Here is a 144,179-nt window from a genome sequence, read left to right on the forward strand (position 1 = left end):
ATTTTGGGTTTTGGTTTTGGTAAAAACGTTTTAATAACATTAAATGTCGGGTTTATTAATGGTCGTGAAAACGTTTTAAAACGTTTTGTATGAAAACACACTACAACAACATATTTAAAATAGCTTGAAATGTTGGCAAAATGTTATTGTAAAATATTGTTTGCAAACATTTTCTTGAAAAATATTCTGCACACACTACTTATATGACATTATATGTTAGAATATTTCAAGAAATGTTTTTGAATGCTGAAAACATTTTATACCCTTTATTATAACCCGACATTTAAACGGTTTTGTCAACCGTTCCTACTTATTTGTGAATAATGTCGAAAACGTCCTGTGTTTGCTGTGTTACCCCGGGGATTATACGTTATGGGTTTTAACCGACAAGAAATTGTTGGTCCGCCATTGCCCATTGCATTGGGTTTTGTTGTTGTTGTTTAAAAGTATAATGCATATCCAAGCGCTGGTATTTAATTCAGTATCAATGGACAGAGAACAAACATTTTGTTAAAACAGGATATGTGCCTATATATTACGATAGTGTTATGGATTCAAATTAGGTCACCTTGTAAATGCGTTATATGCTCTAAATCCGTAACTGACATGCAATAATATGTAATTTGTGCCAAAATAATGATTTGTTTTTCTTTTTAATAATGAAATAGTCAGTACTTAAGTTCGTTCAGAAATGGTAACCTCTTTGAATTGTCCCTCTCAATCAAAATGTATCCTTAAGCATTTTAATGCTTAAAAGTTTAAATAAAACTTCAATAATCATAATTAACTAAAATATTATTTTGTAAATTAAATCTAATACTGGAACTAAAATTTGCAACTTACTTTGCTACGTTGCGTCCGAAAACATCGGACTTCATCATCTGATTAATGATGTGACGTCAGATGGTTTTCAAAGTGAGTTGCAAATTTTAGATTTAATTTACAAAATTATGTTTCGAACTACTGGGTGAATAATCTATAAAAATACATTAACTTCACAAAACCGACAGATATAGGCCTAGTATAGGAAATACAAAGACACTGTGATTGACGTGATTTGGATGTACCAAGTTTAATTAAGTGTTAAATGACATCTATTTGCATCTATTAATTAAAAGCCTACGTGTAATACGTTGTAAGAGTAAACACAGAGAGTATCAATTAACACTGATATTAGTAGCTTGTATCGTTTTAGAACACAAGTATATAGTAGCTAAATTAATAAAATGCTGCCTTGAAAAGTTTACATAGCAAACAGTACTATTGAAATCCGAACACGCTTTTCCTAACAACGAATGTATTGCACGTCATACATGTAGGCTTAGTCTAACTCCAATTGGTACATTTTTATTATTCGAATATTGTTAATCTTCGAAATAATGATTGCAAAATCGGCGTCGGATTTTTTTTTTTCATATTCAGGTGTTTCCATCAGCGGACTTTACGACCTACTGTTAAGAAATGTGATTTTAACGCAATATACCAAATTTGTGTTAAAACAGTAAAAAGTTGAGTCATCTACTGCTGTAACGTAGGGCCTATATCGTGTTAATGCACTTTTCATCACATTTTGTCATTCTAAATCATTTGAATTCACATTAGAGAGATTTGAATATAATTATAGTGCAGGAAATTGCAATTGATACTTATATAATCGGCCGGGTATAATTGCTTCATTCCTTAAAACGATTAATAAATCTAATCGTAAGATATAAGAACAGTGATATACATGTATAAGGCTGACATTCTGAAAATAGCCTAACTGTATATTTGAAGGGATAGACAGACAGACACCCCGACAGACAAGAATACAGACAGACAGCCCACGAATCTTGGTTCGTGGCTGTCTGTGACAGGTCTGAACGCGAAAACAAAATTTGTGTTTTTAAACACTATCTAATGCTAAAAACATAAACATCTTCATATTTTAAAACGTGTTAGTGTTATCTTAGTGTTTATAAATTAACACCCCTATACTTTCACTGTATACAAACAAGTGTTTATCAAGTGTTAAAGTGTTTATTAAGTGTTGCTCTGCTGTTTTTGCCCTGGTTTTTGCAGTGTAGTTGAGTTGAGGACATACAGGAGAGGAACATATGGACTAAAAGCAAAAATACAACAATATGACTGCAATAGGAAGGACACGCTGATCTTGAAGTGAAATGGAAAGAGTGACGTCTAAACAGACAGAAATTAAAACAGACGCACAAATTGCTATGAAAAAAAATAGCGGACAAATAGACTCACATGTGCAGATATTATTAGTTATTGGTTAGTCAGAAGGTTTGAGGTTGCCTGAGAACGACTTCTGAGATCAAACAATTAATTTCCTCCGTCTGGGAAATTATCAAATTGTATCCAGGACACCTCGCACTCGATCGCAGTGTAATGTAATGTAAACTTTAACTATACAAACACTTTCACCTTCTTCTTCATAATATGATTCTTCTGGACTTCCTCATTTCGTATTTCATTGTCACCTTAGACGGTCATGCAGATCGAAATGAGCCATTGCAATTACTGATTGATTAATTAATGTTAATATTTTTAACGAATTATTACGTGTAATGGTAAGTTATCTCTTGCCCAACATGTTACATAATAATTGGCACAGATATTTGCATGTAGCCTATCCAGTTGTCGCTAATTTCAGCTGCTGCTAAACTACTAGTATGTTCAATGTTCTGCCCGTTTTCGTGAGCAATCCATTTTGATTTGATGCTAATACGACTAAAACTTTTTATCACTTTCCTTTAAGGTACCACCAAGAATGACGAAGCCGAGGAGCAAGAAGAAAAGAGTTGCAGGTTTGGCAATTTTAGTGAGCGCTTAAAACGGAGCAAGGTTTATACATGTTAAAAGGTAAGAGTTTCCTGAACTCTTTTTTATAACGTTATTCAGAATGAGGTAAAGAGTTTTCTTGACCCTCTTTCTCTTAATATAGAAGAGTTGATAGAATGTTAACGGTGCGGTGTTCACTCCAAATGGGAAGGAGTAGAAATGATGAAAGTTATTTTGCAGCCATTGACGTCATCAGTATAGGTCTGTAGAAAATACACAATTTTAAGTAACTCATTTATTTTGTAGTTATAAATCACGGTACTATTATTCTCCATACTACATGTATACATTCACAAGATAATGTTGATAATATACAAACAATTTCGTAACAAGTAAAAATGTATCGAAAACAATTATTTGAAATCAAAGGGGTTAAGCTATTTGAAATGTTCAGAATGTTCCTGGCAAGACAAAGCTTCCATGCCCCCTGGAAATCAAATGGTGCTTCCCTTACAAACAATGATATTTATCTGGTTCAATCATATCAAAATGAATGTGGTTTTAACCAACAGATTAATAATGGCCGCTGCAGAACGAGGACCCAGTCCATCGTCTATCCGCCAATTGTTTGAAGCCTGTGATGTTAATGGCAATGGCTTCATTGAACCACACGAACTTGCTCAAGTGTGCGAAGACTTAGAAGATGATGAGGTTGAAGGACTCTTTGTCGCACTGGACCAGGATGGAGACGGGCGAATTAGCCTGGTGGATTTCACGACTGGGTTTGAGAGTGTCAGTCAGACACTGCTGTCTTTAGGGAAGCGAAGGTCCCGGATGATACCGTCTATGTTGAGTGCGGATCCAGGAACAGCATTCGCTGACTTTGTCGCTAGGATTGGAAGGAGTGATTGGGCGCTTTTCAGATCATCATGGTAGGTATCGTATACATAAATGTTTTATTGCAAAGTGATATGGATAAACTGTTAAATTGTGACTGGTGGTGATCTTTGTTGAATGTTACATCCCAGTGAGCACATGAGTTATAAACTTTGAATTGACGTTGAATCGACGTACGGTTAACGGTTGAAACGGTTTTGAAAGTTTGCGTTAACATCAAATTAACGTTGTATCGACGTCGATGTACATATCAAAAATCGCATTTTCACAATTTTCGACCCGATATCAACAACCCAGCCAATTTTAGCTACAGAATCAGTTTATGGAGAAAAATTTACTTTTGGAGATGAGGTTAATTTTGCCAGATACCCACATACAGGTGTCAACATGGGATTGGTGTGATTGTATGGACCATCCCCCGTATCAAAATATGGGGGGGTTATCCCACATCATGCTGTATCAATTCTCTTGTTTTTAAAGTTTGGAAAACAGACTGATTATGCATCAAGTAAGCTGGGTTTTTTACCTTTTCTGATCTTAAATGAGAAATTCCCGATTTAGGTATCACGCATTCAAAAATATGTTTGATGGTTCAGTAAATAAATTAGAATTAATACTGCAGATATGAAATGACTTTTAATAATGAATTATGAATAGGTCCACGCGATGACTTCCAGTCATATCTTGCGCATCCTATTGACAAGAGTCCAGGGACGAGAGTTCTTCTCTGCAAGCTGGTTCCACATGAATCATGTAGGATGTTTTGAATGTGTGAAACTTAATCGTGAACATCTTAAAGCAGTATCATTTTCTTGAGCAAAGAAAGTAGCTGGACCCGTCAGTGTACCCTGAGGCACGCCACCAGAAAGCTTAAGCCAAGAAGAAAAAACAAGCATCATTTTGTCTAACCTGACATGACTGAGATCGCATACACTGTAAAAATATTTTACTCAACACTGAGTAAAAAGGTCACAGCTCAATATAAAAAAATTACTCAACATTGAGTTCATATAGGTCGCAACTCAACAAATGAGTAAAAAATTACTCAATGTTGAGTAATTTTTACTCAACAGTTGAGTTGTGACCTATAATGAGCTCAATGTTGAGTAATTATTTACTCAACTGTTGAGCTGTGACCTTTTTACTCAGTGTTGAGTAAAATATTTTTACAGTGTAATTATTATTAGATAACTATAGAAGTCTACCAGCATTTTTCAAACATGGATGGCATAATCATTATAATGAGATACAGATATCATTTTATTATACTCTATACCAGCTTGTATATTCTACCCAATGTAGGATATTATTATAATTGATGAAAACTGTTGTATTAATAGCGGAGCTGGCGCAATTTAATTACAGAGTTGGCATCTCTCCAGAACTGGGCTCCAAAATGTGGGCTCAATGGTTACGTGGGTGTTAGAGCGAGTGTGGGTGGATGGGATGTACACAGCAAAAACACTGTTTAAAATGCCGCTGTTTAAAACGATGTTGTTCAAACTGTGGACAACATTGTTTAAAAGACAGTCCTTGAATTTTAAACAGTGTGTGTTTAATTCATGAATAATACCAAAAAATGAACTTTTAAACAACGTTGTTTAAAAAAGATCGAATTTCGAAAAAGAGGGGTTTCCTTCCTTGAAATCAGGGCCAGATTCATCATCATGGCGGATGACTATGTGATTGACTTGCTCCAAAAGTGGGAAGTGCCAGACCTAATTGATACATTCAGAGGTAGGTGTTTGGTTTAAATATTGTTTGATGTGATGGAGTATTATATACACACAGTTGTGTGTTGTACATGCTAAATGATGCAAGCTGTGCAGTAGTATGCAGCCGTGACAAGTACAGTGTGAGTGTAAGCTTAACCACATCAAACAATATTTAAATCAAACACTTATACCTCTGAATGTATCACATTCACACTGCTCATGTACAGATGCATGGGGCTGATGTGCATGTTTTACAGTCAGTTCTTCTTGCCCATTCTCCCATTGATTTCAACAAACAAAAATGTTTAAAACTTTTAAACAACAAGTTTAAACAACTATGTATGTTTTAAACAATTGTTTTAAACAACAGCCATAAGCAGCTTTAAACAACTGTTTGTTTTAAACATTTGTTGTTTAAAATACTTTAAACAACTGTGTACATTTAAACAACTAAAGTTAAACAACCCAGATGTTTAAAAACTGTTGTTTAAAAAATTGTTTAAAATTTTAAACAATTGGATGTTTAAAGTTTAAACAACCCAAGGTTGTTTAAACTTTGAACAGAAGTTGTTAGAGTGACCGGCGTAAACAGTGTTGTTTAAAATTTTTAAACAGTTGTTTAAAATATTTTTTACTGTGTAAAGAAAAAGTGCATGACAATGTTTGTCAGTTTATAATAGTTAAAGGAGTATTTTGTGATCCTAGCATCCTCTTTTTTATGACATTTTCCAGTAGATATCACACACAAAAATGGATTTCCCCCCCCCCCAAAACACCAAAAAACAACTAACAAACAAACAAGCAAAGAAGAAACACATACAAAAAAAACACACACTCATAAAAAAACACACAAAAAACAATACGAAAGGTCATTTTGATCGTCGGCTTTTCATCCCAGCTACATACACTGAATTATATTTATAAAGTTTACTTCGAGGGCTGTTATATATCAAAAACATCAATTTTTAATCATTTGCCATAAAATGGACTCTGCTCCTTCAACAAAATGGTACCTTTTATCATTAGATTTATAAAGTTTACTTCGAGGGCTGTTATATATCAAAAATATCAATTTTAATCATTTGCCATAAAATGGACTCTGCTCCTTCAACAAAATGGTACCTTTTTTCGGTTCTACACGTGTCTCTTTTTCAACATTGCTGGTAATAAATATCAAACAGTCATAATTGGAGGTTATTTCAAATCATCCCCAAATAAACGAGATTCAGGATGTCCTCTCATTGTTAATTGTTGGTTATACATACCTAGACAAAATACAATGCTTTGTAACCCACCACTTGAACAGGATTTAGCCAAAGCAAACAAAGACTAGAGATATTTAAGAATTCTATAGGCATATGTAGAAACTTATCCTCTTCATTCAGCAATTGATTTGTTTAAAAGGTGTTTGACTGGCGCTATCAAAATGAGATACATGTCGCACCAAATTGAGGTACCTATGAATACAACCTTCATGCACAATTTACACTATAACTCGGAATACAATTTGCCGACTTTGCTCATTCGTGGTGTACGGCCATATTAAAAATTATGTCAAATCTTTTCAATACCACTATAGAAGAATTATAGTTAATTAATTTTGTAACAATAAAAATGTGAAAATAGACAAAATAATACAAAACAGATGAATTTCTTTAATTGTCAACAATAAAATTAATATCGATAGATACAAATGCCAAACAGTGTTTGACAGCAACAAATATTTGGCTCGCACATGTTAAACTGAGCCTTAAAAATATACACACTGGTATATAAAAATCAGTACTTCTGATCATCCCATATGCAAATTAGTTGAGTACGAACAGCTGTTGCAGCTGCCAAGCGTAATATAATCGCTTGTTATATTCTATTTGAATATTCATAAAAATAGATAAAATTTGGTGTGGGTGTTTAGCAGACGAAAGAGAAACATTGAAATCTGAATATTTATACGGACATTTTATTCTTTTAAATCTTTAAAAACAAGCAAACATGTATGAATAATAATCAATTGGCTAGAATAATAAAGAATTGTGTGGATATTAACAGCTTAGACTTTTACAGGCGCAGTTATTAACTGACCTAAAGGCCCATTCAGTGATTTGCTCATCCGGATGATCGTAAAATTCATCAAAATTCAGATTTTGGTACCTTTGTCATTGTCAAAGATGTGTTAACATCCCCGGGGCTACCATAGCTTTCTAATGGCTCAGCCGAAAACTGTGCATTTAAGACAAAAATAAGGCATTTACATGAATCTGTAATTTATATACTGACCGTATATAAATTAGCTGTATTTGAATGGTTCTTCATCTTTGTCAATTCTGCCGTTTTCTTTGTCAAAAATACCAAATGACAATTTGAGTGCCTTATCCTTCACTTTTAAGCAATTTATAAACAATTATAACGTTTTTACACTTCCGCTGTGATCACTGAATGGGACTTTAAAAGATAAGGAGAAAAAGACCAGAATATCACAAAACCAATAATGTTCGAAAGTACCTGTAGCTTTGCCAGCTTTTGGCAAGTCCAATTTTACAAGTTCCACTGTGTATATAAATTTATCAGAAATTTATTTTCTTGGAAAGAGTTTTGCTTGAAAGGAAATATATTTCGGATGGATCTATAATATGGAGTTTGAAAAATTGATATGCCAAATGCCGGAGTTACCCTTGCATGCCAACGGTACACCCGTTGACGATATACTTAAACTGAAATAAGCAATTCGCCAATTCGGCATGGACTAATTGCAATTGAACATAAAAACAGCGTTGACAGTGTGAAAAAATACATTTTAAAAAGATTATACACGATCATTTACATGCAAATATACTCATACTATAGTGTAATGTAATGTTATGCGTCCAACTATTTTCAGTGGATCCCATTTTTACAACTAAGTAATATAATGACGTTATTCGTCGGGCCACCTGTGCGTCAGTGTTTTTGATCAATTAAAAAATTACATGATTTTAGACAAATTTAAGTTACAGTGTATCAATCAAACCTCTATCCAAATGATTTATTTTGGTGAAATTCGGCAGCAAGTCATATGATCAGTTACACTACATAAGGAATAATTCATTCTTAGTACATTTCCCATTTACTTTCCATATTAATTTACATTATGCAGCTTATATTCTAGAAACACTTTGATACCAACTAAAGTAAGGGCGGTTTGACAACTGCGGCAAGTGGGGCTTTTACAATAGCCATCCGGCACCAGTTCCACGTATGCTATATCTGGAAAAACCAAAAATGAATTGCGATAAATTTATCTCTTTCATCAGCGTTGGAAATATCATATCAATTCATTACAAGCATAACACAAATATCGGCTAAGAGGATTAATATTCACAAAGCAATATTTGGATTATCTTTATCATAAGCTTTTGTGGATATAAACAAATTTAAGGAATATTTTTATCTGTTCATATGGAAAACGGTTAAACCTGCTGACACCAAATGGATGAGGCGAGGGTTCAACAGCTTTTTAATGCCTGCGATTTGAATCGTAGTGGCTTCATAGAACCCGAAGACCTTGAAAACCTATGCGCAGATTTGGATTTGGAACCTCAAGAACTGGACGATGTCTTCCAGGAACTGGACAAAAATCGAGATGGCAAAATCAGTGCAACGGAATTTGTGAAAGGATATGAAAGTGTGCAAAGGATGTTTACGCGACCAAGGAAGAGTTCTGGTAGAGATAGTGTCACCAATGGAAGAATTGCATGGGATGCATTTACAACACAGATGGGATCAAATATATATATTCTACCAAGGTAAATTTGACAATAGGAAATGGGTATTCTTGAAGATTGTTAATAATGGTAAAATGTAGCCTCGTGAGGTAAGGTAAGAAATGAGCATCGATGTCAAAGATGTCCTACATAATATACATGTACATTGGATATCGCGGAAAAATGCGTTTTTATGTCGACACACCTTCGATCCAATCACTGCAAAATACCCCAGTTCATACTCCTATATGAGCATTTTAATCGATGTTGTAAAAATGGGGTTTATTTATTTTATTTATTTATTAACCATATTTAAACAGGGTAACCTACTCAACAAATATTACAATGTTGATTTTCAGTAGGGCCCTGAGACAAACATATAAAAGCATTAAATACACGTAGATTATACATTATTAAAAACCATAAAAATTGAGCTTACATAAATATTACACAGCATTAAAATACCTTATATAAATATTATACAGCATGAAAACCAAGTTTTTGTAATTAAAAATAATTCAAAAGCTACACGAAGTATTTAAAACATATGACATGTATGAGCTGCAGAATTAGTTGTGCTACAATTTCAGGTCTTCTTTGAGTTTCTTTTTGAATTGCATTAGTGAGTTGACTTGACGAATATCTTTCGAAATAACATTCCATAATACGCTACCTTTGTATTGGAAAGAGCTTTTACTATAATTTGTATTGCACTTTGGAACATATAGATCGCCATTTACACTACCTCTAGTGTTAACAGAATGAATGATATTAACTTACGCAAAGTTCTTGGAATTTGGAAACACTTTAATTGCGAAACCAACGAAACTTACAAAGGCAAACTTTATATTCCTTCCACATATTGGTGCTAAATATGACCATGTAGCCCCGGCGCCAAATTTGGGCCCCTGGAGCCGGGCCCGTCTATTCTTGTGGAAACCCGGTCCTGAATATGCCCTTACAAGGTCGGCAAGAAGCCCGGGGCAAGAAGCAGACTCCGCCATTTGCCGGCCGGGTTTGCCGGGGCCATTTGACACGGACAAAATGAGTTTTTTTTATGGTGAAACCGTGCCGATTTACAATAGCCCTATACCTTGTTTGATGATTTCATATGCACATTTTAAACGATGATGTATAAAAGGAGGTTCTTACACAAATGCATGTGAATAATAATTAATTAGAAATCGAAAATTGACACAAGCCAAACTTTTTATGACTTACATTAACCACAAGATATTGCAAATTGCTGCTTAACTTTTCTATGGGTAAGTTAAAAATTTGACCTATAGGTATACGTAACCAATGGAAGGTGTCAGATGGTCGTTTCCGTCCCTGGATGTAATGTAATCGCAATAGAGTTGCATTTTTTTGTATATGGGGGAGGAGGTGGGTCAGTTTGGGTTTTTCGTCGTCATCTTATTATATCCGCAATAGAATTGCAATGAATTTTTTGGTTTGTTTGGGGTTTTCGTTGTCGTCTTATTGCAATTTTACTTGTGGTGAGATTGGGTGCACTCTCAGAAAAAAAAGGTGCTACTTAGAACCTTTTTTGTCCTGTATGTAGAACCCTAAGCAGTAATAAGGTTCTAAAAAGAACCTTAAAAAGTTCTATAAAGAACCTTAAAGATTTAAATAGGCCTGGGGACGTTCTAATTCATTCATTCAGGGACTCATCACAAAGTTAAGAAAAGTAAAACGTAGTGTTATATATAACCCTTTTTGGTACTAAAAAATCATTTTCTTGGATAAAAAACCTTTTTTTCTGTTCTACTAAGAACCCTTTGAGGGTTCTTTCTTTAAGATTCCTTAAAGGTTCTTCAAGCTTAAGGTTCTACAAAGAACCCTTTTCTTGGCTACAGAACCTTTTTTTGGTTCTACAAAGAACCCCATTGGGTTTCAATTGGGTTCTTTGTAGAACCAAAAAAAGGTTCTGTAGCGTCGTATATACTGTGTTTGAAAATACCAGCATCACATTTTGTGCATATAATTTCCTCCCGACAGTTGAACATGTTGAATGTCACAAAAATGTTAATGTGTCTGGTTTCTTTTCAATATTACATGGAAACCGAAAAATACTGAATTAAAAAAAAATAACATGATATTTACTTTGACTCACGCATATGGTGCTTTTCTCCGTATGGTGCAATTGAAAATACAATTGATTCACCCAAGTGGTATTATACTCCGCCATATGTAACACATTTTATAATACACTAATTTGCTTATGTAATTTAATTTACCACATATTTTTCATTTTTTGCATCATATTTAATACGAAGCATAATTTAAAATTGGTTATCCTAATGTTTCCTTATAATGACCTTCTAAAAATATTTCTGTGATTCACGTGAATGGTATTAAGGTGTACACTTTTGAATTTAAGTAACATACCCAATTGTCAAGATAACGCGTTCTGCTGAGGAAACTATCCGAAGGTCACTGGAAGATCATTTTTGTTTTTGAACAGAATACTTGCATTATCCTAGCAAACACAAACACGTTTTACAAACGTTTTATAAATAAGTTATATTTTGGGTTTTGGTTTAGGTAAAAACGTTTTGATAACATTAAATGTCGGGTTATAAAGGTCATGAAAACGTGTTAGAACGATTTGTATGAAAACACAATGTAACAATATTTTAAAAATGTTTTCAAAGTATTATTATAAACTATTTTTCGCAAATATTTTTTGCCAAATATCTTGCCAACACTGTTAAAAATAATATTATATTATAAACTCAACCCAGAAAGTATCGAAACGATTATAGATGGTCAGATATATCGGGAACTGAAATATATAGCAAAAACTTATTTAATGTATATAAAGCGCAGCTTTCTCCTGCGCATTTTGATACCTCGTTTGTTGCTCTACGATATCATTTGGTCGAGTCATACTGCAGTTACTGTCCGTTTTCCTATACACAATACACAGTGCTCTTTCCCATTGACGCGTGACCTTTACAAATAGCCCAACGTTAACAGTATGGGGATATGACTAGTTAACGTCGCTGTGTGAAAAATAACCGGCCAATATTAAAAGTACTCTTCTAAAGTTCAAGAAAATATAGTTTTTAACATGTCCTAAATTTTTAGCTAATTTAGATGTTTGGAAATATTCGTACTTTGGTGTTTTAGTTAATGTTATAGGTAATAGTACATTGCCTAGTTAACGTCGCTGTGTGAAAAATAACCGGCCAATATTAAAAGTACTCTTCTAAAATTCTAGACAATATAGTTTTGTAACATGTCCTAAATTTTTAGCAAATTTAGATGTTTGGAAATACTCGTACTTTGGTGTTTTAGGAAGGATATGTAAACGACAGATAACACCAAAAATATGAAGAAATTATTTCTAAACCGTGTTAAGTCAAAAATCATTATGTTGCTCATTTTCAAGAATGCTGGTTTACAAAAAGCACGACATTGTCTGATTTCGTGAACAAAGCCACACATAACATTGTTTCCTTTCGTTTCCTTTATAATCGGTTACCCAACTGAAGCAGCTTGAAGCTATGAATACCAGCTTTATTGCGATATCGCACATGAAAACAGTCACTTGTGCACAACCAGAGAAGATCCGATTTAATCAGTTGAGCTGTTTCAATGAGTGTTATCTTGGTTTAATAGCTTTTAATGGGGTTAAGTCCTGCAAAGGTCGAAATGAATTCTACTGTAGACATGACTGCATCATGTTATGGGTGCTTGAGTGGCTTCAAGTCGGATTTTGAAAGTTGAACTTAGCTCCTATTCAAAAAAGGTATCAAAATGCGCAGGAGAAAGCTGCGCTTATATACATTAAATAAGTTTTTGCTATATATTTCAGTTCCCGATATATCTGACCATCTATAATCGTTTCGATACTTTCTGGGTTGAGTTTATTTGCAGTAGGTTATCAAAAAATGTTGCTTAATTTGATGAAAACGTTTAATACCCTATCCTTTATATAATCCGATGGTTAAACGGTTTTTTGTCAACCCTTTATAACCTTTTGCGAATGATGTCGAAAACGTTTTGTGTTTGCTAATATGACGTTTTATATCGCAATTCAACGTATCTGGCCTCTAAAAAAGGATGACAATACCCTGTTCTTAAACCTTTAAAAGATATGATATATGATGATCTCTCAATATCTTGTGTACAAAAACTCATACCCCGCAATTTAAGGTCAACGTTTGAGGCTTCAACTTTTTCAACTGCTGTTTTCCTCGTTTTGGGGGTTTTGCCAAATTTTCATTTCAAAAATATTTGGGGGTTTTGCCAAATTTTCATTTCAAAAATATCTAATGACAATTTTAATTACTTAACCTTCACTCTTAGGAAATTTATCAACTATTAAAAATAGCCACATTTGCTATGTGGGATCACTGAATAGCCGTTATAACTCTGTATTCCATACAGGTACTTTGTTTTACTTGAGTCTGTTCACAAACTATGCATGCTCCCGAACTATGAGCGTAATGGTGAGCACACGATTAGTTCTAAAGCCATTTGGTGGCTTATGTGAGTGGTAGTACACCGGGGTTAATACAAGGGTATACTGTGTCGTGATGGGAAGATGACAATTTTTCAAGATAATAAAACATGACGCGCTAATACAGTTTGTGACACCAACTGGTTACAAATACTCGTAAATTTTAACATTAATTTAATAATACAAATTATTATATAAATATTAATTTAACATTATAAATGGTAACGTAATGTCCATGGTTTGTTATTATCATGATTATAATAATTATTACTCTTGACCACATACGCATGGGGTGATACGGTACAAAGTACATGTAAAAAACAGCAAAAATCACAGCTGGTACTTTCTCATAACGTAATTCTAGACAAATATTAAAATTCTATAATTAAACAGCACAGATTACTTATCATGCTTAGGCCTATCAGTGAACAGATAATAAGTGTATATTTACATTGGAGGTGAAAGTGTAGCAATATCTCTCATGGACGCTCAATGCATTCAAGGAAAACAAAACAAAATAATTAAGACTTTTATGTTATAATTAATAGTCCATTGATGTAATAAAATCGTGGGGGTAATAATCAATAAATCTAACAGCTAGCTATATAAGTGTTCATCATTGAATTACAAGGACAATTTCTCGCTTCAGATGTTTCTAGCCCAGAGTATTGATTTGATTGCCACACACCATTTAAGGGGGTACTACACCCCTGCCAAATTTTATGCCTATTTTTGCATTTTTCTCAAAAATTATAGCGCATTGGTGACAAGTAAGATATGTATATTATAGGGGCAAGGGCTACAACTACTGCATTGGAAATTTTATTTTAGCACAGACAACAGTTGTGGAGTTACAGTCAAAAATGAGGGAAAACCAATATTTGATCAATAAATCAATAACTACTTGCCCTGAGTTGCTGAATTTTCAGTGCAGTAGTTGTAGTCCTTGCCCCTATGATATACATATCTTACTTGTCACCAATGCGCTATAATTTTTGAGAAAAATGCAAAAATAGGCACAAAATTGGCCAGGGGTGTAGTACCCCCTTAATATTAATTATATTTTTTATATGTTTCATTGGGCACGTTGGATTAGATTGATCATTAATATTTACATATATTTAAAATTAAAAAGTTGATTAGTATTTTGAATATAATTATATGTTTGATCTGATTCCATTACATTGTATTGAAATAATAATAATTCATGTACATCTGTATCTTTCACCCAGGAAAACTGAAAAAATGTGCGGGTTTGTTTTTCTATAATTATGTTTCCTTATGCATTACAGCATCCCGTTCAATTTGCATTAAGCGGGTGGGCTACGGAATACAGGCTGTATCAAAATATTTGGTACCCATCAATTTTTTGTGTTTATTTACAAACCTGTCCTTCAATATTTAACATTAGATCCTCTTGAAATACTCATGATTTATAGTTTTATGACCTTTCATAACATTAATCTACAAATAAGATAGCTCTTATGTTGCATTTTGTTGTGGTAGCCTTGTCCATAATCACTGGAAACTGTACCAATCATTTTGATACACACTGTATTTGGTAAATAATATTATTTACTTTGTTCCTGATTGATGTGATAAAATGACAAACACAATCGTAAGATTTGGTTTCTTTGAGTAAAAAGTAAGGTGCTTAATTTTGAACGCCATCAGATAAAACATTTTAAAACTTTGTTTTCAAATTCTTAACGGTTATGTAGGGGGCCTATAGTGATAATAATGTTTATTTTGAGCTCTTTACGTTTCCTACACAGAGACTATAATTGTCCCTCACAACACAATGAAATAGTGCACTCTACACACCCCAGCATTTGCACGAGCGACAGCATTCAGCAACTTTGTCAGTAATGTAATTTTTCCTTGATCCGGATCTTTTATAAGCAAATGCTATTGTTCTCAACACACGCATTGATTGGAAGAGGTCATTTGCAAAAACGCACCCTGCATGTCACACCATATAGTAAATGGCTAAGGTGGTCATGACACGATTTTTTTCTTATTTTGCCTGCATGTCTGGTTCAAGCTTCGTTATTTCCCATATAATTCAACTTTTACACGTTATTTGTTGCTTTACACGAATGTTCAATATCTTGTTCGTGGTCATGGTACGTAATTTAAGCAGAAAACGACCCATGTCTTCCATTTCTGTGAGATTTTTGTGTTAAATTCGATATAGGGTCTATGCCCTAAGTTGAGAATAGACCGTCCCACTCGATTCGTGAAATGGTCGCGAACCCTTTTGGTGGACCCAAGTAACTGCCTAAAATGAGTCAAATTTGAAAAGAAATGAGGTTTCAAATTGAGCTTTGGAATTTGAAAAGTATAAGTCACGTTAGGTCTAAGGCTGTGCTAACACTTTTCTTTGATTACTTCGACCACAATTTTTTATTTTTTCAAATAAAAAACCAATAATCTAAGCCAATTGAATAGACAGTAGCAGGCTACGTTAGCACATCTATGACACTAACAGATCTGAATTTTGATGATTTTTACGATCCTGCGAATGAACAAGTCACTGAATTATTTGTCTGTTTTAGACTTTCTAATTTTTTTTTCTCTTATATTATTAGATATGATTATGAACATATAGAATAGAAGACCTTGATCATGTTGATCTGTATTTTGATGATAGGTTGATAAGGTCAAGTTGATTGTTAAAAATTGTGTTCCTTTTCACTTTCCTATATCGTTCATACAAAGTCTGGTGGTTCACAAAGAAGGTAATTTATCATCAACCCTGGGAGTTGATAGGTTTTAACAGTGGTTACGGTTCAGGTACTGCTTCGTTAACCAACGTTATGACATGGTACTTTGTAAGCCTAATTCACTCGGATCTCAAACGACACAGTTCCTTAACCCCAAATTTGCGAGTACACTAACGATGGTTTCTGAGTATGTTGGGTAGAAAATATCATACTCCATTACTTGAGGTCAAATTGAATGCTAAGATTATTAAATAGAGGTCGCTGAACTATGGCAATAGGAATGAGCTCATTTGGACTCTTAGTTGATTCTGATAACAAAATCAAGATGCCATTGTGTCACCGTCCATTGAGTTAGCCTCTTGCGATCATGGCGTCTGCCTCGGCTGCTTCTGTCTCCTTTGGACGAAGGTAAGCGCGTGACAATGTTCGACATTTTCACTAAATCATGTCTATTTTGGAAGCAGCTTATGTAGTTTTCAGTATATCAAATTGTATGCTAAGATTATTAAATAGAGGTCGCTGAACTATGTCAATAGGTATGAGCTCTTTTTGAATCTTAGTTGAATCTGTTAACAAAGTCTGAAAGATGCCATTGTGTCACTCTCCATTGAGTTAGCCTCTTGCAATCATGGCGTCTGCCTCGGCTGCTTCTGTTTCCTTCGGACGAAGGTAAGCGCGTGGAAATGTTCGAGATTTTCACTATATAGAATCATGTCTATCTTGGAAGCAGCTTTTGTAGTTTTCATGGTTATAGCAGTACGGATAATATGTAGCCTACATGTATGGACACCGTATTTAGATAATTATGCGTCTGGGTCTGGAGGAACCTTTTCTTATATTTAGTCATATTAATTTTGAAGATTTAGTCTATTTAATTGACATTGTCAGTAAGTGATACATAGGCTACATATTGTCTATAGCCAGTTGAATTGTTACGCGGGGTAGGCCTATTAAATACTGTAAAGTGTGTAAACTACTACCAATAGATATATTACCATGATTACCGTGCAATGATTAATATATAAATAACGCAGATACGTTTTAATTGACCGATTGAAAACTGAATTTGTATTTTTTAAATATCTATAAAATCAACTTTGAGAAGGATGGATGCAAAATTTATGATTGCTAAGCCCTAAACCATATAAGAAAAATCAACGTCCCAAATGACACTTTCCACCGTGACGTGATAGTCACATGTTTTTTATTCATTCAGTGATTATGCCAACATGGTAACATAAATCGACAAGGAAAATTTTCGTTTTCCTTTTCGATTTGTGTTACACTGTTTGAGAGTCGAACTAAAAACCTTTTCGCCAGCCCATAGGGCTGGTACCTAATTCTGAGATGGGATTTGTGTACACTAAAGATTAGCTAAGATTATAGCCTTCTTCTATTGGTATTAATTTTTTTTTTACTTCTTGTGGTGGAAATGTTTTTGATGTCTGCTAATTCGATTTGCAAGGAAAAGAAGGTATGTTTTGCCGTTTCAACGAACGAAAACGATTGAGTATTGCCAAAGTTATGTTTGAATTAATTATGACTTAAAAACTTACATTTTGGTACCTTTGTCATTGTCATAGATGTGCTAGCAAAGTCTGCTGCTAGTGGCTATTATTATTAAAGCTGAAAGCCGCGTATTAAAGACAAAAAGAGACATAGTTTACATGAATCTCACAGCTAATTCTGTCATTTCTATAGGCTACTCAGAAAGAGAAATTAACTACATTTATTTGAATGAGGCTTTTTCAACTTTTTAAATTGCTGTTTTCTTCGTTTTTAATCAAATTATTCATAGCAAAATACCCAATGACAATTTTAGTGACTTATCCTTCACTCTTTGGAAATTTATCAATCAATCAAAATTGTACACCTTTTGCTGAGTGGGATCACTGGATAGACCTTTAAACTCTGGCTCACAAGCCAAGCAAATACCGCATAAGCTTTTACTTGAGTCTGTTCACAAACTATGCTTGATCCCAAAAGGCAAAGTACAGGGTTCAAAAGAAACCCCCCCTAAAATTACAAAACAGTTCTTTGCATAACTTGACATACATTTTGTTGAACAATTAAAAAAGCTGTGAATAGAGGAATCATTTGCAAAAACAATATTTTTGGTCAAAAATAATCACATTTTTCAAAAATGATGCTTCCAGAAAAGGTTGCACTTTACCACATTATGTACAAAACGTTCTCGAAGGTTAAAGGTTGATTTAATTCTTGGTTTTTCCTTCACCTTTCTGTCTCCGATCCTTCAGGCACCCGTGCAACCATCATTCAGTGCAAAACAAAGATTTGTTGAACTTAATTTTGACGTAAAATGAGATTTTCTTTGACGTTTTTAATCAGCAGTTATTTCAAAATCATAAAATCACTAGGACGGAGAAATGAGCTCTCCACGCATGCATTTGACCAAAAGGGTGAACATTTACCTGTATTGGGTCGGTTGCCCGGGGTCGGTTGATGAAGCATCTTGCATTTTGATTTAAAACGATGGGTTTCTTGTATAAAGGTGTAACACTCATGATGTGACCACAAAAGATTGGCTGCATGAAGTTCATTGGCTGGATGCTGACTTCCAACCTTCAATCTCTGTTGGCCATTTCTTCTTTGTCATGTACGCCTTTATTCAAGAGAGCCGTTGCTATAGGTCTTTGCAACTGTTTTAGTCTACCATTTGCAAGTAAATTTTTCATCTCTTCTAGCCAACGAAAGAAATAAGCATATCAAACCATAAGCCTTATTTCTACTCCTATAGTGATTTTACCATTTTAGAAACACCGACTGAAAACCCCATTCATGTCAAAATTCATGTCAATGAATCATTGTTTTATACTGAAAGATGATTGCATGGGTGACCGAGTAATCGGATACATAAAATTTAAAAAAATAAACTAACAATTAAATCAATCAAAACATTGATCACGTTGATATCGAGAACGCTTTTGTACATTACAGTATAGGATGTTGAAAAGTGCAACTTTTTTTGAAAGCATCATTTTTGGAAAATGTGATAATTTTTAACCAACAAAAATGATTTTCAAAAAGAAGCAGAGTGGGAGGGTAGCAAAAAAGATTCCTCTATTCACAGGTTTGTAATTTTTTCAAATCAACCAAATGTATGCCAAGTTACGCAAAGAAATATTTTGTCATTTTAAGGGGGGAGGGGTATATTCTTTTGAACCATGTATGAGCACAATGGTGATCACGCGATTAGTACAAGCCATTCGGCATGTTTGGTAGCTTACGTGAGTGGTAGTGCACCGGGGGTAAATACAAGGGTATACTGTGTCGTGATCGGAAGACGATGTTTTTTCAAGATAATAACATATAAACACTAACAAGCGTGCTAATTAATACAGTTCGTGACACCAACAGGTTATAATAATTATCAAAAATTTAGCATTACATGTAATAATACAAATTATTATATAAATATTAATTTATCATCAATGGTAACGAATGTCCATGGTTTGTTATCTTCATGATTATAATACTTATTACTCTTGACCACATACGCATGGGGTGATACGGTACAAAGTACATGTAAAAACAGAAAAATCACAGCTGGTACTTTCTCATAACGTAATTCTAGACAAATATTAAAATTCTATAATTAAACAGCACGGATTACTTATCATGCTTAGGCCTATCAGTGAGCAGATAATAAGTGTATATTTACATTGGAGGTGAAAGTGTAGCAACATATATATCTCAGGGACGCTTAATGCATTCAAGGAAAACAAAACAACATAATTAAGACTTTTATGTTATAATTAATAGTCCATTGATGTAATAAAATCGTGGGGTAATAATCAATAAATCTAACAGCTAGCTATATAAGTGTTCATCATTGAAGTACAAGGACAATTTCTCGCTTCATATGTTTCTAGCCCAGAGTATTGATTTGATTGCCACACACCATTTAATAGTAATTATATTTTTTTATGTTTCATTGGGCACGTTGGATTAGATTGATCATTAATATTTACATATACTTAAAATTAAAAAGTTGATTAGTATTTTGAATATAATTGTATGTTTGATCTGATTCCATTACATTGTATTGAAATAATAATAATTCATGTACATCTGTATCTTTCACCCAGGAAAACTGAAAAAATGTGCGGGTTTGTTTTTTCTATAATTATGTTTCCTTATGCATTACAGCATCCCGTTCAATTTGCATTAAGCGGGTGGGCTACGGAATACAAGCTGTATCAAAATGTTTGGTACCCATCAATTTTTTTTTGTTTATTTACAATCCTGTCCTTCAATATTTAACATTAGATCCTCTTGAAATACTCATGATTTATAGTTTTATGACCTTTCATAACATTAATCTACAAATAAGATAGCTCTTATGTTGCATTTTGTTGTGGTAGTCTTGTCCATAATCACGGGAAACTGCACCAATCATTTTGATACACCCTGTATTTGGTAAATAATATTATTTACTTTGTTCCTGATTGATGTGATAAAATGACAAACACAATCGTAAGATTTGGTTTCTTTGAGTAAAAAGTAAGGTGCTTAATTTTGAACGCCATCAGATAAAACATTTGAAAACTTTGTTTTCAAATACTTAACGGTTATGTAGGGGGCCTATAGTGATAATAATGTTTATTTTGAGCTCTTTACGTTTCCTACACAGAGACTATAATTGTCCCTCACAACACAATGGAATATCGCACTCTACACACCCCAGCATTTGCACGAGCGACAGCATTCAGCAACTTTGCCAGTAATGTAATTTTTCCTTGATCCGGATCTTCTAGCAAAGGCTATTGTTCTCAACATACGCATTGATTGGAAGAGGTCATTTGCAAAAACGCACCCTGCATGTCACACCATATAGTAAATGGCTAAGGTGGTCATGGCCCACTGATTAAAACACTGTAAATGCATTTATTATCATTGATGGCCTACACTCTGTCCCACACTCTGTAAAAGCTAACTGTAGCTAAAGTTTTTTCTGATTGTGACACGAATTTTTTCTTATTTTTGCCTGCATGTTCAAGCTTCGTTATTTCCCATATAATTCAACTTTTACACGTTATTTGTTGCTTTACACGAATGTTCAATATCTTGTTCGTGGTCATGGTACGTAATTTAAGCAGAAAACGACCCATGTCTTCCATTTCTGTGAGATTTTTGTGTTAAATTCGATATAGGTCTATGCCCTATAAGTTGAGAATAGACCGTCCCACTCGATTCGTGAAATGGTCGCGAACCCTTTTGGTGGACCCAAGTAACTGCCTAAAATGAGGCAAAATTGAAAAGAAATGAGGTTTCAAATTGAGCTTTGGAATTTGAAAAGTATAAATCACGTTAGGTCTAAGGCTGTGCTAACACTTTTCTTTGACTACTTCGACCACAATTTTTCATTTTTTCAAATAAAAAACCAATAGGCCCTAATCTAAGCCAATTGAATAGACTGTAGCAGGCTATGTTAGCACATCTATGACACTAACAGATCTGAATTTTGATGATTTTTACGATCCTGCGAATGAACAAGTCACTGAATGTGCTGTCCAAGTTTTACTTGATCGTATTTGTCTGTTTTAGACTTTCTAATTTTTTTCGCTTATATTATTAGATATGATTATGAACATATAGAATAGAAGACCTTGATCATGTTGATCTGTATTTTGATGATAGGTTGATGAGGTCAAGTTGATTGTTAAAAATTGTGTTCCTTTTCACTTTCCTATATCGTTCATACAAAGTCTGGTGGTTCACAAAGAAGGTAATTTATCATCAACCCTGGGAGTTGATAGGTTTTAACAGTGGTTACGGTTCAGGTACTGCTTCGTTAACCAACGTTATGACATGGTACTTTGTAAGCCTAATTCACTCGGATCTCAAACGACACAGTTCCTTAACCCCAAGTTCGCGAGTACACTAACGATGGTTTCTGAGTACGTTGGGTAGAAAATATCATACTCCATTACTTGAGGTCAAATTGTATGCTAAGATTATTAAATAGAGGTCGCTGAACTATGTCAATAGGTATGAGCTCTTTTTGAATCTTAGTTGAATCTGTTAACAAAGTCTGAAAGATGCCATTGTGTCACTCTCCATTGAGTTAGCCTCTTGCGATCATGGCGTCTGCCTCGGCTGCTTCTGTTTCCTTCGGACGAAGGTAAGCGCGTGGAAATGTTCGAGATTTTCACTATATAGAATCATGTCTATCTTGGAAGCAGCTTTTGAAGTTTTCATGGTTATCAGTACGGATAATATGTAGCCTACATGTATGGACACCGTATTTAGATAATTATGCGTCTGAGTCTGGAGGAACCTTTAATATATTTAGTCATATTAATTTTGAAGATTTAGTCTATTTCATTGATATTGTCAGTAAGTGATACATAGGCTACATATTGTCTATAGCCAGTTGAATTTAATTCAAATTCAGATTGTTACGCGGGGTAGGCCTATTAAATACTGTAAAGTGTGTAAACTACTACCAATAGATATATGTGACCCGGCAGCACAAACGAGCCGTAAATTCCCTAAACTGTATTCTGTGTTACGGTGTAAAATGTGTACGAAGGTCGTATTCATCGATAACTTAAGCTGGCCCGACTTCCGTCTTATTTTGATAGTCAAAAACTAATCAATAATCATATTGTTGAAGTGGATAATAAGCTTCTACCTTAGATGGCCGGCTATAGAACTTTTAATAGCTCTGGTCTTTGTTTGCTTTTGCTAAATCCTGTTCAAGGTGGGTTACCAGGCATTGTATTTTGTACAGGTATGCATAACCAACAATTAACAATGAGAGAACTTTCTTAAACCTTGTTGACTTGGGGATGATTTGAAATGACCGCCAATTATGACTGTTTGATATATATTGCCAGCAATGTGGAAAAAGAGACACATGTAAAAACGTAAACAGCTATAATTTTGTTGAAGGAGCAAAGTTTAACAACCCATAACCTCGCTTCTGGATATCGTTTGAAGTCAAATGATATACCATTTTTAAGTTTATGATGTTTATTTTTTAAACACGAACTAAAACAAAATTGACCGGGGAGGAATTTACGGCTCATTCGCCGTGGACGGTCACATATTACCATGATTACCGTGCAATGATTAATATATAAATAACGCTGATACGGTGTTTTAATTGACCGATTAAAAACTGAATTTGTATTTTTTTAAATATCTATAAAATCAACTTTGGGAAGGATGGATGCAAAATTTATGATTGCTAAGCCCTAAACCATATAAGAAAAATCAACGTGCCAAATGACACTTTCCACCGTGACGTGATAGTCACATGTTTTTTATTCATTCAGTGATTAAGCCAATATTCGGAACGTCCGATTGTGAAGGTATAGCATAATGTGCTACTGCTAACATATCGGGTATGCTGGTGGTTACGTGCCGAAAGCCGTGCATAAAAACAAAATGAGACACTATTATGAATCGAGATCAAAAGAAGCTTCCAATTTCTTTCCAATGTTTTGAAGAGCTCCTTCTTGCTGAAACATCGACCCCTTTTTCAGTGTAACATAAATCGACAAGGACAATTTTCGTTTTCCTTTTCGATTTGTGTTACACTGTTTGAGAGTCGAACTAAAAAACTTTTTAATACTTCATTTTACTATTTTGTTGATTTATCCCGCGAGAAGGTACTGTAATGTAATTCTTATCTTTCATTTATAAGCTACTCTAATACTCTAATGTTTTCGCGGAATCACCGAAAAGTGCAATAGTTGTTGGTTTTAAAGATAATCGTTGTCATGGTTTGTAAAATTTATATAGTTGATATAAGCCTATATCAGAAAGGTTTTTGACTTTTTTGCAGGATATTCATACTATCAAAACAGGTTTTCTTTGTTTGATGCTGTCATATTGTTCTGTGGCATCCATTGTTGTCTTTCGCTTCATTGTCTTTTCGCGTTCATCTAAGGGGCAATGTACACTTACAACATTTCAGCGGAATTGGTTAATGTTAATGTTCTATTGACTTCTTTCAACCGTGAATTTAAAGCATTATTTTTTAAACCGCGACTGAACTATTATATATAGGACCACTGGATGTAAAGATATACTTTAAAATTCTCTGCATGTTGATATACTCTATCGCGTTTCAAATAATGTTGGTTTAAGGGGGTATTACACCCCTGCCCAATTTTGTGCCTATTTTTGCATTTTTCTCAAAAATTATAGCGCATTGGTGACAAATAAGATAATGTATATTATAGGGGCAAGGACTACAACTACTGCACTGGAAATTTTATTTCAGCACAGACAACAGTTGTGGAGTTACTGTCAAAAATGAGGGAAACCCAATATTTGATCAATAAATCAATAACTACTTGCCTTGATTTGCTGAATTTCCAGTACAGTAGTTGTAGTCCTTGCCCCTATAATATACATACTTGTCAACAATACGCTATACGGTATATAATTTTTGAGAAAAATGCAAAAATAGGCACAAAATTGACCTTAACCTCAAAAATACATTTTGTTCTCTTAACATATTGTAAAATGCAAACAAAACAAGTCTGGACTGGGACTAAAATGGTGTGTCACATTTCAGGAATAACTCTTGGCATGCAGGTCCAACTGTCGCAATCGTCATAATTTTGACACATTTGACAAACTTATCAAGTCCTGACGCAGCACTGTCACCGTATTTATCTTGCAATGTCATGCAAAATGGATGTTAAATATGAAATTAGTTTAATTCGGCAGATTTGTGGTCTCATTTATTTCAAATGCTGTTCACATAAATCCTTGCCATAATGATGCAAACATTAACTTGTTCATGATGTTTGAGATAATGGACATATCATATAATAATATTGTAATAATTATTACAAAGGTCATGTTCACTTAATGAAATTTCTGTTCCGTATCTTATTATGTCGTCATATGATAATCGTACAGTAGAGATATGATTGGCATTATTTTTGATAAAGCAGGGTAACTTAATATCTGGGTCACGCTGTCTATTTAAGCACGTGGGAAACTGGCCACGGTCATCTTATCATTATTATATTATTATTATTATCTTATATTATTATATTATCTATTCATAAACTTTATCAAAGTGTCAACTGAAAGTGAAGCAGAGATCGGGCAAGTTAGAATTTTGCTATATTGGTGTTCAATACCTAGACTTGTATACTCCATACATTACTCCAAATTTTTAAAGGGCTGATCAGAATCTGACACTCTTGATTTTGTCTTCTTTCTTGTTCTTATGGTGCTAACCATGGACGTACTAGGTGTTTTCACTATAATGGGATATCGCAGGGGTGTGGAGGGGGTTACTTCGAAAATTTTTTGTACGGGGATGTGCCACGCAGACTTTGGGATGCTGACTTTATTTACCTATTTTTTGTTGTTTTTTGCAACCCATCAGAATACAATTTGTTTTACAATATTACACAAAAGCACCCAAATTTGCTCGAATTGGGCGCTTTTAAGGGCACTCTTGCCAAAATGCGCCCATTGGTCTCCACTGAAAACACATCCATCGATATACCAAAATCGCTGAAAAGGTACCCCAAAACCGCAGTACATCCCTGTATACCTTCAACAGGGAGAAGCCCCTCCTCTGGATATCAGTAATTTTCTGTTGCCCGAACATTGAATGAAATGACACTCATCTGATTTACAAGGTTAATGCTGTTTTCGCAAAATAGACTTATTTAAGGTGGTACTACACCCCTTGATAAATTTTACATTTTTCTCAACAAATAATAACACACTGGTAACAAAAGTTATGTATATTACAGGAGTAGGAATCCAGTTACTACACTGGAATTTCAGTGACTCAAGACAAGCGGTACGTTATTTATGATAATATAAAAATTCCCTTTAAAAGGGAAGGCCAGCCTCAATGCAGAAGAGGTCTTGTAAATAGTTTGGGTCACCGTGAAAGGCATTTTTAGGATCACGCTTACATCCATGTTACATGACAGTTCACCAAACCATCAATGCTGAGAACATGCACACTGAAACAGCAAAAAGCATTAACTCCTATAACTCCTGTCAACTCTTAATTCATTACTCCAAATTGTTCTGTATTTTTGTCTTTACTGCTTTTTACCCATGCTTATTATTAAAATCAAGAAATACACTGCAGTTGTTAGTTAATTCGCTATGTAAACTCAACTTACATGCACATTTTATTTTAAAATGATTTTATATTATTTCGCAATGTATAGTTTACTATAAAGTAGATAGTGGCAAGCACATGATAAAAGGACTGATCATTCACTACAATCTTCACTTTTAAACTGTATTTTTTGAATGTGTTGATTGTTAGTCCGAAACTCCTGCAAAGCTATGGACATGGCATCTTACCTACTCCATTCTGTAATAGTCTGCATTGTGTGTTTTCTCAGTCTTCAATCATTTTGTTGAATGTAATTTTATGAATCAAATAAAAAGATAGAAAGTGGCCTCACTTTAGTTATGTGTCATTTACAGTATTTATAATTTATAAAGTAAGACAATAATTTATTTATTTTCTATAAGTGCATGCCAAAATATGGGATTTATTGTTGAATATTATAGCTAACCCCTAAAAACTTTATTTTCCATCAGATTTTTCCCGTTGAAAAGACAAAACTAATGTTAAAGATAGCAATAATATCATCAATAACATTTTGAGTCAATTTTATCCATAAAACGATACAGGATAGGATAGATAATTACTCTGACTTCAATGTGCGAAAAGAGGTACCGCTATAATGTACCTAGATTTCTTAACACATAATGAACCGCTTGTCTTGAATCACTGAAATCTCTGTAAGTAATTGGATTCCTTGCCCCTATAATATACATAACTTTTGTTACCAGTGTGTAGTTATTTTTTGAGAAAAATGCAAAATTAGTCACAAAATTTATCAAGGGGTGTAGTACCACCTTAAGTCCGATTTAATTTCTTTGAGTGAGTAGTGTAATAATAAACAAACAAATACACGTGAGCTGAGAATTTCTTAGTTTTTAAAACAAATTATTAGTGTTATGAACTAATTTTAAAATATAGTCTGGGAAATATGAATGTTTTTGACATGGTCTCTCTAGTTTTACCAGTTTTTTAAAACTTCTAGTTCTATTTGGCTCTGGTGGGTTTTTTGTTTGTTTTTGTTTTTTTACTGGCTCATCAAAATTTTTGCAACAACGTTTTACCTTTAAGGAGGAATTGCAATAAATTGCGATTGAATTTTGATGTTTTTGCTACAATACGCAAATGATCTATCTGTTCGCATGAACTTGATGAAATAGCCTGAAATGCAGCCTTTTTGTGAAACAAAAATTCCAGGACAACTAAAATGCACATTAATTTGCTTTTCTACAAAAATTACAAGATGTTTCATGTTTCGTAATTCTGTTGTTATTTCCACTCGATATTGAATAAAAAACATTTTTTAAATAAAAGCATCGAGCCACAGCTGCCACACAGGGAATGCCAAAGCATTTTCCATGGTCTGGGAGATTGACGTCATTGCAGACATAGCCTCGGACTTTTCCATGCCATTTGATCCATAACGCACTACAATGGTAATTTCACAGTCATATAAGCAAGATAAAAAGATTTTGTGTCATGTAAACAATTTTGCTATTGATATTTTTTGAACCATAAAATGCAGACAATATTGACAACTGAAGTCGGTATAATAGAATTGGGAATAGATAAAAGATTGCAGTTTAATTAAATATTAATTAAAATAAAAGGTATTGTGAAATTCTGCTTAAATCCAAACTTTGATCAACAAAGCGTGACTAAAATCGATTTTGTATACAAGAGCTCTATGTCAAATTGAAGTTTCAGGATGACAAACCTTTGAACAGATTATGAAATAACGAATACTCAGACATTAAAGAATTGGTAACCTTAAGGGATCTAGAATGAGCGTTTATGGCGTTCCAACAGTATTTTTTGTGGGACATGAGAGCACCTCAGACGTATCGAATTGCATTCTGAATACGAAGCATGTCTTTCTGATATCAAATAATTTTCATTTTTGAAATTCACGATTCAAATTTTTGATATATAACAGTCCTCGAAATAAAATTTATAAATCTAATGATATAATCTTAAAGTGTATGTAGCAGGGAGGAAAAGCCGACGGTCAATTGAAAATTTTGACCTTTCATATTGAAGATATGGATTTTTTTTCCCAAAAGACCTATTTTTTTTTTGTGTTTTGGGAAAAAAATCCATATCTTCCATACGAAAGGTCAAAATTTTCAATTTTCATCCCACCTACATACACTTTAAGTATAAATCATCAGATTTATAATGTATACTTCAAGTACTGTTAAATATCAAAAATATCAATTTTAACGATTTGTCATAAAATGTGTATTACATTGCGAATTACAAAAAATCAAAATTATTTGATATCAGAAGGACATTCTTCGTATTCAGAATGCAATTCGATATGTCTGATGTGCTCTAATGTCCCTCCAAACGTTCATACCCCTTCCCTTAAATCGATCAATAGAGCTAAGTTTTAGATCTGGATGAAAATGTACTATTACTACATGCTGTTCGCGGGTATCTAGTATATTACTGTCTCGTGATCACTGTCACCCGGTAATAAGATAATAGATTATAAAAAGTAAATCCAGTGATGACACTGCCAAATCAAAAGGCTCCACACTTTATCACTGTTTGCAGACAATCGCTGAATCACGGTGGCCCAAAATTCCATGTAATGCGCAGCGCAGACCCTACCAGGAGCCAAGATCTGCTCCTGAGTTCCGGACTGGTAGATAGCGGGATTAGCAGTAAATTCATTGTCCATTAGAATTTCAAGCTATTTGACACTGCTGGGGCTCGAACTCGCAGCTGATTCAGGCATTAAGTTGAATTTATACTACATTGCATAGCGATTGGTTTTGAGCCAATGAAGTAGCGCATTCTTTGTTGGGTTGGAAAAAAAGCGCGGTACCTCATTGGTTAAATACCAATCGCTCGTCGCTCAGCGATGGAGTATAAATTCAGTTTTAGGGGCTTTATATATTGAACTATCTGGACTATCATAAACATCCTACCACAAAGTGCACGAGCTTGTCCTAAATCATAAAATACTTTATAACCTATTCCAATAAAAGTGGTGTGTAACAAAATGTCATTAGAAGTAACAAATACGAGCGTTGTCAAACGTTACGGTAACCATATACATGCTATGTAAACTAAGCGACGGTATTATTTGCGTAATGAAGAAGGGTATTGGTTTATAAGATACGTGTAATAAGCTGAGTGACACAGAGATATATGCGTTGCTATTAAAGAGAAAAATTCAAGTTTTGAGAAGCATTGTATAAAGCAATCGACTCCTTAAAAAACCAATTAGACACACTAATGAAATAGTATTTACTACCCATATTGAATGTATTTTGCAAATATTATAAATTTTATACGTCTAAATATTTAGAATATAAACATCTGAAATTTATTAAAGCCTAGTTTGACAAAATAAATACTATATATTTTGATTGGCACTATTTACATATGACTCTCAAAAGCAAACGGTTAATAACAGACAATAGATAGTAGCAGTAGATAAGAGTACATTATGCAGTCATGGTTAACTCAATATGGCTACTTATGAAGCGGACACTGGAAACACGCCGTCTCACAGTAGCAGGTATTTCTTAAATTCTCTCGTCTAATAATTTCAGCAAAAACAAGTGCGCTTTGACACGAATTTGAAAGATGGAAATTTATAGTTAATTTTATAGAGTATGTTCATTTATATAGCGGAATTAAATTTGTTTATACAGTTTTGTACATCCGTTATAGATAGATGCAGTAACTTATCATGTGGGTTTTACGATTGTCGTAAAATGTGAACCAGGGCAGAATATTAGTGCAGATTGCATGGTACAAGCTATTTTGACATTAGTGTAAAATTTTAAACGGTAAAATGAGCGACCACATTTATATGAAAATCTGATATTTTTTAAGTTTAATTTTAATACAATACATTCAGGCCTTTGACCTTACAATACATTCAGGCATTTGGCCCATACTATTACAACAATCAGTTTGTATCACAGATACAAATGCAACACAATATGTTTTACAAATTAATGATTTTGTATCACAGATACAAATGCAACACAATATGTTTTACAAATTAATGATTTTGTATCACAGATACAAATGCAACACAATATTTTTACAAATTAATGACTTTGTATCACAGATACAAATGCAACACAATATTTTTACAAATTAATGACTTTGTATCACAGATACAAATGCAACACAATATTTTTACAAATTAATGACTTTGTATCACAGATACAAATGCAACACAATATTTTTACAAATTAATGATTTTGTATCACAGATACAAATGCAACACAATTTTTATTACAAATTAATGATTTTGTATCACAGATACAAATGCAACACAAATTTTTTACAAATTAATGATTTTGTATCACGGATACAAATGCAACACATATTAATTACAAGTTAATGATTTCGTATTACAGATTATACAAATGCAACACAAAGTATTTAAAATACATTACACCAAGCACAAAAAGAAACTCGTCAGTTAAGCGCGCTTCAGACTCCATATTGTACGTACAATATTGTATGTACAATACTTTTCGTGACGTCAAAAAGTATTACACGTGCAATAAATAGTATGTACCGGGAAAATATATATTTTGCTACAATCATAGGTTGCTTAATTGATACAGAGTTGCCAAATTTCTAAGAGTTCTAAATTTAGTGAGTGCACGGAATGATGAACATCTTTTCATGTCTTCTTGTATTCAACCATGGTAGGTATCATAATACCTACCATGATTCAACTGTACTTGAATTATTATATAATCAATGGGCACCTTTTTAAAGTTAATAATACGTCGTAAATTGTAATAATAATATAAATGGCACATTCAGATCTTATTTATTTATTTATAGATTTATCTATTTAGGCCTATTTATTTATTTATTTATTTATTTATTTATTTATTCATTTATTTCTTTCTCTATTTATTTATTTATTTATTTATTTATTGATTTATTGATTTATTGATTTATTGATTGATTGATTGATTGATTGATTGATAACTGATTGATTAATTGATTTAGAGATTCATTTATACTGATATTTAGTCATATATTGATTTAGAAAGTTTAAAAGTATTATTTGTAGGTCTTTGTATTTATTCTGGTTCTGATTTTATTGATACTGATATTTTTGTTAATTTTTTTAAAGTTTTGGCATAGCATTCGTTACATTATAACACGCTGTGTTATGAATTTGCAACACCTTGTTACATATTGATATCGTTGAGGCATGTTATGATAGGCCTACTTATGATCATCACAATACATCCATAAACGTGTTAATGCAGTAACCGTAGCGTTAGGGGCACGAAAGCCCCCCCATTGATCTGAAATATTAGAAAATCCCATAGGAAAACTGCCGAAAACGGCTTGTGCCCCTCCCCTCATCAGAACCGGATGCAACGCCTTCTATACTTTTTCATTCATTAATTATAGGCGTATTAATAGTAATGCGTTGAGTTTTTAAAAAGTAATATCCGCCTTTTTTTCTTTCTTTTTGAAATGACATACGGTACTTGTTACAAAAACAAATCAGCATGAAAAACATTTTTTTTCGTCAGAGGCAGATATTTGGCCTATTCAGTGAACATGTGCTTGTAGGACAACGATTTTGAATTAAACATGTTAATTGTGATATTTTAATTCCCCTAGAACACCACAGTTAAGCGTCCAAAATTGTAAGTGGGTTTTCTTTTATTTAACCTCATTATTTCGCTAAAATTACTCGAAACCGTCCTAAGAGTTGTTGTTACTAATAAACATTTCATAATTTTGGGCAAAGGATAGCCAAATAGTTGACCGAAATCGTATATTTGCACCAATATTTGACTAAAATCGTATATTAACATTACCGCCCCTTCGTGGCTTTATTGCAAGCCAAAGTGTGAAACGAGATTACTTGAAATATATATTTCAGAGTTGAAAGAGTTTCAAGCCTACGAATATATTTCTGAAACATGTCTCTCTGATTGGTTGATGGTCAAGAGGATTACGGCATCCTCAAAGCCTCTTGCTGTAATTCTCTAATCGATATCTATTATAGGACCGATCTTCTGAAATCCACACAACCGTGTCAAATGAAATAGTCTCGAATCATAATTCGTGCACGATACAACGTTGATACGTCAGATTTCGGAATTTTATTAAAAATAGGCATAAATCACATCGAACAGGTTGAATGCTGGCAAAAGTAGATAAAATAACTATGGGTCGAATTTACATTAATCAGTGTCCTGGGGCCAGGATAACATTTAGGACTCCTTCGAATTCTAAAACAATACTTCGCCAAATGTCCTTGCTTTCATTTTCTCATTTAATTTGTTTTAATTTTAATTAATTTCTTTATCCACTGGCTCTCTGGCAAATCCGGTATTGCCAAATATTTCTTGTCCACTACCCGTGTTAATCTATTTATTTATTAAAATGAACCATCTATTAAAGTCCTATAATACAATGTATAGGCCTAGTGTATTTGATAACAAATTTGTTTTTATTTTTGATTGGAATTTGGGTTCCATTACACGATTTCATAATAAGATATGTTTGGGCATGGCGGAATTAGTATATTATTAAAAATAGACATACTCTTAGGCCCCCTTTTTTCATGTTTGTAGGCCTACATTATTGATATCAATATTTATGTACAAAATGCAAAAGAATGTATATATATTTGATTGTTTTGTAAACATTAAATTTGATGTTTACTCATAATTATGTCTGGAAAGTCAGGGAAAAACTAAGGAGTATCGGTATTTAGTTTCCTGGGAAAGTGGATCAGATGAGCAGTGAGTAAAAACATTTGCCCTAAATCTTTATTTGATTTTTATTGTTTTATGAATTTATTAGGGCTACTGGTAAAGTGCAGAAAAAACCTCCAAACGCACTCTAGAATTTTTCATCAGCAGCAGTAGAAATTTCTCTTGCATAGATTTTCTGGTGACCTCGCTTGGATTTAGCAAACAATGAACCGTCAGGGTTATAGCGCGTTATTTAATCTGATTCAACTCGTCGTGGCACGTATATTTTATTGCATGTGTAATACTTTTTGACGTCACGAAAAGTATTGTACATACAATATTGTACGTACAATACGGAGTCTGAAGCTAGCCTTATAGCCATCCTCGCTGTTCAACAACATGCATGGTAGTTTTGGATTATTCTGAAATATACATTATGTTAATTGGACTTTGTTTTCCCATTTGACACCATGTTCTCAAATCCCAAAAGTTGCAATTTCAACGATTTTCAATGGGAACGCATCGTTGTATTGCACACAAGCACTACGGGCCAATCAATAAAGCACATGTAACAGGCACAGTTGAATCGTTAAAATTGCAACTTTTGATTTTGGGGTTTGAGGGTTTGGAGAGGCGCATATCTTGGTAAATTCTTGCTCGGAAAGCAAAGTCCAATTAACAAAATGTATATTTCAGAATAATCCAAAATTTTCAGGTTGTTGAACAGCAAGCCACTGACGAGTTTCTTTTTGTGCCTGGTGTATAATGATGAGGAATCACTATTTACTATGTAGTTAACACCACTTTATTTTCTCAACGTGTTTTTGATATATTGAATGCACGACAAACAAAATTAATGCTGCTGTAAAGCCAACAAACACAGCTTTTTCAAAACGTTTCAAAACATGTTATAAATAAACGTGTTTTGTTCAAAACGTTTAATAATATACATATTAGATGTTTGGTTAAATAAGAGGCTGCATGCAGTAGCCTACACTGTAAATCCAAGTGTTTAGGGTTTCTGTAACACTTTTTAAACACTGCTAGGCGTTTAATCTTTCATTTACACAGTAAAGGTATAGGATACCTAAATACCAAAGTAAACACATAAAGACAAAGAGTAAAACAGACAAAGAGTATTTAGATTCTAAACATTCAAAGTGTTTGCTTTTAAAATCGTTTAGAAAGTAAACACATCAAATGTTAAAAAAGCTTTTACTTTCCGAAAATATGAAAGTAAACACTTTGAATGTTAGGATCTATATAAATACTCTCATGTGTTTACTCTTTGTCTTTATGTGTTTATGTGTTTACATTGGTGTTTAGGTGTACTATAACTTTACTGCGTAGATGAAAAATTAAACGCCTAGGAGTGTTTACAGAAACCCTAAATACTTCGATTTACATATTGCCAGGGTTTAGAAAAGTTTTAAACTCTCTGTAAGTATGCCTATACATAATTGTTCATGGGTGTAAACATCATTGAACAGCTAAGCTTAATATTGGAACATTAAATAAAATCATATTTATTTTGTTTAATGCATCGAATCAGATCAAAATGATTTTTGAAACTATTTTGATCGTAAAAATAGTTGGTCATATTTTTTAATAGAGAATTTATTCATAGACAGGAAAATTATTCTCACCTTCTATATATTAGTAGCTCAAAAATAGTACCTTTGCTTAATTATTCAGTAATTTTCCTGAACCTGGTCCTGTCAGGACCCAAACGTGTGTCCGCCCGCGGACTGACTAAAACAAATCAAAGAATTATGGCTATTGTTATTTATGATTGTCTATTATTTTGGTTTTAACATGTGCAAAATGACATGTTTTGGCACCACGTTCAATTTTGCCCAGTGGCACTATCGGTGACCGATGAATAGCGACACAAATGACAACACATCATCGTCGTAATCTTATGAGTCATATTTGTCTCTTTGTCACCAAGACCCGTACAGTTTCATGCCTATCTAACTGGTTCTCGGTTATCGGTAGACAGCATCTCGAGACATGCATGCCACATCTTGTATTCCATCAGTCCAACGTACTTTTAGTCTACTTCGCATGATGCAGTCATGTCTACAGTAGAATTCATCTCGACCTTTGCAGGACTTAAACCCCATTAAAAGCTATTAAACCAAGATAACACTCATTGAAGCAGCTCAACTGATTAAATCAGATCTTCTCTGGTTGTGCACAAGTGTCTGTTTTCAATGTGCGGCATCGCAATAAAGCTGGTATTATAGCTTCAGTTGGGTAACCGATTATAAAGGAAACGAAAGGAAACAATGGTACGTGTAGCTTTGTTCACGAAATGAGACAAAGACCTGCTTTTTGTTAACCAGCATTCTTCAAAATGAGCAACATAATGATTGTTGAATTAACACGGTTTGGAAATAATTTCTTCATATTTTTGGTGTTATCTGTCGTTTACATATCCTTCCTAAAACACAAAAGTGCGACCCTCTCCAAACATCTAAATTAGCTAAAAATTTAGGACATGTTACAAAACTATATTTTCTAGAACCTATTTAGAATAGTTTACATGTAGCTTGTACCGTTTTTTTGTGGCATCCTTCAGAACGGAGCGGTCCCTTACCAATATAGCTCAATATTTTCGGTCAAATCTCCATTCAATTAACACGGGGAGTTGGCTAGCTATGAGATATAGCTATGCTTTGCCCTCACTCATATTTTACAAAAGTGCGACCATTTCTGAACATCTAACCTAGCTGTAATTTTAGGTCATGTTAGAGAAACATATTTGCTAGAAGTTTTGGAGAATAAATTAAATATTGGCTGGTTATTTTTCACACAGTGATGTTAACTAGGCAAGTGTCCATTCTTCCAACATACATCATTTGTAGAGGTCACGCGTCAATGGTGAGAGCACTGTGTATTGTGTATAGGAAAACGGACAGTAACTGCAGTATGGTCTTCTAGGCAGTCGTAGACGTGCCTTTGACATGTCTTTGAACAACTCATCTGTGCAAGATTGTTTCATTCTCTCCTTATCACATACTCAAAATATTGGAGTTTGTTCTCGACATCTTCTGATACATGGTATTCTTATCATCAATTAGGTCTATGACATGGAAAATAATTATTGGTTTTGTACTGCTTCCAAGATATTAGCACCATCTTCTGCCATCACTGCCATAACAAGCATTCCATTTCTATCTGCTGTTCCAACACCCATGTTTATGACGACCCATCGATGGCAAAAGTAGTCATAACATGACTTTTGGTATCATGAAATTCCGCAATCTCTCCGGATGCCAGTAAGCAGATGTTCTTGTCATAGCAAGATGCCTTCTCATTTCAGGAGAGCTCGCACCTGCTTTGACAATCAGCAAGCCCAGAAAGATGAAAGTGTTGACCACTCGCATCCTCTCCATCAATTTCACCAGGTAGTGTGTATGATCACTGTGGCACAAAATACAGAGAAAAAATACACCGTTATTAAACATGGGTTCTAGCTACCCCGCCATATTAAAATGACTTTATCGGGATAAATGCGCGCGAAGCACATGACAATATTGTTAAACTTAAAAGTATAACGCTGAAATGGGTCAACGCTCTGGTTAAAACGTCATTTTTGTTTAACATATAAAATCATAAATGATTTCGTTTTACATTTCCTTATTCTTTTTTCTCTTGCAGCCAAGAGCAGATATCCGATTTATACCAACAGTTGCATTCTTCCGACGTACCTCAGTTGCTTAACCAGTTTGAGTCCATTGTATTTGATGTCATCAAGGACATCAGGCAACAACAAACAGAGATTGACAGATTAGAAAAATCTCTTAAAAAGTAAGTCTCGGTAATTCATATTTAGTATTTCTACAAGTACACCGTGCTTTATTACAGTGCCTGTGGACTGAATGAAGTCAGAGACATATCTGACGAAAGCTCGACCACTCACACAGGGACCGGCTGCCGCGGTACTGTGATAAAGGACGGCGTACTTGTAGAAATACTAAATATTAAATTATAAATTACGCAAATATGAAAATTCGTACAATAATTTTGCCACAAAAGGTATAGTTTTAAACTTGGTAATAATTATTTTAAGTATATATCCTAACTGACATAATAGTGTAAATAAATTTCAATTCAATAACATCTTAAAATTAATATATATAAACAAAATAAGCTGATGTAATTGTTGTGCTTTTAGGTCATTTCATGTACGCCTTAAAAACAAACGGCTCTTTTCAGAGCCACCAACAAAAACAAACGGCTCTTTTCAGAGCCACCAATACTTCCGAAAAGAGAGATATCGTAATAGTTGTAATTCATACTAACAAATAACTTGTTGTTTCCGTATTTCTCAGGACCAATGAGACGCATACGGAGCATCTAAAGCAGCTTGAAGATGAGATGGAAGTACAGACTACAAAGGCGGAGCAGAGGGTTAGAAAAGAGGTATGTATGCATACAAACGATTTTATGAACACCAAATAACCTAAATATGTTACCGTGTGCTAGTTAAAAGGCAAGTTGTTTTTTTAATGAGGTGGGCGTATAGTAATTAGCCTTATTGGGACAGTTCTCACCTAAAACAAAAGTTAATTGATTATAGTCACAATACGATCCGTTCCGACAAAACCTAAAGAAGAAACCCGAAATATGCCAACATTTTACGTTTTGAGATTTTCATGTATTGCTCTAAAGAATGGCACCAATTTTGTTTTTAGGCTAGTTACTCTTTCCGAGATTTGGCAAAATAGGTTAAAGGCTTAAATTGTTTTCAAATTTAGTAACAATGTAATTTTTCGGAGAAAAATCAATTATTTATCCAAATACACAACACGGTGATTAGCAAAAGTTACCATTTAAAGCAAAAATTGCTGTAAAAATAATAATCCTCCCTTTTTAAGAAACGCTGTTGAAAGTTATTCGAACTAGTTGAAATTCTGCCAAGTCATGTGAATAACAACAACCTGTCCCTTAATAAAGTCTTTACCCTACTAGGGTTAGAAAATGCACGTTATGAAAACAGATTTTTAGCAGTAAAAAAGAAATCGTGGATTACGATTTGAGGCTATTGTAATGCCTAATGTCCTCCCAACTGTAGACCAATTTTGTGCAATTTACTGAAATCATAAGATCAGTACTTCAAGTCAAAAGACTATTCACGTACCTTGTGACCATACTTGTGCAATTTATTAAAACACATTAGATCAACATTTAAGGTGGTACTACACCCCCTGATAAATTTATAGACTATTTTTGCACTTTTCTCAAATAATAACTACACACTGGTATTAGTTATGTATATTGTAGGGGCAAGGAATCCAATTAATACACTGCAATCAGTGACTCAAGACAAGTGGTACGTTATTTATGATAAGAAAAGAGGTACCGCTAGAATGTACCTCATTTCTTAACATATAATGAACCACTTGTCTTGAATCACTGAAATTTCAGTGAAGTAATTGGATTCATTTCCCCTATAATATACATAACCTTTGTTATCTGTGTGTAGTTATTTTTTTGAGAAAAATGCAAAATTAGTCACAAAATTTATCAGGGGGTGTAGTACCACATTCAAGTCAAAAGAATTAATCACTTACCTAGAGATTCGGCAGTGAAAATCCGTCTTCAGGTATTATCATTTCCATATTTTGTAAGTACGATCGTCAGCAGCACTGTCGATGGCATAAAAATAACGGCATACACTTGTCGGACCAATTTTCCTAAAACGTTTACAAGCGGCATGATGACATAGGACATACTTCTTATATATTCAATTTAATAATGATGATATAATAACAAGTGTGACTTCGACTGTTGACATTGTTCAAAGAAGTGTGACTACGATTTGCACCAATGAAGTTTTGATCTGTAAATGGACGTCACTGATAAATGTTAATCATTAAATATAAATCAAAGTTATTGGATAAAAGCCAAAGTATTGAAAGTTGAAGCTTGGCTTTGTATCCACGGTTAATAGAACTTCTCGAAAATGGACATCGATGATTACAATAAAGGAAATCCAAAGAACGTATCGATTCATTGGAAGATGTTTATGCCAGAAGAGTTTTACAAGGTCTTTTTAAAACAAAGAGTCAAGATTAAGGTCCGATAAAGAACATTGACCGTACAATGTAATGTAAGGTGATGCAGTTCGGTTTTTTTTCTGGACTGCTGGAGGAGGAGGGTGAACATTAAGATTGCAACAAAAAAAATGCATTTGTCAGAATTAAATGAATTGAAAACTAATACATTCGCTTACAGATCACTTTAATGCCTATTTCATACTAAGCAATCGCAAGGAGCGTAACGGTCTTATTCTGTGAAGAATATAAACTCCGTCGTATATCAGAAAAGTAATTACCGATTATGTGATCAATAAGTCGCTTGGCCTATACTGTAGTGTCAAATTGCAAGCAGTTGACTTGAAGGTAACTTTGTCGCTACGTCGCTGAACCAACGTCTGAGTGATTGGTTAACGGTAGCGATTGAGAAAACGACGGAAGCGTTTTATTTGATTTTTAATGAATATGCCTTTAAGCGATAAAAGTGAATGTATGATTATGCATTTTGGTAAAAACGAAGTGAGAACAATTATTCTGATCATAATCTGTTATGTGTGCATTGCAATTAAAGTTCACGTAAAAAGTTTTGTCTAAAAAGTCCTATGGTGTTATCTGATTTTTGGTCAAAAAAAAAAAAAAACGCGAAATATCTGGTTTCTGTTTTACCCTATTTTTTTGGCACCTTTTTGAGGCCGAATTTACTACGGGTTTTTGAACTATTAAAAACACCTAAAATGCTCTGCATATCAACTTCTAAGTGCTCTTTAAGCAAAGTAAATGTTCATTGAATTTACATCCATATGACAAAACAGTAACTTTTTGCACAAGATTTGCAATTTAAAAAGAATTGGCCAATGCTCATTGAAATGAATCTAGTATGGACAATATAAGTGTGCTCTTTCATTTAATGACATAAGATTTGAAAAATATTGTATGGGGTTTCACACAGCTCTTATGATGCTATGCACTTAACCGTGTAGTGCAAATACAGACTGTGCAGAGACAAGGCATTGCTGGGCTAACTTTGCTTGATCATATTTATGTGCTCAGGTGTATTGAGGTGGAAACTATGCATAGATACGTTTATAATATCGTTTTGTATTTGTGGTTAATTTGTTTAATTTTTTATGACGCACTCCAATCTTCAGACTAATTTATATCAAATTTAAAAATAAAAATCATCGGTACACAACCATCGTCACCTTAAGAATGGTTTCCTGCCAGTAAAGAACATTCTATCGATTTCACATTATGATTATGATGCCAAGGTACGCAGGAATTATACTTCTGATAAAAATATCAATATTTCAACTTAAAGGAAAAACATCAAGACATTGTATGATTATAGATTAAACATCACATTATATATATTAATGCCAAGGTGGGAATGATTATAATCCACGAAATTGTCAATATTCCAAGTTGAAGAAAATTGAAAATATCTTATGCTGCCAAGGTCACATGGTGGGACTTGTAATCCGCTAAATTGTCAATATTCAAACTTGAATAACTTTTAAAGGTTTAAAATATTAAAACAACAAAAAAACAAAAAAAAACAAAAAAAAAGAGAGAGAGGAGAAAAAAAAAAGCATTTGATAAATATTTTGCTGCCACGTTGGGAATAATAACCCACTAAATTGTTAATATTACCAAGATGAGGAACGTTGAAAACATTTTATGAATATTATTATGCTGCGAATGTACGACATGTGTTACATTTTCAGGTCAATATTCCAATATGAAAAAACTTGAAAACATTGATGAATATTATATTGCCAAGGTGGGATAGTCAATATTTCAAGTCGAAGAAATTTTAAAAGAATCTGTATATGCTGCCAAGGTGGAACTTATAATCTACTAAATTGTCAATAAGTTGAAGAAACTTAAAAACATTTTATGTCTATCATGCTGCCAACTAAATTGTCAATATGCCAACATGATTCCAACTAAATGGTCAATATTCCAACTTGAAATTTGAAAACATGTTATGAATAATTATGCTGCCAAGTTGGGAATAATAATCCACTAAATTTAAAGAGCTTTAAAATAACTAAAAAATAATTTATGAAAATTATGCTGCCAACTTAATTGTCAACTTTCCAACTTTGAAGAAGACAACTTAATTGTCAATTTTTCAACTTTGAAGAAAACATGTTATAAATTATTATTCTGCTGCCAAGTTGGGAATTATAATAATCCACTAAATTGTCAATATTCTAACTTGAAGAGCTTTGAAGATACTTTGAAAATATTTTATGACTATTATGCTGCCAACTTAATTGCCAACATTCCAACTAGAAACTTAAAAACATGTTATGATAATAATGCTGCCAAGTTGGGAATTATACCAATCCACTAAATTCTCAATGTTCCAACTGGAAGCGCTTTAAGGGTAGATGAGGTATTGTTGGTCGAAGCAACCTAAAAATCGATTTTCATTATCTAGATCAATATATTATTGAAAAATAACACCTTGATGTTTTGCAAAAGTTCATTCTACAAATCGTATACTTTGCAAACTTGCTTAATTTATTGTTGTTTATGAGTTATGTGCATTTTACAAAAGTGTTGTTGTTTCATCCCTCTTTACAACGTAACTCAAGAACCGCAGCACCTATAAAAGTATATCTGTGATATTTTAATTCTTCTACACGCTCGCTATGAATTAAGCAAAGCAGTTTTTGCCAAAGCCCACTACCATTCGTAAGATGATGTGAACTACCAAATCACAACAGTTTAAAATAATTAATAACCTTAAAGAAACGTTTGAAAATATTTTATGAATACTAATCTGCCAACTCAATTGTCAATATTCCAACTTGAAACTTAATGATAATCCTGCTAAGTTGGGAATTATAATAATCCACTAAATTGTCAATATTCCAACTTGAAACTTTGAAAATATATCATGAATATTATGCTGTCAAGGTGGGAATTACAATAATCCACTAATTGTCAATAATTCAAATTGAAAACATTTGATGAATAATTAAATAATGACCTCTGTAACTTTGGGTGACCGGAATTCGTTCTGCTCCTCCAAGCATGCGGCCATATTGTATTTAATATGTTGCAGGAAATCGATAATTTTATCGTTTATTTTACTTTCTGCACTAAGGAGCACAGTATATTTTATATAAGCACATCAAAAATGTACCGTGCTTTCCCTTAATGAATGACCATTATTCCAAGATAATGCCAATGTGTTTTCTGAATTTATTTCTGCGCATTATGGCACCTCATTAATTTGTTGCAATGGTCCCAATATTGATGACGCAGCGTACATTTAACTGAAGTAACCCAAGATTAGAAAGTTGTTTACCAAATTCCTAAATTACCTTGTATTTCACAATCCACATTGACGGAAATCTGTCCCGGAAATAGGTTGTCTCTTATTGGATCATTCGTTTTGTTTTGTGAATTTGGAGAAGGTCAAAATATGTGATAATCAATGACAATGTCCCATCCGTGGTCATTGTTTACTTAAATCCCATCTTGTAACATTGACAAGTTCAATAATTTGTCAATTTGACCAACAAGGTCACAAGAAGTGGAAAACCAAGGGCTACATCTTTTGCTAACACCCGGGATGTGGGGTGTGTGTGAGGGGGGAATTAGGGTGTGATTTGGGCACATCATCAACTATGCAGGGGTGGAATTTCGTAAAGTGCCACAGGAGTCCAAGTGGATTCTCGCAAGAGAGTTTTGCGAGAGTCCATGGATTCCCGTAAATGGATTCTCGTTGTACAATCTTGCGGGAGTCCAAAAGGTATTATATAGGCCTACGTAAAATGTATTCAAACAAACAAACTAACAAATAAACTAACAAAGTTAAGTTTTTAATATACCGTATATCATCATACTCTCACTTCCATATATGTCATTGCATCTTTGGCGACTTTTCCTTTATATTTTGCAGGCTTTGAGTTTTAAGGTGTGTTGAACTTAAATGTAAGTTCGCTGAGCCGATCATTTCCAGCGAGAGTCCACATGGACTCTCGCAATAGGACTTTTACGGGAGTCTCTGCGAGAGTCAACTCTCGGACTCCGAAATTCCACCCCTGCTATGCTATCCCGGAATTCGGAGATGGTCGGTCTTTTGGGAGCTGACAGCTCGGTAAAAAGTGGTCTTTCGGAGATCAGAGCTGCGAACGGGTCTTCCCGGGGGAGCATACCCGTGTGGTCATTTGTGTTTAGTGCCCCCCAGGTTACACTTGCCAATGAGTTTGAGTCTAACTTTACAACTGAAGGACAACTGAAATTGTAGGCCATTTAGGACCTCGTTGGTCAGAAAAATATTGAAATCTTCATGTTTCAATTTGACATTAAGTGAATAAGGACCACTGATGTGAAAGACAATTATTATTGATTATCACATATTTTGATCCCCTCTAAATAAAACAAAAAGAATAATCCAATGACAGCCGGCAGATTTCCGAGACAGATTTCCTTCAATTGATTTTGAATAATTTACAAGGCAATAGGATTTTGGGTTATGTTCATATAAATGTACGCTGCAACGAGATAGATGCGCAGAAATAAATTCTGCTTCGAATTCATACTTTAACTTTTTAACTTTTACTCTTCAACTTTTGTGGAGTAGGCCTAAGTTGGCTAATAAACCAATAATCGATTCAAAGATAGAGGAGAAAATCATTGATATTGATGATATTGTGGAAGTAAATAATAAGATATTTCGTACTATGTCGTATTCTGCAAGTGTAGCACCTAGCATGTGTCCTTTCTTGTACTCTCGGGAAAAAGAACTTTTTATGAAAGGAAGGTTGGTGTTAACCCTAGAAACTATGAATATATAAATAATAAATGATAAAATTGATTGGATGAATGAATGAGTGAATGAACAAATCAAAACATCATATATCAATCAATCAATCAATCAATCAATCAATCAATCAATCAATCAATCAATCAGGCAACCAATCCATCAATCGATATGTCACTGAATGATTACTGAATGCATTTTGAATTCCCTTTGTATCTTCAGTAGATAGCAGAATTACAGCAGGCCAACCATTATAAATTTATTTAGTGAAATTTGGGATATTTTCGAAAAATACAATTTTTTATACTAAAATTGTATACAAATCCAAATGGGAGCCATAACCACCATTGTTATACAAGAGACCCCAAAATGAGACCCAGCATTATTCATAAATACTTTTTTTGGGAGGGGGGGTCAAAACTGTTTGGGTCCTAAAAAGGGGGATAAAAAAAATTCAGTCCTTCATGGGGTTGATCAAAACAGTTTGCGGGTAAAAGTCCGGAGTACTAGTAACATGTACAACAAGGCATGCACATTCCAAATTTTTTGCGCACAATCCAAAATTTCAATTGTAAAATGAAAAATTCAGTCAGTATTAGGGGGATCAACTCACAATTAACAACACCCTGTACAAAGGCAAAATTGTTCTGTCACTGCTTTTTATCATTAACGCATTATTATTATCAGTAATATGGGTAAAATAATAACAGAGTGCACAGTTCTTTGAAATCATCACTGAAATATCGATATAAGGGTTATCATAACAAGGGATATTCCAATATCAATCAATAATATTGGTATCGGGGAAGGGGACGCCTCGCTGCCAATATCATGTCACTGCAAGAAGTATTCATAATTCAATAGTGCACATTTAATATTTGTAAACCCCATATTTATATTGTCAACTTTTTTTGAATATTTTTTACAATGATACAAGAAAAAGAAAAGAACGAAGTAGAAAAAGAGGAATTGAAGGCCAACCTTGAGGCAGAGATACAACAATTACAGACGAATCTTAACAAATTCCAGTCGGTAAGTTACCAGTTTAGTCTGTAGACCCCTATTGATGGTAACAATGCTTACGGCAACGTATAGTGACTTATCTTATCGAGTCAAGTGTTTTGCATGTCTGCAGCCCTCTGCATGTATACATGACGTTGTAATATTCAAATTATACGGAAGCATCCTCATTATGAGCTCTTAAAAGAGCTCGAATAATGATTCCATTGAATTATAATCAGGAAACAGTATTACACATACATCTATGTGTGTTTTATCACCTGTATATTTCACCAAATGCAAGTCAGTTACCCGACCTTTGTAAACTGGGATTGAAATACCGAAAGATTCACCTAATGGCGCACCTGGGCCCCTCTGCCTGGCGGTGAACTTCATGTGCAAACACAGAGCTCCCTCCTCTGAATACCAAGAAGAATTAAGGTCCCGTACCCTCATTTGCTGGTTAGAATTTTACGGGAGGGCAGTTTTAGGTTGTGCCTAAAATGCCACTTACATATCAAGGGAGCACATAGCGCGGTATAGGCGAACCTTTACGGTATTACGTTTATAATATACTTTTCATTAAAAAATGTTTAAAAATCCATAACAAATAACTATAACAACAGATGACGATCACATGTTATTGAGTAGGCCTACACATGATTTTATATTGAATTGATGGAATAAAGAATGACGAACAAAGCTATTTAATATAGTTACATCACGAAAAAAAGAAGAACATGAGAATGAAATAGAGAGGGCTGGAGTGAGAGAGAAAAAGCTTTTGCATATTTAAATAGCATTTTACGTGTCAGCAGGCGCGTGTTTTCAATATGCAAATTAAAATTAATGGAAAGAGGTGCGGTAATAAAATATAGTAATACGAGTTTACAACCAGCATCTTTATGTCCTTAAATGACTTTAAAAAAAAGCCGTAGTTTACTGCTTAATAATAAAAATGTAATAATTTGTTGAGTGAAAAATATACACTGCACACTAGTAGTAAATGGAAAACAAAAATACAAAAATATATACACTTGGACTTTTTACGTAATCTCCCAATCTGGTCGTTTATATAGTCAATTACCAAGCCTTGAATACTGACAGCCTGTACAGAAGTTGAATGACCATTGACGTATTTTTTCGCTAGTATTTGCATTTTTTAAAATCTCATTTCACATTTTTACAGTTTGAGAAGAAATGGTTAGACCGAGACAAGAAAGACGATGTTGTTCAGAATCTTCGGAAGCAACTAGACGAGCTGACAATAGAAAATCGCTCATTGAAAAGTCAGCTTACCGAAGCACAAACTAACCTTACTCTGGCTAGAAGTGAGTTAGTTGCAGTCAAAGCGGAATACGATGACCAGATAGGATTCATGGACACGTAAGTATAAGTAGAGATTTTTGGGAAAGAAAAAATCTGTTTAAATACTTAAATACATTCAAATCTTAAAAGTCAAAAGTTGTCAAGTGTTTACTTGTTGATCTCACTGATCAATATTGCTTCGGAGGATTTATCATTCGTGAAGATTACGTCATTATTTTAGTTTTTAGCGGCATGTGTAGCTTAATTTGATATGTTTCAGAAAAGTCAAATTCGTCGATGAAAATTGGTACACGGAGTGGGAACAATAGACGACCTTGAGGCCTTGCCTGACACTTCGTATATAGTATAATTCATTCGACAAAATGGTATATAAAATGTTTTTTTTACTAAAAAGGGGGCACAACCTTTAACCTGTCATTTATTTCAGTACAGATTTATTCATTATGTTATTATTTACAATAGACACATCAAGAAGTATTTATTATACACTGGTTAATGAAGCTTATCGCCTCCTTCGCTATTATTGCACAATTGTAAACCCATTTATATCAGAAGACTTATTGACTTCATTTGGTTTCTGACTAGTATTGCCCTATTGTTTTTACAGAGAGAAGACACCCATGCAAGACTTCATTCAAGAACAACAAAATCTCAATAGACAAGTGCAATTACTGCAGTAAGTTAAAATTTGAAAATGTGTTGTATGTAATTTGATCAGCTCGTAATCGGCGGGCCTTATAACATCGCGGATTAATATTAATATTAGGGGTAAAAGCCTAACAATTCCCGCCGATTACAAATTGATCAAACTATAATGTTAATGATTTAACAGACCGTCAAAACATGTAAACGACACGTGCATGCCAAAAGAATGTACATTAGAAATCGAGACATGCATGTGGTATATTACTGGAACTTTTTGTTTAGATTGGCTACATTGCGTCTGGTGCGTCCAGATCAGCTCAGTGAGTTAGTTGCCTGATGGAGGCTGGTTGTACCAGACGTGACGTAGCAAATCTAAAAGATAAATTCCAGTATTAGATTTATTCCCAAATTTAGTTGATTTTATTAACTAGATGACGGACAACATAGACACGATCATTTAAAATTTGTGTGACATTTCCCTGCACCAGATCTTTGGTGAGGCTAATGGTACTACTATAAACCACAGTGACTATAAACAGTAGATATCGTGAAGATGACCCTCGATCGTTAGCAGATATATTATTGAAGAAAAGAATGCGGATATTTATTCTTTTGTTTTTAATGTTTCTTTAACAACTTAGCGTAACATTTTGTAATTGGTATCATATATGAATTTATTTTTAGGGATGCAAACAGAAAACTTCAAGACACTAATGATGAATTACGTGCACAGGTGGATTACCATCGAAAGGTGGGTTTACATAACAACCGATAATGACGTAATGAATCAAAATACTTACCCCTTTTATCATGTAAATTGCATTCAGTAATTACATGTGCGTTTCCAATTCATTCATTCATTCATTTTGTTCATTCGATTCCATTAACTTCAAATTCTTCACTGATGTTGTACAAAATTGTTACTCTTCTCAGCATAAACATAATAAGACATGTTTATTGTTTATCTAATCCATTCATACTGCTTCAAATCGCACTTTCTCATACTACTCCAAAACATGGAATGCTCTCCCAAAGTCTGACAGAAACTCTGATTCAATTTCCACTTTTAAGAAGTCTCTCAAGACTCAGTTATAAGTTGTCTTTTTATTCCATTGTTCCTGTTGTTTCTTGTGTTTCCAAGCACATCGTTCTAATTCTTGATGTAGATGTGCTATATAAATGCTTGTAATGTAATGTAATGTAATGTAATGTAATGTAATGTAATGTAATGTAATGTAATGTAATGTAATGTAATGTAATGTTTTACAACTTTCTCTATCATGTTCATGGTCATTTACATTGCAAGTGTGGTCTTAAGAAACATTTTGCTTGTAGGGGTCTTCTTCGAAGCAGGTATCAATAGGGATCTCATTTTGACAGGGAGATGGTTCTGAACCAAGGGATATAATTATGTGTACATTCATATCAAAAGGACGCACCTGTCGGTTGCTGCATGTATCTCTTTTTATATAATATTAATAGCTAGGAATAAATACCAGACTCATCTCAAGTGGAGGTCACTTCAAATCATCACCAAGTCACATGCTTTAGGAATGTTCTCTATATTCTTAGACCATGTGACTTGTGGATGATTTGAAGTGATTTCCACTTGAGATGAGTCTGGTATTTATTCGACCTAAAAGTGACACAATCCCATAGCAAAAAGAAAAGTTTCCCGGTGACCACCCGATGACCATTCGGTGGTTATCAGAAACCTTTCGGGTACCTTTTCCAGAGTTATCCGAAAGTGCCCGCTAGCGGATACCTTGCGGATACCTAATTAAGTTATCCAAAAGTTTTCGGGTAGACACCCAGAAGTCTCCCAAAAACTCAAATATTTCAAATGAGTTACCCAGAAGGTTCCCAGAAACTTATATTCTTTGCAGGAGTTACCCGGTGGTTATCCGCTTTTAATTTGACCTTGAAAATAGCATTAAGCATCTTAAGAATGCGTGGGTGGGTATATGGTCAAATTAAGGTCACTGTATGAATTCAAAATGGAGTAGCTAGCTGTTGGCAGTTGGAATATATTTGTGCAGAATATTCAAGTTATTTGTGGTCCAAAATGTATGGATTTACATGTAGGACATTACAAGATGTTTAATAATTAATCTGGAACATGCTGTAGGAATTATAAAGCATTGCATGCTTGATTTCATATGACAATGCAGGTAGGAAAATTTGTATGAAATGATTTGTATTGATGCAGTTTTTATACACAATGTACCTAATATATGACACATTTGAATGTTTAGTTTATATCTTTTCTAGTAAATCATACATGATTTTGACAGTAAATTAATGTCAATTAAATTACTAATCATCAGCTAATGTGTCAATTAACTTATAAGCTTTATGTTAAGCTATTTGTTGTAAATAAATTATAATATTTGATATAGAAATTATAGGCTGTGTCAGTGATGTGATCACACTTAGGTACTGTATACATGTTTATATGCTGATATCAATTTGGTTGTACATTAATTGGAATTTAAATCAGAAGAATATTTTTGTACAATAACTACAATAATTACACTGTACACTTTCAAGTTTCTTATAGCAATTAGCACAAGCTCAACTGCCATGACTGCAAAGTTGTATTTCTCCAAAAACTATACAATTCAAATAATAAGCTAAATTGCCTAATAAATTTGTGCATACTCATGAATTTGTATTTCTGCATTCCCCAAAAGGTCAACAGGAAGTCTCCAAAGAGGTCACCAGGTATATCATCACCAAAAGTTATCCGCTAGGTCCCCGAAAAGTTATCGGGTAGTTATCCGCTGGTTCCCCAAAAAAGTCATCGGGTGGTTACCCGCTAGTTTCCCAAAACAGTCATCGGGTAGTCATCCGGTACCTATTACCTGAAAGGTATCCACTATTGTTTCCCAAAAATTTATCGGGTAGTCACCCGCTACCTATCTAATTTGCATGTGAAATTTGCCGGTGTCTACCCGGTGACTATCGGGAAGTTATCCGAAAAAGGTCTCATTTTTTGATATGGGATAGCAGCCGACCAATGTGTCCTTTTGATATTGTAATCTTCACAAGGAGATCGATCCCTAAAACCCTTCTATAGAGACAACACTGCAATGTTAAATGTAACCTATCTTTAACCATTGTTTCCATGTATCTTATTCTATCCTATTGCATTCCTGCCTCCTTGTGACTTCTATGCTGTCTTTACGCTGTTTTTACGCTGTTGACAGCCTAAATCTCGCTCTGGAACACCACCTAGCATGGTCGCAAGACGACAGAGTCTTCAAATTAATATGCTGGACTGTTACCAGGTAGCTTTGCTTTTTACTTTCAATTTGTCTCCGAGAGGATACCCCACACCTCCCACACCCACACAGATTCATCTCCTTGTTGGTATTGGCGTTTCCTCTGAGCTGGCAAAGTCAACTTAAACGCTTATTAAGCAATATTATTTTCACATTTACGTGACCGAGTTAGCCGAGTACAGCGTTCCATTACAGAGATGGCGCCTCTGTTATTATATGGCGCTTAATGATACCAGATAATTCTTGTTCCGCTTTCTTATTTGTCTTTGATGCCACTTTTGCTTACTAAATTTGTTTTTTCATATTATCCATTACTTCCCTTTTTTTCTCACTTTCCCTTAATGTTGTACGTTAAAAAGTTATATTTCACATTCTATTACCATGATTACCACATACACCACATCACACATTTGAAATTTAACAATGGTATCAATTTATCGTATTCATAGTCTAATTCATAACAAAATTGAATTCTTTGTAGCGTTTTACACATTCATGTCATTAATGTTGTCAAAATTGAATCCATTCACTGAGCCCGTTCACATCATTCATATATTCATAATTTCTACAGTCAAGTCAGCCGCCTAAATCTCGGTCTACAACTCCAACACGAAGACCAAGCTTACAAATGCTGGAATACATGGATGAAGTTGCAGCTGAGGCTAATGCCTTCGACAGGTGAGTACTGAGTATGTTAAACTGAGTAGGGACCTATAGTCAGCTATATAATCTTCACCTGCGTGTCTTTATGGTTTTGTGACCTGTGATATTTCGCTACAAATCATAAATAAAATTAATATCATTGTTGACTCGTTTTATCTATCTGAGCTGCATTGCGTAAGGATATACAATATATCTGACATCTGGCTTTTAACATGTCTTCTCTTGTGTACAGAGATTACCACAGGAAGCAACGCTCTAGGTATAACTCACAGAATTCACATGAATCGGATTTATCCGTCATGTCAGGAATACCAAGACGGCAGTTTGTGTATCATCAAACGACTGTAGATGGGGACTACCCTGATGATGTCGGTAAGTGAAATCACTAGTGTCGATAAATATTTTTGCAAGAGGCTATTGCCTTTTACAAGCTGAATTTCAAGCGAAACGTTAGTCCACATTAGTACCTACGTCAGAGATTAAAAAGAATACAGTGATTGTTTCAACTTCAAGGACACACTTTAAAACTGAAAAATGTTTAATAATTGATTTTGTGGTAAAATTTCCATCATGACAGGGCTTCCAAGAATATCAGTGCTCTTACACTGAAGTAGGCCTATAGCTACCCTGTATAAAGAAAGTTGAAATAGATAAATGTAGGGATGACCAATGACCCATCAACTTGATTAGCACACTCCCATAGACATGCAGGGAGCTCAACTGTGCACTGCTTGCACAGACATTTCTAAATTGAGCTCATTCTTTTATTTTTCATAATTTTTCTGTAAAATTGGAGATGTTAATGCCAATTATGTTTTGTAACTATCCTGCAAATTACAGCATCATAACTTATTTGGTTTTTCTGTAAGTGTGAGTCAAAATTGGTCAATCGCCACAGTGCGCTTAATTGCCAGTGGCCCAGTGCAGCACTGCTCAGAATGGCACAAAATATTCAGATGAAAAAGATCAGGTGACCACCTTGACCTACTGAGCTGTAATTTGGCAGAGTTGTTGTTATTACCTCTATCATACCCTCTGTAAAAAAAAAAAAAAAACGGACAAGTAGATCTCGAGTTAAAAATTAAATCACCAGCTTCCTTTGGAATTTCCAAACACCTTTCGAATCATGTTAAATAGACACCTTTCTGAACATAAATGTGAAGTTTCATGCTCATTTGTTGTATTATTCACCTGATCTCAACCCTAAACATTTTCTTATATTTATACCATCTGCACTGACTTGCTGCTATACACGCACAGGAGCTGTACTTTTAAAATACGCGCCTAATCAATAATGAGTCTTTCACTCCATTGTTAAAGTACTGTGCTCTCTGTAGCATATGGTGTGACCAGGCCCTGGATGTGATGGTTTTGTAGCACATGACAGTATTCATTCAAGCCTATCAAGGTCTGTTATTAGCCACTTGCTGAATGGCTGGGCATTATCAGCTATCAAAGAGATACCTTATGCTGCTGCCAATCACAATAGAGGTTAAACATTTTGTTAAAACCCCAGAAGTGATATCAGGATAAAGCTGTGCATGTTGGTACTTGATTGTTTGGATTCCTATGTTGAAAATCCCTTGTAGTACATTAGTATTTTTCTTATGTGTAGTGTATATTGTTGTGGAAAAAAAGTTCACACTGGACTTTTGATTTTGTGCCACTTTGGCCATTATGGATGATTTTTGGCAAATGTTTTCTAAAAGCATGATTTCAGTGCCTCGGTTTGAAGAAATACTTAATGCTATTGACTAGTAAAGTGCCATTTCATAAGAAACCCCTTTGATACTTTCACAATATGCTTGTTTCATGTTTGCATATATATTAAAATAAAGAAATATAAAAAGGTAAATATATGCTTATACCAATTTTGCTCACATTGCTATATTTAGACTTTGTCAATTTATTTCGTTCAATGACCGGTCAGAATGGGAAACTTTGAAAATTCATAATTCGAAAAGTTTTTGACCGATTTTGACCATTTAACCACCAAAATACTTCTGTTGATGAGTTCTTTCCAGAAAATAATCTTTTGTAGCAAAAGGGGCAACATGAAATTATGATGGTCATCCCTAATAAATGTGACACAAATAAAACATTATTTCTTGCACATAGTCATTTTATTAATATATCAAACCGGAGCCTTGACTAATATCTTTACTTCGTGTAATCGTGGTAATGATGCACTGTTGTTCCTTTTTTTAAACCGATCTTTGGTATTTTCGCCTGGCTTATTCTGAGAAGTCTTAAGATCCATTAGCCGTGTGTTGCTTTTAAGACCTTTCAGAGTATATCATATTCTGACGATAGTTGTAGTTTAGGAGAAAGTAATGTTGCTGTATAAATCCCAGTGGCATTTTCATTTATTTTCAAATTGTTTTTAACTATAATATCATTACGATGTCATACAAATCTCAATTACTACCGGTACTTTTTTAATTTAGCATTTAATTATCTCAGAGATGAGTATTCATACCAAGGTAAGTTGTTATGAAATGGTTTGCATTGAATTATATCCTATTCCATAAAATACAGTGCTCAGTTTTTGGGATTGAAAAATATTATCCTGTTTTAGCAATCCTAATCCCATATGGCAATAAAAATAAAGGATTATGTTTTATTTGGCAAAACAGGCTGGTATTTTTTAAATCCCAAAAAATTGTGGAATCAGGAGTATACCTAACGTTTGACAACAGAATGCGTGGAAAAGTTTCGTTTGATGTGTCTAATAATAATACTATTTTAAACATTAAAATAACATCAGCAAAAACAACAAAAATAAAAATATAAATAATATTGATAATAATAGTCCATACCCCACAATAACCATTTTAAATTTACCATTTTAGATTAACCTTTTTAACCTCGACCCGGGGGTGGGGGGGTGGGTCACTCCCATTGTGGCCTGTACACCATCCGCGATAATAAAAACGCGTAAAAAGGGTAGTTTTTCGTGGGTAAGCTCGATACACGCGTATCGTGTTTAGGGTGTCAAAAACATGAAAAAAATTGGAAAAGGGGTAGCAAAATTGCAATTGCTAATACGCGGAAATGAAATTTAGGGTATGAAATTTGATGCAAGGAAAAAATCCCTGTTTATGGTGTGAAAACAGGCGCGTGTTACCTGTTTACGGTATCGTTTTACCCTTGTTTAGGGTGCTTTTCAAAAGTTGATTATCGCGGATGGTGTACAGGCCACAATGGGAGTGATCCCAGGACCTCGACAGTTTTGCATATTGCGAAACCCTGGAATTGGCCTATTTGTATTACAAATTGTCAAGCTGATGAAATTGATATGTATGTGTGATATCTGCACAGCTTTGCAATTAAATGCGCATATAAAATTTTATTTATTTCTCGTTGTATTATAGTGTCTACAAACATCTGGCCATTTATTATATATACATGTACATAAAAATTTGCATTTTTATGCATTGTGAAAATAGCCCAAAACGTGCAATTGCACATGTTTTTTTACAGTCACAAAAGTCATAGACGATACGCCAATGCAATCTTGAGGATAGGCTAAGATATTACATTACTGTTTATAGCCCAATTTTTTCTATTTTGTGTTATTTTATTTAATAATTGGATATAACATAACTGATTTTAGACTTTGTAAAATCTTTAGTCTTGATTGTCACAGCATAAAAACACCCTAAAGTGCACTATTTCAGCCTTATTCTCAAAAAATTGCCAAATATTTAAATTGTTCTTTTATTGCCATGTTAGTTGTTAACCCTATATTTGATTTGGCAAAACAGAATAATATCCAAAGTATTACTACTGTATTTTTCTCTAATCGGTACTAATGATATCAAATTGCACTGTGCTACCAATAATTCACTACTTATTAATTTGAAAATTATGACCAAGTTTATAATAAAACAAACAACCTAGGATTACCACACATTTGTCCCCAAAAACTTTACAAGTAGGCCTATTATTAAAAATATTAATTTTGTAAATAGAATGAAAAGAAGAGGATTTATCTGTAAAAACTCGATTTACACGGATGGCGACATAATATTATAAAAATTATTAGGTATAAAATTGAGTTATGGTGTATTTATGATAAAATAGATACTAGTATATCCCTATGGGTAAAATCAATTTTCTTTCAATTATCATAAATAATTGATTTTAAATTAAAATTGAGCATAAATTTTGCCAGCTGTTCTCCGTTAATCAATGTAATATATTTGGCAAAGGTTACACGTAATTATTAACGTTCAAATATTATGAAAATATTATAAATATGGATGGTATTATAGTAATGTTGTTCTTTATAAGGTTATATATAGTAACTATTTTAAACTGTTGCGATTTGGTAGTTCCCGGGGGTAGTTCACAGCATATTGCGAATGGTATTGAGCTTTAGCAAAAATTGCATTGATCATTTCATATCACAGTACTTTTGTAGGTCCTTGAGTTACGGTATGTTGTAAAGAGTGATGAAACAACAGCACTTTTGTAAAACGTACATAACTCATTAACAACAATAAATCAAGCACGTTTTCAAAGTATATGATTTGTAGAATAACATTAAAGTGTTATTTTTCAATAATATATTGATTTAAATAATGAAAATCAATATTTTTGGCTGCTTCGACCAACAAGGCTAAAAAAACTAATTTGTTTCACGTCAGCCGCGTGCGTTTTGTTTTGGGGAGCAAATGTGACGCAGTTTTGTCAACAAATTTATGACAACATTTTCAACTGCACATTGTTTTCATTCATTCTCATACACACAATATGAAATCAATAAATCCTATGAAAATCAATCTATCGTCGTCATCGATCTACTCATATCTGAGTATTCGTGACCTTTCTGATGAAGCTTTTCTACTCAGGTCGATCTTGCGCTTTGGTGTAACAGCTATAAACTGACAAGAAATAATCCCATCTGTCCACCTCTTCCTCTGCTTATTTTCCACTCAACTTTTCTGAACATAACCACTTTCTCTAGATTGATTCCTTCTCACCTGTCAACATGTCCAAAATACTGTAACTTCTGTTTCATCACTGAGTTGAAGAGTGAGTCTTTCTCCCCTATTTCATGTCGAACACTCTCATCTGTTCTTTTGGCAATCCATGGGATGCACAGAAGCTTTCTCCAGCACCGCATCTCAAACGCTTCATATAATGTGTAGGATAATTGTCACACCCCGGGGTCACACCTAATGTTTGTGATTTGAGGTAGAAGTTAATACCATATTATAAAACATGACTCAAACGCATTTCTGTTTCAGACGACGGGAAACAGATGTTGTTTAAACCTATGGCTATTCTTTTAAGGGGGGGGGGGTACTATACACCCCAGTGTTAACTTTGTGACTATCTTTGCATTTTCTCAAAAATAATAACACACTGGTAACAAATGTTATGTATATTATAGGGGCAAGGTATCCAGTTACTACACTAAAATTGCAGTGAACCAAGACAAGCGGTTCATTTTATTCGATAGGAAATGAGGTACATCCTAGCCGTACCTCATTTCTTATCATAAATAACAAACCGCTTGTCTTGGGTCACTGAAATTTCGGTGTAGTGATTGGATTCCTTGCCCCTATGATATACATAACTTTTGTTACCAGTGTATACTTAGTTTTTTGAGAAAAATGCAAAAAGAGTCACAAATTTATCGAAGGTGTAGTGCCCCCTTAAAGACACCAATCTACCACATACATGTATGCTTTTGAATCAAAGAGCCTTACTTGGTCAAAAACTAAAGAAAACAAAGAAGAATTTTATTTATTTGCTATTATTATAGTCTTCATTTGACTAAAATCATGACAACACACATAAGTGATTTATTGTAAAGAAAAAAAAGCAAAACAAAATAAAACATCACCGAATCTTTGAAAATGCACAACAAAAACAACAATTACTGTGAAATAATGTTACAAAATATAACTTACATGGATTTTTTTGTTTCAAGAGATGAAATAAAACAACTATTTACATTTTAACATTATTCGGTATTATAATAGGCACAGAAGCCAAATTTGTTCAATCTTCCGATCGACTGTCGATGCTCCTTCGATGCCAATGACTAATGACCAAAAAAAGCAGAGTGAACTACAAATATTAATGTCACACATTATAACATATATAACAATGATCATTTAATCGATATTTCATAAACAATAACGATTAAAGAAGCATCGATGGTCGATCGAATGATCAAACCAATTTGGTTCCACCATGTCAGCAACCAAACTTAGTGCTAATAATTATGTGTGAAGTATTAAAGTAACACGATGTTGTAAAAATGGTTTTGTGTTGATTTGATTTGATTTGACGTTTTGATTTAATTAACAATAATTATGTTATAACTGACGGATTGTAATTATACTTTACGCCCGCATAACCATGTCCTACTTTGTAATGAAATTAAATCTACATGATGTAATCACTATATAACTACAGTGAAATTTAAAAAAAAGGTTAACATGGAGTGAATTAGACTGTGCGATAAATCCGAGCACTTCATCATAGATGTTCACAAGTAAACATTTAAAAGGCACCAAACCTTAAAAGGACGATGAAAGATTATCTGTATAAATTATCAATTTTAGCTTATAAAAACTGATCCACCGCCACCAAATGATTAACAAACTTATAAATATAGGCCTAAATGTTAAATAGGCCAACTTTATTAAAATAACACATGCTTTATAAGTAAGTGTCACCATGGTTACCGTGTTAACCAGCATCGACTGTTTGTGTTTCTATGTTAACCCGGGATGTTAACCATAGTTTCCGAATTCGTATGTTTATGTTAAATTTCATTATCTTATTATTCCGCTTATCGTTCACAGATTCAGGCAACTCTACCCTTCGTGATCCACTCGAGCTGGACTCCGAGTTGGAAGCACATGGTATCATTTTCGATGACTTCCACCAATCAACGCGCAGAACACCTGACTACCACCAATTATCGCGTAAAACTCCTCCTCCCGTCACGGAAAAACTGGTCACACAGGTAAGGACAATGGTGATTTTGGCCAAACTTTGTCACTTTTACTATAACGGTATGGCAAGTGGCGGCGGAGGGAAGTTTTAAAATTTAGGGGGGTGGGGTGGGGTCGGGGACGAGCATATGTTTTGTTTCTGTTTTCCTAGGTAATTTGCTGCGTTGCACGCACTTGTCTCCGATTGGCTGCTGAGGCGATCTGTTGTTGCCGAGTGGAAATTTATGAATGAACTGTGCGCCGTGCGCGTTGTTAGCGCCGAATTTGTAACATCACGGTAGTCGCGCTCGTCAAAGGTTTGCTGCATTTTAGTATAGTAAGTAACTAAACTTATAAGTGACAAGTAAGGTGCTTTAAGCACACAAGCTTAAAGGTACATTGTCATACGGAAAAACTGGTCACACAGGTAAGGACAATGGTGATTTTGGCCAAACTTTGTCACTTTTACTATAACGGTATGGCAAGTGGCGGCGGAGGGAAGTTTTAAAATTTAGGGGGGTGGGGTGGGGTCGGGGACGAGCATATGTTTTGTTTCTGTTTTCCTAGGTAATTTGTTTCCAACCCCACCCCCACGTGTCACAAAGAAATCTACACCACTGCCCACTGATATACTAAAATGCAGTAAACTTTTGACGAGCGCGTATTGTAATGATACATCGTGTATTTACTGCGTTGCACGCACTTGTCTCCGATTGGCTGCTGAGGCGATCTGTTGTTGCCGAGTGGAAATTTATGAATGAACTGTGCGCCGTGCGCGTTGTTAGCGCCGAATTTGTAACATCACGGTAGTCGCGCTCGTCAAAGGTTTGCTGCATTTTAGTATAGTAAGTAACTAAACTTATAAGTGACAAGTAAGGTGCTTTAAGCACACAAGCTTAAAGGTACATTGTCATAGGGATGTTCCAGTAGTACGATCACAAGGGGTTAAAGAAGTAGCCGGCAGTAGAAATTCAAGTGACCACAACGTATTACACGTTGGCTGACGGGGCTTCTGGACGTAGAATATATTTTACACACGTTCTCCAGATCAGATCATGCGCCAATAAATATCTTTTGCTATATTTATCACACTAAAGTTAATCCGTTTTCTTCTTTTTCAGATGTCTCATGGCGACTCAGCATTTAAGCCTACAAATCCCTTCTTCACATCATCAGAACCATCTCATAAATCACCTATGCCATCAAACCCGGTCATAACCGCAGAGAAACAGACGGAGAAGTTTCATCGGAACTCCTCACCGAGATCGAGTACCAGTAGTACCAGAAGCCGTAAAAGGACACTGCCTAAGGTATCAAAATACATCGAGGATTTACTGGGGTTTTGAGGTATGGTGATGGGTGCCAATGAAGGCTGCTTGCTGTGGATGAAGCCTAGAGTTTGATGTGCAACTCACACTATACAAATTCTTTTACGTTGCTATGATGCTTAGTATTTTAGAGTACCGTAAAGTTTCGCCTATATGGCGCATTAGGGCTGGACATAACTGGAATTTTAGGTACAAACTAAAAGTGCCCCGTAAAAATACCACATGCAAATAAAAGCGCGGACCCTACTGTTTAGGATTTTTTTTTATAGAAGGGAGCTCTCTATTTGTATGGGGAATTTACACTAAGGCAAAGGAACCCATACGCGCCATTCCCGGGGCGCCATTAGTCGAAACTTTACGGTAGTTCATTTAGTACCAATATAACGTTAATTGCCCGTTCTCTGATCATGCTGATTGTACTTGGTACATGGTTTTAATGTGTACTAACATATCGTCACGTCAGCAATAATTCATGTTATTCTAATTCACTGCAATCATTGAATATATAGAACACACTTTCTCGCACACTTTTTCCAATGTTTCTTATTTTCTTATAAATTGATATGAACCTGTTTATACTTTGCACATTTTATTTGACAAATATGTCTTATGTTTTTCTTCTTTCTTCTTCGTAATGGAGGTAAATCCGCTAATGATTTTGGGTTGCTAACTAAACTCCCTAGGAAATTTTAACCCCCTTAAACCAACCTCCTTATAAGAACATTTCAAGTCTCCCCTTCCCCTACCCCATAGTTTCAAATTAAAAATTGACCAGGGAAACGCACAAGTTCAACTTTATTTGTGGCTAATAGAGTGAGAAATTTCACCTTCCTTTTGGGCTAAAATTGATTGAAATTAAAAAATTGACATAGTAAACACAACATTTCCCCTTAATTTTGGGCTATAGGCCTAATTGGGTTAAAATGATATTTTTCGCCTTTTACGCAAAATTGTCGTGGTAATACAGAGCCAAAATGATGTCCACTGGGATTTTTTGTTATCTTTTTCCCCTCAGACAACTGACCCTGATACGTCACGGAATATGTAAAATGAGTGAACCCCCCCCCCTCAAAATTATTATCATTTTGTCAAGTCCACATTGCATTGTGTCTGCAAAATGATTGACTATATTCCTCTACATTATAATCTCATTTGCATAACAGTTACCGTCAGATGTTCCACGTTCCCAGAATGCACCAGACCGGATGTATAAGATCGTCCTAGCCGGGGATGCAGCTGTAGGGAAATCCAGTTTGATCATGAGATTATGCAAAGGAATATTCCAAACCAATCTCAATTCCACATTAGGTAAGCACGCTGGCAGACGTTGTGTTTTTAAATACAGTTTGATCATGAGATTATGCAAGGGAATATTCCAAACCAATTTCAATTCCACATTAGGTAAGCACGCTGGCAGACGTTGTGTTTTTAAATCCAGTTTGATCATGAGATTATGCAAGGGAATATTCCAAACCAATCTCAATTCCACATTAGGTAAGCACGCTGGCAGACCTTGTATTTTTACTGTGTGTAAAGTAAACGACATCCATTACTTGCATATGACATCACCAGATTGTCAACCATCTTTTGGTATCAACTGGTTTATTGTTGTTTTTCCCGAGCTTCATTCTGTAACGTTTTAGCGAAAATACATACATCATTGATAAATATAAAATCGGTGGTATTCAAATTACATATCTATTTATGAGCAAACGCGTAAATGAGCAAACCGATGCTTAAAACATCTCTTTTCAGAGCCATCACTCATTACTAGGCTATAGAGGCAGTAAACTATGATATTCTATAGATAACCAGTTTACCCGCCGATATATATTTCACGGAGGTTGTACACTGCATATCGGTTCCAGTTTAACAATTGCCTTTCGTAAAATAAAATATTCTTAAACTGCTACCGTTGCATTTCGTCATTAATATAGGTGTGGATTTCCAAATGAAGACACTGGAAGTGGACGGTAAAGTCACATCATTACAGCTGTGGGACACGGCAGGACAAGAGCGATTCAGGTCAATTGCCAAGTCATACTTCAGGCGAGCTGATGGAGTACTTCTGCTTTATGATGTCACATTTGAGAGGTCGTTTATCAATGTCCGAGACTGGATAGAAGCTATCGAGGTATGTATATTATAATTGAAGACCGAATTAAAAAGATTTGTTTGCGTCTGACGTCCTGTCAACCAGACCAAAATTGCCGTACTGTGCAGGTCAGCAACCAATCACGCCGCGCCTTTGCCCTGACGTAAGACGCAAACTAGTCTTTTTAATTCATTCTTCAATTATAGTCAATTATTCTGGCAAAGAAATATATGTAGCAATAACTGTAACTATATGAATACATAACCGTTCAAATGGCCAGATAGTAAACAAGTTTTAAAACCGCTATTTATTCTTGCCAAATACCAAGGTGCAAATTTGCATTGTGTTCAAAAACGTTTTATTGTAACAAAATATTAGTTTAAACAAATTAGATGTGCAGAAAATGTAATACTACACTAAAAACTTAAGTAACATTGGGTAAATAGCAATTTAGCACGGTTGAATTAAGCCATCTCAATCGGAAGTAGATCCTGACTGTTTAAACTTTTGAAATATCATATTTTTCTCACTAGGATGGAGCACAGAAGCAAGTCCCGATTATGATCTGTGGTAATAAAGTAGACTTACGTGCATCAGCTAGTGCAGATGGTGTAAGATGCGTACGGACAGAGGACGGTGAACGTTTGGCAGGGGTAAGAGTAATCTAATAACCAAAAAGCTTTTATTATCACGTAAAATAAAGCCATGCACCCTATTCTTCAACTTTTATATGTCCATAAGTACGGACGCATCAATATACAGTTTGTTACACAGTTCCCTTACTTGTGTGTGGCGTCCCCGAATCACTCTTTCATTACTGTACTGAATTCTTCTGCATCCAGTCCAGTGTCGAGTTTGAGGATGCTTTGGAATCGCGTTTAACAGTTCCTCGCTCCAGTAATGTGCACTTTTCATAGGCTGCTGCCCTCATTCGTCAACTGTCTGAAGCATAACACAGTACATAACACATCAGACACTGATGGGGTTAGTCTACACTTTCCAGCAGTTTAATATCCATATTTGGTTATATCTTTAATTTTACAGTCATTCAATGCCTTGTTTTGTGAAACCAGCATCAAGGATGGATCGAATGTAGTAGAAGCTGTGACGCAACTTGCCAGGTAAGAAAGTGCGGGTGGTAAGAGTGTTTGCTTAATGGATTTTATGATTGGAGATCCAGTGATGGGAAAACCTGTATTACGTTTAATACATGCTTGGCTTTAAGGTTCATGAGTTTATGATATGGGGGTATTGTAGGGGTGTTTTGAGGGGTGGACCGAGTGGAAGGGAGAGTTGTGTGTTTGTGGGAGAGGTGTAGGGGTGTGTTGGGGTGGGGTGGTTGGTTATGTCGTCATCATCACTTTAATTGATCGCACGACTGATTGCAACTATGCATTTCTTTCTTCAATATTGTTTTGCAGACAACTTCAAGAGAAGGAAGACTTAGAAGTAGAACAGAGTACACTGATTGAGTTGGAGAAGGAAGCTAAGAAGAAAGCGGAAGGCAGCAAATGCTGCGATTTTTAGAATTACGATTTTTATGGTATTGTGGGCTCTAATGTTATGTTAATTGTTGATATTGTGTTACATTACTTTAATTATGTTTAAATTGTGACAGCCGATAAGTGTGGCATTTACAAGTAATTCTATATTACAATCATTTATGTTACATTCTATTTTACAATCATTTATGTTACATTAATGTTTATGACAATCGCCAGACGCAATAAAAAAATATAACATACGAATCAAGTATAAATAAAATTGCATAAGAGTCCCATTACTAGCTGCTAATTGGCAGCATCCGCGACCCTTGAGTCGTGGTCTTAGTATATTAGTACATTAGGAACACATTGAAATCTAAATCAATAATCACAGGGAATTTGTTTTCCCCCCCAAAACATGACAAAATCATTATTAAAATGCTAAGGCAGTCACTGGTTTTCATTTTTGAAATGTTTGAATGAGAAAAATCTGGTCTGAAAAGAGGAACTCCTTCCCAAGTGACCGTCTTGGTAATGCATAGTTACTTGCATACCTGATCTCGTTGAGAATATACCGTATGACAATGTCAGTTGATAAAAGGTCCTCTTCCCGGGGTCCTCTTGTGACTCCTCTAGACATTTGATAATGAATTACCTTAATAAAATCATACTGATACATGATAGCGTTGACACCGTCCAAAACTATTAATATAAGGTTAATTTTTACTGAAGTGAATTCACCGCTTTTGCCTTGAAAAGCACTTGTCTTCCCATAGCCACGATATCGGCATTGTCATTTATAGCATTATAACCGCTATAATTATGTTTATACACTGAACAATATTAATTTTTCTGATTGTGTAAGATAATTATAATGATTGAAATACCTCAGCCCAGAGATAATTAATTAGTGTAAGTCTGTAGGATTGATATTACTTTTATATGGGATGATACATGTTGATAGAGCATTCAACATTTCCACATACACCAAGATTGGGTTAGGCTATAGTGAAATTATTATGATAAATTAATTAAAACAAGCGCATCTATAATGGTACTTAATAGGTGTAGATAAGGGTTGGGATTTGGTACACAAAACTAAGCACCAGGATCTATTAGTCCAAGTCACTGTCACTAATGAAATGCTAATATTAAGCACTCTACAACATGCCTTAATGTGCTAATATTGAACTCTTGAGTGGAGATTGAGTTGGTAATCTGTGTGTAATCCGTGATAGCTATGGCTTTGGTTGATCCAAATTGGCCATTTAGAAATTCAGACCATTCACAATCTACAGAAAACACCCTTTATATTATGATAAACCTCATCCGTTAAGGTTAGGTATAAGTGAATTGGACATAACAGTTTTTATTTAAATTATACAAAATTATGGCCTTAAATTATTTTTTTTCGGACAAAATTATTGTAATTATTTAAAATGATTTTTGTATTTTGTAGTCGGTATCAACACATTAAATTCATCCTCTTAAGCATTCCTCTTGTAAATACTCAGTTAAGATGTCAGAATTCCACCGCTTTTAATATCGAATTAACATCGGTGTAATTGTATCGAATTTTTTATTAAAATTAACATAGTTTAAATCCTATAAAATCTAAGAGCGTTCTTGGGTTAGCATAGTTTAAATATTACGGTATATCTTTTTTTTAGTACTTTAAGAACAAATTTGTCTATAGAGTATTTAGCCATTATCTCAGCCTTTAGACCTATGTAATATATATTAAGTTTGTGCAACATTATTGTTATTTTATTATTCATCATTGTAGATATTTTATTTTATATACCACACACATATTATATTATTAGTTATCGGCATATATGTATCACAGTGAGGCAGCTGTTTATGCTTTTTAGATACTATGGTGATACATGTTTGTACCTATCACTGATAGTGAAAATGGTGATAAACTCTGCTATAAAAGTAGCAGGAAATTGGTATTCACTGACGTGCCTTATATTTAGTAGAATATCAAGCTCTTCCCGAAGATTTTGTCTTATATATTTTGGTGCTAACATTTTGCATGCGACCATTGACACATTGAAAAACAAAAAAGAAGTTCTATTGCACTTGTAGAAAGTACCATGAAAATTTGTTCAAAAATAGAATACCGCGTAAAGAACCATATTTTCCAGTGCAACATCAGAGTCTTGCGATAAGTTGTCGATCTTGTACTATATTTTTTGCTATGCATTTTGCCCTTTGAAAAAAGATACGGCGTTTTAAGTAATGTTGAGAAACAGCGCCCTCGTCGATCAGTTTAAAAGGACTCGCCTGTAAGCTGTAACATGCTCCTCCAAACGTCCAACTTCGGCGAAACGTCGTAAAAAGAAACTTTCGACTAATTACAAGTACTTAAAGGCGTGTAAAAGCTCTATTGTATCTCTCTCCAACCAGGTATATAAATGGGTACTGGCAATATAATAGTGCGGGGATGGTAAAACAAGACTCCATCGTTGTGCTGGAAAAGTCGCGGCAAATCCTTTTAAACATCTATATACGGTGATTCAGGGGAGTCTAGCCCAAAGTTCCCCAAACGCCAAGGAATAAGAGATGGACGCTTTAGCATGTGGGCATTACTAAGGCGTCACCTTACCTTATTTCATTTGGAAGGAGTGCAATAATGGTACAAGCAAGCAAAATGTTAATTGTTACTAATAACTAGAGTTACTGAGAAAAGGTGACTCTAATATTTGTCCGAGTGTGAACCCTGGAATGTGTGCTCGAATATTAAGTATGATATCTGAAGTGTTAGGAAAACACTTGGGATATAAACTTAAGAGACAAATTGAAAAAGAGAAAGAGATAAATGAGATTATATTGTTTATTAGCTATAAACAGTCCATATTTTTACATTATATATTTGTACAAAGTGTAAATAGTGTATATGTTGTAAAGTAATCGTAAAGTAAGTCAAAAAAACATTTTGAAAGCAATTTTACGGTCTATATTATATTTTGCTGTTGGTATTTGTATCATATTTAGATATTTAAATATTAAGTAATAGATATAGATATCAAAATATTATCATTCGGCTTTGAGCTTCTAGTTGCCATTATAAATACTGTAACCCGGGATTTGCATATAGGATGTATATATTTTAGTAAACTGTATTTATTTTTTATCTTGTCTTGTTACTTGATGTTCATTATGCATTTGAAACAAAAACAATTAATCATTCACTTTAAGTATCTGTATTTAAAACAAAGGATGTCTCGTCAAGAAAGTTTGCTATTATAGCCATGATTAAGGCAGGTTGATTCTAGTATCTACCCCGAGTCACCGGCACTAGCTTTGAAGTTCAGCGTGTTCTGCGTTAGCTTAGCGTTACTTGGTGCGTGTACATACTTTTACGCACGCGATCAACGTGCCGCATATGTACACGCAAAAAAATACACTAAGCCAACGCAGCACACTCTGAACTTCAAATAGTGCTGGTGACTCGAGGTAGACATACAGACTAAAAAATACTTGCTACTCAAGTGATAACCAACAGCACATTACAATTTTTTTTATTATTTTGTAATTTTTGTCATCCATGTTGTGTTTGATTATCACACTGACTTCTGTTGGGGCTATTCTAGTTGAAATCCATACACTCCCTATGGAAAACATGGCCTTAATCTCCCACACACGTGGTGTAGATTTCAAATGGAGTCACCCATTCAGGTAACCCACTTTCAAATTCATACTCCTGTGTGGAAAAAATTAAGGTCATGCGTTTTAAAGGGGTTGATGTATTTAACCGGAATAGCCCATTTAATATTTTGTTCTTCTTTATGTGACATTTTATTTTTGAAATATTTTTCAAGATAATTTTATCAACAGGGTTTCAATTTTCTGCAAATGTGGTGAAAGAATAATCATTATGCACAAATCAAATAATAATTAATGCCCATATCATATTAAACAATATTACAAAGAGCGTACCGTTTTATTTATTTAATTTTTGTGACGTAACTTCCTTTTCTTATCAGAGCAGCGATTGCCGATAGCTGATCGATAAGTCGGTAGCATACCCTAGTCGCAACTATTCACGACTGAACGCTGGTATAACGATTGAGCAAACGCTACCAGCGTTTGACTACCAGATATTTTTGCATGATGCGAGTGCTAGTATGGCCTTCATAAAGTTGGTTCAAATTAACTGTCATATTTATTTTATGAAACAATACAAAAAGTATTTGAATATTCATCACTTTATAGATCTGTCACATAACAAACACTAATTTTCATTTTGTACTGTATTTCATTTTTTGTTATTGTAAATAATTGTCCGCTGGGCGGTACTCTTTTTCTCTAGTGAGTTTAGTGTCATGCATATGAATATGTACATTGTAATACATCTATATTGAGTAACTTGTATGAATGATTATGCATGAACCATTACACGTCACACGTTTATAAGATTTCAACAATCTCTGAGTCAAATTGCTCGATATGTTTAACAACGGTATTTTAATGCTAGACAGATTTTGAGTTTCAAAGGGTTCGCTCTCCGACAGGCGTAGAACTGTCACACAGATTAGCTATAACATCTTCAGGACAAAACTAATATGAGTTCTGTATGAAGACTTTCCTTGCTGACAGAATATCATAGAGGGATGTGAATCATGTGTTGATTCGCGCCCTCGTATTTATAACAGATGGTAGTTCTGAAAAGAGTCCGTCACTGAAGACGTCCCTTTCCGTCTGAAGATTCGGAACCTCTGTAAAGAGCCGTTCAAGCGAAATACCCCTTGTCCACTGAAAGTGTTGTGGCACTGAAAAGAGCCGAGACTGCTGATTGTCTACGAAAACGTACACTAATGTATTATGACGGCACTATTCTTGGCGGATAAGTGATGTTTTGAGACATAGGGAGATACTGGACAAAGTGAGCGGGTTTTCTATAGATAGAGAAGCTCAAACTAATTCTGTTCTCTGTACATTGACATTTAGAAATTATATATAACCAATTTCCCATAATTCCACAGTAAACTGAATGCACTGTTTTTGATTTTTGAGATGTTAACGGAAATTTACCAATTCATCTATACCATATATCCAGCCAACAAACGTATCATCGACATATCGGAACCACGCAACTGTATCAAAGGATGTGAATCGATTACTTTTCTTTAGTGTTCCATAAAAGATAGAGGTAACAAATTTAGAGACCACGTCACCTGACCTTCTAGGCAAGGGGCATGTATTCTACACGCAGAACTCTTTAGTTTTATACTTGTTCAACGCCGAACGCGTTGAAAATCTTAATCTGTAGCTCTTTGGGTAATTCCTTTAAATTTGAGTGTCACTTCTTTGTAGGTCACAGTAAACCTATTACTGATAGATCTGTTAACTTCAATGACTTTGCTGATAGATTATACACAAGAAACGGTTTATGGTTTAAAACGGGTATATTTAGAAGTGCACATTTTACATTATGCGTCGGTATTTTAAGTTTTAAGCCCACTTAGAAACCTTTTAGTGTGTAAACATATTCATAGTAAATTTGGTAGTTTAGCTATCAATACGCGCGCAATATGTAGATGAAAGTACATGTATATACTGGATAGCAATACATAAATTTAAGAAAACGAATAAAACCAATATCAACACCAACAATATAGCATCGTCAAATAATGAGGAATCTTATTTCTATAATAGACCATTTCGGGATCTCCGGACAGTCTTTCCGATATTAAGCCTAAACAGATGTTCCCATTGATGTGCGCATGCCGTAAGAAGTCATTAATAAGAAAGATCGAATGGTTTGTACCTTTTCGTTCTTGTTCGAACAAATCGTTAATAGGCATATGCTTATTAACGATTTTTTACGGTAGTTCAATTTCTCAGCAGGCTTTCAGAACATACCGAACATGTGAATTGCGATGCTATAATTAAATCATGTTGCCACCTTAGAACGAAAACAAGTGTCATTGGGGTCAATTTATTTGCAAATACACTTTTTGCACTCTTTTGAGAGATACTCTTCGTAACATTACGGATCGAGATAAGATCGTTTAGAATTACTGGATGCAAAAACTAGAGAATTTTTTGAGAGGTATTCAATTCACTCAATCGTGGACGATTGGTCTCTCGCTTGGCTCCATGAGAGGATCAAAACTAACTGTTAATGCGTGTCATGGTGGCGACATAAGAATCCATTGAATGAATGAATTGGACAATACAATACAAAAGGAGGAACATGGTCTAAACCAAAAATGCATTGGCTTTTACACAAATAGGCTTTTTAAAAAGCCATATATTGCATTGGCAAACTTATGATAAAACATACTTTTATCATTTAGATATAGATGGAATGTGAGAACCTTGCTATTTGATGACCCTTACTGGTTCATTACTTTTCACTAAATATCTTATTCCTTTGATATTTGATTATAATCGAAGATTGCAGTTGAAAAAATAATCAAATGTTCAGAAACCGTCCTATGAATAAAATGGTCCAATCTTGTCAAAAACAAGTTGATGAGCTACAAACAAATTTGTTAAATATACATCTAGGCATAAATGGAAATGCTGTATCGTATAGAACAAAAAGTGTAAAGTTTCCAATCTACAACTTATAAACAGGATAGAGTTTTATTGGAAATTGTGTTTTTTCATTTGTTAATTTCTTCTACTGCAGTGTTTAAAGTGTAATGTTAAGTGCAAAATTAATGGTCAAGCGGATGTTAGTTCTGTAATCTCCAGTATACATGGTAAAAAAAATAATATTCACCTTCTTAATGTATTTTGTGCAATGTTTATGGGAATCAATAAAAGATAAATGGTTCAATTGTTGTAGTCTACTTTTTATAGTTTTAATGTGTTTTGGATGCCCACGTTCTTTAACCGGTAACATCTTTTATCGTCCAAGTATTTAAATATTCGGAATAATCCTATTTACGTTATTTAAACCACCCAATACATGTATTGAGTTCTTTCCACCATGCATTATGCTTATATTATAATAATGCTGCCCAATCAGAGCTTCAGGTTCAGCCTCTTTAATGGCTTCAAATGGGTCCAGTATTACAGTTCTGATATACTAATATCAATACCCAAATCTACAGTGCGCATAACAATTAAGGTACTAGTTATGTTCACCCATCCCTGTATATCCTAAATAAAGACAAATACGGTATGTCAAAATCAAAACCAGCATATCTTTATCCTTTGTCTCTGATTTAAAGACCTCATTTGTTGAAATTGGTTGAGAATTAAAGAACCTGTGATCACAAATCTTGTTCAAGAACGCTTTGTGTACAAATCTCTTAGGCATGCAATGGCGCAAACTGCAACCTTTGATTTTCATCTTCCTTGGGTTTTTGGATCATCGTGTCTTGATTTCTTCAACCAATTCAACGAATGAAGTCTGCAATCGCAACTAAAAGATGCAGTTATTGGCTGCTGGTTCCAGTTATGACATACATGTCTTTGTTTAGGATATACAGCCCGGTGAACATAACTGGTACCTTAAGGGAACTGGAATGAGCGTTTCGACAGTATTTTTTGTGGGACATGAGAGCATATCAGACATTATCGAATTGCATTCTGAATACGAAGAATGTCTTTCTGATATCAAATAATTTTCGTTTTATGAAATTGACGATATAATACAAATTTTATGACAAATTAATAAAATTTGATATTTTTCACATTTTTGAGATATAACAGTCCTCGAAGTAAATTTTTACAAATTTAATGATATATTCTTAAAGTGTATGTAGCTGGAAGGAAAAGCCGACGTTCAATTGAAAATTTTGACCTTTCATATTGAAGATATGGAATTTTTCCCCCAAAAGACCTATTTGTTGGGTATTTTGGGAAAATTTTCAATTGATCGTCGGCTTTTCATTCCACCTACATACACTTGAAATATAAATCAGATTTATGAAGTTTACTTCGAGTACAGTTAAATATCAAAAATATCAATTTTTAATCATTTGCCATAAAATGTGTATTACATTGCGAATTTCAAAAAATCAAAATTATTTGATATCAGAAGGACATTATTCGTATTCAGAATGCAATTCGATATGTCTGATGTGCTCTAATGTCCCACAATAAATACTGCCCAAACGTTCATACCCCTTCCCTTAATTCGTTTTTCGCACGGTATAATTTGTGTCTGTATTCCCAGTTAGTGTTATAAGCTTAATTAATTCAAGGGGAAAAGATCATTCTCTGTGGAAAATTTTTACCTGACAATCAGTGTGTTCTACTACAAACAACTCCATGCCATCTTGTGACAGTGCTAGTCCTGAAGGGTTATTAACCTCTGTTGTAACACATCCTAGGTAATGTCCTTTACTTGTATATCTGAATATACCTGCTGGGTCACCTGATGCCCTATTGACTACAAAGATCTCTCCTTGTCTACAACACATGTATCCAAGAACACATTGCTTCACTTCATGAGGAGGTTGTACTTTACTTACATTGGAGCCAGAATAATCCACTATCTCTGCCCGAGCTACATCGTGATAAGAACAAACAATTTCACCTTCAGATGTAGCCGCAAGACGTAATGGTCTGTGTTTTGTTGCAAATTTGGAGATGAGAGACCCATCGGCATAGTGGATGGATATAGTGTTATTATGTAACCCTACTATGATTCGATCATTGGCATCAATAGCAATAGAATTCACATATGACTGTTCATTGCTTGTATCACTGACAGGTACACATGATAGAAGGCTGCCCTCATCGGTGTAAAATTTCAGACCATCATAGTTTGCACCACTTTCTACAACGTACCTGTTGTCATGGGAAACTGCCACACTTGTTATTTGGGAACAATCATTCATAAAAGAACATATTGCTTGACCATCTTTTGAAAATACCTTGACACCTTTTCCAAAACTTGTAACAGCAATATCTCCCTCACGATTTACAGCAATGCCTTGGGGTTTCATCATTCCAGTTGTAGGAAATTGACCAGTAAGTCTCCATCTCTGCCTTTGCAACACATACCCAGTTGGTGGAACAATCATTGGAACGCTCTCAAATGCTAGATACCCTAAAGACTTATCGGCTGTCACTGGTTTTGCCAAAGACAACTCATTAAGTTTCTTGGACAAGGAGGAATATTTGTAGGTAGTCAAGAAATCAGACTTGAGGGCAGTGAGATCTGATACCTGCTTTTTGACCTCTTCCATTTTTACAACTTCTGATACAATTACTTTCTTTTTGCTTTCTATATCATTGACCCTATCCTCGTGTATCATGTCAATTTTCAGTAATTCTTTATCAAATACTTGGTTTACCTGGACTATGTACTGTTGTCTACAATTTACAACTTCAGTTCTAGTCAGTTTCTTGCAATCATTCAGAGTACTTAGAATTACATTAGTGTCATTAATAGCATCTTGAAACTTCTTTATGTTGTCAGCACACTTCGTCGTCAATCCATCCATCAAATCTGCTTGCTTTTTGGCTGCTTCTTTTATGGTCACTCTCTTATGGTCAGTTTGGCAATTGTTCAAACTGACACAGTCCATGCAGACTTGCTTCTCTTCTGTCTCACAGTAGTACCTTACCTGCTCACCATGTACCTCACAGACTCTACCTTCAGTGGTGACCTGACTTGATTGGAGTTCGTCAATGGTGACAATGTGGTGGTCCTTCGTGAAGGCATTGTGGTAGGTATGGCATGCGTTACAGAGACCTTTGTTGCATGCTACACAGTGAACCTCTGCTTCCTTCCCACACACATGACATGTTATATTTTTCACCGGTTCTGTAGACTGAAGGAAAATTTGAATGTTGGACATTGGTGGAAAGTAATTAATGAACATAGGTTTTTAAGTTTATATACATAAGAAAGATTATCAAATTATGATCAGTTAGATTTTGTCGGATTGTGATCCTGTTTAATAGGCGATAGACTCGTGACGTCATGTGTCGAGCCTCCGCGGTGTTAGCCATTTTCATGTTTTTGCGCGATATAAATCAGTGGCCTTTTACAGTCTTCAATGCTTTTCCATTAAAAGTTGCTTACCTTCTTGTCCATGGTTCCTTGTAGATTCCGTACAAGTAGATGTCTTGGAAATCCTCTGATTCCTTCTTCAGGTACAGGCGAAGACTTGTTACAAGCAGGACATATCACTTGAGCCTTGTCTTGGCTATCTTCATGCCACGTCTCCAGACATTCAAAACAGAATCCATGTAAGCACGGTAGTCCTATTGGATCTTTCAACTGTGAAAAGCAGATGTAGCAGGATAGAAAGTTCTTCTTGATCGTCTGGTAAGCCATCTAGTCTATTGCGGCATCACCGTTACTGTGCATATGTAAGATGTGGATATTGTGACTTCACAATCAGCACATTATGGTTTCATCACTTCATGATTTATCATTACCATTTAACAAAATGGTCTTAAACTTCAATAGTATACCTTTCGGAGTCCTGCTGAATATATATATGTGGGGTGTGTGTGTGTGTGTGTGTGTGTGTGTGTGTGGGGGGTTACAACCAAAGACAGTAAGTACTATACTAAGTAGCTTTGGAACACTATGGCATAGGGCTATTAAATATGCTATAGGTTTGCATCAAGAATACAAATTCTAAGCAATAGCATGCTTATAGGCATGTTCATATTTTCACACAGCCTCTGGATATCTTGCAATCGCACAGATTTACAGTATCAGTGTATATTGAAGAACAGTGTTTTGGAAGTAAACATTTACACTGACCATTTATTTCATATTGCTTATTTGTATATTAAAATTATTAAAAAGTTATGTCATATATTGTTAAGGACATTCATGACGTTTTCGAGTTTGGCAACAGTGTTATGAACTAACATATGCAATAGTAGTTGGTATGTACGTTTTATATAATTTAACACATTTGAAGCAGTAAATATATAATTTAGATTATATTTGCTTACCTTAACTTAAGTTGTTCTGTTGGCAAATAGAAACACTATAGTTTGTTATATAGTTTTACTGAAGCAGTGAATTGTATTATTTCCTTCAATCATGCCATGCAATATAATTTCCTCGTTTCATGTACCTGTAGTCGTGCACTGCATGCCACATTCTATAAATAACTTCCTGAATTTTCGAAGAGTTTACGACCCCGATAGCTCTACAATTTAATACTGATATTATACACAAATTCATGCCACATTAATTTTTACATGACCCCACATATGTTACCGCTGCTTTCGCAAACAGCAACGCGCAAACCAGTTGGGGTATCGGTTTTTGACAACAGAACTCAAACTGTGTCGGATAAGGAGAATAAGTTTCAATCGTATACGTATCAACATTGCAGTGGTATTCTAGCTAGATTTAAGTTCGTATTAAACCAAAATAAAAATTAATTTGATGACAGTTAATTGAAATGCGTCCTGCAATAGATTCCAATGAGTTTCTAGAAATATTTAAAGGACCTCTATACGATATTCCTATTTTAGGAATATTGACGGAGTGGGGATGTGATAAAAAAAAAAAGTAAGGCATACATGTGCACAAGTGTCTTAATATGATAAAAAACGGTAGTTGTCATGTTTCTCTAAAGGTATAATAATTATTGACAACTAAACAGTAAAACAACCGATACCGTAGCTCTACAAATCTTTAAAAGAAGTCTCCGGCTAACACAACATTTTGCCTTATGTGTAAAATAATTATCAACCACGAATCACGTGATTTTATTCTAAACAAACTCATATTGGCCATAAAAATTAACAAAAACAGCCGTCTGGCTCTCAACACGCGATACATGTATTTCAAATGTCCGAGCACTGGAATTGTCTAATTGATGTCCCAGTATGAAGGCTGACGACAATTGGGCCATTACGTCATTGCACTAGAAAATTTCGGCGCGGGAATTTTATATATTGCGTGTTGAGAACCGGCTGTTTTTATTCGTTTTTATGATCAATATGGGTTTCTTTTAAATAAAACCATGTGATTCGTGCTTGATAATTATTTTTATAACATACCGTAGGCATAATGTTATGATTGCCGAAGACTTCCTTGAAACACTGCTTAAAACACAATAGCATAGAGCCCTGACTAAACCTAGCATATACCATCATGGCAGCACGGGATATCTATCGACCTGCTGATCAGGAGCGGGAATTTTGTACAGAGTTTGCGAGTTCGTGATATACTATCAAATTTGCATGAAATGTAGTAAGTAACAGAAATGCAAAACTACTTTTGTGTGCGTCGTTTTTTCTGATCATACTAGGTCCAGAGATCTATGCAGATCTAGACACGTGGAACCGGTTTCTCAGAGTATGGCAAGTGTTCAGGCTTCCCAAGCCACTAGGCTTTAGCTCGATTAGACTTATAGGCCTATACCAGTGCTTACAATTTCACGTCGTACATCACCTATAAATATAAATCGATAAAATGAATCCACATTGGTAAGGCTAGCCTGCTGGCTTAGGAAGCCTGACTGCTGACCAAGATTCGAAATAGAACCTTCGTATCGTGTCAGTTATTGCATACTTGTTAGCATATATTTTCCAAGCTTTATTGACCTTTTCGGTAAATCCCAATTTTTATGATTTCTCAGGCATTAATAATTACTCTACAAATTTTACTCTAAAACGTCTCTGATTTCTTTAAAAACTTTTCTATTATGACAAAGTAAATCCTCTCAAACCCTTAATACTTAACGCAAAAACAATAAGTACCCTTACAGTTACAACTAAGTTTTGTACACAAATTATATAAAAATGGCTTATTCCACATTTGAGTGAAAAATGTCAAGGCAACCAAAGGTAATTATAACAAACATAAAATATTATGGATGTAATTTAGTTAAGTTGTAAAATCAGTGTTTTAAGAAGTAATGTGTTGTAATGAAAATTCGCACACAAAAGTCCATTATATTCTCTTCTTGCATGGTCATCAAGTTTGAAGGTAGAGCCTCGATCTGGCAGCATGCCTGAATGAGAATTGAACGAGTCATATAACATTGTGTAAAGTGACGTAATTCTTTCTTTCATGTCTATTACCAGTTTGAGGCTCTACCCAATATGGTGGACCCGTGCAAGGGGTGAATAATCCAAAGGCATGAAAGACCGTTTATATTCAGCCACTACATTATAGTCTGCTAGAGGCCCGGATGCATGTTTTGTACAAAAATTATACCTTAGAAGAAAATAACGAATATTAAGGTTAGCCGAGAGTTTTTCATGCGCTTGATTTCAGAGGGGCGTAAGTTCATAACAGAAACAGCCATGCAGAAAATGAACAAGCGTACCGGGACGTAGGCCTACTTACAATAGAATATCGATCCACGGTCAAGACATGAAAAGGCTATGAAACTTGGCTTAGCTCGTGCCCGGAGCTCGGATGCCGGGGGGGTGGCACAAGCCGTTTTCGGCAATTTTCACAAGGATTTTATAAATTTTAAAATTGATTGGGGGCACTTCGTCAAGCTACGCCCTGGAAAATGTGTTGATTTTGAATTTATAGCCTTGATATCTTTGATGAAATCAATGCTGCTATTCCCCTGATTTATACAATGTACTAAGGGTAGGCAACAACAACAATATCAAAAAGCAATTATTTGTAAATCGAATTTGGGATGAAAATCAACAAGACAGACAAAGAAGGCCTACAAAGAGAAAAACAATCAATCACGATTCACTGCACTCAGCGAATCAATCAAATAAAACTAAAAAGAAAGGAGCAAGAAAGAATAAAGAAATAGTGAAAAGAGAAAGAAAGAGAGAGAAAGAAAATGAACGAAAAGAAAGAAAGAAAGAAAGAAATGAAAAAAAAGAAATGAAAAAAGAAAGAGAGAAAGAAAAGAGGAAAAAAGGAAGTAAAAATAAAAAAAAAGAAAAAAAAAGAAGAAAATTCAGCCACACGGAGACTCGAACCCACAAAATTGTTCATATTAGATTCCCAGTCCAGCGCTCTATCCACTCGGCCATAGATCAGCTTACGCAATTGACTGTTCTCAAAGCGGATGATATAACTATAATTGGATCCAATTACATGATTACAATCGCGTCCGCATTATGGCTCTTAGAATAAACACGCATGTCGGCGCTGAAATTTTGAACGAACTGATGGAGGAAAACCTCGTTTTTTGCAAAACTAGCTTCAATTTGGAGTGAAAATCAAATGGAATAGCAATTGGCAGAATGTTGAGAAATAATGTAGGTATTCAGATGTCTAAATTAACGTCTCGTAATCAAGATATCGATAATTTCACAAACCAGCTTTTTCTCAAGCAAATTCTCCAAAATTTTCCCCCAAAACGGGCTTTTAAAATTTAATCGGTACTGTATTTGGTTCTTCCCCATGGCAACATTATTTCTTTGATCGATTTGTAATACAATACGAAAAAGAAGAAAACAATCGCTCGGTGTGGATTTATACGGAGCGCACATTTGAAAAAAACCTCATGGAACGTGTTTTTGATCTTGTGAACATGGTGGGTAAAAATGCTTTAAACGAAGGATTTTCAAATTTATTCTAATAATTTGTATATAACACACACAAAAATGTTAAGCTACATCCAATGCACCAACATTTCACTCGCTGCGATATTTGATTACTGAGAAAACTCTGTTTTAGAGAACAACTTTATACGTCTTTTATACGTTTTTTATACGTCTCTTTGTGTAACCTTAACACACGGACAAGAGTGTTAACATGTTACTAGTGTGTTTAAAATGTACACATTTATAAAATAAAACTATATTTTTTATTAATTAAACATTTTTTCTATGCAAGTCCAATTGAAACACTTACTGTATGGGACGTTTCAGGAGCTAAGGTCTGCTCTTTGTTTTGCTTTGAGTTGTTGCCAGTTGACTTCTTGTTGGTATTGATTGAAGTAACACTCTCATCACCAGTGATCAATACATCATAAAGGTGGCTTAATTTGAATGTGCCATCAACTCTGTTCATAGATTGGTTGTCCGCCTCCGGATCCAAATGGATTCATTGACCCATCTTATATACTTGTCATTTTTAGTTGTAAGAATAGAGCCATCCTCCCAGCCTATAACATTGTTATTTTGAGCTACGTGATTGATCAGCTAATGCAGAAGTGAGAAATTCTGATTCAGATGCTTTCCTGTTTGCCCTGGCAAATCTGTTTTTCGATGTTTTTTCCATCGATTTGACATGTTCCCGTTTTCTGGTACCAAAAGCTCTGCCCGTTTCTAGCTTCACAACCTTGGCATGGAATTTCATACACACAATCTTTGATTTTATCCTTTTCTTTTTTGTCCTTGGGATGTACCAGAATATTGCGCATAGTGGTCATGGGCTTCATTGCTGTGGCAATATTGTTTTGTTTTTTTAATCCGCTGTGCTTTTTCTGACAGACCTTGGACATAGGGAATAACAACCAGTCCTTTATTCCTGTTGGTATCATCTTTTCTTTTGCTGGTTTACCTTGTTGTTGCTTTTGTTTTATGGCACTTTCCACTTTCTCAAAGGCCCACTGAGGGTAGCCACATTTCTGGAGGGCTGTTTGGATGGTCTGTTTTTAAGCCTTTTTGTCACTTTCTTCTGTTACTATCTAATAAAGTTCTTATCACACCTAGCTTGTGCTGTAGCGAATGATGAGATTGGAAGTTCAGATACTGGTTGGTGTGTGTCTTTTTGCGGTATACAAGAAGTTTAATAGAGCCATCTGGTTTTTTCACAATAAGCGTGTCAAGAAATGGAATTTGATTTTCCTGCTCTGTCTCATGAGTGAATTTGATACTATTTGTTGTGTCTACTTGGTTGAGGTGCCGCGTAAGCTTGTCTACCGATCTTTTCTGAATTACTTCCAAAATGTCATCAACATAACGTTTCCATAACTTTGGTTTACAGTCAAGGGGAGCAGTATGGATGGCCTGTTGTTCTAACCACTCCATAAATAAGTTAGACACGATCGGTGAAACCGGGCTTCCCATAGCCGAACCAAATTGTTGTATGTACATGGTGCCTCTGAAGACAAAGTAGGTTGTATTGATCACTTGCATGGACTTGCATAGAAGCAATGTTTAGTTAATGGAATACTACAGTCCTGATGAACTTAATCAAGAATAAAACTATATTTACACTGTTAAAACATGTATTACAATAGGCCAATACAACGACAACTTTTTACTGTCAGATGCCATTACCACTTTGGCTTCAAATCGTAATACATAGAGAAACGTTGTAGTTGCCTGCTTCGCAGCCGAATGAAATGAATGAATCAATGAATCAATTTGAACGATTTTGTCTCTTCTTTAAGAGCTTTGGTTATATCAGGTTAGGCACTTGACTTTGATTGGACAGGATAATACCAATGACTTTTCACAAACGTAAGTTTGGTTTGAAAAAATAGTAGTTTAGTGTTTAACTGGTAATTTTGAAATATTTGGGATTGGATACGTCTGGGAATTGATTCAATTCGCCGGGTGCATTGAATTTTTGACTTTTCTGAGAAATTTGGTATTATAGATCTTTTTATGGAGCTCTTCCAATTTAAAAATTACACACCTTAACTTTTCCTAAATAATTAGTTATAAAATGTTAAATTTGAACTATTTATGATTTTTACAAAACACGTGTTTCACATAGTGATCTATCTTGAAAAAATAAATCCACGCATTTCTAGAAAATCGCAAATGAAAATCATCGTATTAAATTTACCTTTCTTTAACTTACTTAAACTTTCATAAAAGTGGTTTTAATTAAAACATGTACATTACAGATTTATTTAAGAGGAGTCTTTAATTATATTTACGTATGCAATATTGCTTAAAATACACAGTGCCGCCGAGAGCTAGCCACGGACCCGGGGTAAAATGAGCGCGACGGGCCCCCCCTTTTTAATGGCCCCTGAGGTCTCTTTTATTTGCTTTTATGGACCCATTAAAGTGTGCTTTCTTCATTTTTACGGGCCCCCTAGGACCACGGGCCCGGGAGTAACGCACCCCTTAACCCCCCTTGACGGCGGCACTGAAAATACACCAAATTTGTAGTTCTGTTTGTGAAAGGTTAATTTCCCGATATCGTATTTAAAGTGTATTTCATACTGGTCTACCTGTATGTGATGCGTCTAAAGTAACGTCATCGCTCGCGTAAGCGAGATAGCCACCAAGATAGACCAGTATGAAACACACTTTAAATACGATATCGGAAAATTAACTTTTTCACATACAGAACTACAATTTTAGTGCATTTTTAAGCAATAATGCATACGTAAATAATATTAATTCAAGATTCCACTTAAATAAATCTGTAATGTATATGTTTTAATTTAAAACCACTTTCAGGTTTATTGTCGAAAATAACTTAAAGGTTCCCTATGTCGAATTTGAAATAAGTTTCGCCATATCCGCTGCACAAAGTTACGAATCTCACTCTATCCTCACATTTAACCTAACCTAACCTTTACCCTAACCCTAACCACTGGCCTTATATAAAACATACATTATACAGCCTGTCTCAAAAAAAATTGTGCAAGTGAAAAGCGCCCTCTTTGGCAGTTAGAAAATACCGTTGTGACATAATGCTTACATCAACGTCACGGGCGCAGGCTTAGCTCTCAAATGCCGTTTGTTCTGTTCAATTTGCTTGTTCCAATTTCGAGATATGTTTATTTAACAACGAAAGGGTAAAATCATTGTGCCACTTTTACTAGGGAAGAGAGCTGTACATGTAAATCAATGATAGCTGATGTTGATGCGTCTAATGCACTCCGCCTTTCGGGGCGCATGCATTAGACGCATCAACATCTGCACGCGTGCATTATTTTGTCTAACATCTCTTCCAACAGGTAATACGCGTTCATTAACCCATAAAATGTATATATAAGTGCGCAATATTTGTTTGTCTTTTGACATGTATTAAGTGACTAAGAGAACAGTATTTACCATGATAAATCATTGACATGAACGTGTATTTAATTTTTACAGCAGAATGTGACATATTTATTTATATTTTAATCTCTTTTAAGTGGAAAAAGAGAATCATCATTCCTGCATCATGATAAAACAGTCAAAACAGTCAAAACAGTCAAAACAATTTTGTATTGTGTAATTGATGCATTCTTTTGATTTCACGAAGGAACTCTAATCAACTCTTCATAAACTTGATGCTATCACTGATACATGTAAAGCCCTCTTCCCTAGTAAAAGTGGCACAATTGTGATTTTACCCTTTCGTCTTTAACTAAACATATCTCGAGATTAAAATAAGCAAATTGAGCAGAACAAACGGCATTTGAGAGCTAAGACTACGCCCTTGACGTTGATGTAAGCATAATGTCACAACGGTATTTTCTAATTGCCAGAGAGGGCGCTTTTCACTTGCACAATTTTTTTTGAGACAGGCTGTATTTTCCAATAAACTTACTACGAAAGAACTTTTTTGGCAAAAACCGTCATTTTATATTTTCATAAATAACATTTAAATTACACTGCTTTAATGACTTACACCTAAGACGATATGCGAGCTTAACCAAATTCCAGAAATCAATATATTACAATTCAGTCCCTTTATTGGCAATAACAATGTTAAATTACTGATGTTGCGAAGTGTGGCGTCATACTTGCATTAGTATTTTGTAACGGGTGTATGGTATCACTTAAAAGATGAATTTATAACTAGTGCGAGTCCACGATGGCAGGAGGGAGGACATCGGTGCTTTCTTTCGTCAAGACCTGCATATTTTGTTTTGTTATCAAGACGTGTTTTTCACAGTTTTTAAACACACAAAATGGCTACCTCAGCGGCCACGTGTTCGATTCCCTGGATATGCCAACCGCGATAGTATGCGGAGCAAAATGCTTGCAACGCATCAACTGTAAGTCGTTTAATTTTCATGTTGACGATCAGAAATGTGATTTAAGTGACGCTACGAAAGAGGAATATCCTGACGATTTTAAAACTGGAGAAGAAGCGACATATCATATACGGCAACTCGAGTTATATCAGGTTAGTGGACTATACTATAGTGAATAGACTATAGTACTGATAACACAGACAACGCATTGCTTATTTCGTATTATTTTAGGCATTGAATACTTAAAAATAGTCACATTAACCCCAAGTGGTCCCCGAATTTATTAGCACCAAATCGTACTATAAAAGCAAGTAATTAGCAATGATGACTTTTTAATTCCGAATCAACTTATTGAGAAACAAAACCATATTTACAACAAACAGTTTGAAGAGAACTGTATAACGTACCAGGTGCTTTGCAAATTTTACAAAAAAGTTACCAGGCAACTGAAACAATATTCAACCGTTACGAAATTTAAACCACCTGACAGAAAAATAACACACTACTGCCGTGTATTTTAAAAGTATTTACCCGGCCTACACACTCACACCCGACGTATCAAGTGATACAGCAAACACAAAAAAACCTTTTAAAAACGTTTCAAACAAGTTATAATTTGGGTTCTGGTTTAGATAAAAATGTTTCAATAATATTAAAATGTCGGGTTATATGAAGGTCATGAAAACGTTTTAATACGTTTGTATGAAACACACTGCAAGAATATTTTTGTATGAAAACACACTGCAAGAATAGTTTTGTATGAAAACACACTGCAAGAATATTTTTTAATGTTTTCAAAATATTATTGTAAACTATTTTTGCAAACATTGTTTTGCCAAATATTTTGTCAACACTTTAATAACATTATATTAAAATATTTGCAGTAGGTTATCACAAAAATGTTATGAAAACCTTTTACACCCTTTATATACCCTTTATATAACCCGACATTTAAACGTTTTCTAACAACCTTTTATTACCTTTTGCGAATGATGTCGAAAATGTGTTTTGTTTGCTGGGTATACAATGAGCTAAAATGATGATCGCACAATTACCGTAAGTCATCTGGTAATTTCGAGCAAGTGGACAATGGCATCATGGGCATAACGGATAAAAATGACTTTACTGGAAGAAGAATTATGCTAAAAATTAGGTTGTTTTTGATCTAAAACAGGCCACAAATTCCATTTTCCCTTTGTTTTGTTTTTTAGCCAGCGAGCAACTTCGCCACTTGCACCTTCATTGAAAAACTGTAATAATATACATCCTCGTCTCATTAGACGTGTGTTAATTACGTTTGTAAAACAGATACATCACAATTTTGTGTTTTCGTTGACAAGGCAAATTGCCCATAATTACTACTTTGAACATTAATGGTCCATGTAGATTGTTTAAACGACTAAAATACTATCGATCTCTGTTTTGGTGGATCGTTACCATGGTAACCATGTGTCATTCATGACATCATCCATTCATGACATCATCTTTAATATAACTTAAAAGTCTGATTATTTAAAAGTGTAATATTTTGGTTATACTTTTGATTTCTATTTTAGAATTATGGTGATCCTTGCAAAGACAACCAATGTGCATCAAGTAGCCGGTGTGTCCCCAAATTAGATTCGTATATCTGCGTCTGCTTACCTGGCCGTATGGGCCAATATTGCAATCAAAGTAAGTTGACAGCTGTTGAAGTTTTAAAAGGGGAACTTTCAACAAATGAAGTTAAATAAATCCGTTTTAGTCAGTTTTAGCCGAAAACGATTCTATGATTTAATTTAATCCGTAAATATGCAATATTATACTGTGTCTTAATACTATTTTTCCCACATTTAAATTCAAATTTTCTACCAACAAAGAATGCCATATCTATCAAACGTCAGATGCGGACGGATATGTATTTATTCCAGAGATTTCCATGGACAGAAACATTGTTGAATTCAATGTGAAAGCGGAGAGAGCCGTGTTTGTGGCTTTGACAGCAGAACCAACCATCCCTGTCGAATTTTATGAAATTGGTAAGTTCAAAAGTATATCATTATAAATTAGGCTGTTACCTTTTTTCATTTTTAAACAAAATGATTAATTAAAATGATGAAAACTATGTTGAAAGTGTGCTTTTACAGAAGTGGGTAAAGTCTTCCAAAGCATTTATAACAAACTATATACTCAGTGTTTTTTTCTTTAACTGAGACTCGCCCATTGTTTGGTCCATTACCATGGCAATATCACGACAAACGTACCGTTATATTTTCTGTCAATTGTTTGCTGTACGTGGGAATTGCAGTCACATGCTAATAGTTAGATGGGTTTTGGTACATTAGTTAATATTCCGTGGTAGTTAAGATCGATTCGAGAATATACGGCTGAGTTGACCTTGGGGTGGCAATAGGTTAATATAATAATGATATACACCAGGCACAAAAGAAACTCGTAACTTTAGTCATCCTTACTGTTCAACAACCTGATTATTTTGGATTATTCTGAAATATACATTTTGTTAAATGGATTTTGCTTTCTCATTTGACACCCTGGTCGTGAATATACCGAACAAGAATTGACCAAGATATGCGCCTCTAAACAGCCAAACCCCAAAGTTGCAATTTCAACAATTTTCAATGGGAACGCATCGTTGTATTGCACACAAGCGCCACGGGTCAATCAATAAAGCACACAATGTAACAAAGTCCGGTTAACAAAATTCATATTTCAGAATAATTCAAAATTATCAGGCTGTTGAACAGCAAGGATGACTATAATTGACAAGTTTCTTTTTGTGCCTGGTGTATAGGCAAAACAACATTTCCTCAAATTAATGCAAAAAAAAAAAAAAAAAAAAGACAGTAAAGAAAAAAAGAAAAAGAAGAAAGTAGAAGAAAGAAGGCGTGGTCTGCATGACGTCCTGTCATTACTTAAACTGTAAAATTAACTTTTTAGGATTCAATTTGATGTATTAATTTTGATGTTGTATTACAATATTACAATCTCATGTCTATTAATAAGAAAGAAGCATGCTAATATATAAAGTAACAATTTGAAATACAACAATAATAATAAAAATCACACAAAGCAGCCTTAGAGATACAGCCTTAGAGATAATGTAGATGCCGAATTATAAAGAAGATCATCAGAGACTTGATGAAGTTATTCAGTATGAAATTTTGTATTTTTGTGACAAATAAATAAATTAAATTTATTTTATGATTGTTCAGTAATAGGCGGATGGGAGAACACAAGATCGGTTATTCGTCCATGTACCGGGGCATGCACAACTCAGGCATTTATTGATGTTAACACACCAAATATTCTTGACAGCAGCAACTTCGTCGAATTTTACGTCTCTTACTTCAACGGTCATATCAACGTGGGTAAAATAGGAGAACAACCATTCATGTCTACATATCACGAGACGCCATTTCCCATCAATTTTTTGGGAATTAAAACCAACAACAACGATGGAGAATGGAAAATTTGTGACTATAGTAAGCACAACTTTGTTAATTATTTAATTTTATCAAACTATATAATATTGTACAAAATAATGCACATGTACTGAGATGTTAATGCGTCTAATGCATGACTCCGGCGGGCGGAGTGCACTAGACGCATCAACATCTCAGTACACGTACATATACACGAGAAAACACACCCCATGATTGTTGCTATTTTATAACAAATTTGTCACTAAATATGTTGGAAAATACAATCAAAAATAAAAACCGTAAGAAAAATGAATGCGTACAAATTCACAATCAATTCATGGTTTGCATTTTTAACGTTTGCTCTGATTGGTTCTGGTTATCTAACAGTGTATGAATCCTTAACTGTCCCATTCTGTCCCATTCAATTACTCTTTCGTCTAAATTAAAATAAAAATTGTTGGTATTTATACAGCGCCTTTCACGTGTGTACATGTACCAAAGCGCTTTACATTTATTCCGAAGATTTCAGGATTAGAATATGTCATGGCATGATCATATCTTTGGGCGGCGCTCAATGTATAATTTTTATGACAGCTCCCCATTTCACCCCTGGGTAGAGTGAGCCAAGTAAGGTAAAGCGCCTTGTCCAAGAGCACAACACGATGGCACCGCCGGGGCTCGAACTCGCATCCACCGATTACAAGGCAGAGCCCGTACCGCTACGCCAACGTGCCTATAAAATACCACACAGAAGGACTTTTAAAAAACATCAATTTTATCAATTTTACATTTACCGTTCTGAAGAACCGATGTGGTCTGATTGGTCTGCTTGGAGTAACGACTGTACTACAACGTGTGGTACCGGGGTCAGAGTTCGTCACCGCGTCTGTGGAAAATTGACGTCGGAGTTCGGCAAGTGCCCTGGAGACAAAATGGAGTATGAACCATGCCACGGGGAGAATACAACATGTCCAGGTAAATGATCATATAATTATGTTATAATCCGAATCCAAATGGTGAAGGTAATGAGGATATTTCGTCGGCCGTATCACATACTGACGTATTCGACATTTTTAACATTTTTGAGAAAATTGGTATATTAGTTTGTTATGTTCTACTCTATATATTCACCAAAAACCATGCCTCAAAGTGGCTTAATTAGTAAGATATTAATTAATTTAATTTTGCCGTATTTACAAAACCTTGAAATGTCTGTATCACATAACGACGCATTTGCCGGTCACCTATACTGCGCAAGCCCAGTATGTCGTATCTGCAATTTGAAGAATTTGCCGTTTCACATACTGACGTATTTGCGCGACGTATTTGCGCGACTTTGTCATTACACGATAAAATCGCTGTTTTGTCCTTTTCACATACTGACGTATTTGCGCAACTGTTTCACATACTGACGTATTTGCGCGACGTATTTGTCATTTGAAGAGCGAAATTGTCATTAGTCCTTTTCACATAGTGACGTATTTTATTTAATATTGTTTTTTTGCAGAATAAGTTATGCTCTGATAGTAATAAGTGAATTATATTGAAAATATAGTACATTCGCGTTACTGCTAACCTGGTTTTAATCGACAATAATGTTTTAATCAAGATTATGAAGCAAATGAAAATCTCTAAATTTTCAAGTTCGATTTTCTCGAAATGCGTATTTTGCAAATACGTCAGTATGTGATGCGGCCGACGATTTTTTGTCACCAAAAACACTCAAGCAAACGCCCAAACAGCTCCATCTAATTGTCCGAGAATCCTTTGCACTTATTTTAGGGAAAAAGTGCCCCTACCAATACTTGGGGTAGGTTAGACCGTTCAACTTTGAGGGTAGGTGTGTGGATTGTTAAGGCACTGGTATACATTTTCGTCCACTTTTTGCAAGCTATAATTATTTAGAATTTTAAGCTTCCTAAATAAATTCTATTATAAAAGTGGATTTGTACTCGTATCATTTCATATGTGATAAATAATACAGGAATTCGAAGTACTTTCAAAGATCTTTGGCTGAAATCCATTTTTGTGCTAATTTTGACTGAAAAACGGTGATTTTTGAGGTCTTTGTTTAACAAATACCTATACCATGTATACATTGGTATCCCAATCCTAGATATCAATGTTTGGTGAAAATCCAGGGCGTAACCGGGGTGCAACTACACCCCTTCTTTATACGTGTTCCAAAATGACTCAGCTTGATGGGGAATAATGGAAATTAATTCATAACATACAGTCATGGACAAAAGTTTGGAATATTTTTATTTTTTTTGCATAGCCCTGTTTTTAAGTGCAGACTTACCATCAATGACTCGTCAGCTATGCAAAATGGATCACGGGTGGTTGGCAAGAGATTAGGCACGATTCCATATCACATATTACGTAATGTATTACGATGACTTCATGTGCCTTACACTAGCTCTTGCATTACCGTGTGAAGAAACCAGCTTTACTTTGTTGCATCTGTCTGTTGTGTACGATATTTCTGATCATGGGGTGCGAGTTGAGCGCATATTTATCGCCCGCTTCCTTAACTTACGTAATCGCAGCTACAAACCGAAGGATATTGGAGCCGTTTTAGGAATTACACAAGGTGCAGTTTCTAAAATTTTGAAGAGACGTCGAGATACCGGAACTACTACACCTAGACCAAGGTCAAGTCGACCCGAAAGACAGCCACCAGGGAAGACTGATCTCTCCTGAGACTTTGCCGCAATGGCCGCACACAGCCTGTATCTCAGCTACGAAGAGAATGGCTGAGGTCCATAAACGCGCCTGTTATCAGGAAACTTGTGAACAATAGACCGCAGTGTGGGTTTTCGCTCAAAGCGACCAATAATAAAGCCGATACTTCTGCAAAGACATCGGCATGCGCGCTTGCGTTGGTCACGGAGACACAGGAATATTATATAAATATATTAGGACACTAACATAATGTGATCTTCAGTGACGAGGCCCGGTTCCTCCTCTACAGGCGAGTTGGCTGATTCAAGATCCGAAGACAGGTTGGTCAAGCCCTGCTTGAGAATTGTATCCTGCCTAGAGTCCAGGGAGATGGTAGTGAAATCACAGTATGGGGAGCATGTCACAGTAGGTCAAAATCACACCTCGACATGCTAGAAGGACACATGAACCAGGACCGATACCTGCATGTTCTTGATACAGTGATGCTACCGTTTACAAAAAGGAACAATTTCGTGATCCAAGATGACAAAACCACTGGACACAGAGCCAGACGCGTGAAGAATATCCTTGAAAATGAGAATATAGGACACCTGGACTGGCCGGCTTTGAGCCCGGATATGAACCCTATAGAGAACTTAAGTATCCCGCAAGTTTAATAGGTAACATGGACAACCAACCAATCACCCTGCAAGAACTGCATTTGATGCAAAAATAAAAATATTCCAAACTTTTGTTAATGACTGTATTACGACCGCATTTTACGGCACGTTCAGATTATTAGTTCGTCATCATAATTTCATTTGCAGAGTGGTCTATGTGGAGTAAAGCATTTCCATGTTCAACACACACATCATGTGGGCTTGGCACTGTGACTCGTCAACGATATTGTATGGATGGTTGGACTAACTGTGAGGGGGAAACGGAGGAAATAGGGCAATGTTACAGTCCTTCATGCCAAGGTATGCATACAAAGGAGTCATGAACATATCATAGGCATACTTTCCTCACCTCATATGATACTGAACTCCAACTGACAGAATAGCCAGCGTCCCATGCGTATTATAATGTGATATATTGCATAAATTGACCTCCGCGTCATACCATTCTGGAGGGCAAGTATAGGAAAATACGACGTTTGGGTGGGGGTGGGGGGGGGGGATGGGAATTAACTCAAATAGTTTATTTAAATTATTGTTTAATGTTTTATGGAATGATGTGGGTCCGTTGTGGTCAGCGACAACCTGTAAAGTGTGCTGAGGCTTGTGGATCAACGCCTAGGAGTTGTGCCTGTGCGTAGCGCACTATAAATAACTGCGCCTTTTTTTTATCCTGTTGTAACATTGCGAGAGTAAAGAAAATATTTACCTATTAATTACTCGACTCTGCCTATTTTAGTAGTATGATCACAGTCAGGTTATCTTGTTACAATCTGGAACTAAAATAATGAATATTGTTATCTTACAGTACCCTGGCGACTTGTCGGTGGTTCCCGATTAGGCCAGGGTCGGTTGGAAGTCTATCACGACATACGTAACACATGGGGTACAGTCACTTATGACGGGTGGGATTCAGCATCGACGGCAGTTGCTTGTCGAACCCTTGGCTACATTCCAACACCAAGCTATCCTGAGCAAGGATATGGTAAGTTGTCAGTAGGTTGTCGAACCCTTGGTTACGTCCCAACACCAAGCTATTCTGAGCAAGGCTTCGGTAAGTTGGTCATGTTGGTAGTAGCTTGCCGATCCCTTGGCTACGTCCCAACACCAAGCTATCCTGAGCAAGCCTAAGTTGTCCGCAGCTTGTCGAACCATTGGCTACGTCCCAAAACCAAGCTATCCTGAGCAAGGCTACGATAAGTTGGCAGTAGCTTGTCGAACCATTGGCTACGTCCCAACACCAAGCTATCCTGAGCAAGGCTATGGTAAGTTGTCAGTAGCTTGTCGAACCCTTGGCTACGTCCCAACATCAAGCTATCCTGAGCAAGGCTACGGTAAGTTGGCAGTACCTTGTTAAGCACTTGGCTACGTCCCAACACCAAGCTATCCTGAGCAAGGCTACGGTAAGTTGTCAGTAGCTTGTCGAACCCTTGGCTACATTCTCAACATCAAGGTATCCTGAGCAAGGCTACGGTAAGTTGGCAGTACCTTGTTAAGCACTTGGCTACGTCCCAACACCAAGCTATCCTAAGCAAGGCTATGGTAAGTTGTCCGTAGCTTGTCAAACCCTTGACTACGTCCTAACACCAAGCTACTCTGAGCAAGGCTACGGTAAGTTGTCAGTAGCTTATCGAACCCTTGGCTACGTTCCAACACCAAGCTATCCTGAGCAAGGCTATGGTAAGTTGTCAGTAGCTTGTCGAACCCTCGGCTATGTCCCAACACCAAGCTATCCTGAGCAAGGACACGGTAAGTTGTAAGTAGCTTGTCGAGCCCTCGGCTACATCCCAAAACCAAGCTATCCTGTGCAAGGCTACGGTAAGTTGTCAGTAGCTTGTCGAACCCTCGGCTATGTCCCAACACCAAGCTATCCTGAGCAAGGACACGGTAAGTTGTCAGTAGCTTGTCGAGCCCTCGGCTATGTCCCAACACCAAGCTATCCTGAGCAAGGACACGGTAAGTTGTCAGTAGCTTGTCGAGCCCTCGGCTATGTCCCAACACCAAGCTATCCTGAGCAAGGACACGGTAAGTTGTCAGTAGCTTGTCGAGCCCTCGGCTATGTCCCAACACCAAGCTATCCTGAGCAAGGACACGGTAAGTTGTCAGTAGCTTGTCGAGCCCTTGGCTACATTCCAACACCAAGCTATCCTGAGCAAGGATATGGTAAGTTGTCAGTAGGTTGTCGAACCCTTGGTTACGTCCCAACACCAAGCTATTCTGAGCAAGGCTTCGGTAAGTTGGTCATGTTGGTAGTAGCTTGCCGATCCCTTGGCTACGTCCCAACACCAAGCTATCCTGAGCAAGCCTAAGTTGTCCGCAGCTTGTCGAACCATTGGCTACGTCCCAAAACCAAGCTATCCTGAGCAAGGCTACGATAAGTTGGCAGTAGCTTGTCGAACCATTGGCTACGTCCCAACACCAAGCTATCCTGAGCAAGGCTATGGTAAGTTGTCAGTAGCTTGTCGAACCCTTGGCTACGTCCCAACATCAAGCTATCCTGAGCAAGGCTACGGTAAGTTGGCAGTACCTTGTTAAGCACTTGGCTACGTCCCAACACCAAGCTATCCTGAGCAAGGCTACGGTAAGTTGTCAGTAGCTTGTCGAACCCTTGGCTACTTCTCAACATCAAGGTATCCTGAGCAAGGCTATGGTAAGTTGTCCGTAGCTTGTCAAACCCTTGACTACGTCCTAACACAAAGCTACTCTGAGCAAGGCTACGGTAAGTTGTCAGTAGCTTATCGAACCCTTGGCTACGTTCCAACACCAAGCTATCCTGAGCAAGGCTATGGTAAGTTGTCAGTAGCTTGTCGAACCCTCGGCTATGTCCCAACACCAAGCTATCCTGAGCAAGGACACGGTAAGTTGTCAGTAGCTTGTCGAGCCCTCGGCTACATCCCAAAACCAAGCTATCCTGTGCAAGGCTACGGTAAGTTGTCAGTAGCTTGTCGAACCCTCGGCTATGTCCCAACACCAAGCTATCCTGAGCAAGGACACGGTAAGTTGTCAGTAGCTTGTCGAGCCCTCGGCTATGTCCCAACACCAAGCTATCCTGAGCAAGGACACGGTAAGTTGTCAGTAGCTTGTCGAGCCCTCGGCTATGTCCCAACACCAAGCTATCCTGTGCAAGGACACGGTAAGTTGTCAGTAGCTTGTCGAGCCCTCGGCTATGTCCCAACACCAAGCTATCCTGAGCAAGGACACGGTAAGTTGTCAGTAGCTTGTCGAGCCCTCGGCTACATCCCAAAACCAAGCTATCCTGTGCAAGGCTACGGTAAGTTGGCAGTAGCTTGTCGAACCCTTGGTTACGTCCCAAAACCAAGCTATCCTGAGCAAGGACACGGTAAGTTGTCAGTAGCTTGTCGAGCCCTCGGCTACATCCCAAAACCAAGCTATCCTGTGCAAGGCTACGGTAAGTTGTCAGTAGCTTGTCGAACCCTCGGCTATGTCCCAACACCAAGCTATCCTGAGCAAGGAGGACACGGTAAGTTGTCAGTAGCTTGTCGAGCCCTCGGCTATGTCCCAACACCAAGCTATCCTGAGCAAGGACACGGTAAGTTGTCAGTAGCTTGTCGAGCCCTCGGCTACATCCCAAAACCAAGCTATCCTGTGCAAGGCTACGGTAAGTTGGCAGTAGCTTGTCGAACCCTTGGTTACGTCCCAAAACCAAACTATTCTGAGCAAGGCTATGGTAAATTGTCAGTAGCTTGTCGAACCATTGGCTACGTCCCAACACCAAGCTATCCTAAGCAAGGCTATGGTAAGTTGTCAGTAGCTTGTCGAACCCTTGGCTACATCCCAACACGAAGCTATCCTGAGCAAGGCTACGTTAAATTGTCAGTAATTTGTCGAACTCTTGCTTACGTCCCAACACCAAGCTTTCCTGAGCAAGGCTACGGTAAGTTGTATGAAATGATGGTTTGCAATTAGACAGGTACAGATATGTGCAGATAAATAGGTAGCAAGGGGTATAAAATTGAATAGGCCAGCTGGCAGTTTTATATGCTACCGGTACCTTCTGTGACTCGAATTTACAGCTTAGGTCATAACACGTTTTAGAAAAAAAATGGTAACAAATTGTATCTTGCTTGAGTATCAGTAATAATTGAATAATAATAATAATTGCCATTTTTATGAATGATCACATGATTTCTTCTTTTTTTGTTTTTTTGTCTTTCTAATGATTTACAATTTTCAGATTCCTTGTGTGATAACGGCTGGATGTCATACAAAGGCAACTGTTATTTGGGAAGCGGTGTACTTTCAAAAAGACGCTTCCGGTCAGCTGAAGATTATTGCAACAATAAGGTGGCGAATTTAGTAAGTTATGATCATCATTTTGTTCACTTGGCGTAAAACTATCATTTTCGGTGTGTGTTTTTGAAATGAGTGCGACTCCTGGTGAAAGTAAGAGGTGGGTGTTTACACACACCTACAATTCGAGGAGGTTAGACCCCGGGTTAGACCCCAAAAAGCAGTAATTCGAGGAGCTCCTCAAAGTTGAGAACCCTATAGGGGGGTTAGGACGTCTTTTTCTGGTATATTTTTACCTCCAATTCGAGGAGTTCCATAATTGTATTTGTACTAAATTTTCCTCACACACCTCCTCACATTCCTGTGAAAACTCCTCGTTTTGTATGTAGAGTGTGTACAGTTTATTCACACTTCACGTCAAAGTAAGAAAAGTCATTATGAATATGGGCAAATTAATTAGTTTTGTGTGTTTTCTCTTAAGGTAAGCATATTATCCAACGAAGAAAATGAATTCATCATAAGTAACTTCTTCGGAGGGAGTGATGCCGATATTTGGATTGGTGCTCATAATTTCTACGGGAGTAATTACTATAGTGGTAAGTTCCCTTACTGGGACCAAATTATGTCTCAAAGCTGTCGCATGCGTTCGTTGTGCAGTGCGCATTTAATTCAATGAAATTAATCACTTATTTTGTCCCCATTTCTTTGAGCGTTTTGAGTAGTACAATTAAATAGTACAATTGATTTTCTATAGATCATGGATCATAAGAACACGTTACTTGTAACTTGACAATTTATCGAAAAATGTTTAAATACTTGGTAAAGTCGTGAGCTCTTTGTCATATAATTTCCCAACCAACAGTGGGCGTGGAAAATGGCTAAGGAACTAAAATTGCGGAATCCTGAAAGTACTATCCCTGACGACAACATACCCATAAAATTGAGCCCTCATAGTGTGTGAAATGGTTTGAAACTTTCAGCTGGCGCTGTTACAGTAACAGTAAACCACACGGCTCCAAAGTTCCTAGACATCTAGGACTAGACAATAATTGCCATGTTGATTTCCTTTATCCTATACATCAGCGAGTTTAGATTTTTATATTGTGGGTAAATAGGTGACATTATTTAGAAATTTACAGATATTATTCACAATCTACACTGTACTGTACTTCAGTAACATTAAAGGCCCAGTGAGTTTATTGCTATTGTTATTGTTATTATTATTAGTAGTAATATTATTATCATTATTATTATTATTATTATTATTATTATTATTATTATTATTATTATTATTATTATTATTATTATTATATTATTATTATTATAATTATTATTATTATTATTATTATTATTATTATTATTATTATTATTATTATTATTATTATTTTATTATTATTATTATTATTATTATTATTATTATTATTATTAATAATAATAATAATAATAATAATATCATTAAATGGTGCTATAGATCACAATAAATTGATACATGGACATGAAATTATATATTATCTCATTCGTTTTGTTTTTGTGTAATACTATATTGAGACATGCTTATTTGGTTTTATTTCAAATAGGCCAATTTAAATTTATTCTTATATACTGTTAATCTAGGTCCATACGAGTCGTATATGACATGGATCAATGGTGACAACTTAACGCTATATCATCCCGGTTTCGCAGAAGAAATCGCTGAGGCCCCAGGAGAATATCAACAAGTGTGTGCCTGGTTAGACGCCATTGGAAATTGGCGTTTGTCAAATTGTGAGATAGAACGATACTTTGCTTGTAAAAAGTTGTCTCTACAAAGTAAGCATAAATTGTATCTATACCTACTGCAGAAATACACATGATATCGTTATGAGTGCCGAATACGCAAAGTTGCTGTTCTGAGTAAAGGCGTTTGAAAGTCTTAGTACCATTCCATTGGTCCTTCTAAAAATTTAGAACATTCGTGAGCACTCATTTGAAATGTATAGGCCTATTATAGAAGTGAATGTACACGAAATATTTGTAATACTTGCAAGTTCTGAAACAATCGATATATCCTTCAAAACGCGTTTTAACAGCTATTCGGCTTTAATATGCTGTATCCAAAATGTCTCTACCACTGCGCAGAGAGAGAGGTCGAATACGCATTCAACTACGTGTAAACCATAGCACGCATTCTTGATTTGGGACTTTTGTGTAGAAATTACTGGTTGTCCTAAAGCTAAGTAGACTTAACTTGCTATATAAGTTATAAATAGTCATCCCTGTAATATTTAACAAAAACTCGAGGATTTATAGCAGAAATAACAATATTGACCTATATTTTTCGTATGATTTTCCGGAATTTTCCAATTTTCACGAGGGTGCACTCCATTATTAAACCACAGCAATATCATGTGGGAAATGTTTGTACTTATTCTTATCACTGAATAGAAGATACCTACAGCTGTCCGCTGATATCAAATACCGTAAAACCCCGTCTACAAGCATATAGAGTGCTTCTGATGAAAGCTACATTAATCCAGGCGCCATTATGGAGTATGAGCAAATAAATTACGGATCCAAACATATACAAACAAGTATTATTTTAAGACCAATCTATTGTATTGGTATATTTACGCTGGCTTCGAATTAATTTAGCTTTCATAAAAAACACTATGTATGCTTGTGGACGGGGTTTTACGATATATCAGTATAGGACATACAATATAGAAAATTTGGGGTTTCCCGCTATACAATACTATAGAACAAAATGATTTGTACAGCTAAGTATATCGTTATGAATACGGCAGAGTGACGAATCCGCAAAATCGCTGTTCTGAGTAAACGGCGTCTGAAAATCTTGGTACCATTCCATCGGCTCTTCTAAAATATGAGAATATTCGTGAGCACTCATTTGAAATGTATATTATAGAAGTGAATGTGCACTAATTATTTGCAATACTTGCATGTTCTGAAACAATCGATATATCCCTCAAAACAGGTATTTACACCTATTCGGCTTTATGCTAAATCCAAAAACTTTCAAATCCTGCGCAAAGAGATACATACGGGGACGAATCCGCATTCAACTACGTGTAAACTATAGGACTCATCCTTGATTTGGGAATTTTATGTAAAAATTGCTGGTTGTCCTAAGGCTATAGATTCTAAACTTGGTATATCAGTTATAATTAGTCATCCCCGTAATATTTAGTGAAAACTCCGGATGAAATGAAGGATTTTAGAGTAGATATAACAATATTGGCCTATATTTTGTGTATAATTTCCCATTTTTGCGACGGCACTCTGACATAATTACGCCATATCGATATCGTGTGGGGAATGTTTGTACTTATTTTGGCATCACTGGATAGAAGATACCTATAGTTACCTTTTGGTATCAAAAATAACAGTATATGACATGTAATATAGAAAATTCGGAGTTTTCAGCAATACTATACAATTTATCAACCTGATTTGTACAGCTAAGTATACGATTCGTCTTTTGGTCAAATTCATTAATCGCACTTAGGCCCGATTCGTCCAAATCACAATTTCAATATCTACGTCGGGAAGTAAGATTTATCATTAATTTTTAGTGGAAATGAAAGATCGCCTGAAACATAATCACAAGCATACAGTAACGCAATTTGCTCAAAATGCTCGATTCGTCACTCTGCCGAATTCATAACGATATGATTCGTCTCCCTGCCGAATTCATTCATCGCACTTAGGCGCGATTCGTCCAAATCAAAATTTCAATAACCACGTCGATGAGTAAGATTTAGCATTAATTTTTGATGAAAATAAAAGATAACCTGAAACATAATCATAAACTAATAAACTCAATTTGCTCAAAATTCTCGATTCGTCACTCTGCCGAATTCATAACGATATAATCGATAAGAAAAGGAGCTCTTTTATGCACATGGTTCTGAGCTGAAACTAATTTAAAGGAAAAAATATACTGCGCCAAAAAAGCGTTTTAGAAATTTCCGTAACAGTTACTTAAAACTTATTCTTTTATATAACTAGACTCAGTTGGTGCTTGAAAAATTTGCATGTTATGGGAAAACTAAATTAATTCAGAATCAACTCAAAGTGTGAAAGGACACTTTAGCAGATTTGGCGTCACTATCAATTTCAGCATGGGGTTCCCGTGTGTTTTGCTCTTCTCCTTTGATTAAAATTGTATATTATTTCTTTGAATCGCAATTAGAGCATTGAGACATTATGATATTAAAATCTTTTTATTTGATTAATGTTTCTAGAAATATCATTAATTGGGAAGTCAGCTTCCCAGAGGAGTACTTACCGAGATCATGGTGACAATGCGTCTGCTAGTAGAGCCATTGATGGCGACACAGATGGGGACCATAACCATGGGTCATGTGCTATAACAGGTATGGAGAAGCATGCACCAAGCAAATAAATAATTACTCCGTTTTATAAGCCGTTATTACATAACATGTTGTTGTGTGATCCCAAACTATTCCATAATATTAGCTAAAGCTTATTTATTTTGTCATCAGACATTAGCTTTCACTTATTTTGATATTTATCTCCATTTGTTTGTACATGGAATATTCTAGAAATTTAATGGAAAATGCTAGTAAACAATCATACATAATGTAAACCATTAGAATGATCACGACTGCCACATGATGAAGTGGTGGCGCTATTACAGTAACCATTTACACAGGTGAATGATTCTCTTTGCTTTGTGTTGAGGTAATGAGCTATTTGTAGAAATGTTTAATAAAATAAGTTTCGGAAATCTATAGAGACCCGTATGTATGAACATGATGAAGATATAAACATTGAGATAAACATAAAGATATGAACAATTGAGAAGATATCAACATTGCTTTTCTTTTTGATTTACACAGGAAATAAACACCATGGGGAATGGTGGATGGTTGATTTGGGTGAAAGTGTGTGCATTGATCGAGTTGTAATTTACAACAGGATTGATATGTCTCGTAAGTATCATTGTGTCTAGAGACGCACCATTTATCTGCGCAATAGAGACCAAAAACTACTATTCATTTAAATAAATGCCACCCTCATCGGTAGGTGAACTACAATAGGCTTGGATTATAATCATCTGAGATTCGTCACTATGGGAAAACTATCGATATTTATAATTTCTGTTTCTTTCAGCGGAACGTATCGTAGGTGCCAGAATCACCATTGGTGACGACGATGGGCAACACAACCCAGAATGTACTGCAGGATCCCCAATAACACAGGCAGATGTTGACGCAGGGGATGTATTCCATGTAGCTTGTGATCTAACCGGACGTTACATTAGCATAGGATTTGATTCTTCGGTCAAAGAACACCTTCAGCTTTGTGAAGTTGAAGCCTATGGTTGCGCAACTGGTAAGTTGGGTGGTATGTCCCTTTTAATTTGGTGCCAACAAATGGTGTAAATCAAAGAAAATTGATATTTCCTTCAAGCGCCTATATAATTATCGTCAATGCGCCCATCGTTATTGAGTTTCACGCAACTGGGACGTATAAGTAAGACGTAAGCCACATAGCGATATACAAACAGTTTATACGTCACTGATTCAATGATACACATGCACAGCCATCACCTGATCGGTGAACTCGGGATAAAACCGGAGATCTCCTGGTTTATTATAACTACCTAAATTTTACTATAAGTAAAGCACTTCAGTGCACCATTATTGGGTATTACAATCATGTAAAAAGTAGAAATTCAACACAAATTGAGGGCGTCGCTGTACAGCAAATTACTCATTACGGCTTTAAATAAAGTATCTTTAATAACAAAGCAGACAATGCGTAGACTTTGGAAGTACTATTTTGTAGACTGTTCAAAAAGTAAACGTGCAAGTAGATTATATTATACTGCCCTTTTACTCAGGCCCTTCTATAGTAAAACAAAGTAAAAGCTGGCAAATGATGAAGCAGCCCGGTCCCCGCACTCCGCGCATCCGCGGGTATTCATGCTTGTCGGTGAACTTTAAAAACACCCCCCTTTTGCATCTCATTTCGCTAAGTTTTTAGGGGAAAAACACCCCTTTTTTTAGCGACTTCGCGAATTATTTACCCTTCGACAATACCTCTATTTTCGCTAAAACGCGAACGATATTTCTAATATACCCTTTTCTGGCAGAAACGCGTAGGCTGTTCGATGAAAATACCCTTTTTTTTCAATTTCGCGAAGATGTTTTGAAAAAACACCTCTTTTTGTGTGTTTCGCGAATCGCGTTTCTTCATCTGAAAACACCCCTTATTTCGTGAAATTTTCGACGAGCATGAATACCCGCGGATGCGCGGAGTGCGGGGACCGGGTGAAGCAGATGGTATGTTTTTACTTGGGACGGAGCGGCTTTTTTCTGACTCGTGTAAAAGTCAAATTTTTATTTCTATTGTTTTTGCATAGATTCAACCTGTGCAGATGAGTGGAAAGAATATGGCGATTACTGTTATCTACAAGGCACTGAGATAATGACATTCCAAAATGCTCACGATCAATGCTCTTCTTACGACGCCTTTCAAGTGAGTTTGTAATATTGGCTAAATTTAGCAGACATCATTAAAAGTTGAATATTCATACACTCGGCTTAGATAACAACTGTTTGCTGTAGATGAGAATACTTATGCTAGATGTCCTCAACGGAGCCTTTCAAACGAAACTTATATTAATTTAATTTAAACTATGTGTGGACCGGGTATCATTTGAGAATGCTTACAATCGACGTTGGTATAATTATTATCTTATGAAGCCTTTGAAGTGGGTGATATATTATTTTTTGGCTAAATTTATCACATCTTATATTAATAGAACTTGAACAATGTATATACGCTAAAAATAAATACTTTTATAATGAGATTGTTTTTATGGAGCATAGTGCTTCTAAAGAAACCCCGTGTATGACTTCCCGTCTTGATTAAATTTAGAAGCTATTGTTCCAGGCAATCAGCTAAAAATAGTTGCCTGATTTATTGGTTGTCCGCAGCATACGTTATAGTTCCTAAAAACTTGAGCTCTTAAAATACAAAATCGTCAACCTAAAAACCCGTCTTGTTTTAGCTGAGACTAAAAATAGTCTCATATTTTAGTAATCTAGAAACGAAAGCTGCATTGAATTGTAGCCACAAACAATGGGTACTATTTCACAGGTCACAAAGTTGCTTCTCCATGACAGGAAATATATTTACGCACAAGTTTATTATGGTGCGTGCGCAAAATACGAACAAGTGCAATATGATACAAGATATGTATACGCCTATAACTTCTCAAGGGAATTTCTATGTAAACGGGTTAGATTACTATAACCTTTTGGGTGACAGATTCCATCTTCAATTTTTCTGTATAAGAGGTTCTGACGCCCACATCGCGACCACTTTAAACCAAAAGAGTGCCTGTAAAGGAGAGTGTTTTCGAATAAATAGACCAATCACAAGGAAGAGGCTAAATACTTCAGAGAATTATCTGAAACCATTAAGACAGTATTTTTGGATAAATAGTCAAATTATGGCGAAAAGGTAAATACTTCACAACCTAATCGTTAACCATTTCAAATGAATCTAACTTTGAGAAGTAGAACACAGGAAAGACGCTTTACACATTGAAATTATATTATACCGCCGGAGGGTAGGGTATATTATTCGCGTGGTTTGATTGGTCCATTGCAGTCATTTATTTACAGTACCTTTAGCCCTAGAATTTTTGGGTCATATTTTGTAACATGGACTAAGAAGGGGGGGGGGGTGTCTCATCCCCCTAATTCTCAATTGTAAACATCATATATCGTTATGGTACTAATATACAGTTATAGGTCTCCTCTATCTAGTGATCAGTGAAAACTAACATAAATATTCCGTTTGTACTGACAACCCGGTCCTTTTCAAATATCGTCTTTGTTTCACACAGGTCACTATAACTTCTGCGGACGAGGATGGTTTTGTGCTGGATAATTTCCTCAATTCTAGTTCTGACTCTAATTACGGAATATGGCTTGGCGCTCACAACGGTGAATCAGTAGCTAATGGTTTGTATTATCATAGTTAAGTATTTTCCACATTTTGCTGCCAGTTTATTCGTAACTTCCATCTTAACCCACATCATACTAATTTGATAACAAATCATCATGCAGCTATTGTTAACTACATGTATGCACACAACACAGGGGCACTCACAATAGGCAATTGAACCCTGCCGGTAGCCATGGTAGCGCTGTGTTGTAGATATACGAGATGAACTAGTTAGCGTCATATATGAAAAAGTATAAATCTATGATTTTAGTACTTTCTCTATGTTTCATTTACTTATTCTTTTCAAAATATCTGAATATTCAACCCGGTACAAGCTTTAATAACGGGGGACCATACATTTGTATGAGAAAGAAATATACCATCTATATCCAAACTCCCGTGTTATTCCAATGCACATTTTGCTTCACCGGGCCGCCCTAGCTTGGTCACATTTGCAAGATTTAGTACTTTCTGTCAATCAAGTATGGTTTATTCTTTACATGTCAATCTTTAAATCATTAGCATAGTCCTTATAATAACGGTGGACCGCCTTGATGAGTAAATGACAGCAAACCAGTGAACAATACCCCAAAACTCAGCCAGTGAAGCTCCGCCCGTACATGTCAATGGCGTCATTATCAATTGGATTAGTCGACCGTAGCGGACAATTCGATCGCTCATTGGATTAATATTATCACGTGGTAATAAATTTGCGTTGGACAATCGATTACTATAATGGTTTAATACTGCATATTTCGGTTTAATCTTCACTAAGCGGGTTTATTGCTGGAAAGGTCACGGTGAATTTGCCGCGGACATAAATGCACTATGTGGGGTTTGTGTTTCTGATACACACCACCAAATCAGCGATATGTCAGTGATAAATTTGCCTTAAAGCCATATTATAACATTTGCTGAGGAGGATGCCCTCAATACTTTTCAAAATTCTGTTTTTACACGGTTGTAATATACTTTGTTAAACTAACATGCCCTGCAAAAATCAAGACTTTAGGTGCTGTAGTTTTGTCAAAATTCGCGATTTTGAATAAAACGCAGGAACCGTTTTACGGTCGTTTTATTATTACGATGGAAATATTAGTCGTACGTGTACACGTACACGTTGTTCACAGCACAGTACGTACACGGCGTGCGGGATGGTACACACACATCAAATGACCGTGGAGTAGCACAACCGAAGGAGTGACATGCATTGACGACATCTGCGCTTGTAGTTAATTTCAGTTTTCTTTGCTTTACCTCAGTTGTCCGGCTCAAAATTAAAAGGGGTCATATCTGACAGTAAAAGCTAACATTTTATGGAAAAGAAATAGTAATCTATTTTTTATGGAAATGCTATAACATGGTTTAAGAAAACGTACTTTTTCTTCACAGGGGCGAAATGTTTTAGCGACAGCTATAAAGGCTGAAACCAGCCCTTGCCTAATCCATCTAGCTGGAAAAAATATGTTGACCTTCATTATTTTTACGACTGGCCCTCGAGGTCTGAGAATTGCCTAATTTACATGCAAAATCATACCAGTGTTTCTATAAAGAAAAAAGGCTGCTCAAAATCATTATAAATTACTTGATCTCTCCCATTTGTGGCACACTTGCAGTATTTAACATACTAATCATGGTCAATCCAAATTTAGCTAAAGTTAAACAAATTTCTGCTCGTTTTTCTGAGAATTAAAATTTAGAGCGCACAACCATATAATACGCTTTGGTGGTGTGAAATCTTCTACTTCAACTGCCTCTGCGCATGTACTCATCAAAAGCCTGTTCGGCAACTGGATGAGGGACTGTTTGAAACAGTGGACGTATGGGCTATGCTGCTCTTAAATCCCACACTCTGTATTTTCTATCTTACACATTGTAAACTGCATTTGGTACCGATGTATGGTCTCCTCTATGCAGTGATACCACAATAAGTGTAACATCCCTAAAGGATTGATCTATGATTAGCTTACGTCATTTGGGTGTAAACGCGCCATGTTGGGTTGCCGGATGAACAAACTCACGTGGTTGGTAACTATAATGAAAGACAAAGACAAAGATAAAAAGACTAGCTTGCGTCTGACATCACTGTCAATCAAATTATCTATGATCCTTGATTGGTTAATAGCGCGTACAAGGAAGGTCGATTTATCTGGTGCCGATCGGAGAAAAGGAATAGCAGAAAATGGCGAAAATTACGTACTTTTACAAGGCAAAAAGCAACTTTTCTAGGCATTGTTGACATGGTGCCTTCGCGAGAGAAAGTTTCCTACTATAAAGACCTAACTTTTTAGATGTTTTGTATGTTTGTAGGTGCAAAATTAACAATAAGGCACCCGGTTTTACCGCCGCGTTTCATATCATCATGACACTTGTAAACAAACCATGCTCGAGTTTGATTGACAGATGACGTCAGTTGCAAAGTAGTCTTTTTATCTTTGTCTTTCATTATATTATAGCGTATTATATCGTCAAGTGCGAGCATCAATAGTAAGTGGATTACATTATCAAATGAAAAGGGAAAAAAGGTTTTTTGTTCTTTTAGCTTTCAGACTTACTTTTCAAGGAAAATGAGTCATCAACCCATTCATTGTAATTTCACGTTTTAAAGGATTCTTCTTTGTTTGAATAGGTAATTAGAATTGATAAAAGATTGATACACTTCTACAGAAATACTTCTTTGCGAAACAATCCTTACTCCGTTTGTTTTAAATCCAGGAACAGTCAAGGCTTCTCAATACAGAGTGTTCAAGTAAAAGTGGGTGACACGTTTTATCTACATGTAATGGCAGTATGGTTCGCTGCCGACATGTTTGCTTTTTAAAATTATAAACTCTGACATGTAAAAGCATTTATTGTGGAAGCAATGAAGCCGATAAAATACATGTATGAAGCCATTTCGTGGAAGCATGTGTTCAATAGTGTTTTCAGCAACAATAGCGGACATATGTAACACTAGCATGTATGTTTCCAGTACAGTTGGGCTCGAACAGACTGTAAAATATTTAAGGATTTTAGACTGTGACCCACTTCGCACTTTGTTGCCAAGAGAATAAAACGTCATACGGTATTCAATAACAAATCTGCAGTTTCAAAGACAAATCTCCAACGAGATTACGAAGCCATTTCTTGTAATCAAAAGTCAGTGTGATCAGTTTCATATTTCTTTATTTTCTATAATTTCATATCTATAATATAAACCGTATTGCATGTCTTATTTCTCTGGGCAAGATTATAGGAGTAGCACAGTATAAATACACGTCTTCCCATGATGCAATGCTGAAATTGTACCGAATCTCACCAGTCAATCATATGAAAAACTTTCGTTCATCTGCCTAATTACTAGTTCAATTCAGCTGTTGATTTTCCACCGGCTGTTCTGTCATTTGGTCATTGTGTGTTTACGGTGTAAAAAACTTATGCTCCACGCTCGGGATATGAAAGTTCAAAGCCTATTTGAAAACAAAAACCTTATTTCAACAATTTCTGTGACTACGAAAAACGCGCGATATTTCATTAACAATTCTAAATCTTGGCCCAACCGTCGGGTTTTCAATGGGTATGTAGACAAATTATCGCATGATTCAAAGGGGCTTACCAATTTGCCTGTCGCTCTTTATTTGTTTCCACGGACAGAACTAAACATGAAAATTCATGCTTTCATGTTTCCGTAGATAAAAAAATTGTCGTGATGGGTTGAGACGAAATACGCGTGTTTTTTTTAATCCAAAATAATAATATATATGACCAAAACTCATTTTTTTGATGTGGAGGGGAATTTCAAACAATAGAAATCGATCACCCATAGGCTTTTCCCATGCTTGCCGAATATAAGGTTGTGCAGTAAAAAATGTTTTGCTCTTCATGTTACCACGTTTCTGCTCTTGTAGAAACATTTATAGCAAGGCATTGTGATCTCATGACGGAGCACCGAAAGCATTTTCCACGAGACTAAGTGAACACATGAAAGAAACGGACAAAATTACTGGTTTAAAAAAAGAACTACACCCGCCAGACTAGAAAACAATCGGAAGTCATTAACATAGACGAGGGGGCCCATTTTCTAAGTCACATTTATGACCCATACATTTCCGCGAGTAGTGCGCCCTCTATAGGCCGAAATCGCCGGAAAAGATGTGTGGACATAGCTCACTCTGAAGAAGAAATTCGCCCATGACAATCGAAAATGTCAGGTCCGTGAAAAGTATCTAATTGGTTTTGAAAAATGAACTTTGTATTCTGATTTTCTGCAAACCTGGTGAATTTATTTACGGTCTACTTGTTCTATTTTGGATACTTTGATACGCTTCATAACACGACAAACAACATTTTGTTGCATTTTGTAATGTCTTTTTTTTGTCATTTGGAACGTCATTTTTAGCTACCAACTGCAACGTAACCGCCTTACGGGAATTTCACGATTGACCAATTCACAATAGATTTCACCCTCTAGAGGACATACTAACTATAAATAATAGTAAGCTTTCCTACCTGGAGTCGGACTGTCGACTGCTTGGAAGCTCTTGGACGAAAATGTGTGCTCAGGTGTATTGTAGTAGAATCGTTTTTGCATAGAAACCTTTCTATATGTGTGCTATAATTATTGGCCTTAACTCAAGAACAGCAGAACCTATGGAAATAATGATATTGCTTCCTTGTCTCATTTCTATAAGATCAATCAATAATATGATTAGGAAGCATATTGCAGCAGTTCTTTAGTCAAATGGCAAAAACGGGAAAATATGGCCCTGCAATCCCACTCGCTTTATACTAAAGCCAAGAATTCTCCGCGTTGCGGAAATTCCGCGAAAATCGCGGAATTCGGAGGTAAAGCGGAAAACGCATTTCTGAGAATAAAATAAGCAAATATGACCTAGAAAAAAATTGAAAAGAAATAAATAAACTACTAAATGAAACGGGTCTTCAAAATTCATCAAATTAAAGTAAAATCCGTCATAGATTAACCGTACAACGCCTGTCCTACCTCCCATTGCAGCCATGATACCCAATCACCCATCCCAACTTTGCAACATTTCAATGATCGTCACATTGGCCGGGCTTTTCAATCAGTTTATTCTTGGATTGTTTGCAAACAATTTTAATATTATTATGTCAGACATGTGCTAAAATTACAAAGCAGAGAAAAGCGGAATTTAGCATTTGTAAAGCAGAAAATTCTTGGCTTTACTTTATACTTGATTCATGACTACCAAATTAGATTGCATAGTGGTTAGTACTTGATAACAGTCTGTAAAAAATATGAAGTGAAAAACAAATAACACATGCAATTTCACAACTACAATTGCAACGTTCATCATTTCAATATACGTGAAGCATATAAAGTAAATCATCTTCGTCATATTTAATATTCTTATTTTCTTCGCAATGAAAATACTACTTCACTTTCAAAGTTTTATTCATTTCTGTCCAGAAAATCAAATAAGTCGCGGAAACGTATAATACAGAATCTTCAAGCTATTTGCTAATCTAATGCAGCACTAGCAGGAATAGCGAGAAGTCAATTTCACTCTTGTAAATCCATACAGTGACCGCAAGACAGTTGACTCTGTAGCCAATTTCTGCTGATACTCCGAGGAATTATTCCGAACATTGACTTACCAAACCTCCTGTGGGAAGTGTAACCCTCAGAACGCGAATCTCACGAACTTATTCTACAACTTTATGATTTTAGCTGAAATTTCACCATTTCTAAGAATGATACAGTAATAATAGTGCTTACATGATACTAAACTGTTGATCTTTGGCAACGTGTTTTGAAATTTGATTCTTAAAACGTGTTGAATTGATATCGACTAAACAATGTCATATATTCGGAGAAAAAGCGATCTATTGTCCGCAAGCTCTTTTACAACAGATACGTCGGAAGTGCTCGCCAACAATCTTGCCAACACGACACTAGTGATGTACGTTAAGATTACTAATTAGAGTCAAGATTGAATTGCAACATGTTGTTTACATCTTCTGATGAAATTGGTGCTATATCAATAGTGACTGAACTAGACAAAGGCATGGAGGCAAAGAAACTCTTTGTAAAGTCGGAATGAAAACGACCCCTGTCGATCTTGTAGTTTAATCCCGAATCCCGAATTTAAGGTCCTTCCTATGATTAAACAAATCCAGGAAATTCAGCAATTTAGATTGTTCAACTAAAGTGAAGGTCACAAATCTTAAGAACGATTTCTCTCTACATGCATTAGTAACATATGGTTCGTTGTGCAAGTGTTAGGTGTCCGACATTGAACCAAAGAAATACGTTCTCCGGACCAAATTGTCCATTCGGGGAATAATTTTATTAAATATTTTATCAAATTGCTGTATGCAAGTAAAATCAGTCATTGTCTTGGCCAAAAGTGGATTTGAATTTGGCGAAAATTGGTGTAGCATGTAAAACTCGGCTAGCGAAAAATAAATGCAATTTATTTTGGTGATTTGAGTCAATTATGTTCAAAATAAAAGTGGGTCAAATTAAAGAAAATAAGCTTGGTAGCCGATTTGGTTTCAAAGAAGACAATACATCAAAAATGATAAAAAATCATAGATAATTCAAAGTCAAAACTACAGATCCTCTTCTTACCCAACGAGATCTCGCGAAGCCATTTCTTGTAATTGAAAGTCAGTGTGATCAGTTTCATATTTCTCAGTTATTTTCTATAATTTGATATAGCCCGTATTGCATGTCTTATATCTCTGGGGAAGTAATTGAAGACCTAATTAAAAAGATTAGTTTGCGTCTGACGACAAGGCAAAAGCGCGGTGTGATTGGTTGTAGACTATGCCATAGTCGATTTTTGATCAATGAAAATATGTTATTAATCATGATGAACGCATTCAGTTGAACGCGAAATTATACTTATATCTATGACATCAAAATACTAATAAATGGTTATGAAAAAGTTTATTATAATTATATTAGTCACAGTAACAGTAATCGAGTTAAAAATCTCACTTGGGAAGCCAACAAACAGAGGGAGTACGATGACTAAAAAAAAACAGATGTGAAAATCTACCAATTGTGCACAAATTAATTAATTCAGAGTTTTAAGCTTTTATTCAATAGCCAGAGTCTGCACAATGGGCAAGTGGACTACGGAGAAGTCTAGATTGGTTGTGACCTGCGAAGTACAGCATTTTTGGTCTGGTTGACAGGACGACATACGCAAACTAGTCTTTTTAATTCGGTTTTCAATTATAGAAACCCATGTCCTCCCATGATGCAAAGCTGAAATTGAGCTGAATCACACCCCTCACCACCCCCAAACACCCCCACACACACCCCCACTCAGAATGGAACCTATAATTTGCTATTGGATATTGTAACCGTTTATCGCAAACCTCAGTCAACGTGGCCGGATTTACCTCCCGGATTTACCTCTTTCCATGCCAGATTTGTATCTAGGCATCAAAGCACGTGTCTTTATAAACTGCCCGCCGGCTGCTGAGAGTAGCTTCCATTAGGCTGCGATCACATAGAAGTATACTGCTATAGACGAATCCAATTTCACGCATTCCTACTCCTCAATGGCAGCCATTAGCCGCGACGGGTACCCAAGTATCCCACCTAAAATGTGAGATGATGCGGCCTTGAAGGGTATTATAAACTGCATTCTATCATCCGTGTTACACGTAGACAAAAGAATGATGACAGTTTGCAACACAAAAGAATCGAACATCGAATTTTTAAGCGGGTTTAATCCACCCAATTGGGTACTCACAACACCTGTTTGGTGCATGCGGGTAACCAAATATGGCCGACCAAATCCTGACCATGACTTGGCTCGTTGGATTCGTCTATACGATATACGCTCATTCGATCAGGCTGAGTTTACATAGTAATACTCCCAGTCCCATGTGAACTCGGGCTGATCGAATGGGCGTATATCGTATAGCGAATACCGTATACAGTATACTTCTATGTGATCGCAGCCTTACAAAACAAGTGCATACATATAATACACCAAAATAAAAGCTTTTATATTTTGTTGTCTGTCCCTGAAGAAGAGCAGTTTATCTGCTCGAAACGTCGGTTGTGTTTTGTCTGTTTGGTTTTGTTTGTCTGCTCCAGGTTATTTTGTACTGTTTTGCTGACACTTCTGTGGGCTCTGAAATTGGCAATTTTTGGCCATCGAACTTTGCCTGTTTTGGTACCTACATTGGTTGTTTGGTTTACCGAGTGTGCACAGTGATTTACATCATTGATCCTTGTTGTTTTTGCAGGTTTAGCACTTTTGTGAGCCTTGGAACTGGTAATTTTTGGCTATCGAACTTTGCCTACTTCCTATGCCTACATTTGCTGGTTTTGCCCCCACCCCCTGCATATTGTCTAGTCTGTATTTTACTTGTTTCCCCACATCAAGTTGGTGTACCTTGCTCGTTTTCTTTTCTGTTGTTCATATTCAAGGTATCCTCTTGTATCATTTATTGATCCTTGATGTGTTTTGTGTCCTCGTCCGTTGGATTCACCATTACCCACTTTTCCTAACTCTAACCTTAACCCTAATTCTAACCCTAACCTCTAATCCTAACCCTCGGCCATTATGGTTGCAGAAAGAAGTTCAGGGAAGGCTAATACTTATCTCTTGCCTATATATCTGGATCCACGTGTTACACTCTGCCCGGTTGACCCTACCCAGCAACTTATTTTTCACAGTGCTCCATTACATTGTCCCACTTTTCATTTTCTTGTTCTTATTCTTTTTTCTTCTACTTCTTTTCATTTAATTTTTATCAGCCACTTGGATCTTGAGCCATGGGCCCTGGCCCATCTGGCCCTGTGGTAAATCCGTCCTTGTCAGTCAAAGCAATTGTCTTGAGTTTTCAAAAAATATGTGCTATGTACTGGTTTATAGAGACACTAGGCTGCACTGAAATATTATATAGGCATGCTGGGATAGCATGGTTCTATGATCAGTGTAATGGAGTATATTCTTACCTAATTTCTTTCCTTTGGCGCATCACACGAGTACACAAAAACAATGAAGAAACTAGCTCTCATACAAACTTTGTTAGTAATGAGTTGTACCGGAAATCGAGCTTTGAGTTCCACGAAGAAATAAATCAGTAAATCGATAGAGAGATAGAGAACATATTCAAACATCAGCCTGAAGCTCGGCGCTATTGTTTCCTAAATTAAGACGTATTATCTATAAACTCAATTAAACTTAATGGATGGTACCTTTGTTTTCTCCGCTTGTGTGTCTATCTTGGGAATAACATGCTATTAAAGTCAAATTGATGTTTTCGATAGTTCCATCTAGATGTTATAAAGTGTCCAATCGTCAGAGAAGAGCGATAACCTGTTTGAACCAATGAACATAACTGTCTTAAATACCAGTGCATCTCATTGGTCAGTAGATTTGAAGACATAGAAAATTTCGAAAATCGCCAAAGTTTCAAAATGATGTCCTCATATTTCAAAAGACACGACCCAAATTAAACTACTCTTTTCATCCTTACAACAATTGATTAATGACTACTAAATCAGCTGTAGAAGGATAAGTGGCTAATACTCTATAGCGCAGTGCGCAGTGATTTATAGTGCGCTACGCACAGGCACAAAACAACGCCTAGACGTTGGCCCACCAACCTCAGCACACTTTACAGGTTGTCGCTGACCACTACGGCCCCACATCATTCCATAAACCATTAAACAACAATTCAGGGACTTTGCTGCTTCAAGAGCGCACACCCTAGAAATTCCACAAATAACCTTAGAAACCAGGATCAGCTCCCGGAGTTTCGTACGGGTTACAAAGAGTCAAATTAGCAGTAAGTTCCTTGTCTGGGGGAATTTAAAGATAACTCAATTTTTCCACGAGAGCATAATATAGGCACCACCAGGGTTCGAACCTGCAACCTCTCACAACATAGTCAAACGCCTTATCGATTGAGCTAACTTGACTGCCTCAAAGTGTCCAGTGTCTAGTCTATGAAAAAGCATGACATTTGCAAAAATAAATGTAATGCAGTTTCTGTTGCTAGTATCAATTAAGCACTTATAATTAATTCCAAGAAACGTTCATCATTTTATACTGCGTATAAATTTAATCGTCATCTTCTTGTTTGCAATGAAATTGTTACTTTGTATCCACAGAATCAAATAAGTCGAAGAAACTAATAAATGTTCCCGGATTGCCTCCAATGTATATCCCAGCAAACACAAAACGTTTTCGACATCATTCGCAAAAGGTTATAAAAGGTTGTCAGAAAACGTTTAAATGTCGGGTTATATAAAGGGTATAATTAAGAGTATAAAACGTTTTCATAACCTTAAAAAACATTTTTTGATAATCTACTGCTCAGCAAACAAAAATGTTTTACAGAAAACGTTTAAATGTCGGGTTATATAAAGGACATAAAAACGTTTTAATAATATTCCAAAAACATTCTTGAAAACTTGATACAAAACATTCTAAACAGAATGTTATTTGGGGGTTGAAAAAATATTTTGCGAAAAATATTTGCCCAAAATATTTTCAATAACGTTTTAAAAACGTTTCATGACCTTTATATAACCCGACATTTAAATGTTATTAAAAGGTTTTGAAACAACATTTTAAGAACATTTCTGTGTTTGCTGGGTTCAAATATTTTAGCATAATGTTATTTAAGTATTGACACAATATTTGGCAAAAATGTTTGCAAAAATAGTTTACAATAACATTTTTTGAAAACATTTAAAAATATTGTTGTAGTGTGTTTTCATACAAAACGTTTTAAAACATTATCATGACCTTTATATAACCCGACATTTTAATGTTATTAAAACGTTTTTACCTAAACCAAAAGCCAAAATATTACTTATTTAAAACCTTTTGAAAACGTTTTTGTGTTTGCTGGGATGCTAATCGTATACACGGGCGAGAAGTCAATTTCACTCTTGTAAATATATGCAATGACCGCAAGACAGTTGACTCTGTAGCCCATTTCTGCTGTTACTCCGAGGAATTATTCCGAACATTGACTTACCAAACCTCCTGTGGGACGTTTTAGCTTTAGAAGTTAAAATTTCCAAGAATATTAGCATAATGGTTTTGATATTTGGCAACGTGTTATGAAATGTGTATTCTACGTGTATTTTACACAGAGGTATCGATGAAATCATGTCTAACAATGTTATATTCTGAGAAAAAGCAACATGCCCGACGATATTTGTCCCCCGGGATTTGTCCGCTAGCTCTTTTTCTTCGGCTATTAGCCTAAATACAACAGATACGTCGAATGTAATATTAACACGACACTAGTGGTGTACTTTGTGAATACCAATTAGAGGCAAGATTGAGTCGCGACAGGTTGGTTACATCTCGTGATGATATTGGTGCTACATCCACAATTAGAAATGACTGAACTAGATATATCGGTAGACCAGAGGAGGCTTAAAGGCATTCCTACAATGCACTATGATTGGGAAATTTGATCAATATAACCTAATTTTAAAGGCAAAGTCCCCATTGCCACACACACAAAATTGTCATTTTAAAACTGCAGCCAACGAGCTAATAGTTGAGACTTAGGACTGATATTTGATTTTCTTACAGGAAACATTCATATTGTCCCACTGCATTAATTTTATTCCTAAGTCTCGATGTTTTGAATGTTAAATAATAGGATGAAAACACCAGATATTTGCACACAATCCCAATGCAAGGTATGGTCAACTTGCCACATGTGTACCTAAAGCCAGACATACCAAGGTCAGAAACCCCATTGGGTTATGGGAATGCCTTAAATCATCCTCTGTCGGTAGACAAAGGCTTGAGGCAATGAAAATGTTAAAACAAGCAAATGTTTGTGAAGAAGGTATGAAAACTACCGTAGTCCCTCTTTAAAGATGTACTCTCAAGAATACTAATTACCAAATTAACTTCCATCAAGGTTGTCTACATCTTGAGTTGAAAGTGGTTAATCCAACAATCAAAAGTGACGGCACTAAAGGGTGCACAACTTCTAAGACTCCCAGCCCCCAAGACTTTTTTGACTTCGAATATTCGATGTCTTCACTATTTTAGTATATGTATTCACATTCTAGTTTCATAAAATCGTATCCAACGATTGTGAAAAGTCCTTGAATTAAAAACGACTGTATTGCTCTCAGAAAAGGCGTCGTTTGAATATCGTCGCAAGCTTTACATTAGCTAATTGATCATAATTATACAACAGAGACGTTTAAAATGTTCAACAAAGTTTACACGGCACTTTAATAATAAAGAATACTTATTAAAGGCCCAATTTAGTGGCCCCGGGTTCCATACATGAGATCACAATATTTACAAGGCTCATATTGTAATGAGTTTTATTTTTCCACCATGTGCATGATTTTTCCTGGTAGACGGGAAATAACTCGATATCAAAATATGCAATACATATGGAAATATAGATGTGACCAGTGGCTTTCTTGACTCACTGTAGTTAAACTGTAGTTAGACTGTATTCCCATTACTTGACAAATATGGCCTGAAGGCTCCAACTAACCTTAATTATATTCCATTTTTCGACTTTTAGGTCCGTTTGTGGACACCTTGAAATGGATTGATGGTAGTAGCCTGACATATTTGCCTGGTTTTCAGGAATCAGTGCCCTTGTTTCAAGGAAGCCACTCACGTGCCTGTGGCTATATGCAATCAGATGGCAGCTGGCATATAACTCAACATTGTCAACGGAATAAATACTTTGTGTGTAAAAAGGAACCCAGTAAGTTGACACTGCATTTTATACTTTTCATAATCAAATCTAAAATGACATTTTATACTCTCTCTCACTATAGTGGTTTTTTTTGTTCACCCAGACATGTGACACTCAGCACATTTTATGGGTTTAATTTTACTGAGAACTTTTTTCTGATACCAAAATATCAGGTTTTTTTTATGAAGACAAATTGTGGATGAGGCTGTAAATCGGGTCGCGCCCCTTTGAACGAGACTCGTCAATATAAACACAACGTATTTCCAACGAAATGTTCACCTTTTAAGGGTATCGGATTTTGTTGGTCGAAGCAACCAAAAAAATCGATTAGCTGAATCAATATAATTGAAAAATAACACTTTGATGTTTTGCAAAAGTTCATTATACAAAACATATACTTTGAAAACTTGCTTAATTTATTGTTGTTAAAGAGTTATGTACGTTTAAACAGGAAGCCCCGCTTTCCCAGTTCGCCACAGAAGAACTGACTTACACCTGTTACTTTGATGACAGACAGAACAAAATTTACATGGATACATTTTAACCTTGACTAATTCCCTAAGGAACTTGAACCAAAAGTGGGGCTTCCACTTTAACAAAAGTGTTGTTGTTTCAGCCCTCTTTACGACATAACTCAAGAATCATAGGACCTACAAAAGTATATCTGTGATATTTGAATTCTTCTACACGCGCGCTATGAAAGGATCAATGCAACAATTGCCAAAGCTCACTACCATTCGCAAGATGCTGTGAACTACCAAATCGCAACAGTTTAAAATAGGCTAACCTTAAATTGCACAAAGAACTCATAGGTTAACCGCATTTACTGCTTCGAATGGGAAATCTGTACTGTGTAGGCGTAATACATGATATTCTGGTGTGTTTCCAACAGCATAGATGTAACTAAGACAATTAAATTAACGTTACTTGAAGACATTATTACTTTACGTAATACATTATTCATATTGCAATTTTCAGTATTCTCGCTAGACTTTACACCGGGCGATGGGACTATTCTTTTGAAAGGAATGACATGCAATGGCACAGAAACTCACTTAAGTCAGTGCACGCATGCTGGTTGGTACAACACTGATGGTGGAAGCCATAACCGTGATGTGGGTTTGAAATGCGGAGGTATGCTATTTATTTTTAAACATGGAATAAAATGGTTTTCTAACAAAGCTGAAATATTCAAGAAATGGTTTCACTATTGTCTTTGTTTCTTTCAGAACAATGACGTCAGTGTAATGTAATGCTTTTTGGTTCGATTTCATAACTCAGTTGGAAGGCCATTCAATACAGATGAATGACATGAATGGATGAAACTTTTGGCAAGGTGCCCCTTAGAATGCGTGCCAATTCTGTCAATTGCGTTAAAATTTTGAACAAATTTTATTTTTTATTTATTTTTTCTCCCGTTTCTAGTGGCGTAGAATTCTTTTTGACATTCGGTGGATGGGGTTAGAAAGAAGTATAGCGAATCCAGCACCTTTTGGCCTTTGGCGCCAGAAAAAAGTTTATGATACCAATGCGCGCGTAGCGCTTGAAAAATTTGCCATATTGAAGTTAAACTGGTGAAATGTGGTGCAAAAGCCGAACAAATTTGCGCGAAACGCGCAAAGATTGCCAATTTTGGGCTAAAATGGCCAAATATGGGGTTAAGTTGGTCAGAAACCCACATACAGGCGTCAACATTGGGGAGGATGATTGTATGGACCATCCCCTGGCAAAATATTGGGGATTTACCCCAACCTCCCCCCCCACACACACACACCACACACCCCCTGGGATCCTACGCTAGCCAATAAAACAGAAATTATATTTGTTTTAGTGAATGGTCACTGGAGCGAATGGTCATCTTGGAATGATTGTCCCGAAGACTGCAGTTCGAATCCCACATCTGTTCGTACCAGAACCTGCGACGATCCTGCACCGATTCTTAATGGCGAAACATGCAGTGGTGACAGCAGCGAAACACAGACCTGTGTTTGTGCAATCTAGTCGGGCCAATAGCGATGATTATAATCAGTTGTGGAACGTATAATTCAAGTTCAAATTCAAATTCATTCAGTAACTCAACTTTAATAAATAAAAACAATGTATATATAACAAGGAAACCAAGTTGATTAAATTATTTGTAGTTCAATTAAAAAGGTATCTAAACACTTCTATTTTTTTGTAATTACCACAATACTGCTTGTAAACGTCCTCCGCTGGCTATATACATGTATATACTTTTTTTGTATTAGTGGGAGGCCTTAGTTATTTCCACATGGCTTATTTTTAATGTTACTTATTGAATATCATTCAAAATAGAACCATGCAGACTAATGGAAGAAGAAAGAGGTTTCAATGAAATTATATATTTAGCTCCCGGATTTAGCTCACAATTCTCTCTTGTCAAATTTTTATTAGAAATTGTTTCTATAAATATATCTTACATTGATCAATATAAATATAGTATTGTCTTTACCTGGTACGGTATATAAATTCTATTATTAGTGAATTTGATTAAAACAAATCAAATGTATAAATAAATATATTTAGTTATAAGACAAAGTGACAGGTCAGGTTGCAAGTAACGTGATGGAAACGTGCCGTGCTCAACCTGGACGATGTGTCTGGGATTTGTCAGTTAAAATTGATACACCACTATGGAAGACGTGACCTTAATCTACCACAGGTGGAGTGCGAATTTCAGATGGGTTTACCTAAATGGGAGGCTCCATTTGAAATCTACGCCTGGCCTGTGTGGGAGATTAAGATCATGTCCTCCATTAGCAGAATTTCAACTGGAATAACCCATTTTAAATTGATAGACATTGCCTTAAGGGATCGGATCAGCCTCCTCTCCTGATATCAATCAAAATGTACATCTTCAATACGAAAGGTCCTACCTACATACACTCTAAGTACATATCAATAGATTTGTAAGGTTTACTTCGAGGACTGTTAAATATCAAAAACATCAAAAATATCAGTACTTCGAGGAATGTTAAATATCAAAAACATCAAAAATAGTAGTATTTTTTAAAAATAACTTGCCATAAAATTTGTATTATATCGCGAATTTCAAACAAATTAAAATTATTTGATATGAGAAGGATATTTCTCGTATTCAGAATGCAATGGTGTGTCTGAAATGTCCTCTCGGGTCCACAAAAAATACTGTGCAAACGTTGCTATCCGATCCCTTAATCAAACAGATAAAAGCCTTACTTTCCGGGTTCTACTTAGAGCCATTACAGTGTACATATTATACCTGAAGATATGTGATGAAAATTTAATGTGATTTCTGGATATGGTGATTTTGTGCAGTAAGAACAATGGTGAAAAAGAAATTTAATTTTAAAATTATTTAAAAGAAAAAAAAAAGTCATTAATTTCATTTGCAATTTAATTCGAATGTCGGTAAATAATTACGCAATATCATTAGTAGCAATACGTTTAATTTGATTGGGTGAGAAAATTAGTTGGTATTATCAGAGAACATGAGAAAAGAGGAGGTTGCTCGCTGCCCACATCAAATAAATAATGTGTGTATCCGCCTATTGATGGAAACAATATGATTTAGCCCGATTGATATAGCAGGGAGGCTATAGAAAATGGCTTTAAGGCGCAAGTATACATAATCGCGGAGAAAAAGCCATTGCTATCAAATGTTACTGTCTGTTCAATTAGCTTAGATTCTTGAATTTTTAAGATATTTGAAAAACAAAAACTTGTGGCCAAAGTCATCAAAGAAAAGTGTTAGCACAGCCTTAGACCTAACGTGATTTATACTTTTCAAATTCCCAAGTTCAATTTAAAACCCCATTTCTTTTCAATTTTGCCTCATTTTGGGCAGTTACTTGGGTCCACCGAAAGGGTTCGCGACCTTTTTACAAATCGAGTGGGGCGGTCCATTCTCAACTTAGGGCATAGACCCTATCCAATTTAGCAAAACAATCTGTCCACCAATCTGTCCTGCCATTTCAATTGTTATACCGTTCCGGTTATTGGATAGGTTCTATAGGTGATGATGGTCCACCGGTTTTTTTTACACGAAATTATATGGCGCGAGTACGTTTTATGCATAACATTATTCTGAGCATTATTTTTTCCTAAACAAGGACATTAAAATTATGGATTTCGTTCTCATTTCAACTGGTTTACAATGTAAATTGAGTTTTGTTTAATACCACCATTCCTTCCCAAGAATATCAGCATTCGCTTGACATTTTCAGATACAGTAACTTTACAAGAAATGTTTTCTGTAACCTGATTGTTTTAAATAATATTTTCTTGTATAAAAGTTCTTTTGTTTCACAGTTTTTTCATACGAAATAACAAATTGAAAATAAATGTGTAGTTTTATAATAGGCCTATTATAGGCCTACACCTTCTCAGACCCATTCTCAGAATAAATAAATAAATAAATAAATAAATATTACACGTATATCAATACAGTATGTATTGGACTCGCTACACTGTGTTTCACGTTGCTAAACGATCATCAGGCGAATGACTACAAACTACGGAGGTTTTTCTTCTTCCTGGCAGTGTTGCCATGTCGACATTTGCTTATGAATTCAGTCCGTTTGTTTAACGATCTGTTTGGATCGGCTTTTTTATTATTAAGGATTGCCAATTTCTCTTCGAGGCATAGATTGCACATACCCGTTTTGCGCCTAAAAGTATTTGATTTGAGGATGGTTTCCCAGGATATATCATATTTAACATTATTGTCTTTCAGACTCCAAATGTGTTTAGATAATTCGGTTTCGTTCTTGTATTTTTTGTGTGTAACCGACTTAACATGGTTATTATACCTTTCCTTGCAATTTGCCACTAGCAAGGCCTACATAGGTTTTACAACCCTTACTGGAGCTGACGTTAGCTTGATACACTACTGCTTCTGACAAGCATTTCCCTTTTTAAGGGCAATTTCCTTTATATTTGCGAGTACAGTTGCACTGTTTCTTGGGGGTTTCTTCATTTTGCGTTTTATTTTTGAGTTTTGCGCTTTGATAATTGCACCAACATTTTTCATGCAGCTATAGCTTATTTTTATGCTGTTGCGGTTGAAAATTCTGTTCAGTTTGGACCCCTTGGGGAAATGCTTGTCTACAAGCTTTAAGAATTTCTGACCAATATTCGTTTTTACACTTCTACTATACGGAGGATTCCCGGGAGGATTATACCAAGTGGTTTTTCTTTTTCTGTTACGAGATTTTCTACCACTGGTTGCATTGTTCTTTTGGTATTTGATTTTTTCCTCATATCCTGAGGATGCTAGAGCTTTGTTGTATATTTCTGCGTTACGATTGAAGACTTCCTCGTTGGATGAAAGTTCTGAGATTCTACGCCCGATAGCAGCTGGAATGTTTTTGGTTGTTATATCCTATGGCTAGCATAAGTACTAAATTTCACTTCCAAGAATTTTAGACTAGCAGAATGTTGACATAATTTTAATTTCAAAATGTGACCTTGCAACACAAGTTATCGGATTAAAAAAATCGGTGATAAATATTTTTGGATAAATATTGATATCTGTCAGCTAACATAAGTAGCTGAGTATATAAAACACAATTTACTCACATATATTGAAATTTTTATTTTTATTTTCAAACATGGACTGCTTTTCATTTTCTATGGGGTTTTACACACAGGATCATTCCGCAACGCTCCTTGCATCATTCCGAAACGTGACCTAGTGTCGGAAAATTTGATATAAAGAGACGATTCCCAAGATTTTTTTCAAATGGATACTGATAATTGTTAGTTTATATCATAGGCTTTACATTAAGTGGCAAATTTAATATTTCAGATTACTAAAATACACAGAGTTTGCCAAAAATGTTTTAGTTAAAGAAACACTGCTCCCATGCGCATTATTCCGCAACGTGAAGTTTGCATATGCAAATTAGGAAATTAGGGTGGCTTGGAAAAGTTTCTCCAACCTAAATCGTTCACTTACCAAAAAATAGTTTGCCATTATGCTATTCACCTTATGCTGTTAATACATATTTGGCTGCTGCAATAAAAAGAAATTCGTACGAAGGCATTTTGCATCATTCCGCAACGCTTGGAATTGCCCAAATATCAAAAATATCAATTGTTAATAATTTGCCGTAACATTTGTATTATTTCGCGAATTAAAAAAAAAATCAAAATTTTTTGATATCAGAAGTATATCCCTCGTATTCGAAATGCAATTTGATATGTCTGATGTGCTCTCATGTCCCAGAAAAAATACTATGCAAACGTTGCTATCCGAGCCCTTAAGGAACTGGTGGAAAAATAATCGATTTATTAGTTGCATAAAATGATGGAGGCGCACTGACTAGCTGCCGTTCGAGTTCGAACAGCCCTATTTCAGTTCGGGGTACTCGTAATAACCGGACGTCTCTGATTTCAAAGACGGGTCTGTGATTTCACATACGGGGCACACCGTCATCATCCCTATATCTTCGTGTTAAAAATTGCCGTGATAGTACGATGAATCCTCACGTTTTTAAACAACTACGCATGGTGATTTTATTCGAGATAGGCCGTGCAACTCAGGCTAAGCATACAATTTGAGATTTTGAGCGCCTGCCACACTGTTTCTATTCTATGTTTTACGATTTTCGCATGATCAATATATGGCTGGCCGTAACCGCCACAACGTGGAGCTGCTACGCGTAGCTTACTTTTCGCTTCGCGGAGCTAAATTGACCAATCATGTTAGATCTTTTCATTACGCGGAGCCAGTGGATGCATCCTCGTTCCAGAGAGAAAACTCTTGCCAAAATTAATGTTTACTATGGGGATTTTAAATGAATCGATTGTAAATAAACCACGACCAGTTGTACAGGATCAATACCATTGTTTGATTAGTGTATAGTCAATGTTACCTTGCATGCATGTGTCATGTGTGTGGCGTGTTTGTTTGTTTGTTTGTTTGTCTACTGTCAGGCCAGGATCACTGACACCCACGGTACTGATACTCTCATACTATCACGGTGATCATATTGTTGAATGTTGTTGACTTAAAAATAATCATGATGCAGTCATGTCTACAGTAGAACTCACCACGACCTTTGAAGGACTTAAACCGTATTAAAAGCTATTAAACCAAGATAACACTCAATGAAAACGGCTCAACTATGTTACATCAGATCTTCTCTGGTTAAATACACACTGCACTTGTGTCTGTTTTACCTGTGCAATGAGCAATGAGCTGGTATTATAGTTTCAGTTGGGTGAACGATTATAAAGCGAACGCAAGGTAACAATACTGTGGGCTTTTGTTTACGAAATGAGACAATAGTCTGCTTATTGTTAACCAGCGTTCTTGAAAATGAGAAGCTTAATGACTTAACACGGTTTAGAAATAATTTCTTCATATTTTTTGGTACAAAAGTACCAATATTTCCAAACACCTAAATTAGCTAAAAATTTAGGACATGTTACAAAACTATATTTTCTAGAATTTCAGAGAATACTTTAAATATTGGCCTGTTATTTTTTATACAGTAGTGACGTCAACTAGGCAATGGCCTATACTTCTAACATACACTAGTGTAGAGGTCACGCGTCAATGGTGAGCGCACTGAGTATTGTGTATAGGAAAACGGACAGTAACTACAGTATGTATGGCCTACTACTAGTAGGGCCTATATAAAGTATATCCGAACTGCATGGTTTGCAGTTTGCTGAAGGTCGAATTCCGCAGGGACACCGCGCAAGTTATACAAATTAGCTCCCGGCGATACACTGCAGATCGCAGAACTGTGTGCATAGTTTACCACCACTCTGCCTAACTATATAGTTATGTACAATACTGTATGAGTTTCTTATGAGTGCATGTCCATCTTAATAATAAGTCAGTTCGTACTTTTCATAAACTAAGTCGTACTTAATTAGTCAGTTTTACCTCCGAGCAATGAAAAACTCTAACATGATCATGATTGGTCAATTTGGCTCCACGGAGCAAAAAGTCAGCTACGCGTAGCAGCTCCACGTTGTGGCGGTTGCGGCCTACCATATCAGTATCCCATATGTCATTTCTATTGCAAGAAAATTTTATTTGTTGTCAGGTTTTATCTTAAATACACTAACTGGAAATTAAATACACTAATTAGTGAGGACCGGTATTTTGCTGTGGATATGTTTAACTGCAATTTGCGGGTAAAAATTTGAAATCCTGAGTAAAAATTTTGATCATATTCAACTCTTTGAGAAAAATTTATATAAAAGAATGCATGTAAAATCCAGCTGCAATACAATGTACATTATTGACACACTATCACTCTCTTTATCTACGGCAATAATAGAATATCGATTTCAATCGAATTGAATACGATGCTCAGTTTTGAGTTTGTAGTTGACTACTATTAAAGCGACCTAAGCGATCGATTGCTAGCCAATCAGATAGAACTCCTTTTCTTGCGTTCGGTGAAATACCAGTCGCCCGTCGCTCACCAACGGAGTATTAAATTTATATTTATCGAATAGGAAGTCGACACTGTGCGGGGGTCTGTGATATCACATACGTCGAGCTTTGTTGACAGCTCGGCACTCGATGCAGCACATCGGAACGAAGCTGAGTGTATTAGAATAAGCTTTCCTATGTTTAGCAAATATCTACCTGTGCAAAAATTATATCTATCTGTGCAAATTCTGACAAATGGTCCCAGAACACACTTAGATTGCAATGGCCAAAATCAAATGTTTTGAAGTAAAACTAGAGGCAAATGGTGGTCATAGACCACAAACCTAGCTGGGGCATGTTGGTGTTGTGGAGGTATCTGACCCCTGCAAAATGTTCCAAAAATGTTCCCCTGTCATGAGGTTTGTTGTCACCGAGTTTTGAGTCCTGTACTCCTCACAGATGTCCAGAAAATGCAATTCTAAGATTTGACCCAGATGACCTTTGACCAGACCCCTGCAAGATGTTCCATAATTCACTCCTGGTCATGAGTTGTCACCGAGTTTGAGCCCTGTACCTCTTACTTAAATACTTGTATTTCCCACATTGCCTCTGTCACATATTTCCTTCATATTATTGCCAGCAAGTCCTAATTTTGACTTTGCAAATTGCAAAATGTCATTTCATATCAAATTAGTAGACTTTTTTTGAAAAAAACATATCACTGGTGCCTGATGGGAATACCCGTCCGCCATTTCATTAAACTGGATCGTTTTCGCCTGGTTTGTGCCCAGATGTATTGGGGCGCGCTATACTCTCATTGAACAGGCAAAGTTCGCAAAACTAACAACGTTGTTATTTGCGAAACTCAATTAACATGATCCAAGAGGTCGAACATGAATTATTCATAACGAGCTATAACGGATCGATAACTGGCCTCACTTTCTAGCTAATAAACCAGCTGAATTTTTCATAGATTTTGCGTTGCTAATAGAACAACCGTGAATTTAGTGTCACCCCCTTGATTTGCATTTTGTCGGCGAATTTGGCTGACTAGCAAATGTGTTAACTAAGGTTTGCCTGGGATGAGTACATCATCAGGTTGTAGTAAGCTTCTAAATTTCAAATGTTTGAGGACTTGTTCTCATTGCTTACCTGTGTTTTCACATCATATTTTGTGGTCAAAATGATTAAAAATGTGTAATTTGCCCGGGGTAATTTGCAATCATTTCCGACGGCTAAGTAAGATGGCCTTGAACAGGGATCTCTGATTTGAATGCACACTAACCAGGGCCGTGACACTCGTATTCAATCCCTGTATATCAGTAAGCTTAAGACGAAATACCTAGGGGAAACTGGGGAAAAGTGGAAAAAAATTTTTTGTCCAGCCCAAACAGGATTACGAAGCAAGGCAAGGCAAAACTTATTAAGGTTTACAAGATAAATTTACATATTTGGTGCATACGCACCGATATGAACCTCGCGCCAATCAGGCCGTCTTCACGTATTAGAGGTAAAGTTTGACATATCAGATATCGCACGACTCTGTGGTATATTTGGTTAACAAGATAGAGGGTTAAATGCACAAAGTGCTATATCTCATTAACCAATGATCCTACAGAGATGTGAGCACTGACTTTTTGTTCTTTATGACCAGAGGAAAAGTTTGACATATCGCACGACTCTGTGGGATATTTGGTTAAAAAGATAGATTGTTAAGTACACAAAGTACAAAAAAAGTGACTATATCTCATTTACCAATGATCCTACAGAGATGTGACCACTAACTTTTTTGTTCTTTATGACCAGAGGAAAAGTTTGACATATCGCACGACTCTGTGGGATATTTGGTTAAAAAGATAGAGGGTTTGGTGCATAAAGTACAAAAAAGTGACTATATCTCATTAACCAATGATCCTACAGAGATGTGACCACTGACTTTTTGTTCCTTATGACCAGAGGAAAAGTTTGACATATCGCACAACTCTGTGGGATATTTGGTTAAAAAGATAGAGGGTTAAGTACACAAAGTACAAAAAGTGACTATATCTCATTAACCAATGATCCTACAGAGATGTGACCACTGACTTTTCGTTCTTTATGACCAGAGGAAAAGTTTGACATATCGCACGACTCTGTGGGATATTTGGATAAAAAGATAGAGGGTTTGGTGCATAAAGTACAAAAAAGTGACTATATCTCATTAACCAATGATCCTACAGAGATGTGACCACTGACTTTTTGTTCCTTATGACCAGAGGAAAAGTTTGACATATCGCACAACTCTGTGGGATATTTGGTTAAAAAGATAGAGGTTAAGTACACAAAGTACAAAAAGTCACTATATCTCATTAACCAATGATCCTACAGAGATGTGACCACTGACTTTTTTCGTTCTTTATGACCAGAGGAAAAGTTTGACATATCGCACGACTCTGTGGGATATTTGGTTAAAAGATAGAGGGGTAAGTACACAAAGTACAAAAAAGTGACTATATCTCATTAACCAATGATCCTACAGAGATGTGACCACTGACTTTTTTGTTCCTTATGACCAGAGGAAAAGTTTGACATATCGCAAGGCTCTGTGGGATATTTGGTTAAAAAGATAGAGGGTTTGGTGCATAAAGTACAAAAAAGTGACTATATCTCATTAACCAATGATCCTACAGAGATGTGACCACTGACTTTTTTGTTCCTTATGACCAGAGGAAAAGTTTGACATATCGCACAACTCTGTGGGATATTTGGTTAAAAAGATAGAGGGTTTGGTGCATAAAGTACAAAAACATGTGCAATTTCACTTAGTTGCCAGCGGAAGAAAACGGGAAGATTACAGTGGTTTGTTCCCAGCGGAAGAACCCGAACGATTACAATACCTAGCTGGGGGGTGTAAACCCCCCAGCTAGGTAAAAAATCCCGATTTTACTATCCAATTCATGAATTGGATAGTTAATTTAGCAGGTACTCAACATGCTCAACTTGGGCTAGCTACAACCCTGATAAGGCCTGTACACAAAATTATTCCCACTGCGCTGGCACGTTCATCATAATTACTTTATATCGTTTGCGACTGGGTTTTGAAACTAGGGAGTATGTGATTTATGAGACGTCTCTAAAATATGATACTGTTATGTGACATGACGCTTCAAGAGTATTTGATATCAGAGACGTCTTTGAATTAGCAGTGCCCCCGAACTGATTTAACTAGGGATGGCAAGAGGGTGGAGGGAAAAAAAAAGGGGATGGGTGCTTCGCAGTAATTAGATTTCCTCATGCCTTCCGGAAGATATTAAACACGGCTAATAATAATATACGGGGGGAGGGGGTTAGTGTGTTAATATTTTGTAAACAGGATTTTGACATACATTTTGACACACAAAGCTTTCTCGATTCCGGGGGGGATTGAGCTCGGTCACCTCCAGTTTCAATTGAAACATTTTCCGGGCCATTTTTTTGTGGCGTGCTGGCGAGCAAAGAAAAAAGGGCCAAGTGATCATTATTCTGGCCCGATTTTGCTGGGTATGCGAGCACAGCGCAGGAAATTGTCAATTTCATACTGGGTTCAAGCATTTGCAATATTACGACATTTCGTACCCAAATTAATCATGTGTTTACCGAATGTGTGCGGTGGGGGTGGGGCGGTCGAGAAAAGAACTTAGTCCCTGCTGATTTAATATATTTGGTCTTTGTCATGTGTATCTACGCCTTGTACACTTAACAATCCTTTTACTTCCATCCTTTTCCTCGTTTCCTGAACGCAGGGCCGTAGCTATAGACCATTTTCTCAGGGGGGTTTGGAGAAATATTTTTTGCTGGTATCGGGGACGAATTTACCTTTTGCTGGCCCCTGGGCGGCAACATGATTACCGACGCCCCTGCCGAATTAGTGGCTTTTCATTTGCATTTTTGAAAGCAAGTACTCTTGATTAATCCCGTGGATTCTCTCATCATAATCTCTTTAAAAGCTTTAAAAATGCTCGACGCTTAAACATAATGAATAATAATATTAAATAGAAGTTGGTGATAAAGAATACCCTGAATGGCAGCCTTCTTAGATATTTTTAAAAATATCTTTTCAATAAAAAGGGAAGGAATTAGCGACGACCTCGAAAGAAAATACCTTTGAGGTCTCCATAGACATTTTTCCTTGAAAGATAACAAAAAAAAAAAAAAAAACCAGTTACCAATGTCCTTCTGATATCAAATAATAATAATTTCGATTTTTTTAATTCGCGATATAATACAAAATTTATGGCAAATTATTAAAAAATGATTATGATATAATTTTGACATTTAACATTACTCGAAGTAAACTATTTGACATTCGTATTCAAAATTCAATTTTAATGTGTCGGATGTCAGGTCCCACAAAAATACTGTGCAAGTTTCCGTAAAAGCCAGCAACTGACTCATTTCAATCCCATCACTTTAAAAACAACGACCGTGAAAATGTCCTCATCATGCAGGATAAAAAGTACACGTGCTTGTATCCATGGATCAGAAAATTGTGAAATTCGGGGTAGGGTCAAAAGGGCCCGCTCTTTATGGTGGTCTTAACCCTGGAATTATGGAAACCTTTGGGCTTCATAACTGCTAAATTGTTGGTCTTAAGTATATCAGACTTGATGAATCTTTCTATGAGGTCAAATTTAAGCAAATATTTTGTAGAAAAAACCCCGTTTCTTAGCAAATTTATTTCGGAAAACGTAACAAAACATTCTCGAGTGAAATCGGTTTTTTTAAATTAATTAATCCATTTTATTTAAATTGTGATCAAGTTCATCTAAAAATATTTGAAATTTGAGCGAAAATCAGGCTTTGTTACGATTTTTTGTGTGCAAAACTTATCATTTTCAGCCATTTTGGTGAACATTTCTCTAAGTTGGACAAAATTCAAAATAATTATAAAAAACGGGCACTCGATGTGACATAGGCATAAAAGGTGAACAGTCACATGCGCTCCTTGACATTAAATGATGTCCGAGATCAGCAAACAGGCTTGGGGCAAATTGGGACACAGGGTAATTTGGGACAGTGATTTCGGAAATACTTTTATACCTTAAAATAGTCACATTTTGCCCATTTTTGCAACAAAATAACTTTGATATAATGTCTATTTATATTTCAAACCGTTTAAAAGTACCATTCTTCATTAAAAAGGAACTTCTGAGGGCCGTAAGCTTAACACATCAAAATAAGTATTCCATTTTTTTGTCATGTCTAAGCAGAGGTCACGACTTGTGGCTCAATATCTGAATCAATGGTCCGGATTAGTGTTTCTCAAATTAAAAAATAACTTCTAAGCTACCCTTTCAATTAAATAAGACAAAAATTGTAACTTTTTTCTTCGAAAATTATAAGAAAAGCTTTCTTTTAGAAATATGCCAAATTGGGTAAAATGGGACGCCATTGATTTACTGTGTGCTAACTCAAACTGTCCCATTTTGCCCCAACAAAAAAGTCCCATAGTAAATCAATGGCGTCCTATTTTACCCCAGCTGTCCCATTTTACCCCAGCCTCTGTTACAGAAAAATCTTGCAGTGGGGTAAAATGGGACGCCTTAAAACACCTTAATAAAATAATGAAGCCGGAAGCCGACCGGCACCAATTTTTGTGAAACGTAAGTCTACTAGACTCTTGGCGATGTACATTTTGTTTTGTAGTGGTCACTTGTCGCAAGTTGCCGGGTATTAGTATTATAGCCGAGTAAAATCTGGTGGGGCAAAATGGGACATTAGGTGGACCAATTTGCCCCACTTCCCCCTACAAAGTCATCATAGTAAATCAAACACTAATCTCTATGTTGCGATTTCGAGGTTTTATTCAACTTTTAATGCTTCATGGCGAAATTGAATTTTGAAATATCAAGTTTAAAGTGAATGTACTTTAAAGTATACATGATACTATTGATCAGTCAATTCTTCTTAGTAAATTGTACCATAGGCCTATTAGCCTTTTCGAAGTATGCGTACACAAAAGGAGGGCAGTCTTCATTCTAGGTAAAACCCGGCAAATTCAAAAGACTTTACCCACTTTGTGCAGTGCCACCCTATTGTGTCCGTCCTATCTCGAAAAGGTTAATGGCATTAGAGGTGTATCCTATGACTGGTTCAAATGTGTGACAGAAAACAATTTGTAGTTTAGAATCGCGTTTAATCAGAGAACAAAAATATCACTTGTGATGTGCCGCCCCAGGGCTCAATATTGGGTATCTGCTATGGTAAAATGTTAATCCATCTTAGCTCATCTTGTTACAAATTCTCTCGATGCGGTCATACAATATACATGTATCCTTTGCAGATGACACAAATTTGGTTTTGTCACACAGTCAACTTGAAGAGGTAGAAATAGTTATGAATAAAGAGCTTACTCATGACAGATGGATTAAGATTAACAAACTAGTTGTAAGATCTAAAAGGACCTCTAACTATATGTTACTTAGCCTTGATTCAAGACGTAGGTGCATCTAGGATAGTGGCATACACGGATACTGCTTACATCTTTGCCACTATGCCTGTTAAATAGTCACCGTTATACAGTCCATATAGACTATTGTCAAATCAGTGTTAAAACATAGCCACAAGTCACCTCACCACCTTTAGCCAACTACCACTAGTAATACTATTAGTATGATAACACATGTTCAGAGGTATCAAATGTCATCCTTGTGCAAACTAGTGGTAGTTGGCTAAAGGTGGTGAGGTGATTTGTGGCTATGTTTTAATACTGTTATGACAATAGTCTATATGGACTGTAACTATGACTATTTAACAGGCGTAGTGGCAAAGATGTAAACAGAATCTGTGTATGCCACTATCCTAGATGCACTTACCAGTGACTTACGCCTTGAATCAAGGCTACGTGTTACTTGGCAGTGGTGAAGAACACACGCTCTGACTACACTACACATATGTCCATGTCTTGACTCAGATGGAAGTGAGCATAGGCCTACTCCTCTTGATACAGTCACATCACAAAATTTCTAGGCCTTCAAATTGATCAAACTTATTCAATAGAGACATATTAGTTCGATCATTCGATCGACCATCGATGCTTGGTCGGTCCTTATTATTTACGAAATCAATTAATTGACCATTATTAATTCTGATAACATATAAATCTTTGCCTGTATTGGTGTTGAAAAGAGTTTAAATTTAGCCCTAATTCTGAATAATTAGTTTTGAGTTCATTAATAACAAGCATCGAAGCAGCATCGACGGTCGATCCAAAGATCGAACAAATTTGTTTCTGGTGCCTTTTACTTGGAAGGAGCATATTGATAGCGTCATTAAAACTTGCTCTCTAAAATCGATGTTAGTAACAAAGTCAAACATTTTCTACCCAGTGAAACATTGTATACATTATATTATAGTCTTACCTTACATTAATTATTATGTGTTCGCTCTTTCTTTATAAATTTTTTATAATATTTAAAAAAAAACAAAAACAACATTGAGTATTTAGTGATTTGGCTATCCAGAAAACAAGTGCACACCCTCAATATAGGATTAACTTTTAAATAAAAGCAATGTCTGGATTTCCAAGTTTACTTTATGAAAACAACTGGAATTCCAATTGTGCCAATGTTACTAAGAAAAGCTTGGAAATGCAATTAAATGAATGAAAAATCAGGGAATTGTCCAACGGGAGCCTCTCAAATAGAGGATTTCTGATTTTGAAGTATTTGTATTCTTTAAAAGTCTGGATTTCTAACAATTATGACTGGACAAAAAGTCTGGAAATCCGAACAACTCCTCTATAGGGGATGTGCATCTATTGTTTGGAATAGCCATTACAGATCTAACACAGTTCCTCTGCTACCTAAATATTATACTTTAAGGTTGAAATATATATATGTACGCTCTACAGTAGAGCTTGTGACATTCATGTATTATACATTTTATGAAATGCTTTTGCAAGCGGAACAATGAGATAATTTCTATCAAAATCGGAGAATTTTAGATCTGCGTAATGTTGTGATCCACTCTCTGACAGAGGCTCCAAATACCACATTTTATCTTAATTAATTACAACAGCTCGTTAAGCATTATTATAATATACATGGGTGGAGCACGAGCAGGGGGAGGAGGATGAAGGCGGGAGAGAAGGAAGAGAACGGGCTACATATGAGATAAACTAAGTTAAATAATGTGGTATAAGCACAAATATAAAGCCATTCTACATGTTCTATTAGATGACTCGAGTGCCAAATAACGGAAGCATGTTTTGGAACATTTTACAGAGTGTCCCTGAAAGAACTGTATCGTCGGAAACTTAATTGTTTGGGTATTTTAACGCAACACTTAACTAAACATAACTAAATAACTGGTGTGGTTGAGAGATAAATAAGCTAACATATACTTTTTGAATTTTGACAAATTACCACACCGTTCTTGAAATATTATAAGAAATTTACGAAACGCCCTCATTTTCAATCCTTTCCACGGATTCTAATATCAGTCGATGATCTGTTTTCGGAGTGATAATCACTGCGCATCATCAGCGCATGAGCGTCTGTTGTCATTGATAGAAATTTGACTCCGTGGAACGGACTGAAAATTAGGTAGTGTCGTAAAATTCTTTTATTTCAAAGACGGAGCGGTCAATCGTCAAAATTCAAAATTCTTTATGTTTGTTTTATGCGTTAAAATGCCCAAACAATTCAGTTGCTGACGATACAGTTCTTTCAGGGACACCCTGTATTTAATAATCAGTAATTAGTAGCAATAAGTAACAAACTATGCGGGATATGATAGGCTTACATGTGGATCATTTTTCAGAAAATGTGTCTCCTCTTGCAAATAAATTATTTCAACTAAAACAGTTTGTATTCAAAGCATGCAATGTAAATCTTGTTTTGACATAGATGGCTTTGAAATCAAGTATCTTAAAGCTGGATAATCAGTGATAATAGTACAGTCTATGTAGCTGAAGAAATATGCAGGCATTCTATAAAGTAACTTTATATATTAAAACATTAAAAAAAAATACATACCAGGTGAGGGTGGATAAGAAGCGATTTTCTTAAAGTGGTACTACACCCCCTGATAAATTTTGTGACTAATTTTGCATCTTTCTCAAAAAATAACTACACACTGGTAACAAAATTTATGTATATTATAGGGGCAGGGAATCCAATTACTTCAATGAAATTTCAGTGATTCAAGTCAAGTGGTTTATTATATATGTTAAGAAATGAGGCAAATTTGTATATCGTAAATTTCAAAAAAAAAATTTGATATCAGGACAATCCTTAGAATGAGAATGCAATTTGGTGGAGGCACAGAAAAGTGGTCTGATGTCCTCCCAGGTCCCACAAAATGTACTGTGTAAAGGTGGATGAACGAGCCCTTAAAGGGCATATATTGCTCGGACAACATCATATCATTGGCAAGCTAATATTATGAAGACAATGAGAATGGCTCCTTTTTTGAGAAAATAAGTCGTTTAAATTATTGATGTTCCGTAAACACCAACTGTTTTAGTGGTGAGTTCCTTCGAACGAGACAGATTTTACCTAGACAAAACTGTGATGTCGTGAAATGAAGTGTGCCAGCTTTGAGAGAATAGCCTGTCAACACTCTCAATGCACAGAACGTATACTGTTTTTGTTATCAGAAAAAGACTCTGAATCATTACAAATTGATGGTTTTTACACATATGGATAAAATCAGGCCGCTTCTTTGTTCATATATTAGTAAATTGTGATATTTTCAGGACGAAAAAGTCTCATTTTGAAAGTAAAGTAGTGATGTATGGATGTAGTGATCTTTAATCTACCAAAATATATGTTTTTGGGCAACTATAATATTTGGGAGCACAAAAAAACAATTAAGTTTAATCAGCATGTAGGTCAAAATTGTAGTCAAAATCAAAAGCGGCCTGTTTAAATTAAGCAGAGACTCAGCTTACTGTTATTTTTTCAATCAGTATGCCCTCTATCGACCTAGATTAGATTAGATCAAATATTATAGTCTTTATTCAAGCTGACTCGTTCTCCTTCGTGACGAATGAGCACAATCCAGTTTGGAACCGAGACTAGCAATATTTAACACCGTATTAACGTACGTAAAAACGTACGTTCTACGTGCTGCGTTTGGAAAATCGCAATGTCTCTAGTGTCTTCTTCATTTACGTACGTTATCAGCCCGCTGCCTTGAAAATCAATTTCGCTTCGAACGGGGGGGGGGGGTACAGTACGAACCCGCATTTTACCAACACAATTTCTCTTTTTTCAGGACAAATACGCTACGAGTGTCAACTTGTAATGTAATAATTATGCTCTTCGAATAGAGTTAAACTTGTTTTTGCAATAGATATGCCCTTTAAGTACAATTGTAAGGCCGGATTTACCATAGGGCCAGATGGGCCCGGGCCCAAAAATGGCACAATTTTGCGCGCTTCGCGCGCACTGGCCTGTTATATAGCAAAATTCAGCTTCATTTTGGGCTAAAATAGTCTAAAATTGATTTTTTTTGGCGCGCTTCGCGCGCAAATGTCCTAGTAAAGTCTAAAAACTTGGCCACTTGAGTGCACATGCCTTCATCACGGTGCGTTTGGGCCTCCAAATTTTTGCCTGGCCCAGGGCCCCCCAAAAGGTAGATCCGGCCCTGAAAATTGTATGACAATACATGAAAATATTTAGTCACGTATCTTTTTTAATCTTATCTTTGTATTTGACTGTTAAATGGTCAATTCCAAGCAAGCTCGCCCAAATTGTCAAATCAAGTCAAGTGTGTGATTTTGGTCTCTTATTGTAGCTAAAAGGCTATATTTTCTGAAAACGTACTTTTTTCCTGAGGAAATGATGTTCAATGTTAGAAAAACATCCTAATTTGCATAAATTTGTATATTGTTGACTGGTAAAAGCAGCAAAACTAAAAACACAGCAACTGCTCTGGACTGTAAAATTTTGGAAACAAATTAAGCATGTGAATATAAAGTTTATAAGTACCTCAAAATATAAGCACCAGAAATTGTCACATTTTATAACGTGTAGGTTCGTCAGCATTGTTTGGGTACCAATTGTACGATTGAAAGCATCATTCCGCAACGCAAAAGTATCATTTATTACCACTGCAATTTTAAAACAAGGTTGATTTTCATTGAAACTAGAATGCAAAGCAAATTTATTCATCCCTATCCAATGAAACAAAAATAATTTTCAAAAAGTCTAATTTCCGGTGGTAACTACCAATTAAAGTTGCATCATTCCGCAACGTTGCGGACGGAATGATACATAATTCATAATGTACTCGTTAAAAAAATATTCACAATTTTGGGCTAAAACTTTCTGAAATGCATTGCACAGAACTATCTATACAGTAATTGATTTTTCAGCATTGCCTGAACCATTGTAAGTGACATTTCCCCCATATAAAACCACTTGCATCATTCCGCAACGCGATAAGGATACATGGATTGCTAGGATTTTTTCTTTAAATTTACGGTAAAATAAAAACAGTGATGAATAGTTCTTGATAGATGGTGATAGTTGTTATGATATATCCTATTGCTAGCATCCAGTACTAAATTTCACTTCCAAAAATTTTAGACTAGCAGAATGTTGACATAATTTTAATTTCAAAATGTGACCTTGCAACACAAGTTATCGGATTAAAAAAATCGGTGATAAATATTTTTGGATAAATATTGATATCTGTCAGCTAACATAGCTGAGTATATAAAACACAATTTACTCACATATATTGATATTTTTATTTTTATTTTCAAACATGGACTGCTTTTCATTTTCTATGGGGTTTTACACACAGGATCATTCCGCAACGCTCCTTGCATCATTCCGCAACGTGACCTAGTGTCGGAAAATTTGGTATAAAGAGACGATTCCCAAGATTTTTTTTCAAATGGATACTGATAATTGTTAGTTTATATCATAGGCTTTACATTAAGTGGCAAATTTAATATTTCAGATTACTAAATTCACAGAGTTTGCCAAAAATGTTTTAGTTAAAGAAACACTGCTCCCATGAGCATTATTCCGCAACGTGAAGTTTGCATATGCAAATTAGGAAATTGAGGTGGCTTGGAAAAGTTTCTCCAACCTAAATCGTTCACTTACCAAAAAATAGTTTGCCATTATGCTATTCACCTTATGCTGTTAATACATATTTGGGCCTCATAACTGCTAAATTGTTGGTCTTAAGTATATCAGACTTGATGAATCTTTCTACGAGGTCAAATTTAAGCAAATATTTTATAGAAAAAAACCCGTTTCTTGGCAAATTTATTTCGGAAAACGTAACAAAACATTCTCCAGTGAAATCGTTTTTTTTTAAATTAATTAATCCATTTTATTTAAATTGTGATCAAGTTCATCTAAAAATATTTGAAATTTGAGCAAAAATCAGGCTTTGTTATGATTTTTTTGTGCAAAACTTATCATTTTCAGCCATTTTGGTGAACATTTCTCTAAGTTGGACAAAATTCAAAATAATTATAAAAAACGGGCACTCGATGTGACATAGGCATGAAAGGTGAACAGTCACATGCGCTCCTTGACATTAAATGATGTCCGAGATCAGCAAACAGGCAATACAAAGTCATCATAGTAAATCAAACACTAATCTCTATGTTGCGATTTCGAGGTTTTATTCAAATTTTAATGCTTCATGACGAAATTGAATTTTGAAATATCAATTTTAAAGTGAATGTACTTTAAAGTATACATGATACTATTGATCAGTCAATTCTTCTTAGTAAATTGTACCATAGGCCTATTAGCCTTTTCGAAGTATGCGTACACAAAAGGAGGGCAGTCTTCATTCTTGGTAAAACCCGGCAAATTCAAAAGACTTTACCCACTTCGTGCAGTGCCATCCTATTGTGTCCGTCATATCTCGAAAGGGTTAATGGCATTTGAGGTGTATCCTATGACTGGTTCAAATGTGTGACAGAAAACAATTTGTAAATTTAGAATCGCGTTTAATCCAGGGCTCAATTCGCCACTTGCACGGTTCCGCCATTATGCACTATATGCGGGGAGAGCCTCGAACTGGCAGCATACATGAAAGGAAGAATTACGTAACCTTACACAGAATATTATATGACTGGTTCAATTCCCATTCATGTATGCTGCCAGTTCGAGGCTCTCCCCGCACATAGTGCATAATGGCGGAACCGTGCAAGTGGCGAATATTGGGTATCTGCTATGGTAAAATGTTAATCCATCTTAGCTCATCTTGTTACAAATTCTCTCGATGCGGTTATACATTATACATGTATCCTTTGCAGATGACACAAAATTTGGTTTTGTCACACAGTCAACTTGAATAGGTAGAAATAGTAAAATAAAGAGCTTACTCATGACAGATGGATTAAGATTAACAAACTAGTTGTAAGATCTAAAAGGACCTATATGTTACTTAGCCTTGATTGAAGACGTAGGTGCATCTAGGATAGTGGCATACACGGATACTGCTTACATCTTTGCCACTATGCCTGTTAAATAGTCACCGTTATACAGTCCATATAGACTATTGTCAAATCAGTGTTAAAACATAGCCACAAGTCACCTCACCACCTTTAGCCAACTACCACTAGTAATACTATTAGTATGATAACACATGTTCAGAGGTATCAAATGTCATCCTTGTGCAAACTAGTGGTAGTTGGCTAAAGGTGGTGAGGTGACTTGTGGCTATGTTTTAACACTGTTATGACAATAGTCTATATGGACTGTAACTATGACTATTTAACAGGCGTAGTGGCAAAGATGTAAGCAGAATCTGTGTATGCCACTATCCTAGATGCAATTACCAGTGACTTACGCCTTGAATCAAGGCTACGTGTTACTTGGCAGTGGTGAAGAACACACGCTCTGACTACACTACACATAGGTCCATGTCTTGACCCAGATGGAAGTGAGCATAGGCCTACTCTTGATACAGTCACACCACAAAATTTCTAGGCCTTCAAATTGATCAAACTTATTCAATAGAGACATTATTAGTTCGATCATTCGATCGACCATCGATGCTTGATCGGTCCTTATTATTTACGAAATCAATTAATTGACCATTATTAATTCTGATAACATATAAATCTTTGCCTGTATTGGTATTGAAAAGTTTAAATTCAGCCTTAATTCTGAATAATTAGTTTTGAGTTCATTAATAACAAGCATCGAAGCAGCATCGACGGTCGATCCAAAGATCGAACAAATTTGTTTCTGGTGCCTTACTTGGAAGGAGCATATTGATAGCGTCATTAAAACTTGCTCTCGAAATGTCGATGTTAGTAACAAAGTCAAACATTTTCTACCCAGTGAAGCATTGTATACATTATATTATTATTTACCGTACATTAATTATTATGTGCTCGCTCTTTCTTAATAAATTCATAATATTTTTAAATAAAAAAAAAGCATTGCGTATTTAGTGATTTGGCTATCCAGAAAACAAGTGCACACCTTCAATATAGGATTAACTTTTAAATAAAAGCAGTGTCTGGATTTCCATGTTTACTTTATAAAACAACTGGAATTCCAATTGTGCCATGTTACTAAGAAAAGCTTGGAAATACAATTAAATGAACGAAAAATCTGGGAATTGTCCAAAGGGAGCCTCTCAAATAGAGGATTTCTTATTTTTAAATATTTGTATTCTTTAAAAGTCTGGATTTCTAACAATTATGACTGGACAAAAAGTCCGGAAATCCGAACTCCTCTATAGGGGATGTACATCTATTGTCTGGAATAGCCATTACAGATCTAACACAGTTCCTCTGCTACCTAAATATTATACTTTAAGGTTGAAAGATATGCACGCTCTACAGTTTGACAATTGTCAAAATTCAAAAAGTATGTAATAGCTGATATATTCCTCAACCACATCGGTTATTTAGTTATGTTTGGGTTGTGCGTTAAAATGCCCAAACAATTCAGTTCCTGACGATACAGTTCTTTCAGGGACACCCTGTATTTAATAATCAGTAATTAGTAGCAATAAGTAACAAACTATGCGGGATATGATAGGCTTACATGTGGATCATTTTTCAGAAAATGTGTCTCCTCTTGCAAATAAATTATTTCAACTAAAACAGTTTGTATTCAAAGCATGCAATGTAAATCTTGTTTTGACATAGATGGCTTTGAAATCAAGTATCTAAAAGCTGGATAATCAGTGGTAATAGTACAGTCTATGTATCTGAAGATATATGCAGGCATTCTATAAAGTAACTTTATATATTAAAACATTTAAAAAAATACATACAGGGTGAGGGTGGTTAAGAAGCGATTTTCTTAAGGTGGTACTACACCCCCTGATAAATTTTGTGACTAATTTTGCATCTTTCTCAAAAAATAACTACACACTGGTAACAAAATTTATGTATATTATAGGGGCAGGGAATCCAATTACTTCAATGAAATTTCAGTGATTCAAGTCAAGTGGTTTATTATATATGTTAAGAAATGAGGTACATTCTAGCGGTACCTCTTTTCTTATCATAAATACCGTACCGCTTTTCTTGGGTCACTGAAATTCCAGTGTAGTAACTGGATTCCTTGCCCCTCTAATATACATAACTTTTGTTAACCAGTGTGTTATTATTTTTTGAGAAAAATGCAAAAATTTATTGACAACATATTTTGCAAAAATGTTTGGAAAAATATTTTACAATAACATTTTTTTCTTCGTTTCTTCGTTTTTGGTTGGAATTGTTCATAACGAACAAATTTCACAATTTTACAATAACGTTTTGAAACGTATTCTTGATATTTATTGATCTTTATTTAACCCGAAATTTATGTTATTAAAACGTTTCGAATAAACGTTTTAAGAGCGTTTTTGTGTTTGCTATGACACCACTGGATTTCTTATAGTGGGGCCATCTGAGAAGGTTTTCATAAACCTCCTGCAGATCTTGATGGACTCGAGAGATGCTTAACAGTTGATAATCTGCAGGTGGCTTATGAAAACCTTCTCAGATGGCCCCACTATAAGAAATCCAGTGGTGTCATAGCAAACACGAAAACGCTCTTAAAACGTTTATTCTTCGCATAGTTTTAGCCCTTACAAATTTTCCAAACTGTCTAATTCATAATAGATTTTTCAAGCTGTTTACTTTCTTTTTGATTCGCACTGTGTTATTCGTTATTATTTTTTTGGTATCATAAATGAGTAAAAAGATAATAAATCTAACCTAATCTAAATCAATACGTACTAGTATAAGAAAACCACCAGTTTATTAGTTGCTCAAATTGTATTGTTTAATCTTGAAATATTGACTTAAGGTTAGTTGTTTCATTTTAATCCCCAGACAAATTATATACCTTTGCTTTAGATTTTGACCTTTGCCTGGCGCCCTCCATATAATATTTAAACTGCTTTCCGTCACCAATGTGTCGTGCACCAAGCTAACTAATATATTTCCATATCAAATGGAATAAGCCAAATCGGCATTGGAAGTTTACAATGCATTGTGGGGCAGTTATTGCAGTCACCTTGCCCTATGACCTATTGGGAAAATTCAGAAATATCGGTTTTTGTGCATACAAAATATAATCTAAAATGTTTTACAAGGATAAAAACAAACCCCCCAAAAACATGAATATTTCATAATTTAATTATTTAAATATTTTTAATTAAAACATTATGATAATAATAAATGAATCAATAATAATTACAGCAATTTTACCGATATGTCAGAGGTCAAAGTGTCCCAAAAACTACTCTCAAAACCGGAAGTTACAATGCCGATTGGGCTTTCCGAGGTATTAGTTTACGTGAATATCAGAAGAAGATGAGAAGTAACCACGATTGGCGTCAGTATGGAACACCTGATCGTATCCATAGAAATCAACATCAGCTATAAGTCCCTGGTCTATCTTCTTCCAAACGTGAGCGACAAAGGTGAGCTTGAGATGGTCTCCTGGGTTCAGGACACGGTTGGCGAACGTATTGTAGATGACCCATGTGTTTTTGCGATCGTCTCCGCAGTCACGCTCGTGCAAACAAGGCTCGTTAGCTACTTGAAAGTGACCACCCTGTATTATAAAACAAGAACATTAATTGCATTCAAGTGTCATTGTAAAGAATTGTTTCAATACGCCGACAGCATAGATAATTAAAAAAAAACCGGGTAGCCTTTGTCATTTACCTAATTAAGAGGATGCGCTGGTAAATCACTCTCTTCTTCCCCTCTCCTCCTTTATTCCTCCCTCTTCCCTCTCCCCTGTCTCCTTCTGTTTCTTCTCTTTATAATCTTTCTGCCCACCCCCCTCTCCCTTGTTCAGTTTGTCGCTATTATTACCGAGGGAGCCAAATTGAGGTTGGCCCATATTCGAGCAATTTTGAAATTTGACCCTATATAACCGTTGACCCCATGCTGGGACCCCCTGTAGAGGATTGATTTAGTTGGCCACCAAGAAGTTATGGCCCCTGACCTATTCAAAACACCTATATATGCCAACTTTTTGAAATTCAACATGTCACTTGCTACCAAAATATGTGATTTGGCTCCCAAGTAGTCCACAGTGAAAATGAGGTTTTATAGCGACCATATCTACCGACTTCTTAATTTATAAGCACTCAATATCAGCTTTCATTAAAACTACGAAGGGAGCCGAGGGGTTGCACCTCCCCTTAAGATATTTTATCCGAACGCACGGGTTTACACCTAAACGACCAAAGCTAATCGTAGATCCATCCTTTGCTCTTATTTTAGTGATAAAAGTTTTACCCTATCGGGCAAATAATGATGGAGCTAGAGTAAATTACATCACATATTGAAAGAAGTTAGTCTAGACTAAATAACTGACAATACCGGGGACAATACTCGAGGCGAAGAAAAATGCCAAAAAGGCTCTAGCATTATGTGCATATAGAGTCATCTGATTTGGTATGGGTATTGCGGTCTGGTAAGACCACGAAGTGCAGCCTGACCTTGAAATTACCTTGGACAAAATTGCCTTTTTATGTTGGCACCACTGAGTTTAATAAGGATCTATCAAATATAAAAATGACCTTGGTTGACCCCTGATGACTTTGAAATGACCTCCATCATCTTTTGAATCATATCAACATCACATATACTCATTTGCATTTTAAATGGACAAACTTGGAACCCGGGGGGGGGGGCACATCAAAATTTTTTGGTGGGTATGCTCCCCCGGAATTTTGAGGTGGTGGGTCTTTGGGAGCTGATGGCATACAGGTAAAAGGGGTCTTTCGGAGCTGCGAACCGGGCTGTGAACAAGTAAAATGGGGTCTTGTGGAGCTACGAAAAGTCAAAATCAAGGGTCTTTCTTGGATTTTTGGTTGAAAATCGCCTGAAAAAACAAGAAATATGAGGAATTAGCAATTTTTGGGTCTTTTAGAGCTGAAATTATCAAAATCAAGGGTCTTTCGGAGCTGTATTTTGGTCAAATATAGTGGGTCTTTAGGAGCTGCGAAACCCAAAAAGGTGGGTCTTTCCGGGGGAGCATATCCGTATGGTCATTTGTGTTGAGTGCCCCCCCCGGGACTTGGAATTTACACCTTTTGACCTATCTGACGTAGGCCAGAGGATGATTTAAGCACTTCCCAGCAAGTCTTGCGGTTAGCACAGCTGTGTGAGTGAACACGACACCACTGCCCGCCCACTGCATACACACGTGCATGGTTAAATTTGAATTTGGACAGATATATTTACAATAAAAACACCTTCAAAAAGTTGGTCGATTTCACATTTTATGTTATCTACAGAAGGTGTGAATTATCCTTCATGCATACATCACTTTAGATCTGAAATCGACCAAGTAATAATGACACATGGGCAATTCTAAGACAACATCTTTTACACAGAGTTCAATGGGATTTGAAAAGTAAAGTGGCAGTTGAAACTCTAGTGATAACACTTTTACAGTGCATGATGGGGCTTCCTTAAACCATCCTCTGACGTAGGCCTACTTAGGCTAAATTTTAAATTCAGGTTCGTTTTTTGATGGATCACAATTTTGTTTCATTGTTTAAAATTACGTCAGTCATTCGATTACTCCAAAACGTCTTTGATTTCTTCAAATACTTTTTTTTATTATGATCAAATGAACCCTCTCGGCCCTGCACTGTACGCAAAAACATTAAGTACACTTCAAGTGCTCCCGGTTAATTACAATACATAATAATAATCATTTGAGTAACCATGGTAACCACTCAAAATATGAGACGTGTGATGTCAAAAGGATCGTAAATGGAGAAATAGCCAAAAATCTGCCCGGGGTAATTTTTTCACAATTTGGGTTTGTTGCAAATTTGTGATGTTTAAAATGTTTAAAATGTTGTCTGATAGTTTCAGACTGGAATATAACTGGCATCTTGTATTTTTTTAGACATTTTCCAAGGTAATTCCTACTCTCAACATTGTCAATAATATTTTTAAAGGCCGATATCTCAATTTCCAATTTTATAATACTATAACTTACGAACTCAATATCTTCGCTTAGGAATGTTCGATTTCATTGGAGAAAACGGTCTTGTGGAGCAAAATATCTCTATAGGCCTATTTAAGATATGTAAAAACCTCAAAAGTGATAACCTGCCCAAAAGGGTCTCCTTTTGACATGAAACGTTACATATAAATTTTACATCTCTTAGAATGTCCTTAGAGTTGAAATTTAATAATTTCATAACACTTACATGAAGATTGAATACATTTCTATTAAACTTCATAATAATTTTCCATGAAGTGTAGTACTCCGTTATTGGTATATTGATCTGTCCAACGAATCCACCTCGCCACTTATGCACTATAGTGCTTCTGTACGCCAACGGAGCAGGACCGGCTGCAATGATAGAAATACCGGGTAGAAATAACACATTTTAATCGAAGGGCCATATGGCCCCGCATATGGCTAAAATTGTATACTCTCATTCTACATCTCATTTAATTTAGAACCATTGTTACATTTCCATATCATTAGCCTTGTATTTCTTTTCCCCAACATGTTAGTTTTCACTGTCACACCTCAATTTATTCCCATACTCTCCCCGGGAAAATTGATTCTTTTGCAAAATCACTCTTGTCGTTAAAGGCCTATTCAGTGATTCGCTCATCAGGAGGGTCGCAAAAATAATTAAGATTCAGATTTTGTCACTTTTGTTAGTGTCATAGATGTGATAACATAGCATGCTAGTGGTTAAGCTGAAAGCCGTGTATTGAAGACAAAAGGTATTTTACAATAAATTAAAGTAAGTCAAAATAAGTCAAAGTGAAATTGTCATGATTGTAGAGGGATAAATTCAAGAAATGTTCTAAAAATTGGGCGATTTGGCCAAAAAAAAAATAGTTTGCTTGTCCTCTACAACTTTTTCAGAATTGGGTTGATCGGTCGAAATTTAATTTTTTTTAAATAATGGTTATAGCCAAAACATGACTATATGTCTTTAATTAGCTTAAATAAATTGCCCAACTAGTTGATAATTGGGATATTTTTCTACTGTATAGCACTTCATTCATGTTTTTAAAACAGTTTAGAACTGTGTAGACACTGTAAGAAAAACTTTTCAGGATGTCAAAAATTCCAGAGCAGGGTCGGTCGGTGGAGGACAAGCAAGCAATCTTTTTTTTCTTGCCTTATGGCCAATAAAACCTGACGGGGAAGACAAATAAATTAAGATGCCCCTTGCCCCGATTGGGGCCGCCACTAAGCCAAACCTGCGCCCTCATGCATGGTGCCGCTGTTCTGGGCCCTGGGAATGGCTATATAAACCCGTATTATTTTTTTTTATAAAACTTACGTCTAACAACCAAATATAACTTGGCGTTTCCGTTGATTGCCGCTTTGGAATCTGCATCCAAATCGTCTGCAATGCATTGTATGCCTTTTCTGTTGTCCTCCATACGTGCCGTGTACCGGAGCGTTGATGAGAACTTGACCATGTTGTCTAAGGGGAAACCGTCAGTAGTGAATGTTGACTGATATTGTTCAAAATTATCTTCTTTTGGGAATTTATTATGATCTATATTATAAAAATAGAGTCTTGTTTTGTCGGCTCGCAGGTCCCATGGTGTCTCCATTTCCCAGGCCATTTTGAATCTGGGAACCCACTTGGTAAGTACAGCGGAGTCCTGTTTGCAGAGAATGTCCACTGTGGCTCCTTCTTGGATATACAAGATGCGACCTAATCTGTAAGAAGGTCCATTGATTACTGGTCCATCATTAAGGATCAAGCGGTCAAATGTGAGTGGCCGATGACCACCGTAAGGTCCCTTCGCTTCACAGGTACATCCTGAAATGGGATCAAAAATGAGTTAATTTTGCTTTTGATGTAAACATATATGTGACCCGTTCCCACAAAACCAGGAACAAGTCGCATTTTTGACATTTCATGATTTGAATAAAAATGTAAGCACGGGACAATAAGCTTCAAAATGATACCAATATATAGGCCTACATAGCATCAATACGTTTCAAGATATGGATAATTTTGTAAATGATACCTTGATATTTTGTAAATAATACCTTGATATATTGCTAGTCTGAGTAATGTGCTAATTAGTTTCCAGGCTTATACAGGATTGAATAGGGATTATCATAGTTCAACTGTCAATTATTGATTAAATAAACCTCTTTTTAATAAACACTTTCAAGGAATTGAAAGTCCACTCAGTCCCAAGGTCAAATACCATGAAATTAAGAATTCCAAAATTTGATTTTTGGTGGGAGGAATGTCATCTTTAAAGGCATTTAACTCAAAAACATGCCTGGCGACTTGTTCCGGGTTTTGTTGGAGCTGGTCACATATGCCATGCTGTTTTAAAAATAAACAACTCATAAACAAGACTGCTTTAGAAAATAACCTCTTGAATGGATACCTCTCCATGTAATTAGTAAAAGTCAGCCAAGTTTCTATGCTTTAAGGGACCGTCCACAAACACTTGTTAGGGGGGCCTGATGCTTAAAAGTTTTGATCCTCCTGAAAAAAATGACCGCAAATTTTCCTGGAAAAATTGAGTTTATATGCTTTTCTATGGGGTTGACCGATAATGTCAAAATAAAGCCCCCCCCACCCCGAACAAGTGTTTGTGAACGGTCCCTAAAGTTGTTTGGTTCAAATTTTATGATTTTGGATAGATGCTTAACATGACCTCAAAATGAAAAAGTAACGCTCGGAATGGATTCTAGTCATAGAATCAGTAGGAAATGACCCCTCAATCATGTCCCCAGTTGATTATATTAAACAAAAGCAAAAACAGTGTTTAGAAAGTGAAGGCAAGAAAGTGTTTATAAACGTTATGTCAAGGATAAGGATGTCAGATGTTTAGAAATTGAAGACCATCACTGACCAATATCAGAAATTTGACACACATGCTTAGCTTCTAAAGGTGTTTACAAATTGTGCAAAATTGTGTTTAGGAAAGCATTTAATTTCTAAACACTGTTTTTGAAGTGTAATCTTCTGCATGAATTCCAAAATGACTGCCAGCGATCATTTTTGATTTGCCGTTTCTTTACACATTTCTAAATAAACCTAAAGCCATATAATTATTGTAACATTTCTATAAAATATATAAGAGCCAGTGAATAGATTCATCACGTTTGTAAGACATATCAATTAGAAATTTTC

General features: G+C 35.7%; 6 protein-coding genes across 9 annotated transcripts in view; 3 read left to right on the forward strand and 3 right to left on the reverse strand.

The window, feature by feature from the left end:
- Positions 1 to 3,360: 3,360 nt before the first annotated feature.
- On the forward strand, positions 3,361 to 3,717 carry LOC140167028 (parvalbumin alpha-like). The gene has a single exon (XM_072190508.1). It carries the CDS (start codon positions 3,361 to 3,363, stop codon positions 3,715 to 3,717), a length of 357 nt encoding a protein of 118 aa, XP_072046609.1.
- A 4,877-nt stretch (positions 3,718 to 8,594) lies between these two features.
- LOC140166580 (ras and EF-hand domain-containing protein homolog) lies at positions 8,595 to 69,554 on the forward strand. Of its 4 annotated transcripts, none has more exons than XM_072190075.1 (17): positions 8,595 to 9,175; positions 36,806 to 36,955; positions 37,480 to 37,570; positions 44,906 to 45,001; positions 46,158 to 46,354; positions 46,905 to 46,973; positions 47,627 to 47,693; positions 50,152 to 50,232; positions 50,798 to 50,904; positions 51,122 to 51,261; positions 57,717 to 57,880; positions 58,970 to 59,158; positions 60,340 to 60,484; positions 61,114 to 61,310; positions 61,805 to 61,924; positions 62,316 to 62,392; positions 62,693 to 69,554. In XM_072190075.1, exons 1-17 carry the CDS (start codon positions 8,859 to 8,861, stop codon positions 62,796 to 62,798), a joined length of 2,313 nt encoding a protein of 770 aa, XP_072046176.1. In that variant the 5' UTR covers positions 8,595 to 8,858; the 3' UTR covers positions 62,799 to 69,554. The 4 variants fall into 4 exon arrangements, with proteins under 4 accessions (XP_072046176.1, XP_072046177.1, XP_072046179.1 ...); XM_072190078.1 differs by lacking the exon at positions 8,595 to 9,175 and adding an exon at positions 16,671 to 16,738; XM_072190077.1 differs by lacking the exon at positions 8,595 to 9,175 and adding an exon at positions 22,374 to 22,475.
- Positions 67,749 to 73,005, reverse strand: LOC140166581 (uncharacterized). Its single transcript, XM_072190079.1, has 2 exons — positions 72,762 to 73,005; positions 67,749 to 72,507 (listed from the first exon to the last, which is right to left on the reverse strand). Exons 1-2 carry the CDS (start codon positions 72,771 to 72,773, stop codon positions 70,939 to 70,941), a joined length of 1,581 nt encoding a protein of 526 aa, XP_072046180.1. The 5' UTR covers positions 72,774 to 73,005; the 3' UTR covers positions 67,749 to 70,938.
- A 5,245-nt stretch (positions 73,006 to 78,250) lies between these two features.
- LOC140167029 (uncharacterized) lies at positions 78,251 to 78,679 on the reverse strand. Its single transcript, XM_072190509.1, has one exon. The coding sequence runs from the start codon at positions 78,677 to 78,679 to the stop codon at positions 78,251 to 78,253; it is 429 nt and encodes a 142-aa protein (XP_072046610.1).
- A 2,654-nt stretch (positions 78,680 to 81,333) lies between these two features.
- On the forward strand, positions 81,334 to 115,249 carry LOC140165464 (uncharacterized). Its single transcript, XM_072188753.1, has 18 exons — positions 81,334 to 81,668; positions 83,073 to 83,190; positions 83,376 to 83,534; positions 84,729 to 84,998; positions 85,743 to 85,913; positions 88,430 to 88,582; positions 89,088 to 89,264; positions 92,475 to 92,596; positions 93,012 to 93,126; positions 94,145 to 94,339; positions 96,775 to 96,906; positions 97,393 to 97,485; positions 97,667 to 97,888; positions 98,922 to 99,037; positions 100,416 to 100,533; positions 113,033 to 113,221; positions 114,191 to 114,346; positions 115,044 to 115,249. The coding sequence occupies exons 1-18, from the start codon at positions 81,354 to 81,356 to the stop codon at positions 115,211 to 115,213; spliced, it is 2,991 nt and encodes a 996-aa protein (XP_072044854.1). The 5' UTR covers positions 81,334 to 81,353; the 3' UTR covers positions 115,214 to 115,249.
- A 22,156-nt stretch (positions 115,250 to 137,405) lies between these two features.
- LOC140166583 (uncharacterized) overlaps positions 137,406 to 144,179 on the reverse strand; it is a 13,647-nt gene continuing 6,873 nt past the window's right edge. The window contains exons 2-4 of the mRNA XM_072190080.1: positions 142,350 to 142,841; positions 141,249 to 141,394; positions 137,406 to 138,619 (exon numbers count right to left, since the gene is read on the reverse strand). Of these exons, the coding sequence (XP_072046181.1) occupies positions 138,350 to 138,619; positions 141,249 to 141,394; positions 142,350 to 142,841 (908 nt within the window). The 3' untranslated portion in view covers positions 137,406 to 138,349. The remainder of the gene's footprint in view (positions 138,620 to 141,248; positions 141,395 to 142,349; positions 142,842 to 144,179) is intronic.

This window comes from Amphiura filiformis, chromosome 12 (genome assembly GCF_039555335.1).
Source record: "Amphiura filiformis chromosome 12, Afil_fr2py, whole genome shotgun sequence".
Taxonomy (NCBI): domain Eukaryota; kingdom Metazoa; phylum Echinodermata; class Ophiuroidea; order Amphilepidida; family Amphiuridae; genus Amphiura; species Amphiura filiformis.

What these genes read in the sequence shown, in the direction of transcription:
- LOC140165464 (XM_072188753.1), top strand. Translation starts at nt 81,354, where the DNA reads ATGGCAGGAGGGAGGACATCGGTGCTTTCTTTCGTCAAGACCTGCATA. An exon ending in GGCAACTCGAGTTATATCAG is followed by an intron (nt 81,669 to 83,072) that starts GTTAGTGGACTA and finishes TTTCTATTTTAG; the next exon opens with AATTATGGTGATCCTTGCAA. An exon ending in CTATCCTGAGCAAGGATATG is followed by an intron (nt 89,265 to 92,474) that starts GTAAGTTGTCAG and finishes TACAATTTTCAG; the next exon opens with ATTCCTTGTGTGATAACGGC.
- LOC140167029 (XM_072190509.1), bottom strand. Translation starts at nt 78,679, where the DNA reads ATGTACATACAACAATTTGGTTCGGCTATGGGAAGCCCGGTTTCACCG.
- LOC140167028 (XM_072190508.1), top strand. Translation starts at nt 3,361, where the DNA reads ATGGCCGCTGCAGAACGAGGACCCAGTCCATCGTCTATCCGCCAATTG.
- LOC140166580 (XM_072190075.1), top strand. Translation starts at nt 8,859, where the DNA reads ATGGATGAGGCGAGGGTTCAACAGCTTTTTAATGCCTGCGATTTGAAT. An exon ending in GTAAAAGGACACTGCCTAAG is followed by an intron (nt 59,159 to 60,339) that starts GTATCAAAATAC and finishes TTTGCATAACAG; the next exon opens with TTACCGTCAGATGTTCCACG. An exon ending in ACGGTGAACGTTTGGCAGGG is followed by an intron (nt 61,925 to 62,315) that starts GTAAGAGTAATC and finishes TTAATTTTACAG; the next exon opens with TCATTCAATGCCTTGTTTTG.